A 141,943-nucleotide genomic window follows, 5' to 3' on the forward strand; every position below is an offset into this window, starting at 1 on the left:
TGGTCCTGCTTTGAGCAGGGGGTTGGACTAGATGACCTCCTGAGGTCCCTTCCAACCCTGAGATTCTATGATTCTATGAAGGTCCCCGGGATAAAGGCCCTCACCCTGCCTATGGCCCGGATCCCTGTGCAGACAGAGGAAGGATCGGGCTGGCTGGTAGTTGGGGCTCTCCAGGATATCAGCTGTGAGGTCCTGTTGAGGAGTGACTGTGTCTCTTTGGGACAGGATCTGGGCCCTGCTCCTGAAATGGCCGAGGATTTGAATTTGAATTCAGGGAACCAATTGGCTGGGATCGAAATGGTCAGTGAAAATGCAAATAACTTGGCTGGCAGGAGGGAGGGGCTGCTGGGCTCAGGATATCTGCCTACCTGTAACCAGACCCCTGGGGCTGAGTGGGAGGGAGAGATGCTCCCTGCCCCTCTGCACACCGGAGAGGGGGGTCACGCTGGCTCTGATGCTGTAAGGAGAGCAGAGAGCTCACTGCCTGTCCCCACTGGGACAGCAAGGGCAGCGGTGGAAGCTGAGACCCCAGCTGCGTGGGGGGACACCCAGGCAGGGCAGGTCAGCTGCCAACCATGTTTGCCTGGTCCAGACGTGCTGCTGGGAAGTGATTACACAGCCGGGAGGGAGCTACCAGGGACCGGACTCGGGGGCTGTGACTCCAGGCCCAGCCAGCGAGAGGGAGCAGGTCTCACTCCCTTCCCCAGCAGCTGAATTCCAGACCGAGCTGCGGAAGGATCCCTCCTTGGAGAAGCTGAGGGAACTTGCTGGCCACAGCGCTGCAAACCCCCTTGGGGAAGGCTGCAGGGACAGAGTCCTGCGGGAGAAGGGATTCCTGTACCGGGAATGGGCTTCCCAAGGGGAAGTAGAACTGTGGGGAATCGGGAGGCAGCTGGTGGTGCCCCAGGAATCCACAGGGTTCTTCGCTTTCGAGCTGCTGTATGGGAGGAGAGTGAGGGGACCCCTGGACCTGGAAGGGGAAGATTGGGAGGAGAAGGGGGAAGACTCCCTGGTGGATCTCTTCCATGAGGTGGGAGCCAATCTCCCCATCAGGTGTTCCCCATTCAGAGTCACTGGGAAAACAACCCAGCACCTGGAGAGAGAGGTCAAGGACATGCTGGCTTTAGATGTGATCCAGCCATTCAACAGCCCACGGGCCTTACCCGTGGGGCTGGTCCCCAAGGGAGACAGGATGATCTGGTTCTGGGGGGACTACTGGAAGCTTAAAGCCATCACCGTGTCTGATGCCTACCCTATGCCTAGGCCTGGGGAGATTCTAGACAAGCTGAGGGGGATGGAGAACTTGGCCCTGGTGTACGTCGATCACATGTGTGTCTTTAGCCAGACCTGGGAGGAACATACGTCCCAGGTGAAGTGGGTGCTGGCTTGCCACAAGGAGGCAGGACTGATGGTAAAAGCCGAAAAGTGCTAGGTGGAGATGATCAGAGATTGGCCCATTCCCCAGACCAAGAAACCAGTCCAGGCCTTTATCAGGATGGTGAGGTGCTACTGGAGGTTTGCACCCCACATTAGCCCCCTAGCTGCCCCCATCCTTGAGCTAGGTGAGAGGGGTAAACCAGACGAGGTGGTCTGGACCAAGCAGTGCCAAAGGGCTCTGGGCCTGGTCGTTCATAGCACCACCACCTCTGGGCTTGGCAGTTTATAGCCCCGGCACCTCTGGACTTGGCAGGTCAGAGCCCCAGCACCTCTGAGCCTGGCAGTTCAGAGCCCCGGCACCTCTTGGCTTGGCTGGGGGGGGGGAGAGGGGGGAGTGGGGATGGGGCATGCTTAGGGGACGGGGCGGAACTGGGTGGGAAGAGGTGAGGCAGCGGTGGGGGCTTGGGAAAAGGGATGAGGTGGGTGTGGGGCCTGGGGCAGAGCTGGGGTGGGAAGAGGCAGGGCAGGGCAGGGGCTTGGGGGAAGGGGGCGTGTGGGGGCAGAGCCTAGGGCAGGGCAGGGGATTGAGCACCCCGGGGCCCCGAGAAACCCAGTGCCTGTGGAGTAGTTAGTTAGGTTGAGTGTTATTATGGTTAGTTAATAGAGTAGGGAGAGGATAATTTTCTCTTCTCTTTCCCTCTCGGGGACTTGTTTTCTTCTGGCAGGGCATCCCTGGCTCTCCAGGCTTCAAACCTTGCCTCTCCTGCCAAAAGGCCATTCTGGTAAGCAATGGCCACTCTAAGTGCGTCTGTCGCTTGGGAGGGTCCTACATCCCCCAGAAGCGGACGTCTCAATTCAGGGCAAGGAAGAACAGCAAGATTAAGCTCAGACTGTTTATGATGGAGTGCTCCATTCAACCAGCATCTGAGCCAGGTCAGGAGAGACCCTGCCACGCAAACCACATTTGTCTCTGGATAGATCGAGCACCCCCTCTACTTCAGTGCAACCTTCCACTAAGAAAGGGGAGACTTTGGAAGCATCAAGGAAAGCTTCCAAAAAGAGGAGTGTGGATTCTCACCTTAAGGAGCCAGCTCTAAAAAAGACCAGGTCGCTGGTGAGATCTACAGTCTCCAAAGCTTTGACTTCTCAGCTGGGTACTGTTGAGTCGAAGGACTCCTCCTCTGTACTGGCAGGACCATGAAGTCCTGGGGTGCCAAGGGACAAGGACGCACCTCTGATAAGACCTTGGTACCATCTTTAAGCAAGGAGGGCAAGCATAGACACTCAGGATGGGCACTGTCAAGTCTGGCCCAGCCCTCGGTACCGTTGTGTTCTACCCAGCTATCAGTACCTATGCCTTGTGCCCAGTCATCAGTATCTAGGCATTTGGTACCTTCAGCATTGAGCAGGCAATGGCATCAGGCATCACTGATAATTATGTTATCATAAAAAAAAGTCCTTGTGGAACCTTAGAGACTAACAAATTTATTTGGGCATAAACTTTCATGGGCTAGAACCCACTTCATCAGATGTATGAAGTAAAAAATACAGGAGCAGGTATAAATACATGAAAGGATGGGGGTTGCTTTACCAAATGTTAGGTCAGTCTAATGAGAGAAATCAATTAACAGCAGGATACCAAGGGAGGAAAAATAACTTTTGAAGTGGTAAGAGAGTGGCCCGTTACAGACAGTTGACAAGAAGGTGTAAATAATAATTGGGAGAAATTAGTATTGGGGAAATTAAGTTTAGGTTTTGTAATGACCTAACCACTCCCAGTCTTTATTCAGGCCAAATCTGATGGTATCTAGTTTGCAAATTAATTCCAGTTCTGCAGCTTCAGGTTGGAATCTGTTTTTGAAGTTTTTTTGTTGAAGAATTGCCACTTTGAGGTCTGTTATTGAGAGACTGAAGTGTTCTCCTACTGTTTTTTTAATGTAATGATTCCTGATGTCAGATCTGTGTCCATTTATTCTTTTGCGTAGAGACTGTCCGGTTTGGCCAATGTACATAGAATCATAGAATATCAGGGTCGGAAGGGACCTCAGGAGGTCATCTAGTCTAACATGCTGCTCAAAGCAGGACCAAACCCCAACTAAATCATCCCAGCCAGGGCTTTGTCAAGCCTGACCTTAAAAATGTCTAAGGAAGGAGATTCCACCACCTCCCATTCCAGTCAGGGGTGGCTCTAGCCATTTCGCCGCCCCAAGCACGGCGGCACGCCGCGGGGGGCGCTGTGCCGGTCACCGATCCCGCGGCTCCAGTAGACTTCCCGCAGACGTGCCTGCGGAGGGTCCGTTGGTCCCGCGGCTCCGGTGGACCTTCCGCAGGCGTGCCTGTGGATGCTCCACCGAAGCCGTGGGACCAGCGGACCCTCCACAGGGACGCCTGCGGGAGGTCCGCCGGAGCCGCCTGCCGCCCTCCCGGCGACCGGCAGAGCGCCCCCCGCGGCGTGCCGCCCCAAGCACGTGCTTGGCGTGCTGGGGCCTGGAGCCGCCCCTGATTCCAGTGCTTCACCACCCTCCTAGTGAAATTTTTTTACCTAATATCCAACCTAAACCTCCGCCACTGCAACTTGAGACCATTACTCCTTGTTCTGTCATCTGCTACCACTGAGAACAGTCTAGGCCCATCCTCTTTGGAACCCCCTTTCAGGTAGTTTAAAGCAGCTATCAAATCACCCCTTCTTCTCTTCTGCAGACTAAACAATCCCAGTTCCCTCAGCCTTTCCTCATAAATCATGTGCTCCAGCTCCCTAATCATTTTTGTTGCCCTCCGGTGGACTCTTTCCAATTTTTCCACATCCTTCTTGTAGTGTGGGGCCCAAAACTGGACTCCAGATGATGCCTCACCAATGTCGAATAGAGGGGAATGATCACATCCCTAAATCTGCTGGCAATGCCCCTACTTATACAGCCCAAAATGCTGTTAGCCTTCTTGGCAAGAAGGGCACATTGTCGACTCATATCCAGCTTCTCGTCCCCTGTAACCCCTAGGTCCTTTTCTGCAGAACTGCTGCCTAGCCATTCAATCCCTAGTCTTTAGCAGTGCATGGGATTCTTCCGTCCTAAGTGCAGGACTCTGCACTTGTCCTTGCTGAACCTCATCAGATTTCTTTTGGACCAATCCTCTAACTTTTCTAGGTCCATCTGTATCCTATCACTACCCTCCAGCGTATCTACCACTCTTCCCAGTTTAGTGTCACATGGCAGAGGGGCATTGCTGGCACATGATGGCATATATCACCAGTAGTTACTGCAACGGCTGAGGAATCTCTTAGAAGGAAGGTAATATGGAAGGTGAGCGTTCAGCTGTTGTAACCTGCACAGGTTGTGCCATGTTTGTCTTTCTTCCACAGGACAGAAGCGACTTTGTCTGTACAAAGTGCAAGCTGGTCTCCATATCGGAAGAGAAGGTTCGAGGTCTGGAGCAACAAGTATCGACCCTGTGTTGCATAAGAGAAAATGAAGATTTCCTGGACAGACGTCAGGATATGCTTCTACGGGCACAACATTCTGAAGAATCAGAGCAGGCTGTGCAGTGGGGACAGAGGGATGGTGAAGAAATTTGGCAGCATGTGACCTCCAGAAGAAGAAAGAGGAGCGTCCATGTACCAGCAATGCAGATAGAGGTGAGCAACCATTTTCATGTTCTCTCCACAGGTACTAATGCGGAGAGTGGACTAGATGATACATCTGAGGGAAGGGAGCAGAAGGAGACTCCACTGATTGGAAGGCATGAGATGCACTGTCTAGGGATGGGGGTTCCACGGCCACCACTGCCAAGACAAGGAGGCGTGTGGTGGTGGTCAGTGATTCCCTCCTCAGGGGGACTGAGTCATCTATTTGCCACCCCAACTGGGAAAACTGAGAGGTCTGCTGCTTGCCAGGAGCTAGGATTTACGATGTGATGGAGAGACTGCCGAGACTTATCAAGCCCTCGGATCGCTACCCCTTCCTGCTTCTCCACATGGGCACACCAATGATACTGCCAAGAATGACCTCAAGATTGCTGCAGACTACGTGGCTCTGGGAAGAAAGATAAAGGAGTTTGAGGCGCAAGTGGTGTTCTCATCTATCCTCCCTGTGCAAGGAAAAGGCCCAGGCAGAGACCGTTGAATCGTGGAACGAATGGCTACACAGGTGGTGTTGGAGAGAAGGCTTTGGATTCTTTGACTATGGGAAGGTGTTCCAAGAAAGAGGAGAGATAGGCAGAGACGGGCTCCACCTAACAAAGACAGGGAAGAGCATCTTCGCAAGCAGGCTGGCTAACCTAGTGAGGAGGGTTTTAAACTACATTCACTGGGGGAAGGAGACCAAAGCCCAGGGGTAAGTGGAGAAGTGGGATGCCAGGAGAAAGCACGAGCAGGAGAGTGCAAGAGGGGAGACTCCTGTCTCATTCTGTGAAAGCGGGACGATCAGCGAGTTATCTTAAGTGCCTAAACAGAAATGCAAGAAGCCTGGGAAACAAGCAGAGAGAACTGGAAGTCCTGGCACAGACAAGGAACTATGATGTGATTGGAATAACAGAGACTTGGTGGGATAACTCACATGACTGGAGTACCGTCATGGATGGATATAAACTGTAAAGGAAGGACAGGCAGGGCAGAAAAGGTGGGGGAGTTGCATTGTATGTAAGAGAGCAGTATGACTGCTCAGAGCTCCGGTATGAAACTGCAGAAAAACCTGAGAGTTTCTGGATTAAGTTTAGAAGTGTGAGCAACAAGGGTGATGTCGTAGTGGGAGTCTGCTATAGACCACCAGACCAGGGGGATGAGGTGGATGAGGCTTTCTTCCGGCAACTAGCAGAAGTTACTAGATCGCAGGCCCTGGTTCTCATGGGAGACTTTAATCACCATGATATCTGCTGGGAGAGCAATTCAGCGGTGCACAGACAATCCAGGAAATTTTTGGAAAGTGTAGGGGACAATTTCCTGGTACAGGTGCTGGAGGAACCAACTAGGGGCAGAGCTCTTCTTGACCTGCTGCTCACAAACAGGGAAGAATTAGTAGGGGAAGCAAAAGTGGATGGGAACATGGGAGGCAGTGACCATGAGATGGTCGAGTTCAGGATCTTGACACAAGGAAGAAAGGAGAGCAGCAGAATACAGACCCTGGACTTCAGAAAAGCAGACTTTGACTCCCTCAGGGAACTGATGGGCAGGATCCCCTAGGAGAATAACATGAGGGGGAAAGGAGTCCAGGAGAGCTGGCTGTATTTTAAAGAATCCTTATTGAGGTTGCAGGAAAAAAACATCCCGATGTGTAGAAAGAATAGTAAATATGGCAGGCGACCAGCTTGGCTTAACAGTGAAATTCTTGCTGATCTTAAACGCAAAAAAGAAGCTTACAAGAAGTGGAAGATTGGACAAATGACCAGGGAGGAGTAAAAAAATATTGCTCAGGCATGCAGGAGTGAAATCAGGAAGGCCAAATCACACTTGGAGTTGCAGCTAGCAAGAGATGTTAAGAGTAACAAGAAGGGTTTCTTCAGGTATGTTAGCAACAAGAAGAAAGTCAAGGAAAGTGTGGGACCCTTACTGAATGAGGGAGGCAACCTAGTGACAGAGGATGTGGAAAAAGCTAATGTACTCAATGCTTTTTTTGCCTCTGTCTTCACGAACAAGGTCAGCTCCCAGACTGCTGCACTGGGCAGCACACAATGGGGAGGAGATGACCAGCCCTCTGTGGAGAAAGAAGTGGTTCAGGACTATTTAGAAAGGCTGGATGAGCACAAGTCCATGGAGCTGGATGCACTGCATCTGAGGTGCTAAAGGAGTTGGCAGATGTCATTGCAGAGCCATTGGCCATTATCTTTGAAAACTCATGGTGATCGGAGGAGGTCCCAGATGACTGGAAAAAGGCTAATGTAGTGCCCGTCTTTAAAAAAGGGAAGAAGGAGGAGCCGGGGAACTACAGGCCAATCAGCCTCACCTCAGTCCCTGGAAAAATCATGGAGCAGGTCCTCAAGGAATCCATTCTGATGCACTTATAGGAGAGGAAAGTGATCAGGAACCCAGCATGGATTCACCAAGGGCAAGTCATGCCTGACTAACCTAATTACCTTCTATGGGGAGATAACTGGGTCTGTGGATAAGGGGAAAGCAGTGGATGTGTTATTCTTTGACTTTAGCAAAGCTTTTGATACGGTCTCCCACAGTATCCTTGCCGACAAGTTAAAGAAGTATGGATTGGATGAATGGACTGGTGAGTATTTGCATCACCTACTACAAGACAGGCCCAACAAAGAAAGTAACAGAATGCCACTAGCTGTCACCTACAGCCCCCAACTAAAACCTCTCCAGCGCATCATCAAGGATCTACAACCTATCCTGAAGGATGATCCCTCACTCTCATAGACCTTGCGAGACAGGCCAGTCCTCGCTTACAGACAGCCCCTCAACCTAAAATAAATACTCACCAGCAACTACACACCACACAACAAAATCCCTAACCCAGGAACCAAACCTTGCTACAAATCCCGGTGCCAACTCTGTCCACATCTCTATTCAAGGGACACCATCATAGGACCTAACCACATCAGCCACACCGTCCAGGGCTTGTTCACCTGCATATCTACCAATGTGATATATGCCATCATGTGCCAGCAATGCCCCTCTGCCATGTACATTGGCCAAACCGGACAGTCTCTACGCAAAAGAATAAATGGACACAAATCTGACATCAGGAATCATTACATTCAAAAACCAGTAGGAGAACACTTCAGTCTCTCAATAACAGACCTCAAAGTGGCAATTCTTCAACAAAAAAAACTTCTAAAACAGATTCCAACCTGAAACTGCAGAACTGGAATTAATTTGCAAACTAGATACTATCAGAATAGGCCTGAATAAAGACTGGGAGTGGTTAGGTCATTACAAAACCTAAACTTAATTTCCTCAATACTAATTTCTCCATACTGTTACTCACAACTTCTTGTCATCTGTCTGTAATGGGCCACTCTCTTACCACTTCAAAAGTTATTTTTCCTCCCTTGGTATCTTGCTGTTAATTGAGTTCTCTCATTAGACTGACCTAACACTTGGTAAAGCAACCCCCATCCTTTCATGTATTTATACCTGCTCCTGTATTTTTTACTTCATATATCTGATGAAATGGGTTCTAGCCCATGAAAGCTTATGCCCAAACAAATTTGTTAGTCTCTAAGGTGCCACAAGGACCCCTTGTTTTGTTTTTTTGTGGTTTTTTTTTGCTGATACAGACTAACAGGGCTACCACTGAAATATGTTATCATAATAAGAATATGTTACTATTATATGTTATATTAATAATATGTTACTATTCCTGATAATTCCTGATATATTTCTGATATGATGTGATATATGCCATCATGTGCCAGCAATGCCCCTCTGCCATGTACATTGGCCAAACCGGACAGTCTCTACATAAAGAAAAATAAAGGTAAAACACTTTCTATTGCCTAGTGTAACAAACTATGTTAGATTTAAAGCAAAGTTTCTCGCCACATGCTTCCAACAGCATCACTGACCCAACTTTCAGGACAGGACCCCTTCCCCAGAGGCCAATGGCTGTTTCCTTTGTCTTTTCAGGTGCAGAGAATGAGATGAGCAGGTGGGAGGTCTCTTGGGGGTGTTTGCACCTCCTTTTTATAGTTTCAGTCTCCCTTTGAAAAGCATTTCCAGCTGAGAACCAAGAAATCGGGGTCTGGTGGAGGAAGGAGACCTCATGCTGTTTCTTTGCTAAGAGGTGCAGGTGTCTTTGTTCCTGACCTCATTTCTTGCCAAAGAATGGCCACTTGATAGGCAATGGCCCATCAGCTTTGTTGACACTGGGCTGAGGCATCATCTTGCCCTTTGTTTTTGAGAAACTGATTTATCCACTCCCCAGACTTATCTGGGGAACCCACTTCAGTCATGATTTCAGCTTACATTCATCATTTTACACATCATGTTGCAACATGCATTTTACCACGATATTACTGATCAGCAAGTTATGTTTTCAAGTGATACCTCACAAGGCATGCCTTGTACCAAGATTAGTACAGAACTGTATAGGGTGTGTGAAAACAGGGATGCGTTCCATCACACCAACCATCACTCAAGCTCCTCATCTCCTATCACAGGATGCAGGTCGTGTGCTTCATCCCAGTCTAGCAGCTCTCTGCCTCAGGGCGTGGCTCCCCAACGGTTCACAGGGTTAGAATCCTCCTGCTTTTTGGAAGTACAACAGATGTTACTGAATGGTAGAAAGAGATCAACCCACACTAGTTACCTGCAGAAATGGAAGAGGCTCTTCTATTGGTGTTGTCATCGCTACCTTTTGCCTGATTTCGTGCCACTTTCAGTCTTCCTGGATTATCTGATGGATCTAAAGCAGGGGGGTCTCAAACTTCATTGCACCATGACCCCCTTCTGACAACAAAAATTGCGACACAATCCCAGGACGGGGGCCCAAATTCTGAGCCTACCCAGGCCCTGTTGCCCTGGGCGGGGGGTGGGGTGGGTGGAGGGCAAAAGCCAAAGCCCCATTGCTCTTGGGAAGGGTTTCAGCCTGTAACCTGAGCCTGCCCCCCACACACACACGTAGGGCTGAAGCTCTTGGGCTTCGGCCCTGGGCAGTGGGGCTTGGCTTTGGCCCTGGGCCTCAGCAAGGCCAATGTCAGACCTTGGTGACCCCATTAAAACGGGGTCGCGACCCACTTTAGGGTCCTGACCCATAGTTTGAGAACTGCTGAGCTAAAGAAATCAGAGTTATCAATTAGTTCAGTTAAGGTCCATTTGGCCACAATATCAGCCTTTCATCTTCTGTTAGAAGGATTTTCTATATTTGCCCATCAGCTGTCATCTAGGTTTGTTTAGAGTTTGGGGAATCTCTATCCACAGATTAGGAACCCTACCCTGACCTGGGACCTCATCCTGGTACTCAGCTTATGAGACCTCCAGTCAAACCTATGGCAACCTATTCACTGTTGCATTTGTCTATAAAGACCGCCTTTTAGTAGCCATCACATTGGCCTTTAGGGTCGAGGAGATTGGAGCTTTGATGACAGACCTCCTGTTCACGGTGTTCTGTAAGGACAAGGTCTCTACACAACCACACCCTAAAATCTTACCTAAGGTTCTATTGGTGTTTCACCTCAGTCAATCCATTCATCTTTTTCCCAAAACCACATTGTTCCCTGCAGGAGTCCTGCTTACATACTCTGGCTATTAGAAGGGTATTGGCCAAACAATTTAGAAGTCACCAAGACTCTTCATTTCCTTTGAGGATAGATCCAAGGGATCCTTCATCTCTACTCAAAGACTATCAAAATGGATTTCTGGATGCATTATTGCTTGTTATAATGCTGCAGGCATTCATCCCCCTACACCCCCCCACCCCCCCCGAGTGATAGCACATTCAACCAGATCACAGGCAACCTCTATGGTAAACACATTCCTAAGAGATCGTACAAGAACACATTGAACCCCACATAAGATAAGGAGTGAATGACAGGCTAATGGATGACAATACTCTGTTCAAACTAGCAGGTACAAGGATAAGGATGGTAACTAACAACATCTGGAGTGTAATACATCAGTGTATAAAAGGAGAAGTCATAGGAGGGGTATCTTTATACATGCTGAGGGGACCGCATTCTGGTGTGTTGACTGAGTTGGTACCATTGTTGCGAGAATACATATGTTGTTCTATCTGTAACCATTGAACCAGTGGGCTAGTACTGTGCTTTGTTTACACTAAACCTGGCCAAGCATCTTTGTCACCAAACTTGAGGTCTGCTGAATTAACATGCTGCACTCTCTGCTAGTGCAGCTGACGTCGGAGTTCCAAGAACAGGAATACTAACAGCAGTATCAATGCTGCAGCATCAGCAACACTCCACATTACTAACAACAACCAGTGTCCATTCAGCCTGTGGATGCACCCTATGCCTCCTTGCGAGGACACCCAGGCTATACAGGAGTGTGTGATGAGCTGCCTTCAGTTCCTTCTCCACCCAAACATCCATTAAGGAGCAGTCTGAGGCAGAGGGGAAGGAGGGCAGGGAGTGGAGCACTCATAGGGACAAACATCTTGAAGAACTGCAGTTACTGCACAAGGTGAGTAACCGCTTTGAGTAGTGTCCCTGTGGTTACTTGAGAGATCTGTGTGTTTTTGTACTCTCGTCTCTGGTCAGGAATGTACTTACTTGGTTAGCTGAATCCTGGTGCATTGCTATTTTGCCAAAGCCAGGTCCAGTCTAGCTCACAGCCTACTGAAGAATGTATCAGTATCTGAAATACATAGGATTGCTGCATGTGTATGTTTTCGCAATATGTCCTGATAAAAGCCATCAGATATGATGCTGCCCTTGGTTCTGCAGTATTGACTTCAGTTCTGGACTTTATTCCGAAGCTTCCTCCTCCATCTGGGGATACTGCTTGGAAGTCACCTGAAGTGGAACTTATGCTTAAGGCTCCAGCAAGGCCTACACCACTAACTAAAAATCTCCTATGAAGGGCTTGAGAGGCGCATGCACAACTGAGTTACTGCACAAGGCGAATAACTTCTTCTTGTCCCCGTGGAACGTGAAGACAATCCTTGCGATAGAGGAGGCCATTCTGTACTTGCAACACGGAGGCGAGTTGAGTTCCTGCATCATTCAGGATTTGGTGGATCTGGGTTGCAAACAGGTCATTGGGGAGCAAGGAGCGGATGGAGGATGTCAGACTGCTGTTGATCATCCCCTTCACACCCTTGAGCATGGTGGCACAGGGCCTTTCACCAGGTTCAAGATATTTGTTTTTGTGGGAGAGGGCTTCCACCTTCCAGTTTCTTGTCCCTGAGTGATAGGTTATCAAAAATTCAAAGTGAGTGAAAAAGTGATACCAGTGGATCTGACATTAGTTAAGGCCTCTAGCAATCTGTAGGTATTCCAGGTTCTTATGGTCTATCCGAATTTGGACTGGGAATTGGGTTCCTTCTATGAGATGGCTTCATCCCTCATAGGCCACCTTGATAGCTGGTAGTTCCTTGTTCTAAATATTGTAATTTTTCTCTGCAGGGGTTAGTTTCTGAGAAGGAAAGCACAGGAAAGGGGTGGAGTTGGTTGTGGAGTCCCACATGTTGCCATACTGCACCAGTGGCAAAGTTCAAGGCATTGGCCTTGTTCCTAAATGGCTTAATGTGATCTGGGTGAATCAGGACAGGTGCCAAGGTGAATGCCCTCTACAGTCAATGAAATCCCAAATGAGCCTCCAAAGACTAGGTGAACCAAATTGGCAAACCCCAGCAATCGCTAGACCATGTATACGTCCTTGGGTGATGCCACATTGGATACTGCTGCCACCTTACATGGGTCCATGGTAACTCACTCAGGTGAGAAAATATATCCCAAGAATTCTACGATATCCTTATCAAACTTGCATTTCTTGAGCTTTGCATAAAGATAGTTTTGGCAGAATCTCTCCAAGACAGTGAGCATATAATTGTGGAGGGCCTCACTTTCAGGGAAAACGAGTATGTTTTCTAGATAAATAATGACAAATTGGTCCAGTGTGTCACTAAATATATCATTTATGAAATATTGGAAGGTCAGTGGGGCATTGCACAACCCAAACAGCATGACCAAATGCTCAAAATGACCATACCTGGCATGAAAATCTCTCTTCCATTCATCTCCTTCCTGGATCCTCACCAGGATATAAGTTCCTTGGAGGTCCAACTTTATGAAGACCTTGGCAGAGCAGAGCTTTTGAACAGCTCATTAATCACTGGTGAGGGGACCAGTTTTGGTTTGAAATGTTGTTCAGCACTTGATGGTCCATAAAAGGCCAGAGTCTTCATCTCAAAAAAAATTGTGGCCCCCTCCTGGGGATGTGGAGGGAAAATGAAGCCCTTCTGCAAGTTTTTCTCTAGATAGGTCCACAGTACTTATAATTTGGGTTCAGAGGGGGAGTAAATGCATCTGAAAGGAATTTCTGTTCCCAGATGGAGTTCAATGGGATGGGCATAGCTGTGATGAGATGGTAAGGTGTTGGCTTTTTTGTTGTTGAACATGTCAGCATAGAGTTGATATTTAACTGGACTATCTGGAGCCATTAGGGAGGTTGTGGGGGTTTACAAAGTTGCTTTTGGGTCCTCTCTTTGCATCTCTGAATTCTTTGAACGACCGAGTAAGCCAAAGAGTTGCTGGTCCAAGGTCAGCTCTGGGAAACAGGATTGTTGGCAAGATGGAGAGTCAAAGCGTATTGTGCCTGAACACCAGCAGATGTGTGGGTCATGCGCAATGAGCTACAGGATGCCAGTGACACCTGGTGAATGTGGCCCATACTGGAGGGTTTCTCAGTGGCCTCAAGGGGAATTGTCTCTAAGAAAGCTGTCTGGTGGGTGACCAATCCTGTAGAAAGGCATGACCCATCTATGGACTCCACTAACTTGGAGAGTCCTTGCACTGGGAGGAGATATTGTGTGCTCGGGCAAACTCCAGATCCATGAAATTGCCTGAGGCACCCAAGTCCATCAGAACCCTATAGGTTGGTGCTGGACATCACAGGGAGAAGGAGTCAGAGATGTGTTGGGTACTGACTGGCCATCACCAGAGCACTGGAGGATGAGTGTTTGTGTAGCCTGCTGGGGAGAAGAGATGGACACCAACCCAGCTCAGACCCTCCTATTATGGGCTGGGGCTTGGTGTTTCCTGACCTCGGTGCAGATTGGACCTTGGCAGGGCAGCTTGACCTGGTGGCCTGCAGTATAGGCCTGACGTTCTGTGTCATTTCTTCTCCATGCTGGAGAGGTGGGGCTGGACCTGATCAACTTGTATGTTTGGGAGATGGAGACAGGACTGGTGATGGGGGTGGGGCAGAGCCATGAGGGCTCGCAGGAGTCGGGAGGACCATCTTTTTCCATGGCAGGATTTGGTCAGGTGGTTGTCAATCTTCATGCAAAGATTGACTAAGGCATCCAGGCTGGATGGGGACTCCTCCTGTGCCAGGTGATCTTTAATACCACTGGTTAGGCCATGCCAGACATTATAATGCTGAGTGGCCTCATTCCACTTGATGTCTACTACCAAGTGTTGGCACTCCGGTGTCCCTGCCACAACACCTGAAGCATGGCTTCAGCCATGCACTCATGACAGGGGTCATCAAAGATCGCTGCCATAGCTCTGACAAAGTCCTCAAATTGTCCAAGACATGGGCTTGATTTTCCCAGGAGTGGAGATGCCCAAGCCAGGGCCTCCATGTGAAGCAGACTGATAATTAACCTGGGCTTGGTCAGTGGGGTATGACTTTGGGCATAGCAGATCCAGGAGCTGACACTGATTTAGGTCATAGGGTTGGCAACCCTCCCGGTTTTGCCAGGAGTCTCCTGGAATCAGGCTCTATCTCCCAGAGGCTACTGAAGCCAAATCAGGAGACTTTAGACCACTAAAAGTCCATTGGTGCAACAGGACTAAGGCAGGCTCCCTGCCTGCCCTGTCCTCACACTGCTCCCGGAAGCAGCTGGCATGTCCCTGAGGCCCCTAGGCGCAGGGGGGGCCAAGCGGTCTTTGTGTGATGCCCCCACCCCGAGCGCCGACTCCACAGCTCCCATTGGCCAGGAACTGCGGCCAATGGGAGCTGCGGGGGTGGTGCCTGGAGGCAGGGGCAGCACATGGAGCTCCCTGCCCCCGCAAGGGTCACAGGGATGTGCCGGCTGCTTCCAGGAGTGGCATGGGGCCAGGACAGGCAGGGAGCTTGCCTTAGGCCCGCTGTGCCGCCAACCGGGAGCTGCCTGAGGTAAGCACCACCTGGCTGAAGCCTGCACCCCTCACCCCCACCTGCACCCCAACTCCCTGCCCCAACCCTGAGCCCCCTTCCAGAGCCAGTACCCAAACCCCCCCTCCCCGGGTGCAGCGGGACATGCAGCACTGCCAGCCCCAAACTGTACAAAATCAGGAGTCCGGGCTCAAACAGCGTGAGTTTGTTTTAAAATCATGAGATTATTTTAAAAGTAGTAAATGTTGGGTTCTGTCTCTTTGCTCCCTGGTTTGGAGCTCAAGTGTCACACTCAGTCCATGTTTTTCTCTTCAGCCACAAGTGCTAGAAACCTATCTTTTTATTGAAAGAAAAGCCAAGGTCCTGCTGCAATATCACAATTCCAGGACCTGAGGCATGAAGAACCTTGTTAATCTCAGGATGAAATCACAAGAGCTGGCCACATTGGCCAGCGGCAGATTCTCAACTGGACGGAGCAGGTCAGAAAATTTCAAAAATAAGTTGGTGGAAAAAAAGAGACAAATTCTTCTGCTAATGTCCCTATTTTCTGACCTGCTGGAAAAGCCTGGGCCTTCACCAGCACTGGGGACCTCAGGCAGATTTAATGACATAACTCCTTCAAGTGGGGTGCTCAGATCCCTTTAGCGGGAGAGACCATCAGCCTGCACCCTTCTCCCCAGGAATCCATGCGCCTTCCTGTTCCTGATCCTCTCCCTCCCACACAGTGACACTTGAATTCCATTGAAAGTGCTCTGTGAAGGTTAGTTAATTACATGATAACAGCACACTGGGGAGATCCCCTCGGGCTGCTAGTATGCATATCTCCCTGGATTACCCCAGCTGGGTGGGTCAACTCCTGGCAGTGATTTTCAAGGAAAGGTAAGTGCAGGGAGTGAGGCAGGAGCACCACCCTCAGATTCAGGGCTGACCCCAGTGACCCTGTGCAGTGCTAGGGCGTGCTGTATTGCAGGAAGCAGGGCAGGGGCTTAGTAGGGGCCACACTCCTTTCCCAGTCAACACTGGCTCCAGTGCTCCAGTGCACCACCCTGTGCAGCAGGGAGCAGGGCAAGTGACTCCCTAGGGGTCGGTCCCCACTAGCAGTCAGTGCTGAATGGCGAGCCACACCCCAGCACATGTATATTGTCACCCCTCACATGCACGCTGTCCCTCTCACACCCGCACACAAACACTGTGGGTAAGAGACACCCTGAGACACGGTGCCCAGGCCCCTCGTGGGGGGACTCAGAGCACCTGGAGGAGCAACACGAGCATGGGAACATCTAGATTTGGGTTCATCCTGTCACACACTCAGTCACACATCCCATCACATGCTCACAGTCACACACACTGTCACACCCCATCTCACACACATTGTAACACACAGTCACACAAACCATCACACACACAGTCACACACGGGCACGCTCAGTCACACACACCGTCACATGCTCACAGTCATACACACTTGTCACATGCTCACAGTCACTCACACACTATCACACCCCATCTCCTACACATTGTAACACACAGTCACACAAACCATCACACACACAGTCACACACGGGCACGCTCAGTCACACACACCGTCACATGCTCACAGTCACACACACTTGTCACATGCTCACAGTCACACAGTGTCACACACCATCTCACACACACTGTAACACACAGTCACACAAACCAACACACATGCAGTCACACACACTGTCACAAGCTCACTGTCACACACTCACTTTCATGCACTCAGTCACACATATCACACCCCATCATATGCTCAGTCACAGACCCCATCACATGCTCAGAAGTCACATACACCGTCACACCCCATTTCACACACACTGACACACTCCCAGTTATACAAACCATCACACACAATCACATTCTCACAATCACATCCCTAGTCACATCCCATCTCTCACACACACTGTAACACACAGTCCCACAAACCATCACACACAGTCACATCCTCACAATCACATCCCCAGTCACACCCCATCTCTGACACACACTGTAACACACAGTCCCACAAACCATCACATGCTCACAATCACACATACCTGATCACACCCCTTTACACCCCATCACATGCTCACAGTCACACACACACCTTCACACCCCATCTCACACACACTAACACACTCCCAGTTATACAAACCATCACACACAGTCACATCCTCACAGTCACATCCCCAGTCACACCCCATAACACGCTCAGTCACACACCTCATCACACCCCATCTTTCACACACAGTCCCACACCCCATCACATGCTCACAGTCGCACCATCACACACTCAGTGTTACAGGCTCATTGTCACACACTGTTGCTCCCTATGTTGCACGCTCATCCCAAACTGGCTGCTCAGGTGGACTCATGTTAACCCTCCCTCCCTGGCTGTTTCTAATCCTCCTCTGGTTTTGCTCATTCTGCAGATGGTCCCTCTGTTCCTGGCACCAGAGGCAGACGTGTTGCCAGCACAGGCAGCCTGCCCTGCCCCCGCCCCTGCTGCCTGGCCAGACCTAGGATGTTCTCTCACTAGGGATGCCAATTTTGGTTGGATGTATTTCTGGAGGTTTCATCATATGACATAATCATTAATTAAAGATCAATCTTTAATTCCTGGGGACTCCAGGGCAATCCTGGAGGGTTGGCAACCCTACCTCTCACTTGAGACACCATGTGACAAATGGGCACTTGGTCTGTGCTTGTGGCTGGTGCAGAGGGAGGTGCTGGCAGCCTGGCAGCTGCACACACTACACAGGGCGAGTAGGCATTTCCCTGCTACCAGGTCACTGGTGCCCGCTGCTGCAGGTAGAAACTGTAGGTATAAGCTCAGCGGGCGGGTTGAGGCCCCATTAAAAGCTTTGAGGCCGGCTGTCACCAACCTCCCTCCCAAGCCCTGAGCCGAGAGAGCCACCCGTCAGGCCTCCCTGTGCGAGAGGGATGCAGGGCGACAGGCCCGGCTGGCAGGAAAGCTCACGCCAGCTGAGCCAGTGTTAATTACCAGGTAGGCACAGGAGGGAGCGGGCGGCAGCTCACACTCACGGCTTGGAGCCGCTCACTCACCTCCTCACTCACCCCAAAGGCATCCTCCTTGCAGGGAGGAACACCCAGCCCCAGCAGATAAAAGCAGCCCCAAGACGCTCTGCTTCCCTGTCTCCGAGCTCCCCACCCAGGATCGTCTCTCTTCTCTGCTGCTCTGGATACGCTGGGAGAGGCTGCAGGACCATGGTTGGGCGAGGGACTGTCCAGCTCCTCTTCTTGTGTCTAACGCCAGGTAGGCTCCTCCGAGGAACCCCTCAGGCCTTCCCCAGTCAGCGACAGGGAGCCCTGGCCCAGTGCAGATTGCAATGGGCAAACCAGCTGGGCTAAATAAGACCCTGGCCTGACCAGTAGCTTCACCCAGACCCACCCCAACTCAGCATCTGGGAGAGGGTGGGAATGCCAGTGATCTTGGCTCTAAACCCCCTTCCTTCCCCATGTCTCCCAGCCTAGCAATGTAGGGCTCATCTACATGGGGAAATTGCCCAGCATCGCTGTAGTGGAATAACTCCTGTGCTGTAGCCTGTGAGCTCCTTGGGGCAGGAACCATCTCTTGGTTTTGCATTTGCACAGCCCCGACCACGGTGGGGCCTGGTCCCTGGCTGGGGCTGTTAGGTGCTATGATAATACACCTAATAAATAATGTACAGCTCCTAGCACCATGGGGTCTGGTCCTTGGCTGGGGCTGTTAGGTGCTACAGTAATACACCTAATAAATAATAACAATAATAGCTGTGCTGGAATAACTTCCCTGTGGGGACACTTAATTCCAGAATAACAGGGAGTTCATTATGGAACAGGAGCGATTATACTGGAATACAATCATTCTTGTTCTGGAGCAGCGTTCACAGGCAGCTATTCCCCTATAGCCAGGTTACTGTGCTGATCACTTGACACCTGTGTACTCAAGCCCTTAGTGCATCACAAAAGTGAGCTGGATCAATAAATCTGGCACTTCCCATCTGGAGCAGCGCTGACAAAATGCAGCAAGACAGAAACCTCTTATGGTGCGTCTACACTGGAGCTGGAGGTGTAATTTCCAGCTCAGGTCGGTGTACACAGAATAGTTTTGATTGAGCTAGTGCACTAGAGCAGTGATTCTCAACCTTTCCAGGCTACTGTCCCCTTTTCAGGAGGCTGATTTGTCTTGTGTACCCCACGTTTCACCTGACTTAAAAACGATTTGCTTGCAAAATCAGACATAAAAATACAAAAGTGTCACAGCCACACTACTCCAGAACAATGGCTGACTTTCTCATTTTTACCATATCATTATAAAATAAATCAACTGAAATATAAATATTGTACTTACATTTCCTTCTATAGTACATAGAGCAGTATAAACAAATCATTGTATGACATTTTAGTTTGTACTGATTTTGCTACATGTAGCCTGTTGTAAAACTAGGCAAATATCCAGATGAGTTGATGTATCTCTGTGTACCCCCAGGGGTTCATGTACCCCTGGTTGGGAACCATTGAGCTACCCAGAGCAGTGAAGATGCCACGGCATGGGTGGTAGGACATTCGGGATAACTACCCCGAGTATGGTCCCGCCCAGGACTCCAGGTGCTTGCTCAGGTGGCTAGCCCATCCCGCCATCTGTGCTGCCAGAGCTACGCTGCTATTTTTAGTGCGCCAGCTGCTTGATCAAAGCTAGCATATGTGTATCTACCTGAGCTGGAATCCCCTCAGCTGCAGCAGGAGTGACCATCCGCCAACAGCACCCTTCTCCCATGCATGTTCCCTTCCTGCTGCATCCTCCCACATAGTGACACTGGCGAGAGCCCTTTGCACCTGGATTACACTGCACCTGGAAAGTGCTCTGGGAAGAGTCACTAATTAATTACACAACAATGAAACACTGGGGAGGTCCCCTCAGGCTGGTAGCAGGCAGCTCTCCCAGAGTACCAAGGCTGGGTGTGCTCTGCAGATCTAGCTCTGAGGACCTCCCCTGTGGACTAAACACTAAAGGTGGTAGGGGGCATGGCTGGGCTCCCCTGGGCCTGTGGATCCCTGGCTGCGGTTGGCAATCCATGCAAATTGAAGAAGCCTCTTAGTGAAGCAGCGCAATAAATAACTCCCCCGCCCCCTCATTCGCTGCAGGGCCTTCGCTCACTTTCCCCTGGCTGAGTCAGGACTCAGCGAGTTGCTGAACCTGGCAACTTTAAAAGTCAGTTGAGTGAAAATGTTCACTTCATCCGCTGGGGGCTTTGTGCAGGACGCTGCCCTCTGGTGGCTGGAATGTGTTGGACTGGCACACTCGTGTGCCCCCTGCTGCACGGAATTTCAGATCCAGCCCCAGGATCCCCAGTGTGGCTCCCCCTAGGGGCTGTCTGAGCTCACTGGCCTGCGGTAAGTATTAACCAGAGATCACCCCAAGGGCACTGGCCTCAGACACATGGCAAAACCCACCCTGCTTCGCTGTATTCTGATAGGGCCAAGCGGGATCCTTGCAGCAAGTTGTCCACAGCTTGGCAAATGCCGAGCAATAGAGCCCAGCTCCGGTGAAAGGAGCCCATCTCTGCCCAGGGCGGAGCCTGGTCCCTGCGTGGATAATGCCCCCCTATCTTCTAAAAGCGCATGGGACATGCTTCCCCCAGAGCCCCTTCTCTGACAATCCCCTCACTTGCTCCCACACTGGCAGGCCAATGGACTGGCTCCCTGCACAGCTGGCTCGGGGCACTGCGGGAAGGGCTCAGTCTCCGCAGCAGGTGCCCGGGGACTCTTCCCTCTCTTTGCAGATGCTCTGCCCAGCACTAGTCTGTCTGTCCTGATGGGCAGCTCTGTCTGTCTGTCCCTCAGCTCTGCTGGAGGCCGTGCGGATCAGTGCAAAGGGCCAGCAGGTGCTGTACCTGGCCCAGGGGGACTCTGTGAGGCTGGGCTGCCCCTATATCCTGGAGCCTGAGGACAATGGACCCACCAACCTGGACATCATATGGACCATGGTGAACCCTGACCAGAGGCTGCCGGTGAGTCTGAGCCCCGCCCCTAGTCCCACTTCCTTAGCAAGGCCCATCAAATGCCCGGTTGGGATCTGTGCTGGGAGCAGGACCCCTGGGGTCTGTTTCCAGCTTTGCCCCTGCCTTTGCCTCAGTTCCTCCCCCCCCCCCCCGTGGGGGTGGGGTCACATGGGCTGCTACCCCCTGCCCAGCGCTGGGTCCTTGCTCAGATTTCATCTCCCGCAGATCCAGTCCGATTGCAGAGACCCCTGGGCACTGCCCCCTCTGCCGACCTGGCTGACGGCACCCTGCCACCCTTCCTCACCCTTCCATGTGTGCATATTCTCAAGCCCTCTCGCTGTGCCAGTCCCTCCCCTGGGCGCAGTCTCCCCCAGGGTCCATTGAATTGTCCTGCCCCAGCTGCCCCCTGTGACTTGCCCCAGCAAGAGGCAAGATCCCTCGAGAGGGGCTGTCACTCTCTGCTCCTGGGGCCGTGACTCCTTCCCCCGGGCCCTGTGCTTCCGCCTTCCACAGAATCCCTTACATCCCCCCCTCCCCATGCCTGGACACTGAACTCACCTGGCTTGGGCTCCACCAGCCTCTCCGCTCCCAGTCGGCCCCAGTCCCTGGGGCAGGGCATTCCCCACCTCCCTGCACCCACCACCATCAGTGTAGACTGGGGGTTCTCAAACTTCATTGCACCACGACCCTCTTCTGACAACAAAAATTACTACACAACCGCCAGGAGTGGGGACTGAAGCCTGAGCCTGCCCGAGCCACGTCATCCTGGGTGGTGGTGGTGGGGGCGGGGGGGGGCGCAAAGCCGAAGCCCAAGGGTTTCAGCCCCAGCATGGGGGCCTGGAATCTGAGCCCCACCACCCAGGGCTGAAGCCCTCAGACTTTGGCCCTGGGCAGTGGAGCTCAGGCTTCAGCCCTCGGTGGTGGAGCTGGGGCTTGGGCTTGGGTCCAGGCCCCAACAACTCTAGTACCAGCACTGGTGACCCTGTTAAAATTGGGTTGCAACCACTCTGGGATCCCGACCCACAGTTTGAAAACCACTGGTATAGGACACGTATCTCTAGCAGCTCCCTGAACAGGATGGTCCCTAAGGACCTGCATTCTCAGCCCCCAGTGCTGCTCCTGCCCCTTGGCCGGTCTCCAGTCCCCCTTGCTCACCACCCACCATAGCTCACTGCTGCTCGGTTCCTCCCCATCAGTTCCTGACCTACCAGGACCAGAGGATCAGGTACGGCAGCGCCCCAGGCCTGCAGCAGAGGGTAACATTTGTGGCCCAGGACCCAAGCTTGTATGATGCCTCCATCCACCTGGCAAACCTGCAGGTGTCAGACTCGGCCACCTATGAGTGCAGGGTGAAGAAAGCCACTGTCGACACCCACTTGATCACCATTACTGTGCTCGGTGAGTCCCGCCCCCGCCTGCTGGCCCCTCACTCCCACCAGTGGCAGATTAGCCACTGGGCCAACAGGGCCTGTTCCCAGGGGCTCCAGCCAACTGGGGGCCCCCCAGAGAAATGGGTGCCTGCGCCCCGACCCACTTGCCTACCCAGCACTCCTGCCAGAGTGCGGGGGCTTGCTCGGCAGGCAGAAGGGGCCCCCACTTTCTCTGACCCAGACCCCCACAAACCTCTAATCCGCCTCTGACCCCAACCCATCCACTGCCCACGGACCCAAGCCCACTCACTGGCCCAACCCCTGCCAAGCCAACCCCATGCACTGACCTAACACGAATCCTTGCCAACACCCCCCAGGTCACCCACGTCATGCTAGGAGAGTCCCATCTCCCTGTTGATCCCCCCACCACCCACTGACCCACATTCTGCCCACTGACCCAATCCCACCCATTAACCCAACCCCACCCACTGACCCAAATTCCACCCCTGACCCAACACCAATCCCTGCCGACACCCACCAGGTCACCGTCACTGTGCTAGGTGAGTCCCACCAACCCTGCTGATCCCCCCCACTCAGTGACCCAACCCTCACTCATTAACCCACCCCCACACACTGCCGACACCCACCAGGTCACCGTCACTGTGCTAGATGAGTTCCAATCCCCACCCACTGACCCAACCCACTAACCCAAACTCCACCTACTGACCCAACCCCCACAACCTAACCCCGCCCCCAGATCTAAACTCCAACCACTGACCTAACCATCACTAACACCCCCACCCCCACCCCCTGAGCCTGCCTCTGCCAGCCGTCCTCGCCCGCCATTCCCTGTGGACAGACACTGCCTGCTGATCCGACCCTGCCTGCCAATCCCCATGTGCTGCTCCTGCCTGCCAATCCCCATACACTGACCCCAGGCCACCAACCCTGCTGATCAGTCCCCATGCGCTGACCCTAGGCCACTGACCCTGCCACCCAGTCACCATCCCATTAACCCTGCCTGCCAGTCCCCATATGCTGATCCCAACCCACCAACCCCTGCCCACCGATCCGTCTCTGCCTGCCCATCAGCAATCCCCATCCTCTGACTCCCCCTTTCAGGGGGCACTGCCACCGCATGCCTGCTGTACCCAGGCTCTGCCTGTCTATCTCTGAGCACGGCCGTGTCTGCCTGTCCATCCCTGCTGCTCCTTACTAGCTCCCATTAACTGACGCAATTTGTGTCTCTCTCCAGAGAAGCCGGACGCCCCTCGGTGCTGGATGGACGGGGAGCCGGTCAGGGGAGGCAACCTCATGCTTAGGTGCTGCTCTGATGGGGGCTCCCTTCCCCTCTCCTACCAGTGGTCCAAGATGGGAGGGGACTATGCCATGGGCTGGCTGCCCCCCAGAACAATACAGGGTAAGCAGTGGGCGAGGCGGGGGTCCCCGGGAGGTGGGCTGCTCACTATGCTGAGCTCATTGTGGGTTGTTTGCCCCAGGATGGTGCAAGGGAGAGGTGCAGGCCCCCGGAGGGTGGGATGCTCTTGTGCTGAGCTGGGAGCCTCCCCTTGGCGATGTCTATGACTTGAGTTTCCTCGAGTCTTGGCACCCGGGGGACTGTTTTCATGGGTGGAGCAGCCGGGTGATTTTGGGGGTGGGCCCAGGCATGGCCCTGATGTGTTGCCAGGCGGCTCTGTCTGCCCTGCGCTGTCCCAGGGCCCCCTAGGGGTGAAGGAGCTGGCACCGCCTGTCCGGGGGGGGGGGGGTACTTTGTGGGGCTCACTCAGGGCTGGGTCTCTCCTGTGCAGGGCAAGGCTCCGGGGATCTGATGATCCAGAGCCTGTCGCAGGAGCACTCCGGGACCTACTGCTGCCGCGTGACCAACAGGGTGGGTTACACCCAGTGCATGGTGCAAGTCTCCGTCCCTCGCGCCGGCTACACAGGTAGGATGGGGGGCACAAGGCCAGGACAGGGGGCACGCGCCAGAGCGCCCAGCGGGGCAGGACCCAAGTGTCTGGCAGTAGCTCCTTGAAGCAGAGCCCTGACCCCAGGCTGGGCTGGAAGTGGGACCAGCCTGGCGTTGTGAGCACCCCGAGGGAATGTCAGTGTGAGGGGCAGCCCGAGGGGCTGGAGCCTGAACAGAGCTGAGCTCCCAGCAGCCCCCAGGGAGCACTGGAGACCCCACTTCCCTGTAGGGAACAATGGAGCCCCCTCCTTCCTCATAGAGAACAATAGAGAACCCCCCTCCCCCCCGCAAGGGAACAATGGAGACTCGAGCCCTCCTGGGCTCTGTGGCTGGCGCCCCATAGCTAGGGCTCTGCTGGGCTGTAATCCCGGTTCTATGGGGGCGCTGTGGGGGGAGGGCCGGTGGGCTGTGATGTGCGGGAGGGCAGACTGGATGATCTGATGGGTCCTTCTGGCCTTAAACTCTATGACTCTAATCCCCCTTGCCCCCGGCACTGGGAACAATGGACACCCCCCCCCTTTTCCTATAGACAGGAATGGAGACTCCCCCATCCCCACCCCCATCGCCGGGGCTGAGCCCTTTGACCAGCTGCCAGGGAGGGTCAGGTTCTTGGGGCCGTGCTGCAGCACCAGGCTAATGACCCCGTGCAGCAGGTACCTTCTCACAGGAGCTATTGCCCATGCAGGGCCCCATGGATTACATAGGCCTGGCCAGGGCCTCCTGGGCAGCCCAGCAGGGGGCGCCCATGGGGCATGCAGAGCGAATATGGCCCAGTGCCCGGCAGGCAGGGGTGTCAATGGGGCTCAGCAGCCAGGAGTCCCTGCGGTGCTTTCTGGGCGTGGGTCCCAGCCCGGTGCGGGGAGGGGAGAAGGTGACAGGTTTGCTCCCCTTCCACAGGTTCAAGGAATGTGGGGCTCATTGTGGGCTCTGTCCTGGGGGCCATTTTCCTTCTGATCCTGCTGCTCTCGATCCTCTGGGCCCTGCTGTGCTACTGCAGACGGAGGCAATGCCAGCCCGTGGTGCCCATCGAGATCAGGTGACGCCTCTGGGCTGGGGGAAGAGGGCACCGCGGAAGGGAGGTGGGGAACAAGGGGGAGGGGCAGGGAAAGAAAGGGGGTTAAGGAAAAAAGAGGGGAAACGGGCAGAGCTTGGAAGAGGCTGGAATGATAGAGCGAGACCAGGGAGGAGGGGGCCCAAGGCTCAGGGTGACGCTGTGACCCGAAGCGGCTGTGTTGGCACCCAGAGCGCCCCTGCATGTGCCCCGAGGGCGAGCAGACTGGGGGCAGGCCGGGCAGGCCCGGCCCTGGCACAAAGCGAGGCGGTGGAGGGGGCCGGGTGCTAAAGGGGCAGGGAGGAGTGACCTCACGCTGCCTATCCCTGCCCACAGAGACAGTGCCTCTGCTGGCCCATGCAGAAGTGGCCACCTACACCCCTACCACGGCAGCGCGCAGCACGTCAGCTACACACCTTGCCAGAAGTAGTGCCCCCAGGGGCGGGGAGGAGAGCACCCCCTGCAAGCAGCGGGACTCCCTGCTACGCTCCAGCTCCAAGCAACCCAAGAAGCAAGAACCTCCCCACTGTGTGCCCAGCCCCACGGCTCCATCCACCCTCTGCGCAGATCCAGGGAGCTCCGACGCTGCTCCCCTTCCCCGTTCCGCCCGTGGGGAGTGGGAGAACCTCCCACCCGTGGCATAAACACCCCTACGGCTAGGGAGACTCCTTAATGCACACAGACAAGGCCTAGAGCTGGTAATACCCCCACCCGCCCACACACAGTGGGCTGAGCTGTATCATGACATGTCAGGACATGTGTCGTGACATGATGCACCTGGCACCAGCCGCACACAAGTATGGAATGTGGCAGGAGAAGGGCAGACAGCACCCAGCAGCCTGGGAACTGCCCCTCTACAGCTCAACTCCTTGTTTCTCTAGGAGGCCCTGGGGTTTGCACAGCCTGTCCCGGCTCCAGCTGGAATGAGGGACACACCTTACTCATGGGCTGGGGTGATGGGGGCAGATGGGGAAGGAGCTCTCTGGGCCAGGGATGACGGGGAGGGGGCTCCCTAGGGCTGGGGTCAGATGGGGAGTGGTCTCTCTGGGTCAGGGATGATGGGGTGAGATGGGGAGGGGGCTTTCTGGGGCCAGGGGTGATGGGTCAGATGGGGAGGGGGCTCTATGGGCCAGGGATGAATGGGGGGGACTCCTTGGAGCTGGGGGTGATGGGGTCAGGTGGGGAGGGAGCTCCCTGGAGCTGGGGTGACTGGGTCAGATGGGGAGGGGGCTCCCTGGGGCTGGGTGTGATGGGGTCAGATAGGGAGGGGGCTCTCTGGGCCAGGGATGTTGGGGTCAGATGGGGAGGGGGTTCTCTAGGCCAAGAGTGATAGGGTGAAATGGGTAGGGAGCTCCCTGGGACTGGGATGATGGGATCAGGTGGGGGAAGGGGCTCCTAGGGGTGATGGGGACAGATGTTGATGGGGCTCCTTGGGGCCAGGGGTGATGGGGTCAGGTGGGGAGGGGGGCTTGAGGGGAGGTGGGGTAGAAGCTTCTACACCAACTTTGGTTATTGCATAGTTCAGTCATCATGCTCTGGTATGGCAGGCAGGGAACCTGGACTCCTGGGTTCTATTTCCATCTCTGCTATTGATGTCTCCCTGTGTGACCCTGGACAACTCCCTTTCCCAAGCTGTGCCTCAGTTTCTGCCTTTGTAGACTGCGGTTGGTGATGCGCCCTTCATCTGTGGAGGGTGGTGTAAGAGCCGAGTGGCACTGTTCCCAGGGGAGAGGTATCAGTCTGTAGATCGTGGGTGTCGCACAGGGGGTACCGGGCTGGCCACAGTGAGTGGCATGTACAGAGCAGTTCCATTAAAGGAGTCAAACGGAGTGAATCATTTATGGGACGTGTCCTCTAACACCATCAGAAGGAGAGACACCCCCCACCCCTCCCAGTGAGCATCCCAAGGCAATGGATAGGGCTGAGACCTCCTCCCCTCCTGGCTACAGGCTGGGGAGGGTGTGAGGGCAGTACCCCATTAGAGCCATGCATGGGTGTGCACACACACGCAGCCCTCTCATTGCATGCTCGCACACACACACACACACACACACACATGCACACGCACACACCCCTTCTCCGTGCCAGGCTCTGGGCCTGCATGGGCACAAGGGCTCCTTTCAGACCCTGTCACCCCTTTGTCCCCATTCTCTTTCTCTTGGCCCCATCAGGACGATGCTGCCATGGCTCAGCCATGGCCCCACACAGCCCCCAGGAGAGGGGAGTTCCCAGTCCCAGCTCCTGCTCCAAACTACTCTCCCTACTGCCCGGGAGCCCTCACTGCCTGCCCAGCCTCCCCGTCCAGATTGACCCTTTGAATGGCTGTAATTAACCATTGGAACAATTCACCAGGGGTCGTGATGGAGTCTCCATCACGGACAGTTTTTAGACCAAGCTGAGATGTTTCTCTTAACAGCTCTGCTCTAGGAATCAGCTGGGGGCAGGTCTCGGCCTGGGTTACCCGGGAGGTCAGACTAGATGAGCACAGTGGTCCCGTCTCTGGCCTTGGAATCCCTTCTGGCCTTTTATAAACTCTTCTCCAGTTAATAAGGGCAACAGCCCCAGCCTTGTCCAATCAGGTGATGGAACAAGGAGGAAGGGGAGGTGAAGGCAGCTGAGTATTGGGAGGGTAACGGGAAGGGAGGATGAGGCACAGCAGCCCCTAATGCTGGCCCATCTCTCACCCCGCAAATGATCAGTGCCCCCCAGAACTGTCCCCCCACAGCTCCAGTCTGCTCAGCCCAGCTCCCATCACCTTTCCCTGCCCTTGGGCAAGTGGAGAGCGTTCTGAACTGGGGTGCAGGAGCCTGAGCTTCTCTTCCCAGCTCTGCCACTGGCTTTGTGTTATAACCTTGAGCCAATCCCCTAGCCCCTCCTGTGCCTCAGCTCTCATCTGTACAATGGGGGTGGCCCTTCCTTGCCCGCGGGGCCTGAGACTAAGGGTTTGTCTACACTTACAACACTGTAGCAGTGAAGAGAAGCAGAGAAGATGCTACCTACGCCGATGGGAGACGCTCCCCTGTTGGCATTGATACTCCACCTCCCCAAGAGGCGGTCGCTGTGTTGATGGGAGAAGCCCACCCGCCGACACAGCGCTGTCTACAGCAGGGGTTACACCAAGATAAGTTGGTAGCACAGACCAGGCCTAAAACCCATCGATGGCTGTGGCTCGGACGCCCTGCTGGTGAGGGGCAGAATTGTCTCCATTCAGCATGGAGCATGGGCAGCAGGAGCAGGGGAAGTGCCGTGAAAGTAGAGGGCACCACAGGTGCCCGAACCATGGCCCCGCCCCCCACTGCACCACGCAGCACCACCACCACCAAGACCCCACCCCCACATGGCCTCTTCTCCCCAAGGCCCTGATTCCCTCCGAGGCCCCACGCTCACACCGCCCCTTCTCCCCGATTCCTTCCGAGGCCCCACGCTCACACCGCCCCTTCTCCCCGATTCCCTCCGAGGCCCCACGCTCGCACCGCCCCTTCCCCCCGATTCCCTCCGAGGCCCCATGCTCTCACCGTCCTTTCTCCCCGATTCCCTCCGAGGACCCACGCTCACACCGCCCCTTCCCCCCGATTCCCTCCGAGGCCCCACGCTCCCACCGCCCCTTCCCCCCGATTCCCTCCGAGGCCCCACGCTCTCACCGTCCTTTCTCCCCGATTCCCTCCGAGGCCCCACGCTCGCACTGCCCCTTCCCCCTGATTCCCTCCGAGGCCCCACGCTCTCACCGCCCCTTCCCCCCGATTCCCTCCGAGGCCTCACGCTCGCACCGCCCCTTCTCCCCGATTCCCTCCGAGGCCCCACGCTCGCACCGCCCCTTCCCCCCGATTCCCTCCGAGGCCCCACGCTCGCACCGCCCCTTCCCCCCGATTCCCTCCGAGGCCCCACGCTCTCACCGCCCCTTCTCCCCGATTCCCTCCGAGGCCCCACGCTCGCACCGCCCCTTCCCCCCGATTCCCTCCGAGGCCCCACGCTCTCACCGCCCCTTCCCCCCGATTCCCTCCGAGGCCCCACGCTCGCACCGCCCCTTCCCCCCGATTCCCTCCGAGGCCTCACGCTCGCACCGCCCCTTCTCCCCGATTCCCTCCGAGGCCCCACGCTCTCACCGCCCCTTCCCCCCGATTCCCTCCGAAGCCCCACGCTCTCACCGCCCCTTCTCCCCGATTCCCTCCGAGGCCCCACTCTCGCTCCGCCCCTTCGCCCCGATTCCCTCCGAGGCCTCACGCTCTCACCGCCCCTTCTCCCCGATTCCCTCCGAGGCCCCACGCTCGCACCGCCCCTTCCGCCCGAGTCCCTCCGAGGCCTCACGCTCGCACTGCCCCTTCTCCCCGATTCCCTCCGAGGCCCCACGCTCGCACCGCCCCTTCACCCCGATTCCCTCCGAGGCCCCACGCTCTCACCGTCCCTTCTCCCCGATTCCCTCCGAGGACCCACGCTCACACCGCCCCTTCCCCCCGATTCCCTCCGAGGCCCCACGCTCGCACCGCCCCTTCCGCCCGATTCCCTCCGAGGCCTCACGCTCGCACCGCCCCTTCTCCCCGATTCCCTCCGAGGCCCCACGCTCGCACCGCCCCTTCCCCCCGATTCCCTCCGAGGCCCCACGCTCTCACCGTCCTTTCTCCCCGATTCCCTCCGAGGACCCACGCTCGCACCGCCCCTTCCCCCCGATTCCCTCCGAGGCCCCACGCTCGCACCGCCCCTTCCCCCCGATTCCCTCCGAGGCCCCACGCTCTCACCGTCCTTTCTCCCCGATTCCCTCCGAGGCCCCACGCTCTCACCGTCCCTTCTCCCCGATTCCCCCCGAGGCCACACGCTCGCACCGCCCCTTCTCCCCGATTCCCTCCGAGGCCCCACGCTCGCACCGCCCCTTCCCCCCGATTCCCTCCGAGGCCCCACGCTCTCACCGTCCTTTCTCCCCGACTCCCTCCTAGGCCCCACGCTCACACCGCCCCTTCCCCCCCATTCCCTCCGAGGCCCCACGCTCGCACCGCCCCTTCCCCCCGATTCCCTCCGAGGCCCCACGCTCTCACCGCCCCTTCTCCCCGATTCCCTCCGAGGCCCCAGGCTCGCACCGCCCCTTCCGCCCGATTCCCTCCGAGGCCTCACGCTCGCACCGCCCCTTCTCCCCGATTCCCTCCGAGGCCCCACGCTCGCACCGCCCCTTCCCCCCGATTCCCACCGAGGCCCCACGCTCTCACCGTCCATTATCCCCGATTCCCTCCGAGGACCCACGCTCACACCGCCCCTTCCCCCGATTCCCTCCGAGGCCCCACGCTCGCACCGCCCCTTCCCCCCGATTCCCTCCGAGGCCCCACGCTCTCACCGTCCTTTCTCCCCGATTCCCTCCTAGGCCCCACGCTCACACCGCCCCTTCCCCCCGATTCCCTCCGAGGCCCCACGCTCGCACCGCCCCTTCCCCCCGATTCCCTCCGAGGCCCTACGCTCTCACCGCCCCTTCCCCCCGATTCCCTCCGAGGCCCCACGCTCCGCCCGCCCCTTCCCCCGATTCCCTCCGAGGCCCCACGCTCTCACCGTCCTTTCTTCCCGATTCCCTCCGAGGCCCCACGCTCGCACCGCCCCTTCCCCCCGATTCCCTCCGAGGCCCCACGCTCGCACCGCCCCTTCCCCCCTAGTCCCTCCGAGGCCCCACGCTCGCACCGCCCCTTCTCCCCGATTCCCTCCGAGGCCCCACGCTCGCACCGCCCCTTCCCCCCGATTCCCTCCGAGGCCCCACGCTCGCACCGCCCCTTCCCCGCGATTCCCTCCGAGGCCCCACGCTCGCACCGCCCCTTCTCCCCGATTCCCTCCGAGGCCCCACGCTCGCACCGCCCCTTCCCCCCGATTCCCTCCGAGGCCCCACGCTCGCACCGCCCCTTCTCCCTGATTCCCTCCGAGGCCCCACGCTCGCACCGCCCCTTCCGCCCGATTCCCTCCGAGGCCTCACGCTCGCACCGCCCCTTCCGCCCGATTCCCTCCGAGGCCTCACGCTCGCACCGCCCCTTCCCCCCGATTCCCTCCGAGGCCCCACGCTCGCACCGCCCCTTCCCCCCGATTCCCTCCGAGGCCCCACGCTCGCACCGCCCCTTCCCCCCGATTCCCTCCGAGGCCCCACGCTCGCTCCGCCCCTTCCCCCCGATTCCCTCCGAGGCCTCACGCTCGCACCGCCCCTTCTCCCCCATTCCCTCCGAGGCCTCACGCTCGCACCGCCCCTTCCGCCCGATTCCCTCCGAGGCCCACGCTCGCACCGCCCCTTCTCCCCGATTCCCTCGGAGGCCCCACGCTCGCACCGCCCCTTCCCCCCGATTCCCTCCGAGGCCCCACGCTCGCACCGCCCCTTCTTCCCGATTCCCTCCGAGGCCCCACGCTCTCACCACCCCTTCCCCCCGATTCCCTCCGAGGCCCCACGCTCTCACCGCCCCTTCCCCCCGATTCCCTCCGAGGCCCCACGCTCGCATCGCCCCTTCCCCCCGATTCCCTCCGAGGCCCCACGCTCGCACCGCCCCTTCCCCCCGATTCCCTCCGAGGACCCACGCTCGCACCGCCCCTTCCCCCCGATTCCCTCCGAGGCCCCACGCTAGCACCGCCCCTTCCCCCCGATTCCCTCCGAGGCCCCACGCTCTCACCGTCCTTTCTCCCCGACTCCCTCCTAGGCCCCAAGCTCACACCGCCCCTGCCCCCGAATTCCCTCCGTGGCCCCACGCTCGCACCGCCCCTTCCCCCGATTCCCTCCGAGGCCCCACGCTCTCACCGCCCCTTCGCCCCGATTCCCTCCGAGGCCCAGGCTCGCACCGCCCCTTCCGCCCGATTCCCTCCGAGGCCTCACGCTCGCACCGCCCCTTCTCCCCGATTCCCTCCGAGGCCCCACGCTCTCACCGCCCCTTCCCCCGATTCCCACCGAGGCCCACGCTCTCACCGTCCTTTATCCCCGATTCCCTCCGAGGCCCCACGCTCGCCCCGCCCCTGCTCCCGCTTCCCCCCGGCGGCCCCACGCCCCAACCGCCCCTCGCCCCGATTCCCTCCGAGGCCCCACGCTCTCACCGTCCCTTCTCCCCGATTCCCTCCTAGGCCCCACGCTCCCACCGCCCCTTCCCCCCGATTCCCTCCGAGGCCCCACGCTCGCACCGCCCTTCCCCGCGATTCCCTCCGAGGCCCACGCTCGCACCGCCCCTTCTCCCCGATTCCCTCCGAGGCCCCACGCTCGCACCGCCCCTTCCCCCCGATTCCCTCCGAGGCCCCACGCTCGCACCGCCCCTTCGCCCTGATTCCCTCCGTGGCCGCACGCTCGCACCGCCCCTTCCGCCCGATTCCCTCCGAGGCCGCACGCTCGCACCGCCCCTTCCCCCGATTCCCTCCGAGGCCCCACGCTCGCACCGCCCCTTCCCCCCGATTCCCTCCGAGGCCCCACGCTCACACCGCCCCTTCCCCCGATTCCCTCCGAGGCCCCACGCTCGCACCGCCCCTTCCCCCCGATTCCCTCCGAGGCCCCACGCTCGCACCGCCCCTTCCCCCCGATTCCCTCCGAGGCCTCACGCTCGCACCGCCCCTTCCGCCCGATTCCCTCCGAGGCCCCACGCTCGCACCGCCCCTTCTCCCCGATTCCCTCGGAGGCCCCACGCTCGCACCGCCCCTTCCCCCCGATTCCCTCCGAGGCCCCACGCTCGCACCGCCCCTTCTTCCCGATTCCCTCCGAGGCCCCACGCTCTCACCACCCCTTCCCCCCGATTCCCTCCGAGGCCCCACGCTCACACCGCCCTTCCCCCCGATTCCCTCAGAGGCCCCACGCTCGCATCGCCCCTGCCCCCGATTCCCTCCGAGGCCCCACGCTCGCACCGCCCCTTCTCCCCGATTCCCTCCGAGGCCCCACGCTCGCACCGCCCCTTCCCCCCGATTCCCTCCGAGGCCCCACGCTCGCACCGCCCCTTCCCCCGATTCCCTCCGAGGCCCCACGCTCGCACCGCCCCTTCCCCCCGATTCCCTCCGAGGCCCCACGCTCGCACCGCCCCTTCCCCCCGATTCCCTCCGAGGCCCCACGCTCCCACCGCCCCTTCCCCCCGATTCCCTCCGAGGCCCCACGCTCGCACCGCCCCTTCCCCCCGATTCCCTCCGAGGCCCCACGCTCACACCGCCCCTTCCCCCCGATTCCCTCCGAGGCCCCACGCTCGCACCGCCCCTTCCCCCGATTCCCTCCGAGGCCACACGCTCGCACCTCCCCGTCCCCCCGATTCCCTCCGAGGCCCCACGCTCGCACCGCCCCTTCTCCCCGAGTCCCTCCGAGGCCCCACGCTCGCACCGCCCCTTCCCCCCGATTCCCTCCGAGGCCCCACGCTCGCACCGCCCCTTCTTCCCGATTCCCTCCGAGGCCCCACGCTCTCACCACCCCTTCCCCCCGATTCCCTCCGAGGCCCCACGCTCTCACCGCCCCTTCCCCCCGATTCCCTCAGAGGCCCCACGCTCGCATCGCCCCTTCCCCCCGATTCCCTCCGAGGCCCCACGCTCGCACCGCCCCTTCTCCCCGATTCCCTCCGAGGCCCCACGCTCGCACCGCCCCTTCCCCCCGATTCCCTCCGAGGCCCCACGCTCGCACCGCCCCTTCCCCCGATTCCCTCCGAGGCCCCACCCTCCCACCTCCCCTTCCCCCCGATTCCCTCCGAGGCCCCACGCTCGCACCGCCCCTTCCCCCCGATTCCCTCCGAGGCCCCACGCTCGCACCGCCCCTTCCCCCCGATTCCCTCCGAGGACCCACGCTCACACCGCCCCTTCCCCCCGATTCCCTCCGAGGCCCCACGCTAGCACCGCCCCTTCCCCCCGATTCCCTCCGAGGCCCCACGCTCTCACCGTCCTTTCTCCCCGACTCCCTCCTAGGCCCCACGCTCACACCGCCCCTTCCCCCCAATTCCCTCCGAGGCCCACGCACGCACCGCCCCTTCCCCCGATTCCCTCCGAGGCCCCACGCTCTCACCACCCCTTCTCCCCGATTCCCTCCGAGGCCCCAGGCTCGCACCGCCCCTTCCCCCCGATTCCCTCCGAGGCGACACGCTCGCACCGCCCCTTCTCCCCGATTCCCTCCGAGGCCCCATGCTCGCACCGCCCCTTCCCCCCGATTCCCTCCGAGGCCCCACGCTCTCACCGTCCTTTCTCCCCGATTCCCTCCGAGGACCCACGCTCACACCGCCCCTTCCCCCCGATTCCCTCCGAGGCCCCACGCTCGCACCGCCCCTTCCCCCCGATTACCTCCGAGGCCCCACGCTCTCACCGTCCTTTCTCCCCGACTCCCTCCTAGGCCCACGCTCACACCGCCCTTCCCCCCAATTCCCTCCGAGGCCCCACGCTCGCACCGCCCTTCCCCGCGATTCCCTCCGAGGCCCACGCTCGCACCGCCCCTTCTCCCCGATTCCCTCCGAGGCCCCACGCTCGCACCGCCCTTCCCCCCGATTCCCTCCGAGGCCCACGCTCACACCGCCCCTTCCCCCGATTCCCTCCGAGGCCCCACGCTCTCACCGTCCCTTCCCCCCGATTCCCTCCGAGGCCTCACGCTCGCACCGCCCCTTCCCCCGATTCCCTCCGAGGCCTCACGCTCGCACCGCCCCTTCCGCCCGATTCCCTCCGAGGCCCCACGCTCGCACCGCCCCTTCTCCCCGATTCCCTCGGAGGCCCCACGCTCGCACCGCCCCGTCCCCCCGATTCCCTCCGAGGCCCCACGCTCGCACCGCCCCTTCTTCCCGATTCCCTCCGAGGCCCCACGCTCTCACCACCCCTTCCCCCCGATTCCCTCCGAGGCCCCACGCTCACACCGCCCCTTCCCCCCGATTCCCTCAGAGGCCCCACGCTCGCAGAGCCCCTTCTCCCTGATTCCCTCCGAGGCCCCACGCTCGCACCGCCCCTTCTCCCCGATTCCCTCCGAGGCCCCACGCTCGCACCGCCCCTTCCCCCCGATTCCCTCCGAGGCCCCACGCTCGCACCGCCCCTTCCCCCCGATTCCCTCCGAGGCCCCACGCTCGCACCGCCCCTTCCCCCGATTCCCTCCGAGGCCCCACGCTCGCACCGCCCCTTCCCCCCGATTCCCTCCGAGGCCCCACGCTCCCACCGCCCCTTCCCCCGATTCCCTCCGAGGCCCCACGCTCGCACCGCCCCTTCCCCCGATTCCCTCCGAGGCCCCACGCTCACACCGCCCCTTCCCCCCGATTCCCTCCGAGGCCCCACCCTCGCACCCGCCCCTTCCCCCGATTCCCTCCGAGGCCTCACGCTCGCACCGATCCGTCCTCCCGATTCCCTCCGAGGCCTCACGCTCGCACCGCCCCTTCCGCCCGATTCCCTCCGAGGCCCCACGCTCGCACCGCCCCTTCTCCCCGATTCCCTCGGAGGCCCCACGCTCGCACCGCCCCTTCCCCCCGATTCCCTCCGAGGCCCCACGCTCGCACCGCCCCTTCTTCCCGATTCCCTCCGAGGCCCACGCTCTCACCACCCCTTCCCCCGATTCCCTCCGAGGCCCCACGCTCACACCGCCCCTTCCCCCCGATTCCCTCAGAGGCCCCACGCTCGTCTCGCCCCTTCCCCCCGATTCCCTCCGAGGCCCCACGCTCGCACCGCCCCTTCTCCCCGATTCCCTCCGAGGCCCCACGCTCGCACCGCCCCTTCCCCCCGATTCCCTCCGAGGCCCCACGCTCGCACCGCCCCTTCCCCCGATTCCCTCCGAGGCCCCACGCTCGCACCGCCCCTTCCCCCCGATTCCCTCCGAGGCCCCACGCTCGCACCGCCCCTTCCCCCCGATTCCCTCCGAGGCCCCACGCTCGCACCGCCCCTTCCCCCCGATTCCCTCCGAGGACCCACGCTCACACCGCCCCTGCCCCCGATTCCCTCCGAGGCCCCACGCTAGCACCGCCCCTTCCCCCCGATTCCCTCCGAGGCCCCACGCTCTCACCGTCCTTTCTCCCCGACTCCCTCCTAGGCCCCACGCTCACACCGCCCCTTCCCCCCTATTCCCTCCGAGGCCCCACGCTCGCACCGCCCCTTCCCCCCGATTCCCTCCGAGGCCCCACGCTCTCACCACCCCTTCTCCCCGATTCCCTCCGAGGCCCCAGGCTCGCACCGCCCCTTCCGCCCGATTCCCTCCGAGGCCTCACGCTCGCACCGCCCCTTCTCCCCGATTCCCTCCGAGGCCCCATGCTCGCACCGACCATTCACCCCGACTCCCTCCGAGGCCCCACGCTCTCACCGTCCTTTATCCCCGATTCCCTCCGAGGACCCACGCTCTCACCGCCCCTTCCCCCCGATTCCCTCCGAGGCCCCACGCTCGCACCGCCCCTTCCCCCCGATTACCTCCGAGGCCCCACGCTCTCACCGTCCTTTCTCCCCGATTCCCTCCTAGGCCCCACGCTCACACCGCCCCTTCCCCCCGATTCCCTCCGAGGCCCCACGCTCGCACCGCCCCTTCCCCCCGATTCCCTCCGAGGCCCTACGCTCTCACCGCCCCTTCCCCCCCATTCCCTCCGAGGCCCCACGCTCGCACCGCCCCTTCCCCCGATTCCCTCCGAGGCCCCACACTCTCACCGTCCTTTCTTCCCGATTCCCTCCGAGGCCCCACGCTCGCACCGCCCCTTCCCCCCGATTCCCTCCGAGGCCCCACGCTCGCACCGCCCCTTCCCCCCCGATTCCCTCCGAGGCCCCACGCTCGCACCGCCCCTTCCCCCCGATTCCCTCCGAGGCCCCACGCTCGCACCGCCCCGTCCCCCGATTCCCTCCGAGGCCCCCCGCTCCCACCGCCCCTTCTCCCGATTCCCTCCGAGGCCCCACTCTCTCACCGCCCCTTCTCCCCGAGTCCCTCCGAGGCCCCACGCTCGCACCGCCCCTTCCCCCCGATTCCCTCCGAGGCCCCACGCTCGCACCGCCCCTTCTCCCCGATTCCCTCCGAGGCCCCACGCTCTCACCGCCCCTTCCCCCGATTCCCTCCGAGGCCCCACGCTCTCACCGTCCCTTCTCCCCGATTCCCCCCGAGGCCTCACGCTCGCACCGCCCCTTCTCCCCGATTCCCTCCGAGGCCTCACGCTCGCACCGCCCCTTCCCCCCGATTCCCTCCGAGGCCCCACGCTCGCACCTCCCCTTAGACTCGATTCCCTCAGAGGCCCCACGCTCGCATCGCCCCTTCCCCCCGATTCCCTCCGAGGCCCCACGCTCGCACCGCCCCTTCTCCCCGATTCCCTCCGAGGCCCCACGCTCGCACCGCCCCTTCCCCCCGATTCCCTCCGAGGCCCCACGCTCGCACCGCCCCTTCCCCCCGATTCCCTCCGAGGCCCCACGCTCGCACCGCCCCTTCCCCCCGATTCCCTCCGAGGCCCCACGCTCTCACCGCCCCTTCCCCCGATTCCCTCCGAGGCCCCACGCTTTCACCGCCCCTTCTCCCCGATTCCCTCCGAGGCCCCACGCTCTCACCGCCCCTTCTCCCCGATTCCCTCCGAGGCCCCACGCTCGCACCGCCCCTTCCCCCCGAGTCCCTCCGATGCCCCACGCTCTCACCGCCCCTTCTCCCCGATTCCCTCCGAGGCCCCAGGCTCGCACCGCCCCTTCCGCCCGATTCCCTCCGAGGCCTCACGCTCTCACCGCCCCTTCTCCCCGATTCCCTCCGAGGCCCCACGCTCGCACCGCCCCTTCCCCCCGATTCCCTCCGAGGCCCCACGCTCGCACCGCCCCTTCCCCCCGATTCCCTCCGAGGCCCCACGCTCTCACCGTCCTTTCTCCCCGATTCCCTCCTAGGCCCCACGCTCCCACCGCCCCTTCCCCCCGATTCCCTCCGAGGCCCCACGCTCGCACCGCCCCTTCCGCCCGATTCCCTCCGAGGCCCCACGCTCGCACCGCCCCTTCCCCCCGATTCCCTCCGAGGCCCCACGCTCGCACCGCCCCTTCCCCCCGATTCCCTCCGAGGCCCCACGCTCGCACCACCCCTTCTCCCCGATTCCCTCCGAGGCCCCACGCTCGCACTGCCCCTTCCCCCCGATTCCCTCCGAGGCCCTACGCTCTCACTGCCCCTTCCCCCCCATTCCCTCCGAGGCCCCACGCTCGCACCGCCCCTTCCCCCGATTCCCTCCGAGGCCCCACGCTCTCACCGTCCTTTCTTCCCGATTCCCTCCGAGTCCCCACGCTCGCACCGCCCCTTCCCCCCGATGAGGCCCCACGCTCGCACCGCCCCTTCCCCCCGATTCCCTCCGAGGCCTCACGCTCGCACCGCCCCTTCTCCCCTATTCCCTCCGAGGCCTCACGCTCGCACCGCCCCTTCCGCCCGATTCCCTCCGAGGCCTCACGCTCGCACCGCCCCTTCCCCGCGATTCCCTCCGAGGCCCCACGCTCGCACCGCCCCTTCTCCCCGATTCCCTCCGAGGCCCCACGCTCGCACCGCCCCTTCCCCCCGATTCCCTCCGAGGCCCCACGCTCGCACCGCCCCTTCTCCCCGATTCCCTCCGAGGCCCCACGCTCGCACCGCCCCTTCCGCCCGATTCCCTCCGAGGCCTCACGCTCGCACCGCCCCTTCCCCCCGATTCCCTCCGAGGCCCCACGCTCGCACCGCCCCTTCCCCCCGATTCCCTCCGAGGCCCCACGCTCGCACCGCCCCTTCCCCCCGATTCCCTCCGAGGCCTCACGCTCGCACCGCCCCTTCCCCCGATTCCCTCCGAGGCCTCACGCTCGCACCCCCCTTCCGCCCGATTCCCTCCGAGGCCCCACGCTCGCACCGCCCCTTCACCCCTAGTCCCTCCGAGGCCCCACGCTCGCACCGCCCCTTCACCCCTATTCCCTCCGAGGCCCCACGCTCGCACCGCCCCTTCTCCCCGATTCCCTCCGAGGCCCCACGCTCTCACCGCCCCTTCCCCCGATTCCCTCCGAGGCCCCACGCTCTCACCGCCCCTTCCCCCGATTCCCTCAGAGGCCCCACGCTCGCATCGCCCCTTCCCCCCGATTCCCTCCGAGGCCTCACGCTCGCACCGCCCCTTCTCCCCCATTCCCTCCGAGGCCCCACGCTCTCACCGCCCCTTCCCCCGATTCCCTCCGAGGCCCCACGCTCGCACCGCCCCTTCCCCCCGATTCCCTCCGAGGCCCCACGCTCGCACCGCCCCTTCCCCCCGATTCCCTCCGAGGCCCCACGCTCTCACCGCCCCTTCCCCCCGATTCCCTCCGAGGCCCCACGCGTGCACCGCCCCGTCACCCCGATTCCCTCCGAGGCCCCACGCTCTCACCGCCCCTTCGCCCCGATTCCCTCCGAGGCCCCACGCTCGCACCGCCCCTTCCCCCCGATTCCCTCCGATGCCCCACGCTCTCACCGCCCCTTCTCCCCGATTCCCTCCGAGGCCCCAGGCTCGCACCGCCCCTTCCGCCCGATTCCCTCCGAGGCCCCACGCTCTCACCGTCCTTTCTTCCCGATTCCCTCCGAGGCCCCACGCTCGCACCGCCCCTTCCCCCCGATTCCCTCCGAGGCCCCACGCTCGCACCGCCCCTTCCCCCCGATTCCCTCCGAGGCCTCACGCTCGCACCGCCCCTTCTCCCCGATTCCCTCCGAGGCCTCACGCTCACACTGCCCCTTCTCCCCCATTCCCTCCGAGGCCCCACGCTCGCACCGCCCCTTCCGCCCGATTCCCTCCGAGGCCTCACGCTCGCACCGCCCCTTCCCCGCGATTCCCTCCGAGGCCCCACGCTCGCACCGCCCCTTCTCCCCGATTCCCTCCGAGGCCCCACGCTCGCACCGCCCCTTCCCCCCCGATTCCCTCCGAGGCCCCACGCTCGCACCGCCCCTTCTCCCCGATTCCCTCCGAGGCCCCACGCTCGCACCGCCCCTTCCGCCCGATTCCCTCCGAGGCCTCACGCTCGCACCGCCCCTTCTCCCCGATTCCCTCCGAGGCCCCACGCTCGCACCGCCCCTTCCCCCCGATTCCCTCCGAGGCCCCACGCTCGCACCGCCCCTTCCCCCCGATTCCCTCCGAGGCCTCACGCTCGCACCGCCCCTTCCCCCCGATTCCCTCCGAGGCCTCACGCTCGCACCGCCCCTTCCGCCCGATTCCCTCCGAGGCCCCACGCTCGCACCGCCCCTTCTCCCCGATTCCCTCCGAGGCCCCACGCTCGCACCGCCCCTTCCCCCCGATTCCCTCCGAGGCCCCACGCTCGCACCGCCCCTTCTCCCCGATTCCCTCCGAGGCCCCACGCTCTCACCGCCCCTTCCCCCCGATTCCCTCCGAGGCCCCACGCTCTCACCGCCCCTTCCCCCCGATTCCCTCAGAGGCCCCACGCGCGCACCGTCCCTTCCCCCCGATTCCCTCCGAGGCCCCACGCTCTCACCGCCCCTTCTCCCCGATTCCCTCCGAGGCCCCACGCTCGCACCGCCCCTTCTCCCCGATTCCCTCCGAGGCCCCACGCTCGCACCGCCCCTTCCCCCCGATTCCCTCCGAGGCCCCACGCTCGCACCGCCCCTTCTCCCCGATTCCCTCCGAGGCCCCACGCTCTCACCGCCCCTTCCCCCGATTCCCTCCGAGGCCCCACGCTCTCACCGCCCCTTCCCCCCGATTCCCTCCTAGGCCCCACGCTCGCAGCGCCCCTTCCCCCCGATTCCCTCCGAGGCCCCACGCTCGCACCGTCCCTTCTCCCCGATTCCCTCCGAGGCCCCACGCTCGCACCGCCCCTTCCCCCCGATTCCCTCCGAGGCCCCACGCTCGCACCGCCCCTTCCCCCCGATTCCCTCCGAGGCCCCACGCTCGCACCGCCCCTTCCCCCCGATTCCCTCCGAGGCCCCACGCTCTCACCGCCCCTTCCCCCCGATTCCCTCCGAGGCCCCACGCGTGCACCGCCCCTCCTCCCCGATTCCCTCCGAGGCCCCACGCTCTCACCGCCCCTTCTCCCCGATTCCCTCCGAGGCCCCACGCTCGCACCGCCCCTTCCCCCCGAGTCCCTCCGAGTCCCCACGCTCTCACCGCCCCTTCCCCCCGATTCCCTCCGAGGCCCCAGGCTCGCACCGCCCCTTCCGCCCGATTCCCTCCGAGGCCTCACGCTCGCACCGCCCCTTCTCCCCGATTCCCTCCGAGGCCCCACGCTCGCACCGCCCCTTCCCCCCGATTCCCTCCGAGGCCCCACGCTCGCACCGCCCCTTCCCCCCGATTCCCTCCGAGGCCCCACGCTCGCACCGCCCCTTCCCCCCATTCCCTCCGAGGCACACCGCTCGCACCGCCCGTTCCCCCGATTCCCTCCGAGGCCCCACGCTCTCACCATCCTTTCTTCCCGATTCCCTCCGAGGCCCCACGCTCGCACCGCCCCTTCCCCCGATTCCCTCCGAGGCCCCACGCTCGCACCGCCCCTTCCCCCCGATTCCCTCCGAGGCCTCACGCTCGCACCGCCCCTTCTCCCCGATTCCCTCCGAGGCCTCACGCTCGCACCGCCCCTTCCGCCCGATTCCCTCCGAGGCCTCACGCTCGCACCGCCCCTTCTCCCCGATTCCCTCCGAGGCCTCACGCTCGCACCGCCCCTTCCGCCCGATTCCCTCCGAGGCCCCACGCTCGCACCGCCCCTTCCCCCCGATTCCCTCCGAGGCCCCACGCTCGCACCGCCCCTTCTCCCCGATTCCCTCCGAGGCCCCACGCTCGCACCGCCCCTTCTCCCCGATTCCCTCCGAGGCCCCACGCTCGCACCGCCCCTTCCCCCCGATTCCCTCCGAGGCCCCACGCTCTCACCGCCCCTTCTCCCCGATTCCCTCCGAGGCCCCACGCTCTCACCGCCCCTTCTCCCCGATTCCCTCCGAGGCCTCACGCTCGCACCGCCCCTTCCCCCCGATTCCCTCCGAGGCCTCACGCTCGCACCGCCCCTTCCCCCCGATTCCCTCCGAGGACCCACGCTCGCGCCGCCCCTTCTCCCCGATTCCCTCCGAGGCCCCACGCTCGCGCCGCCCCTTCCCCCCGATTCCCTCCGAGGCCCCACTCTCGCGCCGCCCCTTCCGCCCGATTCCCTCCGAGGCCCCACGCTCTCGCCGCCCCTTCTCCCCGATTCCCTCCGAGGCCCCACGCTCGCACCGCCCCTTCCCCCCGATTCCCTCCGAGGCCCCACTCTCGCACCGCCCCTTCCGCCCGATTCCCTCCGAGGCCCCACGCTCGCGCCGCCCCTTCCCCCCGATTCCCTCCGAGGCCCCACGCTCGCTCCGCCCCTTCCCCCCGATTCCCTCCGAGGCCCCACGCTCGCACCGCCCCTTCTCCCCCATTCCCTCCGAGGCCCCACGCTCGCACCGCCCCTTCCCCCCCATTCCCTCCGAGGCCCCACGCTCTCCCCGCCCCTTCCCCCCGATTCCCTCGAGGCCCCATCCCCACACCACCCCTTCTCCCGAAGGCCCCGATTTCCCCCGAGGCCCCGCCCCTCGTTCACTCTTCTTCGGCCCCTCCCCCATTGGTCACCCTTTCAGCTGGTAAAAAGTGGGGGGAGACATGGCCCTCTGGCTCCCCTCCCCCCCATTCCAGTGCCCCTGATGGGCAGGGCAAGGGTGATCTTCAGGAGCCCAGAACACTTGGGGCCAGCTCAGAGACCTTAGAGATGCAGGCCGGGGGCCCAGGACTGGTGTCTGTGCTTCCACAGCGGGAGTTAGGAGGCGTGGAAAGAGCCTCAGGGGAGAAGGCCAGAGAAGCCCCCCCCAGCTGCAAATACAGCCAAAGAAACAGGAGTGTAACCTGCCCCTGACTCAGTGCCTCGGGGAAACAGGCACCATGGCTGAATGCTCCAGCCAGGGTGCCGGAATAGGAAGCCAGGGTCCATGGCCCCATCACTTTTCCCCACCCGTAAGGGTAAGCGACAGGAAGTGTGGGCAGAGAAGAGTGAGCGGGGGCGTGGCCTCAGGGGAAATGGGCGGTGTGAGGGCGGGGCCTCAGGGGGAATGGGCGGTGCGAGGGCGGGGCCTCAGGGGGAATGGGCGGTGCGAGGGCGGGGCCTCAGGGGGAATGGCAGGTGCAAGGGTGGGGCCTCAGGTGGAATGGGTGGGGTCTCAGGTAGGATGGGCAGTGCGAGGACAGGGCCTCAGGGGGAATGGGCGGTGCAAGGGCGGGGCCTCAGGGGGAATGGGCGGTGCGAGGGCAAGGCCTCATGGGGAATGGGCGGTGCGAGGGCAGGGCCTCAGGGGGAATGGGCAGTGCGAGGGCAAGGACTCAGGGGAATGGGTTGTGCGAGGACAGGGCCTCAGGGGGAATGGGCGGTGCGAGGGCGGGGCCTCAGGGGGAATGGGCAGTGCGAGGGAGGGGCCTCAGGGGAATGGGCGGTGCGAGGGCGGGGCCTCAGGGGGAATGGGCGGTGCGAGGGCAAGGACTCAGGGGGAATGGGCGGTGCGAGGGCGGGGCCTCAGGGGGAATGGGCGGTGCGAGGGAGGGGCCTCAGGGGAATGGGTGGTGCGAGGGCAGGGCCTCAGGGGGAATGGGCGGTGCAAGGACGGGGCCTCAGGGGGAATGGGCGGTGCGAGGGCAAGGACTCAGGGGGAATGGGCGGTGCAAGGGCGGGGCCTCAGGGGGAATGGGCGGTGCGAGGGCAAGGACTCAGGGGGAATGGGCGGTGCGAGGGCGAGGACTCAGGGGGAATGGGCGGTGCGAGGGCGAGGACTCAGGGGGAATGGGCGGTGCGAGGGCGAGGACTCAGGGGAATGGGCGGTGCGAGGGCAAGGACTCAGGGGGAATGGGCGGTGCGAGGGCGGGGCCTCAGGGGGAATGGGCAGTGCGAGGGCGGGACCTCAGGGGGAATGGGCGGTGCGAGGGTGGGGCCTCAGGGGGAATGGGCGGTGCGAGGGCGGGGCCTCAGGGGGAATGGGCGGTGCGAGGGCAAGGACTCAGGGGGAATGGGTGGTGCGAGGGCGGGGCCTCAGGGGGAATGGGCGGTGCGAGGGCGGGGCCTCAGGGGAATGGGCGGTGCGAGGGCAAGGCCATGGTTTGGGCACCAGTGGCCCCCCCATTTTTAGGGAGTTTCCACCAGTCCTGGATCCAGCCCATGTACCTCATGCCCCTTTTACCTCTCCTTAGTGGATCTTCTCCTTAGATCGCACCCCCGCACCCCCGTATGCTTGACTAACAGTCACCTCCAGAAGATCGCCATAAAGACAGGTGTGAGCCACAGGGAGAATGCAGCAGGGAGCCTGGGGCACCAGCCGTACTCCATTCACACCATCAGTCATGGCGCTGCTCAGGCACAGTCAGGGAATTGTCTGCCAGGCTTTGTAGCAACTCACTGTACTTGCTCGAAATTAAGTACCAAGCACATAAATGACAGAGCACTAAAGTCACAGCGTTGATGTGATTTACTTCCACTTCTGTAAGGCGTTGGACTTGGTCCTGCTCAACATTTTGATTAAAAAACTAGACCGATATAAAATTAACATGGCACATATTAGATGGATTAAAAACTGGCTAACTGACCGATTGCAAAATGTCATTGCAAATGGGGACTCACATCACGGAGTAAGTGTGTTTCAGATGGGGTCCCAGGTGGACGGGTTCTTGGCACTACACTATTTAACATTGTTATTATTGACCTGGGAGAAAACAGAATCCTCACTGATGAAGGGTGTAGATCAGGGGTTCTCAACCTTTTTCTTTCTGAGACCCCACCCCCCACCCCCACAACATGCTATAAAAACTCCATGGCCTACCTGTGCCACAATTGTTTTTCTGTATATAAAAGCCAGGACTTGCGTTAGGGGGTAGCAAGCAGGGGAATTGCCTGGGGCCTCATGCCACACAGGGCACCCGCAAAGCTAAGTTGCTCAGGTTTCAGCTTCAGCCCCAGGTGGTGGGGCTCAGAGCCCCAGGCTTCAACCCCACATGGTGGGGCTGAAGCTTTCAGCCCTGGGCCCCAGCAAGTCTAATGCTGGCCCTGAAACCTGCTTGTGGCCCCCCCAAGGGCCCTCAGACCCCTGGTTGAGAACCACTGTTGTAGATGACACAAAGATTGGCAGAGGGGTAAACCATGAAAGGGGCACATCACTGGTACAGAGCAATCTGGATCACTTGTTATTCTGGTTGCAAGCATACAATATTTGTTTTAATGTGTTCCACATCTGAGAACAAAAACTGCAGACTGTTCTTACAGGAGGGGGATTCTATCCTGAGAAGCAGTGACTCTGAAAAAGACTTAGGGGTCGTGGTGGATTATCAGCTGAACACAAGGTCCCAGTGCAATGCTGTGGCCAAAAGGGCTGATGCGGTCCTGGGATGTATGAACAAGGGGATCTCGAGTAGGTGCAGAGAGGTTATTTGACCTTTGTATTTGGCAGTGGTGTGGCTGCTGCTGGAATACAGTGGCCAGTTTTGGCGTCCATGATTCGAGAAGGACGTTGATAAGTTGGAGAGGGTTTCGAGAAGAGCCAGGAGAATGAATAAAGGATTAGTAAACATGTCGAATAGTGCTTTAGAGTCAAGAAGTTCAAGCTACTTAGTTTAACAAACAGAATGTTAATGGCTGACTTGATCACAGTCTGCAAGTGCCTATAAGGGGAACAGGGCTCTTAAATCTAGCAGACAAATGTATAATAAGATCCAATGGTTGGAATTTGAAGCTAGACATATTCAGTCTCAAAATAAGGTTCACATTTTTAACAGTGACGGCAAGTAAGCTTTGGAGCAATTTACCAAGGGTTGTGGATTCTCCATCACTGACAATTTTAAAACAAAGACTGGACATTTTTCTAAACCAGCAGTTCTCAACCCGCGGGTCGTATGTGGCCCAATTAACCCAGCTGCCGCCTGGCCCCATGCAGCAGTGTCCGGGGTCGGTGTACCAGCTCCTTTCCCCATGCCCAGCTCTCCACTCCTGGCTCCACACTCTGGGTGGGAGGCACTAAGCATAGGGGTTTGTGGAGGGGGGGCTAGCTGGGGGGCACTGTGGTTCTCAACCTGCAGCCCAGGTAACACTTTGTGGGCTGCATATGTGGCCCACAATGATAAATAGGTTGAGAACCACTGTTCTCAACCATACACTCTAGTTCAAACAGGACTTAGGCTGGTGTTATACAGGACTAGATGATCACAATTACCTATGAATCTATTGTGTAGTGATTGAATAACTATTATAGAAGTTACTTAGGAAATCAGTTAGGTAGGAAAGACTAGACAAACTACACAAGCATAGGCGCCAACTTTCCCTGGTGCCGGTGGGTGCTCGCGCGCCGCGCCCCCTCTCAGCCCCACCCTGATTCCACCCTTTCCCTGGCTCTGCCCCACCCCCATTCCAACCCCTTCCCCAAAGTCCCCACCCAAATTCCGCCCCCTCCCTGCCCCTATTGGACCCCGTCCCCAAATCCCTGCCCCGGCCCTGCCTCTTCCCCGAGCGTTCCCCGTCCTCCTCCCTCCCTCCCAGTGCTTGCCACACGAAACAGCTGTTTTGCAGCGCAATTGCTGGGAGCTAGCGGGGAAAAGAGGGTATGCGGCACGCTCAGGGGAGGAGGTGGAGGCGGAGGTGAGCTGGGGTGGGGCGGGGAGCTGCCGGTGGATGCAGAGCACCCACCAATTTTTCGCCGTGCGTGCTCCAGCCCCGGAGCACCCACGGATTGGCGCCTATGTACACAAGACAGACAAACCCCATAGATACCAGGGCACTAACAAAATGATAAATACACCAGATACGCAGCAACCCAGCCAGACCATGGCTTGTCCTGCCCCTTGGAATGCACTGCACAGAATATCCCTCAGCCTCTTCTGCATCAAGAGCAACAAAGCTGAGCAGAAGCAGCCTGCTGGGAGCTCATTTCCTCCTCCACCTCCTGTGGTCTCAGCAATTTTGTTTAAAGGCTGCAAAAATTGTTATATGAGTTGAGAAGAGGAACCAGAAGAAATATTTATATCTACCCTAGCTCTAGCTCCAAGAGAAGAAACCAGAGCCCCCACGGAGGAGATATCTGCCCCATCCATCCACTGTGACACTAGGGACATTAGCAGGCACACACATAACAGGAGCCAAGGGCAGGAAGGCGCTGTTAGAACAATTCAAAAAGGAAATATGATGCATTTTAATAGGGATGGGAGCTAGTCACTGGACCACGGTTCCCAGGGTGGTGGATCCTTCATCATCTGGAGTCTTTACATCAGAGCTGGATGTCTTTACAAGTCACCAGACCTCACAGTGTCACTTACATAATAGGGAAAAATGAGTTCCTAATGCTGCAGTCCATGGGTCAGGGTCTCTGGCCTGGGTTATGCAGGAGCTCAGACTGGAGGATTGAAATGGCCCCTTCTGGCCTCAACATCTGGGGGTGAGATTTTCATTATCCATTTGTGCCTTTGAAACCCCATCCTCACTTTGAATCTATAGCAGCAGTTCTCAAATTTTAGCAACCCAAGCTCCCCCATTATGATTTAAATTTTTTCATGGACCCCCCCAAGGCCCCTGCTCAGCTCCAGGCCCCACCCCCACCCCACCTCACCTCTTCCCACCCTTGATCCACCCCTGCCCCTCCTCTTCCCCGCCTCTTTCCGCCCCCTCCCCTGAGTGACTCGTCCCGCTCCTCCCCCTCCCTCCCAGTGCCTCTGAAGGCACTGGGAGGAAGGGGGAGAAGTTGAGGGAATGGGGGGAGGAGTTGATCAGCTGGACCCACGAACCCCCTGGAGTACCCTCATGGACTCCCAGGGGTCCGCAGATCCCAATTTGAGAAACGCTGAATTCTATAGGCTAGTTATAATTACTTAAACTTAGCCTAGAAAGAATTTATAGTAAGATGAAGTAAATCACAGTATGGTCTAATATTTAAACATTTAATAATTTCAGATATTATATTTCCTTAGTAATTGAATTATTTACTTTTAACAGAAATTACTAAAGAAATCAATGACTCAATATACAACACTTGACCACTGCTGCAAATGCCTTCCGAAATGGCCACCTTCTCCTATACCACCTCCCTAATGCAACTGGCAACGTTTAGGAGTTTACTCAAGGGCTGGAATGCAGCTGTTCTTTAAAAAATATAAAGTAAGGAGTCAAACAAACAAAAGTAGCGTTATCCCTCAGGAGCCCTCTCCCATCCCCTTAACATACAACTTCCTGTGCATGGAGACTGTTGAAATGTAGCCCTCAGTGCTCAGCTGTCTGTGATTGAAGAGACAGTAATAACCATTACTTGTTCCAGAACACTTCAGAAACTCACCTTTGTACCATCCCCATGTAACCCTTCTGCCAGGTGGAGCCGGCAGCAACAAGGGCCGGGTTCAATAGGTAGGGGTTCTTTTTCAACAATACAACACAGAACCAGCTCGAGCCCCCACCCAGTAACCTGGGACAATTACACACCACCCCTGGGTGCCTCTGCATCCCCTGTCTCAGGCAGAGAGTCCGAGTGTAGAAAAGAAACTTTTAATGAAAGGAGGGAAGTCACCTGGCATTAATTTGGGAAAACTCCACAAGCAGGATTCATAAACATAAAACCATGAGCAAAACATCCACCCCAGAGTACACTGGACAGTGCCCTTTCACCTCAGGTTCTTAAATCCAGCAACCAAAAGTTCCTTTAACATGACCTTCCTTTCTCCCTCCACTGCACCCTTCACAGTTGTTGTCCTTGGTCAGGGAAGACCCAGAGTTCAGAGGTGCATTGGTGTGCACTCACCTCCCACCCTGGGGGGGCGGGCGGTTAGGGAGGGCACCTTGCTCACTTCGCTGTCCAGGCACTTGCTTCACTCTGCCGGCTGCTCTCCGCTCCTCCCGCTGCTCGCCATTCCACCAGCCAGATGCTCACCGCTCTGCTCTGGGATGTCTTGAGGTCCCACTACTTAACACAGCTGTCAATGATTGCAGCTCACTGCTAGTTCAGACTGGGAAGTTCAGACTTGCCTCAGAGACACTGTCCCAAAGCAGGCCTAATGCTTAGGTCTAGTTATCAGTGATTTTAAATCTAGTGGTGTGTAACAAGACTCCCATTTGAGTCATAATCAGTTCTGTTATTACCCATTGAAGATAGAACAGGCAAAATGCCCTTAGACAGACAGCACAACCAAGCACACCCCAGGAACAAATGCCTACCCCTACCCCTACCCTCTCAATTCCACTGGCTTTTGGTACCCCATCCCCTGCCCAGCGAGTGCAGTTTAGTTGAGGGTGAACCCCTTCAATCAGCGCATGCCAAGCACAGTTCTGCTGCTCTTCATTCACACAGCAAGGATAACAACCCTTTAGTGCCCCTGCCCCCACTAACAACATGACTTCTGATCCAACACCAGCTAAAAGTGATCATTTGGACAAAGCAGTCCCCTCATGCTGAACACCTGGGCAGGGTGGGTGGCAACCTGGGCAGCAGTGACCATGAGATGGTATGGTTCAGGATCCTGACAAAAGGAAGAAAGGAAAGCAGCAGAATATGGACCCTGGATTTCAGAAAAGCAGACTTTGACTCCATCAGGGAACTGGTGGGCAGGATCCCCTAGGAGAATAACATGAGGGAGAAAGGAGTCCAGGAGTGCTGGCTGTATTTTAAAGAAGCCTTATTGAGGGTGCAGGAACAAACCATCCTGATGTGCAGAAAGAAAAGCAAATATGGTAGTCGACCAGCTTGGCTTTACAGACAAATCTGCAGTGAGCGTAATCAGTGATGAGCTGCCAAATTTTTAACAACCGGTTCCCTCCTCCCTCCAAAATTTTAACAACGGGTTCCCTCCTTCCCCCCCCTCCGGGGGGGGGGGGGTTGTGCCCCATCCAACCCCTCATGTTCCTTAACACACACACTCCGAGACCCCTGACCCATCCCCCCTTCCCTGTCCCCTGACTGCCCCTTGCCGCCCCACCCAACCCCTCCTCTCATTCTCAATGGCCCCCCAGAACCCCTACCCCATACAACTACCCCTTCTCTCTGTCCCTGAGTGCCCCCACCACCTCATCCAACCCTGCTCTTTCCTGACTGCTCCCTGGGACCCTTGCCCCCATTCAATCCCCCTGTTCCCTGCTCTCTGACTGCCCTGACCCCTATCCACCCCCCCACAACCCACCCCCTCCCTGCCCCCTTACCACACTGCCTGGGGACCGGGTCCACTCTGCCAGGCCCGACTCCCCGGGCCGGCAGCGGGGCCGGCGCCGCGCGGCCCGACTCCCCGGGCCGGCAGCGGGGCCGGAGCCGCGCGGCCCGACTCCCCGGGCTGGCACCGGGGCCGAGCCGCTCGGCGGCAGCCGCGGGGCCCGACTCCCTGGGCCGGCGCTGGGCTGGAGGGAGCCACGGTCTGGGACCAGGAGCTGCTGAGCCAGCCGCACCTCCCCTCCCCCTCCGCGCCCCAGCTTACCTGCTGGCTGCCTCCATGCTGCTTGTTCAGGCTTCCCGCGAACATCTGATTCGCGGGAAGCAGGGGAGGGGGAGGAGAAGGGGGCGGAGCAGGAGAGGAGTGGGCGGGAACTTTTGTTAAATTTAGCAGCCCTTAACAACCGGTTCTAAAATGGCTGCTAAATTTAACAACGGGTTCGCGCGAACCCGTGTGAACCGGCTGCAGCTCACCCCTGAGCGTAATCACAAAAAGGAAGCTTTCAAGATGTGGAAACTTGGACAGATGACTAGGGAGGAGTATAAAAATATTTCTTGAGCATGCAGGGGTGTAATCAGGAAGACCAAAGCACAACTGGAGTTGCAGCTAGCAAAGGATGTGAAGGGTAACAAGAAAGGTTTCTACAGGTATATTAGCAACAGGTATGTTAGTGGGACCCTTACTGAACGGGGGAGGTGACCTAGTGGCAGATGATGTGGAAAAGGCTGAAGTACTCAATGCTTTTTTTGCCTCGGTCTTCACAGACAAGGTCAGCTCCCACACTGCTGCCCTGGGCAACACAGTATGGGAAGGAGGTGAGAAGCTCTCAGTGGTGAAAGAACAGGTTAAGGACTATTTAGAAAAGCTGGACATATACAAGTCCATGGGCAGGAAACAATGCATCCAAGGGCGCTAAGGGAGCTGGCTGATGTGATTGCAGAGCCACTGGCCATTATCTTTGAAAACTCATGGCGATTGGGGGGGCGCTGTTCCCGGACGATAGGCAAAGGCAAATATAGTGCCCATCTTTAAAAAAGGAAGGAGAATCCGGGGAACTACAGACTGGTCAGCCTCACCTCAGTCCCTGGAAAAATCATGGAGCAGGTCCTCAAGGAATCCATTTTGAAGCACTTGGAGGAGAGGAAGGTGATCAGGAACAGTCAACATGGATTCATTAAGGGCAAGTCATGCCTGACCAACCTGATTGCCTTCTATGATGACATATTGGCTCTGTGGATATGGGGAAAGCCGTGGACGTGATATATCTTGACTTTAGCAAAGCTTTTGATACAGTCTCCCACAGTATTTTTGCCAGCAAGTTAAAGAAGTATGGATTGGATGAATGGACTATAAGGCGAATAGAAAGCTGGCTAGATCATCAGGCTCAACAGGCTCGATGTCTAGTTGGCAGCCGGTATCAAGCGGAGTGCCCCAGGGGTCGGTCCTGGGGCCAGTTTTATTCAACATCTTCATTAATGATCTGGATGTTGGGATGGATTGCACCCTCAGCAAGTTCACGGATGACACTAAGCTGGGGGAGAGGTAGATATGCTGGAGGGTAGGGATAGGGCCCAGAGTGACCTAGACAAATTGGAGGATTGGGCCAAAAAAAATCTGATGAGGTTTAACAAGGACAAGTGCAGAGTCCTGCATTTAGGACGGAAGAATTCCATGCACTGTTACACGCTGGGGACTGACTGGCTAAGCGGCAGTTCTGCAGAAAAGGACCTGGGGATTACAGTGGACGAGAAGATGGATATGAGTCAATAGTGTGCCCTTGTTGCCAAGAAGGCTAATGGCATATTGGGCTAGTAGGGGCATTGACAGCGGATCGACAGAAGTGATTATTTGGCACTGTTAAGGCCACATCTAGAGTATTCCCTCCAGTTTGGGGGCTCCCCACTACAGAAAGGATGTGGACAAATTGGAGAGAGTCCAGCGGAAGGCAACAAAAATGATTAGGGGTCTGGGGCACAAGACTTAGGAGAGGCTGAGGGAACTGGGGTTATTTAGTCTGCAGAAGAGAAGAGTGAGAGGGGATTTCATAGCAGCCTTCAACTACCTGAAGGGGGTTCCAAAGAGGATGGAGCTAGGCTGTTCTCAGTGATGGCAGATGACAGAGCAAGGAGCAATGGTCTCAAGTTGCAGTGGGGGAGGTCTAGATTGGATATTAGGAAACACTAGGAGGGTGGTGAAGCACTGGAATGGGTTACCTAGGGAGATAGTGGACTCTCCATCCTTAGAGGTTTTTAAGGCCCAGCTTAACAAAGCCCTGGCTAGGATGATTTAGTTGGTGTTGGTGCTGCTTTGAGCAGGGGGTTGGACTAGATGACCTCCTGAGGTCTCTTCCAATGCTAATATTCTATGATTCTATGATTCTAAGGTGAGCTCCTGAGGTCCTCTTCCCCAGCCCATCATTATATGTCAGGGGAGAGCTCATTCAGAGCCTGATTACACTCACATTACTCCAAAGCAATCTGGTATAAATCAGGAGGGGCTGTACTGGAATCAATAAGATTTGTGGAGTTAGTAAAGGCCAAGCAAGGGAAATACATGACATGATGCAACATCCATGAATAGTGCTTTCTCCCACCTCCAATTGGAAGCCCACTCCATGCCTTCCTGGCAGACAATCACCTGGCTTCAGTTATTCACACCTTCATCACCACCCATCTGGATGACAGCAGTGTGATAGACCTGGGCATGAAGCCTTCAGCCCTTAGAAAACTCCAACTAGTACAGAATGACACAGTGCATCTCCTCAAGAACACAGGCTACCAATGAGCCCATCAGACCCTACACAGACTCCCCTTAGAATCATAGAATCTCAGGGTTGGAAGGGACCTCAGGAGGTCATCTAGTCCAACCCCCTGCTCAAAGCAGGACCAAACCCAACTAAATCATCCCAGCCAGGGCTTTGTCAAGCCTGACCTTAAAAACCTCTAAGGAAGGAGATTCCACTACCTCCCTAGGTAACCCATTCCAGTTCTTCACCACCCTACTAGTGAAAAAGTTTTTCCTAATGTCCAACCCTTAGAAGTGTCACAGCTGGGGCTTGGGCAGTGGTCACAGTCAAGGGGCAGGAACAGGTCAGGAAGGCAGGATCTGGGTACAAGTCAGCAGAGCAGGGCTCAGGAGCCCATCAAAAAGGCAGAGTCCAACAAAGCAGCCAGCCAGGAACTAATCCATTTGCACAAACAACTTTCTGTGTCTCCTTCTGGCTTAAATAGTGCAGCTGGACCAATCGGCGTGGCCAGCTCCTCCTCCAATCAGGACTCATGTGGGTGGTGCCTCTAGTGGGCCAGGGTTCCATTAGCCTCTCAACCCGCTAGTTACTAACAAGCCACTGGGTGGCAGCCAGAGGGCAAAGGTTGCTTGGGGACCTCTGCACCCCTATTCAGGACTGTAGTGCCTCACCAGAACAGGTGCAAGGTCTCAGCCCTGTCTTTTGGGATGTTCAATAGCCTGGGCCCAGGCGCCTAAAAAAGCTTAAAGCTCCAGCTGGGGGCTGTGGTGGACAGCTCTGCTTCTCAGGTCCCATAGACCCATAGGGTTAGAAGGAACCACAAGGGTCATCTAGTCTAACCCCCTGCCAAGATGTAGGATTTGTTGTGTCTAAATAATCTCAGATAGATGGCTCCAGCCTCGTTTTGAAAACCTCCAGTGGAGGAGCTTCTGCAACCTCCCGAGGCAGTCTGCTCTGCTGTCCTACTGTTCTTACCGTCCAGTGGGATTCTCCAAAGGCCAGTCCCAGACTGTGGCGCAAACTCCCCCAGGAATTATGGACTCACCACTTCCTGCTCCCAGTGCCAGTGGTATGGCTCTGCGTGGCCTGCTCTGAAGAAACAGGACCTTTACAAACAGCCCCTCCCCCCAAATCTCTCCCAAAGCACCCCCTCCCTGGCACAAAGAGTTCTCCCTCTAGGAAGCCAGGATCATGTTACTTAATGCCCGGCTAGAAGGCACCCAGATATTTGGGTCATGGAAGAATCATTCAATAGGACAGAGTTCACCGAGGTCCTAGCTCTGCCATGGTGCTTTGGTCTTATCACTAGCCGTGTGAATTGTGCACCCATGGGCCACTGGCATCGTCTCTGGAAACATTTTGGGCTGTACTGTGCTCCTCCCCAGCCAATGCAGCCTCCATATGGCCTGGTACCTGCAAGGCATAGTCTGGCCCTATCCTGCCTCCCCTGAGGGGTCAGCCACTGCTCTGGTGTTGCGTGAGACCAGAGTCTCCAGCCTCTGTCTTGGGCCCATTAGCTGCTTCTGAGAACTACAGACCGAGCACAGCCTCTCACTTCTGCTTTGAGCTGCGGGTTTGAGTGATGACAGAGAAGAGGGGATTTCCTGTGGGAAAATCAGGCAATCCCATTGCAGACATCAACAAGAACTTTCATTTTCTCCAGAAAAAGCACCCTAGCAGGCTCTGGATTAGCAAGATGGTGGCATGGCTCGTGCTGGCTCTGCTCCTGCACAAAGGTAAGAGTTCTCCCCCCTCCTCACCCTGCTGTTACTTACTGCAGTCTCTGCAGACTGACCTTTAACCAGTGAGTGGATGGAGAGCTGGCTCTCAGCCAGTCCCTGATGCCAGCTCAGCCACAGGGCTCACCACAGAAGTGAGCATCACTGGAACACGTCAGACCTGTGTCTGTATCAGGGAGCGAGGGGAGCAGCTCCTTCCACCCATGGGAGCAGCCAGCAGTGTCGCAGGGCAGCTGGGTGAGCCATATGAACACGTATGTCAGTGCAGATTCATATGGCTCTCTGTGGATCACTGCAGATTCATGGCTAGTAGTAATAGTGCTTAGCAGCCCCCAGCCAGGGACCAGGACTGAGGTGCTAGGCACTGTACATAGAACAAAAGGACAGTCCCTGCCCCAAGAAGCTGACAAAATATATTAGAGAGACAAGGGGGTGAGGTAATCTCTTTTATGAAACCAACTTCTGTTGGTGAGAGAGAGACTTCTGAGCTCACACAGAGCTCTTCTTCAGGTCTAGGACGTACTCAAAATGTCACCGCTAAACACAACCTGGAACAGATTGTTTAGCACATTTCAAGAGACCATTCAAGGTGAACTGGCCCATTAACTCCTCTCCAGTCATGGGTGGAAGAAGCTGCAGAGGAGGCTAGTGAGTTACAGATTGTTGTAATAAGCCACAAGTCCAGTATCTCTGCTGAGTCCATGATTTTCTGTGTCTAGCGAAGTTATGAATTTAAGTTCCCAGGCTCGTGTTTTGAAGGTGTTGTGCAGGTTTCCTTTGAGGCTGAGGGCTGAGAGATCAGATATGCAGTGATCACTTTGTGAAGTATTTTTGCCTTCTATCATTTTTCTGTGTGAGTTCATTGGAGAGTGTAGTGATTGTTTGGTTTCACCCACATAGTGGTAACTGAGGCATTTAGTGCACTGGATGTGGTACACCATTTGTTTTAAGTATCAGAGGGATAGCCATGCTAGTCTGTATCCACAGAAACAATGAGGAGTCTGGCGGCCCCTTAAAGATTAACAGATTTATTTGGGCATAAGCTTTCATGGATAAAAACCCCATTTCTTCAGATGCATGGAGTGAAAATTACAGATACTGGCATAAATATATATTGGCATATGAGGAGAAGGGAGTTACCTTAGAAGTGGAGAACTAGTGTTGAAGGCCAATTCAGTCAGAGTGGATGTGGTCCACTCCCAATAAATAAATAATTAGAGATATACCAATTCCTAGAACTGGAAGGGACCTTGAAAGGTCATTGAGTCCAGCCCCCTTTCTTCTTTAGCAGGACCAAGTACTGATTTATGCCCAAGCTCCCTAAGTGGCCCCCCCCAAAGATTGAACTCATAATGCTGGGTTTAGCAGGCCAATGCTCAAACCACTGAGCTATCCCTCCCCCCAAGAAGGTGTCAATACCAAGAGAGGGAAAATTGCTTTTGTAGTGAGCCAGCCACTCCCAGTCCCTATTCAAGCCCAAGTTGATGGTATTAAGTTTGCAAATGAATTGTAGCTCAGCAGTTTTTCTTCAAAGTCTGTTTTTGAAGTTTTTTTGTTGAAGTATGGCTACTTTTAAATCTGGTATTGAGTGTCCATGGAGATTGAAGTGTTCTCCTACTATCATTTGTTTTGATAGTCACATGTAGGACCCATGGAAGGGGTCTTTAAAGGTATGTTTTGGGGGATGTTGATCAGTGGAGCTGTGTCTGCAGGTTTTGTATCTGTTGTTCTGGAAGGGTCTGGTGCTGCTTTGAGTTGGTGGGTCCTGGTCTGTGGGGAGCTTGCTTCTGATGATGAGCTTGGTAAGGTTCGGGGGAGAGGGGGGCATGCTTCAAGGCCCAAAGAGCGGGCTCAGGAAAAAAATATTTCAGGATGTGATACCCATTGAGTATGGATTGTAATTGTTTGATGATACCCCATATGGGTTCCAGTGTGGTGTGATAGGTGACAACTAGAGGTGTGTGGTTGGAGGGGATTTATTTCTGTATTGAAGTGGAGTGTCCTTGTTTGGTGGAGGAAGTTTTAAGCATGTTAAAGTGTGTATCCTGGACTTTCTCCTTGGAGCATATTCTGTGGTATCTGAGGGCTTGGCTGTAGAGAACAGATTTCTTGGTGTGTTTGGGGTGGTTACTAGATCTGTGAAGGTAGGTGCGGTGATCCGTGGGTGTCTTGTATACAGTTGTCCGTAGGTTTCCATTGTTGAAGCTGATTGTGGTGGCCAGGAAGCTGATGCTGGTGTGGGAGTGTTCTGGAGAGAGTTTGTCCTTGTGAAATGTCAAATTCTGTTTGTGTGGGGGCCTGGACTTTCTTTTTATTGGGAGTTTCAGTTTGCAGCATTTAACTTTAAAAGGATATGTCAGTTAAATATCTGACTTCAGCAAATTCCCTTGTTGCTACATCAGGCTGTATCTGGAGCAAGCTGGGGGCTGCTCTGTTGGTTCCTGTCTCACCATAGTAGCAGCTATCATAATAGTAACTGCTGGAACATTCACTCCTAATTGGCAACCTTCACAGAGTTTTTTAAATGGGGCTTGTGCTCTTTTTAGATTCTTTGTGATGGAGAAAGTGCAGAGAGGTGTGGGACGGGTGCGGTTTGGAGGCGGGGAACGGGGAGGGTGATTCAAAGTTTGTTGTTTGATGGTTCCTTTTTGCCTTAGGAAAGTCTGTGAGCTTCCCAGTGGGTGCCTGCTGGGGGAAAGGCCCTAGCACTCCTCTGACATGGATGCCTTTGGTCCTGGCAGCCTCACCTTCCCAGGGCACTGCAGATGGGCAGCCTGTAGGTAGGGGAAGAGGGAGTTTGGGAAGGTGACACCAGAGGCAGGGATGAGAGGGGCTGTGGGGACTCTGCACTGGCTACCACAGCCAAGCCAGGCTCACTCAGGGAGATGCCAAAGATGCCCAGGGGAGCAAGGAGAAGGCTGCTTTGGGTGTAGGGAGAGGAGAGCCATTGGGACCTCAGACATGCTGCTTCTATCCCAGCTTCTCCCACAACCCTAACATGAAGGCGTCTGCCTGTTGCCTCATTCCAGCCCCACAGGCCACAGCCCGTGCCACCGTGAAGGTGACAGGAGTGGTGGGGAAAGCCGTGTCTCTGGGAGTCAACGTCCCCCCAGGGTTCCAAGTCAGGGATGCCATCTGGAGGTACCTGGCGCCAACAGAAGAGCTAGTGGCCACCTACTTCAGGGGCTCAGCGGAAACCCTGTACCAATCCCGTTTCTATGGGCGGAGCCGGCTCCACGGTAACCTCACCCTGGAGATCAGTCCGGTGGAACTGGGAGATAGCGGCACCTTCTCAGCCCTGCTGGTGAACACACGAGGACAGACGGAGACACGCGTGCTGCACCTGGCAGTCTATGGTACGCTGGGTTGGGCTCCTGTTTCCTCACCACTTAAGGGCAGGAGGGTGATGTGCTTGGAGCAAGGCCAATTCTGCATGGACAAACACTCTGTGCAGTCTCACCCGAACCAGCAGGCAACAACCCGCTGCCCGGAACCACCCCTGTCCCCACAGGCTGCCAGGCCCAGCAGCTGACTCTGACAGAGGCCCCGTGAGGGAGCTGGGGCTGCTGAGCTGAGCCAGGGCTGCCCAGAGGAGGGGGGCAAGTGGGGCAATTTGCCCCAGGCCCTGGGCCCCGCTGGGGCCCCCACGAGAATATAATATTCTCTAGTATTGCAACTTTTTTTTATGGAAGGGGCCCCTGAAATTCCTTTGCCCCAGGCCCCCTGAATCCTCTGGGCAGCTCTGAGCTGAGCTCCCAGGCTGGCAGGGCCTGGGACAGGGCACCCACCCTACCCAGACTCCTTGGGTATTTTATGTTCTAATACAAAACTCTGGAGGCAAATGTCCTGCTGGCCTGGCAAAGGGGCATCATTAGCCTGCGGTGCAAGGCCTGGTCCAGCCTCTGCTGCAGAGCGTATAACTCGGAGATCCACAGGTTACAAGGCCAGAAGGGATCGTTTAGTCCGCTGTCCACTCCCTGCGTAGCTATGGAAGGCGAGAGCCATTGCCATCATGAGGCACACCAACTGGGGAGCCAGAGCCAGCCTGCCCCGGCAGGTGACTGTGTGTCCCATCACCCTCATTCTGGCACCCACTGGGCATGTCCCAGAGGGCAGAGACGGGGGAGCACTGCCCTTCTGCTAACCAGGAAATGCTGTCACAGTCACAAGGCAGCACGTAAGGAACTTGGGGTTGTGACTTCCGTCTTGCCTTTATTTCTGCTCTTACAAAGCACCTGCAGGCTGGCACCACAGCCCTTTGGCTCTGGATGATGAGGGACCCTGTGAGATGGGCAGTGGATGAAGCTGCCCCCACAGGCTGTCACAGCCTCATACCCCCATACCCCTCCCCACACATACACATGGGGCTATTAGGGCTGAAGTTTGAAAGCCCTGCCCAGTGGGAGAGCAGCACCAAACCCCCAGACAGAGCCTGGTATTTCTAGGGGTAGATCTGGTGAGTGAGTGCAAATGGGTGTATTCATGCACTAATACCGGGGGTGCTGGTGCAGCGGGTGGTCCCCCGGGGAGGTGGGGGTTGAGTATCCAGCCAAGGGGAGATTACTGGCTTTGACCCCTCTGCTGTCCTGTCTGCTCTGTGTCCAGAAGTGGTTTCCCGGCTGACACTGCAGGTGTTCACATCGGAGAGCAGCCGCAGCGGCTCTGCGAGGGTCTGCGAGGCATTCTTGACCTGTGTGGCGGCCGGTGGCACCAACGTATCCTACAGCTGGGGCAGGACGGATGGTGAGGTGCTGAGCATGGACAAGCACTCTCTCTTTGAGGCTGGCCTGGTCCTATGGGCTAAGCTGGACCCCTCGGATAGGCAGGTGTCCTACACCTGTACTGCAGCTAACGCTGTCAGTCAGGAATCAGCTACCATCGCACCCTGGGAACACTGCCAGAGGAAAGCAGGTATGTCTTGTTTCACCCATTTTCCATGCCCAGCCCAGGGCCCAGCCACTTGGCTTGAGCCAAAGGCCCAGCTGTCTGCAGCCAGAAGACAGTGCCCGGAAGATGGATTTTGTGGGCGGGCATTTACTTTTGATAGCAGATTTGCCACCATGTGAAGGTGGATGAGCGGGAGAGGGAGTCATGCTCCCTGGCTGGTGAATCTTCACTGAGGATTATCAACCAGAGAGTCTAAAACTCCAGGCATATCTAGGGTGTTCTGAGTGATCAAGCCCTGGTCAGCCCCCCATCAGCAGCGCCGGAAGAGGGCTCTTGTTTACCTGCTCAGTTTAAAGGTTGGGAGTTGGCAGCCCATGTCACTCAGTCCCTCGGTGCCACAGCTGATACTACAACCAAAGGGAGTGCACTAGTAAGGGCCACAGTCTGCTCTCGTTTACATGATTGTCAAGCCAGAGTCACTCCAATGCAGTCATTGGCCTCACTCTGCATTTTCACCAGTGTAGCTGAGAGTAGACTTTGGCCTGGACTGTTGCAAACACAGGACAAGATTATACAGGAAAAGTCCATGGAAGGGCCAGGAAATTCCACAAATCTTAAGTTGCAAGAAATCCTCCCCCGCTCTGGCTTGCAGAGGAACTTCAGCTTCCTCCGCGTTTCCTGCTGTCTCAGCTCACACTTGGCACCGTCAGGAGGGGGCGGGCGGAGTGTTTGGAGAATGCTTCTCCTCTGACTTTTCCTACTGCTGCTGCATTTGCTGGGTTCAGTGACTGTCCTGGCAGAGCAGCAGGAGGCTGCGGATCAGCACCAGGGATGGCCGGGAATGCAGGCTAAAGTGCAGACAGGCTGAAGTGCTGGGCAGTCTGAATTTCCCACTCGGTCATGCTCTGTTGGCTTATGGAGCGTGAGAGGTTTTTATGGTGCAGCAGGTGGCTGGGATTCCTGTTCCCAATGCCTGGCGCCAACACAGCTACAGATCCGGTGCGTACTTGGCCGGAGCTCCCTGCTCAGCAGAGCCCACGGCACTCATGACATCTTCCTCTTCCCTGCTCAGGTTCGGAAGATGCCGTGTACGACTATAGGAACATCCTGCTCATTGCTCTGCCCCTCTCTGTCCTGGTTCTGGCAGTGGCTGTCTTCGGGCTCCTTCTCTCTTGGAAGCGCTCAGGTAGGAGCCGTCTCTCATAAGAATCACTGTTCACTGACCTTGCTCTGCCAAGCATTGAAGAACCCCTGTGTGAGCTGAACACACCTGCAGGAGGGTGGGGGATACCACGGGCATGGGCAGTCTGATACCACGGGGATGGGCAGGGTGTAAATCCCCAGGCAGACGGATAGGAAGGGAGGGAGGTGCAGGGTGTCACAGAGCTGCTCTGTCTTTGTCTCCCACATAGAAACCAGCTGCTGCCAGTGGGGGCAGGTTTCCAGAGACAACACGAGAGCTCAGTCCGCATTAGCCTATGGTGCCTTTGGAAATCTCCCCCTTAGGAAATGAAAGTGGGAACTTCCCAGCCCCACCCCCACCCTCCAGCAGCTCAGGGGCTGTGACACAAACAGGGAATCTGATTTTCATAGCTCTGCGCCCAGGGCTCCCTTCCCCTCTTCGCTCAGGTGGAATCTGATGCCACAAGGCCAGGATGAGGGGCCTTCTACCACCAGGCTGGATTGCAGCCTCCACAGCCTTGCCAGCCTGGCTGGCCAGGTGACCAAGCCATATCCCCAAACCTCCTCCCCATAAGGTGCTGGCAATAGACTGCCAGGCCAGCCCCACCCAGTGGCTCCACTGGAAGACAGGGACTGGCTGCACCGTAGTCCCTGTGAGAGAGCTGCAGGGGGTGGCTTCCAGCTGCTTTCAGACAACAACCTGTAGTTGTCATGTAATGGCCCTTTGGAAACATTCCTGCTGGTTCCCCACAGGGCCACCCAGGGGGGGGCAAGAGGGGCAATTTGCCCCAGGCCCCGAGCCCCACAGGGCCCCCCACGAAAGTTTTTCGGGGCCCCTGGAGCGGGGTCCCTCACTCGCTCCAGGGGGCCCGGAAAACTCTTGCGGGGCCAGGAGCAGGAGCTTCTTCGCTCCCGGTCTTTGCCGGCGGGGGGGGGGGGGTTTCCTTCCGCCCGGAGCAGAAGGACCCCCCCGCCGGCGAATTACCGCCGAAGACGGAGCGGGACCCACCGCTGAAGTTCAGCTCGGTCTTCGGCGGTAATTCGGCGGCGGGGGGCCCTTCCGTTCCGGGACCCACCGCCGAAGTGCCCCGAAGACCCGCGGCGGGGCCCCCCTCCGCCGAATTACCGCCGAAGACTGGGCTGCGCTTCGGCGGTGGGTCCCGCTCTGGCGGTAATTCGGCGGCGGGGGGGCCCCCGCCGCAGGTCTTTGGGCACTTCGGCGGTGGGTCCCGGAACGGAAGGGCCCCCCGCCACTGAAGACCCCGGGCCCCCGGAATCCTCTGGGCGGCCCTGGTTCCCCACTCAACTCACATTTGGAATGAAGCTACAAGGGCTCTTTGTCTGCTGGGGCTGCTGGCTCCCTTGCTGAAGCTGACAGGGAGCAGAGAGAGAATGCCACTGCTGTCTGATTGAATCTCCATTAGGGAGACTCTGTAGGGGCAGTGTGAGCCCCGCAAGGGCAACTCAGCCAGTTGGGTAGACAAGCTGAGTCCCGTGGCGGTTGGGTCTTTTGGCTGAGACCTTAACACCTGTCCTACCTGCGTAGACATTGTGTGTCCCATGACTCTGTTAGTGTTGGCGTTTCCCCCGCGATCTTGGCCAAAATTCCCCTTGCCGCTCTGCTGTGCTGGGTGTCTGCTGTCTCCCCAGACATTGCCGCATTTCACCTGCAGTGCACGTCTTTAGCCTGTGAGGCCTGGCGAGGTGCTACAGAAATGCAAAGGTGTGCTCGCCCTCGGGTGTGTGTGAATGGTCACTGGGCAGAGAACAAATATATTTAACACACACCCCTCCCCGAAAGCTCTGCTACTTTTGGGAATGATATTTGTTTTCCCCTTCCTTAGGGAAGCAAAGAACGAAACCGCTGTTCGACGCCTCAGAGCCTGACGCAGCCTCTGTCTAGGAATTGACACTGTGTGCAGAGCAGAGGCGTGTCCTTCTGCGAGAGCAGCCCTCCTTTCTCTTTGTTGCTGGCGAGGCAGAAAGCTCACAGGGTTTGCTTGACCCACATTCTCTTTTCTTCTGGAGAACGTCTCAGGGGGCTGGCAGCTTCCATTGTCCTGGGGACAGCTGGGTGACTGAGAGTCACTGTGGGTCAGGATCCCAGCACAGACTTGCTTTCGGCCACAGAAGCATTAACCAGCCCTCAGAGCCCTCGCTCACCCTTTGAACTGTGTTTCTCTCCCAGACCCCCACCTTAAAAAACATGCAGACATTTTTACTGAATTTGCTTGTTTCTGTCTACAATTTTCATCAGCATTACTGAATAGATGTGAATAGTCCTCTGCTCAACAGCATCCTCCAGGGAACTCAGACCTCACCAGGAAACCCATTCGAAGGTCTTGTCTTCACTGCAAAAAAAAGAAAAAGGGATGTCCTTACCTGGAGTTTGCTGACTCGAGGTGTAACTGTAGAGAAGGTAAGGCAGTTTGTCATTTCACACGAGGTGGCCAGTTGAGCTAACCCTTGGCCCTCCCATAGTCTTTAACTAACCGGCTAACTCGGGTGAAGATGCCAAACTGCCGTGTCTTCATGAGGGTTTTACCTCTAGTTCCTACATTCATAGATTCTAAGGTCAGAAGGGACCACTGAGAACATGTCACCTGGCCTCCAGGATAACACAGGCCAAAGAACTGCCCCCAAAATGATTCCGGCTTGAACTAGAAAATACCTATCAAGTTAAGAGCACTTTTTTCCCAGTGAAAACAAGCTCAGCTGAGTGCATGTTGGGTGCTGAGCATTCTTGAGTATCTGGCCCTTATTTAGGTGTCTAACTGGGAATGGAGCTTTTATGAAAATGTGGGTCCAGCTGTAGCTGCAGAGTCCATGGCAATCTGGCCCTCACTCCACCTATACAGGTACCTGTTACCACTCTCAAGACTTTCAAAAGAGAGGTTTATCTGAGTATAAAGTACAAATTGTCTTCAGCATGTTCAGAAACTGCTTGGAAGTTCAGGGGCCTGGAATCCACTGTCAGAAGGTTTGTGGTAGACCTGGAAAAGGATTGCAACATTCCATGCATACATGCATATTCACACACACGAACATGCTTGCTCACACACTCACGCACACACGCACTCTTTCATAGCATTTGTTGAATATGAGTGTATCTTCAGTAACTGTAACTGAATGTGACCAGAAAGTATCTGTTTATTATGTACATTGCATGATTTTTTAAACTATATGAACACATGTAAGATTTATGGAAAAGAATTAGAACTACGTATAAAAGTCAAATGACAAAAATGTCTACCCAGATTTGTAGCTGCATGTTTGAAAGTGTGACCCAAGGTTTGCAATTCTCCCAGTAATGAGCTGACAGTAAAATATTGACGATAGTTCACTGTTACATGTATTGTAAAACAGTATATGATGTGTTTATTCTACATAGCTCAGTTAGTAGCGTATGAGATTCTTAATCTCAGGGTTGCAAGTTCAAGTCTCAAAGTGGACCCTTGAGTCTATTGCCTTAAGCATACTTTTGGGGGATTGGACTAGATGACCCCTTGAGGTCTCTTCCAACCCTAATATTCTATGATTCTATGATTTGGGCAGTTATATGTGGTATATTCAAAAACACTTGACAAAACACCTGGCTGAGGAACTTTCTAGACAGTTAATGCTGCTTTTTTGAAACACTAGGGACATTCCAGAGGACTGGAAGAAAGCAAATGTGCCAATATTTGAAAAGGCTATGCAGGACAACCTTTGTAATTATAGACCAATCAGCCTGACATCAGCTACAGGCAAAATAATGGAATGTCTGATATAGGACTTGATTGAGAAAGAATTAAAGGGTAATATAGTTAATGCCAATCAACATGGATTTGTGGGAAATAGATCCTGTCAAACTAACCTGATATCATTTTTGGATGAGATTACAAGCTGGTGGATAAAGGTAACAGTGTTGACATTAGATACTTAGAGTTCTGTAGGGCGTTTGGTACTGCATGACATTTTGATCAAAAAACTAGCCTGATATAAAATTACCATGGCACACATTAGATGGATTAAAAATTGTCTAAGAATGTGATTATAAACGGGGATCATCATGGAGCAGGTGTGTTTCTAGTGGGGTCTTGCAGGGATCAGTTCTTGGCCCTTTGCTATTTAACATTTTTATCAGTGACCCCACAGAAAACAGAAAATCATCACTGGTGAAGTTTGCAGATAACGCAAAGATTGGTGGCAGGGTAAATAATGAAGGGGACTGGTCATTGGAGGGTAATATCATAAGTGCCAGTCAACATGGTTTATGAAAAATAAATCCTGATAGCAAAAGGAAAGGCATTAAACCAATAGGGTTTTGATGTGCTGCCCCTAAATGATTGGCTAAGACAGTAGTGCATGACCAGGGTATGAGTGAGGATGCGCCATTTTAAAACGTTTGCTGAGTAAAGATGGAGCTGCTGAAAAGACCCTTCAATGTTTCCTTGCCACCACCTGTAATCAAGTGGCTCACAAAGAGATGTTATGTGGGCAAGGTTGTAAAAACACAATACACAACTTATATGGTTGGTGCAACCGATGTCTGAGACCCCAGAACCATGCAATGAGAGCCACACAACCATGGTAATGGCTGATGAATGCGATCATGAGGACAGCTCTTGGACTCAGCCATTGTTTGAGATGCCAAAACCTAATCAGAAGACCCTGAATAATTCCAATGGCAGGGTGCATAGGGCCAAATCATAGCTAAGTTGCAAGTAGAAATATTTAAGGGTAAACAAAAGGTGCCGATGATAGAAACTGGTCACAGTCACGCAAATGGCTACAGAAGTGGCACCCAGTCAAAACGTTGGTGGCTCAAGAGCATCAGCTAAGGAGACCTCTTGACACACAACACAAGGCAAAGGTTTTAAGCACATTATAAAAACAAAAATGGTGCCTTATCTGTGTTTCTTCATTAAATCTGTCAGCAGTTGAGCGATGACTTTTCAGAGGCCTTGGAGACTTTGCTTACCATCCCAATGAGTACGCCCCTTTAACGAGCACTGTGCATTTGCTTGTGTTTGTGTAAGGGGTGTGCTGATAGGGACCCACAATGCCCTCAGTGCTGTAGGTGTAGGACTGTGCCTTGATATGATTTGCAAGAGGTGGAGTCAAGTAGATCTGCGTTGGCCTGGTCATATGACACCATACAGCATAATGGGGCATTCCATAAAAACACACTTTCCACAATCATTTCCAATTGACATTTTATTTGCAGTCTCTCAGCTACTCAGAGATTTATAATAAGAAATACAGGTAAGTATAACATGCTTTAAACCTTTACTTTTTGTGCCAAAAGGCCACATTAGCTCATTTAGGCCCATTGAAATCAGTGGAAGTTAGGAGCCTAAATACCTTTCATAGGGTTGCCAACCCTCTCGGTTTCACCAGAAGTCTCCCAAAATTTTAGGCTGCTAGAAATCCGGCGGCATAGTAGGGCTAAGGCAGGCTCCCTACCTGCCCGGCCCCATGCTGGGGCGGTGGGGGGGGGCGCAGGGGTCTCCATGCACTGCCATGTCCCAAGCGCCACCTCTGCAACTCCCGTTGGCCGGGAACCTTAGGGGTCCACCAGTATAATCAAGAGAGTCCACGAACGTGCCTGCAACCAGAAGTAATGGGGGCAGGGGGAGGACATGGGATCACATGCCCTCCCCAGATTTCTGCCTTCCATTTAGCACTGGCCCCCCTAGTATCTAATAAGTACCCTAAAATAGTTGCAAACCGGACTTGATTGTCAAACTCAACAGCTGTAATGAAGAAAGAACACCTTGGAGCCAGTGATACATTGTAGACCTTCTTGAAACCCTGGAAATATATCCTCTCTATTGTACTTTGCATTCTTTCTGTATTTCTTCCTGTGTAGTTCTCTTCTTTTGCATATTAAAGGCATTCTGGATAGCTCAGTGGTTTGAGTGCTGGCCTACTAAATCCAGGGGTGTGCATTCAATCCTTGCAGGAGCCACTAAGGGGTCTGGGGATGGGTCCTGCTTCAAGCTGGTGGTTGAATTCATAGAATCATAGAACTTAAGATCGGAAGGGACCATTATGATCATCTAGACTGACCTCCCGCAAGATGCAGGCCACAAAAGCTGACCCACCCACTCCTGAAATAATTCTCTCTCTTGACTCAGCTGTTGAAGTCCCCAAATCCTGATTTAAAGACTTCAAGTAGCAGATAATCCTCCAGCAAGCGACCCCTGCCTCATGCTGCGGAGGAAGGTGAAAAACCTCCAGGGCCACTGCCAATTTACCCTGGAGGAAAATTCCTTCCCGACCCCAAATATGGCGATCAGCTGAACCCCGAGCATGTGGGCAAGACTCTCCAGCCAGACACTCAGGAAAAAGACTTTCAATATCCCAACATTGACCCTCGGTACTAATTCAATGACCTCCTGGGGTCCCTTCCAATCCTGATATGCTATATGGTTGATACACATACATATCAAACTGCATAGCTCATTCTATATGGCTAATAATACCAGGCACCTGCTTTTCCTTTTGCTCCATTTCTTATTTACAAACTGTTGTGCAGATTCTAAGAACTCCTTAGGCACCTAACTCCTATTGCAATCACTGTGAGTATGGCACCTCCAGCTATGTCTATGCTACAAAGCTACCCTGATTTAAGTTACATCAACGTACAGCCACCACTGTAATTATATCACTGTTGCATTTCCACACTCTGCTCCTTGTGTTGGCAGAGCACATCCACAGTAGCAGCTCTTGCATTGGCACAGAGAACAGCGCACAGTGGGTAGGTATCCCACTGTGCAACTGGCCGCAAGGTGTTTGGGGAAGGGTTTGCAATGCCTCATCAGGGCAGGTTCAGTGTCACTTGATGCAAGTTTCTCAATCCCATCATTCAATGGGCATCCTACTAGGTTTCCAGCTGCTTTTCAACTGCCCTGTGCAAAATGCTGCTGTTACTGTCAAGCTAAATCTTAATTCCAGCCTCGTTTCACTCCAAACATTTTCCACCTCCTCCAGTAACGTGGACCCTTCACCTGTTAAGCACACGTTTGCTGAATGTGCGGTGAAGGTTTCTCGTATGGCACACGTTATGATGAATTTTGCCAGTGCAGCGTCATAGCATACATGCAGGCAGCTGGAGCAGCCTCACCTGCCCCAGAGGTCTCAGCCAAAGTCACACACGCCTATTCCCACCACCAAGGTATTGGTGCAGCACACAGGGAAACTGAGGTGCACACAGCATTCATGCAAAACAGTAAAACTCACATAGGCTGAAGAGTAAGACTGACATACAACATAACAAGGAAAAATCCCCACTTCGTCACACCCTGTCACCCCAGGGCTGAAGCCCAACTGCGCTGCCCCTGGGAAGGTGGGGAACTTTCTGGCTCTCGAATTCTCCAGCGTTTGTGTCTCCAGAGGGGGCGGGACCCAACCCCTGATGTCAGCCCTGGGGGAGGGGTTACTGCTTCCCCCCCAATCAATGCCCAGGAGGCTGTGCCCAAAAGAAACACCTGTCCCCACCTGAGAAATGCTGAACTAAGGGATTACGAACTTCATTGTGTCTGTTGGCCAAGTTCATTGCCTGCACCAGGGGACCCTTGCATCCCTCCACCCCTTGTCAGGCTCTCTGGGGACTCCTCTGCCATCCGCTCTATTTCAGGGACCCCCTGCAACTCCCCCATCTCCCCCATACCAGGCCTCTGTGCCCCCATCCGTGCCATGGCTCCCCCATTGCCCTGTGGGTCTCCTTTTTCTCCTCCCTCCACAGTAGCTTTCTTACCCTGCCCCTGCTGGGAAGGGAAGGGCCTACAACTGGCACACCTCTATCTCTCCCTCTCCCACGGTGCAGGCTTTGCACACTCCATGCCCCGCTCTGCAGGTCTCTCATACTCCCCAGGGTATGTCCCATTTGTCTCAATCTCTCTAGAGCAGTGCTCTTCACTAAGTTTCAAGTGGGGGCCACTTTGGCAAAAAACCTTCAATGTGAGAGCCACATCAGCTACCAAATTAACACATTGCTGTCCTAGTCCTTAATGATGTAATGTTACAGAGCCACGCGTGTCACTAAAACTAAGTCTGCTTGTACAATAGAACAATGCTCCTTTCAGAAAATAATAACCAGGAAAATATATGCAATTAAAAAGGCACCTGTGCGAGTAAACCTTTTAAGAGAAGAATAATCCAAAATTAATTTTAAAAACCGGATGAGCGGAAGTGTGCCTGTTCCTCCTTGACTTTGTTCATGCAGTATTTGTAATCTGTCATCGTAACCCTAGTAAGGCAGTCCAAATGTTCATTGGTCAATTGTGCCTCTGTTTTCTTTTCACCCCTCTGGCTGGAGGTGATGGCTCTAGGGTGGAGCTGCGGATGCGGGGTTTGGGGTGTGGGAGGGGGCTCAGGGTTGGGGCAGAGGGTTGGGGTGAAGGGGTGATGGCTGCAGGGTGGGGCTTGGGATGAGGGGTTCAAAGTGCAGGAGGGGCTCAGGGCTGGGTCAGAGGGTTGGGATGCAGCGGGAGGTGAGGGCTCTGGCTGGGGTTACAGGCTCTTGGATAGGGATGAGGAGTTTGGGGTGCAGGCAGGCTGCCTGAGGGCTGGGACCAGAGGATTCCCCCCAGCCCTCTCCCTGCTGGCAGCAGCTAGCTTGGGGCAGGGGCCTCTCTTTCCTTGCCATGAGGCAGCACGGAGCTCCGGGGGAAGGGGTCCTGTCTCTCCCCCACCTGGCAGGCAGCACAGAGCTCTGGGGAAAGGGGCCCCTCTCTCCCCTCCGGCAGCAGGGAGCTCCGGGGCCGGGGGAGAGGCCCACAGCAGCCCTGCAAGCCCCAACTTGCTCCTCTCCCCAGTTCCTGCCCATCCCCTCCTCTCTCCTCTCCAGGTCCCTGCTGCATGGCTATTTATAGCCTGCTGCGTGGCCGCACTGCCGTGCAGCTTAGAGGCAAGTGAGTGTGCCGCACTTAGGGGCAATGGGAGCTGCCACTGGCTTGTGGGCCTCGCAATGAAGAACATTGCTCTAGAGCTATGGTGATGTCACTTTAGTGATGGTTTAATTTAGGACTGAATCTTGCACGTGACTCTGTGATTGTTGGCTACGTGTAGCAGGGTGGTCCCCTGCTTCTGCCCTTCAGGGCTTGGAACAGCCCTGGGAGAGGGCTGAGGCTGGTGCAAGAAGCCTGGACTGATTGGGGGAAGCAGGCTCAGCTATGGGCAAGCCCCAATCAGGCCAAGCTGGTCCCTATAACAGGCTGTGAGCCAGAGGCCCAGGGGAGTCTCCCTCTGCCTGTAGAGGGAGAAGGGCCTGGCTGCAGGGAGCTGGACACAGGGTACCTGAGTGGAGCAGGGCTGGGGAAAGGCAGAGGAGCTGGGGAGCTCCAGCCTGGAAAGCCCCAGGCTGCGGCCTAGCATAAGGCCAACAAGTACTGGGGGTTGCAGGGGGCAGCCCAAGGGGTAGGCAAAGGCAGCAGGTCCAAACCCCTTTGCCTATGATGAGTGGCTGATACTGCAGTCTGCCCCAGTGAAGGGGGGCCAGATGGAGACTGGGCAGTAGCCAAAACTGAGGCAAAGTGGGGATAGTGGGCTGGGGGTTCCCCAGGGAGGGGAGCCCCAGATCGGTGGGGTACTGTCAGAGGCAGCACCCCAGTTAAAGAGGCACTGGGGTCCATGGAGGGACACGGGGGCCAGAGGACAGGTGAATCACCGGCCTGCAGAGGGCGCTCCTGGCTGGAAAAAGAGCTAATTCCCGAGGACGACCAGCAGGAGATGCCGCAGGGGTGAGTCCGCATGTCTACACTATGTAAAGGGGTTTCTCCATTAAAATAGTAGTTGTTAAGTTGCAGGCACTAGTACATTCATTGTTTAAAAGTAAAGGCTGCTAGTTTCAGAGGTGCCTAGGTAATTAGGTGTTCAAATCCCATTGGTATCTTTGAAAAATCTCCGCTTTTAACTAAGGGGTGTTGGGAAGAAACTTCACATTTTTTTCCATAATAGGCTACTTTTGTGTTCTTCTTTATTCTGTGGCAGCTGGTAGTCAGCAAGATTTCAGGAAGAATAATCAATTAGAAGGCGCTCTGGTCTGATCTAGTAGGGTAATCTCTATGTTCCTATTTGCACTAGTAGCAATGTTAGATGCAGATCCATAGCTAGGGTAAATTAGCCTAGATCCTTGAACTCAACTGAACAGTGCCAATATCTACCTGCTCAGGATCTGGCTTTTAATATTTTGTTTTGACCAAAAAAAAAGTATTTTCCATTTGTGACGTTGCACTCCATATGTTTTATGGAAATATGTTTATGAGTATGATGTAACTGGAACATGCTTTAGGCAAAAGGTCTCTTGTTAGGTATCATTATAAAACTTATAATCTACTGAGTGTGTTACATGCATACAAATTGGATGATCAGTCTTGTATCTGAAGCTAGACATATGAAGTATTACTCTGAGGTCCTATTGTAATTATGCTGTCATAACTATAAAGGGAAGGGTAACAACCCTCCTGTGTACAATTCTATAAAATCCCTCCTGGCCAGAGGCACCAAAATCCTTTTACCTGTAAAGGGTTAAGAAGCTCAGGTAACCTGGCTGACACCTGACCGAAAGGACCAATAAGGGGACAAGATACTTTCAAATCTTGGGCAGGGCAGGCTTTTGTTTGTGCTCTTTGTTTTGGTGGTGTTCGCTCTTGGGACTAAGAGGGACCGGACATCAATCCATGTTCTCCAAATCTTTCTGCACAAGTCTCTCATATTTCAAACTTGTAAGTAACAGCCAGGCAAGGGGTATTAGTTTATCTTTGTTTTCTCAACTTGTGAATTTTACCCTTGCTAGAGGGAGGTTTATTCCTGTTTTGTAAAGTTATTTTCCATCCTGATTTTACAGAGATGATTTTTACATTTTTCTTTTAAATAAAATCCTTCTTTTAAGAACCTGACTGATTTTTTCCATTGTCCAAAGACCCAGGGGTTTGAGCCTTTGATCACTTTGTACCAATTGGTTAGGATATTATTCTCAAGCCTCCCCACGAAATGGGGTGTAAGGGCTTGGGGGGGATATTTTGGGGGAAGAGGAACTCCAGGTGGTCCTTTCCCTGTTTCTTGTAAATCACTTGGTGGTGGCAGTGTACCAGGTTCTACTAAGCTGGTAGAAATAAGCTTAGGGGGCTTTCATGCAGGTCCCCACATCTGTACCCTAGCGTTCAGAGTGGGGAAGGAACCCTGACAGCTGCACACCCCTTGGCAGCTTTTCTTAGAGCAACATTAACTCCCACAGGGATTTCTGCTCTAAATGCTCCAGGCCTGAGGGAAGGATTCTGTGGAAAACAGGCCTTTCCCTTGCTCCAATCCAGGCTCTGCTGTTCTGATGCTGCAGAGGCTTGAGTGTGAACTCAGGGGAATGCTGGGCTGCGGTGTATGTGCCCTGCAAGAGATCACTCGTGAAGAGAAGCAACACTGCTCTTGGCAGCGGAATCTGGGCAATAAGGAAGAGGAGTTGGAAATTCTCCATGGGGAGGGGAAATGGGGAAACCCGGTGGGACGATGCGTATGACTGGAATGTTAGTGTTGCTGGTTACAACCCACTGAGGTAGGGGAGAGAGGGTAAAAAAAGCAGTGGGCAGGGGGGCATTTCACACTAGACCAGCAGTTCTCTAACTGTGGGTGAGGACCCCAGAGTGGGTTGCAACTCCATTTTAATGGGGTCACCAGGGCTGGCTTAGACTTGCTGGGGCCTGGGGCCAAAGCTGAAGCCCGAGCCCCACTGCCTGAGGCCGAAGCCACACCCTGAGGGCCTCAGCCCTGGGCAGTCAGGCTCAGGTTGCAGGCCCCTTGTCTGGGGCTGAAGCCCTTGGGCTTTGATTTTGGCCTCCCCACACAGGGTGACTTGTGGGAAGAAATTAGGTTAGCACAGGGGACTTCCTATTGGGAGACAGACGGGGGAGGTCTCACATAGTCAGGAGTAAATCGTCCTTGGAGATTTTGAAAAATTCTAGATACTTTTCTAATACAAAGTTGTGTACCCAACTAGGAGTGACTCTATTGTGGGCCTTCTTGTGGTGGATAAAGATGAACTGATCACTGGACTGGATGTCCGTGGTTGCTCTGGGGCCAGTGATCATGACTTGACTATTCAGTAAGGACCAGTAAGGAGCTTTTGGAACAAATTGATAAATTAAACAGCAATAAGTCACCATAACCAGATGATATTAACCCAAGAGTTCTGAAGAAACTCAAATGTGAAATTGCAGGACTACTAACTAACTGTGGCATGTAACCTGTTCTTTAAATCAGCTTCCATACCAGATGCCTGGAGGAGAGCTAATATAACACCAATGGAAAAAAAAAGGCTTCAGAGACGCTCCCGGCAATTACAGGCCACTAAGGCTAACTTCAGTACCAGGCAAATTGGGTGAAATTATAGTAAAGAGCACAATTATTAGACACATAGATAAAGCACAATTTGTTGGGGAAGAGTGAAGATGGTTTTTGTAAAGGGAAATCATACCTCACGAATCTACTAGAATTCTTTGATGGAGTCAACAAGCATGTGGATAAAGGTGATTCCGTGGATATAGTGTACTTAGATTTTCAGAAAACCTTTCACAAGGTCCCTCCTCAAAGGCTCTGAAGCAAAATGGGATAAGATGGAAGGTCCTCTCTGGGATAGGTAACTGGTTCAAAGGCAAGAAAGAAAGGGTCTGACTAAGTGGTCAGTTTTCAGAATGGAGAGAGGTAAATAGTGGTGTCCCCCTGGGGTCAGTACTGGGACCAGCACTGTTCAACATACTCCTAAGTGATCTGGGAAAAGGGGTAAACAGTGAGATGGCAACATTTGCAGATGATACAAACCAACTCAAGTTAGTTAAGTCTAAAAGAGTGCAAAGTGTGACACAGGGATCTCACCAAACTGAGTGACTTGGCGACAAAAAGGCAGATGAAGTTCAATGTTGATAAATGCAAAGTAATGCACATTGAAAAACATGATCCCAACTCTACATCTAAAATGACGGGGTCCAAATTAGCTCTTACAACTTAAGAAAGATCTTGGAGTCATTGTGGATAGTTCTCTGAAAACGTCCAATGTGCATCAGCATCAAAAAAGCGAACAAAATGTTGAAGTCATTAGGAAAGGGATAGATAGCAAGACAGAAATGTAAAATTGCCTTTCTATAAACCCATGGTATGCCCACATCTTGAATACTGGAGCTGGTTACTCCCCACCTCCACCCCCACCAAATCAAAAAGATATATTGAAATTGGAAAAGATACAGAAAAGGGCAACCAAAATGATTAGGGGTATAGAACAGCTTCTGTATGAAGTGAGATTAATAAGACTGAGGGGAGTTTTCAGCTTGGAAAAGAGATGACCAAAGGGGGATAGGATAAAGGTCTATAAAATGATGACGGGTATGGAGAAAGTAAATAAGGAAGTGTTATTTACTCCTTCTCATAACACAAGAACGAGGGGTCACCAAATGAAATGAGTGGGCAGCAGTTTTAAAACAAACAAAAGGAAGTATTTCGTCACATAACACACAGTCAACCTGGGGAACTCTTTGCCACACGATGTTGTGAGGGCCAAGACTGTAACAGGGTCCAACAAATAACTAGATAAGTTCATGGAGGACAGGTCCATCATTGGCTATTAGCCAGGATGGGCAGGGATACAAAACCATGCTCTTGAAGTGTCCCCAGCCTCTGTTTGCCAGAAGCTGGGAATGGGCGACAGGGGATGGGTCACCTGATGATTCCCTGTTCTGTTCATTCCCTCTGGGACACCTGGCACTGGCCACTGTTGGGAGGATAGGATTCTGGGCTGGCTGGACCATTGGCTGTTCTTATGACCAGTAGAGGGCAGTCCCCACCAGCAATATTTATATCTGGTGCACTGAAAGGGCTAACTTTCCAGAGCTGACCAAAATGATTAGTGAAAGTGTTCTGGAGAAAAACACTAAACAGAACAACGTGAGTGAAAATTGGGAGCTATTGTTTAAGGAGCTTGCTAGATGGGGCATAAGCCACATTGCCATAATTAGCTGAGCTTGCAATAGCCTCCCACTCAACTCATTGACATTTCTCCATCTGCAAATGTGGTAACCATTTTAAAATCTAGATCCAATCGATTACAATATGTCAGGGAAGATTCTAGGCATCAATGATCTGATCATTTGGTTGATGGCGGTAAACAAGAGATTCCCATAAGGCTCCCTCGCTCTTCCCAAGAGCCACCCTCATCCTCTCTCCCCTTTCTGCTCCCACATCCTCTGCAAACTTTCAAAGATGGATGCCTCGTGATGGCCTTCGCTCATGGGGATGTTGCCTAGTGGTCAGGGTTTCAACCCTTTGTGGGGGGGAAGGGTGCAGCAGATGGTGGGAGAGCCCAGGGCCTCCCACTGGGCTCTGACCCAGGCCACTCTGAGGGCAACACAAGCGGTTGACACTTCCTACCACCCTGCTATTGTCCAAAGTTTGCAGTTTATCACAGGAAGCTCTGAATGGTGTCAACTCACTGCTTGGCCCCTCTTTGCAATCAGGCAGCTCTCTCCTTCTTGGGGTGGCAGCTGCCTCTGTAATGCGGACAGATCCCGGTTGTCAACTCGTCAGTGGGCGGGATCGAACTGGGGACCTCTGGAGCTTAGTGCGTGGGCCTCCACAGCATGAACTAAAAGCCACCTGGCTGTTAGCTAAAGCTGTAGAGAAGACTCATTTTATCTCTCCCTCTAAGTGGTCTTGGTGCCACTAGCTGGGACACACCACTACACTCAGAAGGTGTGTGGGTTACATACTTCCCCTAGCTGAGGAAGTGCATCCTAAGCTTCAGAGACTTCTAGTTGTAATCCCGGACGACCCCTGTAACAATGCAGCCTCTGGTGGGACACTACTGAGAGTATCAATTCAGGACCAATTGCTTGGAGCAGGGCAGTCACAGCCCAAGGCTGGGTGTCCTTTACTATTAAAGCACATCAAACCAGCCATACAGAGAGGACTTTGATTTTACCCCACTGGCTAATCGGAAGTCATACAAGCAATTCCCTCAGATGTTCCAGTTCCTTTGTATCACCACCAGCACCACTCCTTCTGGGAATGAATGGTTATGAAAACTAATACCCCAGTAAAAGAAAAAAGTTGTCTCAGAGGACCCCAAATGACCAAGCCCCAGATCCAGGTCAATAGACAAGTCAGATCTTACCCACAAATCATGCTGTTGCAAATCCTTTAGCATCTAAAGGTTTATTCATAAAAAGAAAGAAATACAGATGAGAGTTAAAATTGTTAAAGGAATCAATTACATACAGCAATGGCGAAGTTCTTGGTTCAGGCTTGTAGCAGTGGTGGAATAAACTGCAGGCACCAATCAAGTCTTTGGAGTACAACCACAGATTTGGATGGGTCATTCAGTCTGTTGTTCAGAGCTTCAGTTTGTAGCAAAGTTCCTCCAGAATGGAGGGGTAAGCTAATAATTGGAGATATACCAATCTCTTAGAACTGAAAGGGACCTTGAAAGGTCAATGAGTCTAGTCCCCTGCCTTCACCAGCAGGACCAATTTTTGCCCCAGATCCCTAAGTGGTCCCCTCAAGGATTGAATTCACAACCGTGGGTTTAGCAGGCCAATGCTCAAACCACTGAGCTATCCCTCCCCCCATAAGGGGTTTCCAGGGCCTTTTATATCCTCTGCCATGTGGAAAGATCCCTTTGTTCTTACTGTGGAAAAGCACAGCAGCAAGGTGGAATTTGGAGTCACATGGGCAAGGCACACGCCCATGCATGACTCAGTTCTTTACAGGCAGAGCAGCCATTGCTCACATGCTACCTTGAATGTTCCTAGAAAGGCTTCTCATACGTGAATTGGAGTCTCCCAAGGTCCATTGTGAGTTAAGTGATTCTTGATTGGGCACTTAATCTGAAAATTCCTTTCTCAAGAAACTGACCAAATGCTTCACTAATGCTACTTAGAATTAAACACATTGAGATACACATGCATAGCCAATACTCATAACTTCAAATACAAAAATGATACACACCTACAGGCAGCATAATCATAACCAGCAAATCACAACCTTTTCATAGACACCTCACATGACCTCCTTCGTACAAGATTTGGTGCAACTATAGGACCTTGGTTGCAGCAATGATCTGTACGGTCACAGTTCATGTGAATAATGTCACAACCCCCCACTTATAACACTGATAGACCCCAACCATCAGGATCAAACCTGGGAGTTTAGTGTATGAGCCTCTACAGAATGAACTCAAAGGCAACTGGATATTAGCTAAGGCTATAGAGCAGACTCATTTAATTCACTCTGTATGTGGTCTCAGCGCCACTAGATGGGACAGAACACCACATCCTGGTGCAACAGGAGCAGGTCCTCCCTTCCCTCGGGGAAAGGGACCTTCAGGTAGTTGCTGAGGGAGAGATCCTGCCTTCCTTCTGTGCTTCTATCCTATGTACCAGCAGGGCTGGATGGCCTTTTTCTCACTGTGCTGTGGGGAGCAGGTCCTGGGTACTAAGAGTCTGAAGAAGCTCTCAAGGACTAATTTTTTAAAATATTTTTTATCAGTGAATTGGGAGAAAACATATAATCACTGCTGATAAGATTGGTGGGTGACAAAATACTGGCGGAGTGGTAATTACTGATGAGGAGAGCAGGGGCGGCGAATTATAGTCTCCGGTGGTGCCCAGCCTCCAGCAATATTCAGAGCCCAGGGGCCCAGCTCCACCAATATTTGGGGGCCAGGTCTACCCCCATGATGCGCCCCTGTGCCTCCCCCGAGTGTCCCCCGGCCTCCCCTTGGTGCCCCCATGCACCTCCCCAGGCCCCAGAGCAGCTGCCTCCCTGCATCAACTGCTGCCGCAGGATCCTAGTACCCCCGTTTCTCTACTGCCAGGCAGACTGACCCTGAGCCTGCCCTTCCCCCTCAGACCCTTCCCCTTCCCTTTTTCGGCAGGACTCTCCACCAGCACAGCCCCCCCCCACACACACACCCCACCCCACCCACTGTCACTGCTCCTGCCCCATGCTAAAATCTAAAGGTTTATTCATAAGGGAAAAAGATATAGATGAGAGCTAGAATTGGTTATATGAAATCAATTACATACAGTAATGGCAACGTTCTTGGTTCAGGCTTGTAGCAGTGATAGAATAAACTGGCAGGTTCAAATCAAGTCCTTTGTATAGATCTTCAGTTTGTAGCAAAGTCCCTCCAGGGTATGAAGCAGGATTGAAGACAAGATGGAGGCAAGGCATCAGCCTTTTATAGTCTCTTGCCATGTGGTGTTTGATTTCTTTGTCCCAAAGAGACACTATCCAGCATGTGGCATAGAAAAACCTTAGAGTTCTGTCCATAGGCAGGTCCCTGCATAACTTGCTGAGTCACAAGGTGTATCTGCCTTCTCTCAATGGGTCGATTGTGTAGCTGATCATCCTTAATGGGCCATCAAGCAGGCTAGGCAGAGATGACACCATCTTGTCCGGGGTGCTCCCTGGAAGCATAGCACAAGTTTGAAATACAGACAGTATAGAGCCAATATTCATAACTTCAACTACAAAAATGATACACATATGCAGATAGCATAATTATAATCAGCCAATCAGAACCTCTCCATAGACTCCTTACATGACAACCTTTATACAATATTGGCTGCAAATATAGAACAGTGGTTGCAAAGGTGATCTGTACAGTTACAGATTATGTCAATAACATCACGGGAGGTGACACGGCATCAGTGAGACTGATACTGGAATACTGCCTCCAGTTTTGGTGTCCTCATTTGAAAAAGATGTTGTGAAATTGGAGCTGGGGCAGCAAAGAGCCACCACATGCTCTGAGGGCTGGAGAAAAATGCCTTCTAGTGAGCTATTGAAAGAGCTCAACCTGTTTAGCTTATCAAAAGAAGATTGAAAGGTGACTTCGTTGAAGTGGTGAAATGCCTTAATGGAGAGAAAATACTGGGGATTAAAGAGCTCTTTAATCTAGCAGAGAAAGGCACAACAAGACCCAATGGCTGGAAGGTGAAAAGAGACAAATTCATATTACAAATAAGGCACAAATATTCAACAGCGAGGATGATTCGCCACAGGAACAAGCTACCAAGGAAAGTGGTGGATTCTCCATCTCTTGATGTCATTTAATGAAGACTAGATGCCTTTCTGGAATGTGTTTTCCCCAAAAGAAGCTATTGTGTCATACAGGAGGCCTGTGATATGCAGGGAGTCAAATTAGCTCCTCTAATGGTCTTTTCTGGCCATAAAGTCTACTAATTCCTGAAAAACTGAGTGTAGCACTGGGAGCAGTGTCTGCTGTTATATTGTCTAGCCAGCTTGCTTACTAGAATGAACACTCACTGAGTGGGGTGATCCAGAGGGAGTAGCTCAAATCTCCAAAGTGCCTGGCCAGCGGCAGGACAGCAAGGGAGTGGTGTGGCAGTGACACCACAAAGGTCTTTTGCACAACCTCAGACTATTGGTCAAAGGTGGTGGGGAGGTGATGACCTCACAGAGAGATACTGACATCAGCCAGGCAGGACAGGGGCGAGGGGCCAGGGAAACCTCAGAGAACCCTGTGGCTTTGCTTCAGCAAGTCTCCTTCTCGAGGTCTCTCTTTGAGGACAGAGAGTATTAGGGTTCATGTACATGAGCGCGAGGAGGAACCTCTTCCGAGTTTTCTCCTTCCCTTTTAGTGATTTTACTAGAAAACAGACATCCCTGTTTAGAAGGTAAGAGCCTCCTCAAGGTTTGAAACCTGTTCAGTCTGATCCATCTGGTGACAGTTGAATTCTAGGCATGGAAAACATGAGCTTAAGGAGGCAGAATTTTATTCCGCACCTAGAATTTTGTCCCTTAGAATCACTGGGGACATTAGGGTTTCTCCTTTTTGTTTCACTTTTTCCTCCATCCATCCCTCCTTTCTCTTCTTCTCTTGCTTCTTTTGTCCTTTCTCCTGTTCCCCTCCCAACACCAGGAGAGAGGTGTGTGTGTGTGTGTGTCACGGGGGAGTGCTCTGCAGCTCCCACTGTGGGAGGTCCACCCAAAAATGTGGGGCTGAAATAGTGCTCGGGCAGTGATCCCCACCAGTGACCTGGGCCATCCTTTGGGCTCTCTGGTGAGAACCCTCAGCCTCCCGTCCTCAGTATCTACCCTGATTGGCTGAGCAGAGGGTTATTGACAAGGAGGAGACTCAGGTCCTTGTTGTTCTCCTTTAAGACCAAGTAAATAAGTCATAACCAGTCATGTTTGACAAATTTTGCTGCTTCTCTGCATTAATTGTCTCTGAGCAGTTCATGATTCTCTCTAATATGCCAGTTCTCCTAAAATACTTGCTGAATAATTACTGTGCACTGTTGTTGGTCTGGAGCTCATCTGAGAGCACTTTATTCAAGTCATTCAGTGTATGAAATTCAAGATCCGATGGTTAGTTTGAAAATCAGGGCTCTTGGGTCCTATTCCCAACTCTGCCACTGACTGGCTGTGTGACCTAAGACAAGTCAATTCTCCTTTCTCAACCTTAGCTTCTCCCTCTTTCAAGTAGGGATAATAATGATCCGCTCCTACCTACCTCACGGTGGGTGGAGGATGGGGATCCATTGGAGAGTGTCACTAGGAGTATTGCATAATATGAGGCATCCTATCACGTTTACTCAGATCAGATTATGACACAATAGAATAGCTGAAATATTCTATTTTATTTGTATTTTTTTTATTTTGAAATTGTTAAGAGCAGCAACTACTTAGCTCAGACTGAAGCATCTTATCAAAAAAATTTGGCCCTGACCATTTCTTGTTTCCTTGGTGCTAAACACTGTGAAACTCCCCTTTCTCCTTCACAGAGAGCTTTAATGCCCCTTATCTCACTCAGACTCATGACTGCCCAGAGTTCGAGAATTGTCCCTGTTCCCATTGGACAGATGGGGAAGAGCCTGAGGTACAGAGAAGGGAAGTGACCTACCCAAGGGCCTACACAGCAAGGTGGTGGCAGAGCCAGAAAGAGAAGCCACCGGTCCTGACTCCTGTTCTAACAAACAGCAAAACCCCCCAGAGACAGGGATAGAGCCCAGGAATCAAGATGGTGGGGAAATTTCATTGAAACCGTTTCTGTCAGAAAATCCCATTCAGACTAAACCAGTTTGTTTCTCAAAATCATAACAAGTGGGATGAAAGTTCTTTGCAAAAATATTTTGTTGCAAAACAAAAGCATCTCCTGTTTGTCAGTGTGTTAAATTGTCTCGTCACACACAGCAATGGAACTCAGGAGTCCTGACTCCCAATCCCCTGGTCCAGTCACTCCAGCGGAGCACACTCCCTCTCAAAGGCAGGGGGAGCAGCCATGAGGGCCTGGTTGTAACTGCTAGCTGTGGGAGGGAGTGTGCAGCAGTGGTTAGTGAAGGGGCCTGGAAATAAGGACTGCTGGGTCCCATCCATACTTCTGACCCTTGGTGTGACCCTGAGCCAGTAGCTTCCCCTCTCCAGGCCTGTTTCTCATCAGTAGGGTTGGGGTCACAGTCCCGACAGCCCAGGGGGGTTGGGAGGCTCCAGGAAGGTGTGTAAAGTGCTGGGACATCAGGATCCTGGAGGTGCTGTCACCCGCGCACTAGGGCAGTGTTCTGCATCCCCTGCTGCCGGCTGAGTTTCTTCATCCCTTAGCAATAAGACAGACTCTTGTTTTCACAGCCAGTTAATCGCTCAGTGTCATCACCCTGCCTGCTGGCTGGGCAGGGTAACCCCTCAGGTCACCACCACACTCTCCAGCCTGCCTTGGGCTTGGAGAGCGAGGAGAAGGGCGAGGGACAATACTGAACATCATCCATCCATTGCTCCATTACCAGAGCAAGTGTGTGGCACTAGGGTTCCTCTGTGGCAGTCCCTGTCTGTCTGGGGAGAGGCAGAAAGAGGGGGAGAGAATCTCTCCCAAAGGAGATTGGATTTGCAAATAGCCCTCAGGAGCCCCTCGCTCTCAGACCAGGGAGGGGCTTCTCCAGAGCCATCTCCAGTGTGTTTGGAAAGGTCCCAGCAATAGGGCGCCCAGCCCTTCCCTTATGGGAGACTGTTCCCCAGGCTGAGAGTTTCTGAGCTGGGCCAGACCCTGTGAGCTGCTGAGCATGGAAATCAATGGGAACCGAGGGGGCCCTGGCCTTGCTGTGCCTAGGGACTTTGAAGTGGAGAATGGTTTCTCAGGAGAAGTCCGGACTCCTGGGTTCTGTTCCTTCTCTAGCCTGGGCAGTGTGTGTGTGTGTGTGTGTGTGTGGCCTGGGGTGGCAGGAGGTGGCTTGTCCAAAGTGACCGATGGTTTTTGTGACTGACCCCAGTGCTCAAAAAGGATGAGACTCCCCGGTTATTGCAGCCCCGGAGATGACGAGGGGGAACGTTGAGGGGGAGCAGATCATACAATGAACTCCTGTCAGTGTGTGTAGCTTGCACTCCCTGCACTCCTCTGGCTGGGGCAGGGATGGGGAGGGACCAAACAGGCTGGTTAGTGAGAGGCTGCCTTGACCCCAGACTCATGCCTGCTCCCCGCTTGGTTCCAGGATGGCCAGGCTCCTGAGGATGTTCAGGAAGAAGGCTCTGCAGGTGGCCCCAGAGCCTGAGGGAAGCAGCTGCCATCTTCCCCAGGAGCGGAGCGGCCCCTCTGTCCCCGCTGGTGGGGAAGGAGCTCCCAGCCGGGCCAGGAGGTGGAGGTGCCCAGCCTTCTGGCAGAGGAAACCCGCTCCAAGATGGCACCTCGGTGGGAGAGGCAGTGGCCAGGCCAAAATGGAGCTGGGCCAGGATGTGGCTGGGCAGGCAGGACCCAGCCCAGGAGCAGAACCGGGCATGGTGGCTCTGGGGCTTGTTGTGTGGGCAGCAACGGCCCCAGGAGCCCTGACCTGATTTCCACCAGGAGGCATCGCCCTGCCCGGTCATTGAGGACCTTCCAGCCTTCCCAGGGCAGGAGGTGGAGGATCCCTGTCCCAGCAGCAGCAGCTTGGCCCGCACCCCATGGGACAGCAGCAGTGCCTGGGACTCGGACAGCAGTGAGTCCGATGGACACTTCTGGTTTGTTCCAGGTGAGGAGCCAGGCTGGGCTCAGGGAGGGGTGAGGAGGAGGCTGTGAACACTCTGGGCCCAGTGCTATGGGGGCGGGTCCACAGCCCAGGGGTCTGGCCTGAGCCATGTGACCCCCACTGACACTAGATGCTGCCACTTTGGTCCTTGGTGCTCCATTGGGTGGGGGGTGGGGGGAGAGGCACCTCCCAGGGCATCCAGGACAATGTGGGGAGGTCTTTTTGCTATGGGCTCCTGAAGGAGTTGGGGGCTGAAGGCATCACTGAGATAGGGGAGTGTGGAGCCCGATCTGCCCTGGGTCCCGGAGGTGGGAAGGGGGCACATTGCCCCACCATGCTCCTGTCCTTCCCCCAAGTGGCAGCAGGAGTCACCCTGTCCCCTTCTCTCCCTGGTGCAGGGACCACCAGGGACTCGGAGGAGGAGGAGGAATGGGTGGATGTTGTCACAGTCCTCAAAAACATCCGAGAGCAGCTCCAGGGCCGAGAAAAGGTACAAACATTCCCCAGCTGTGCCGGAACTGAGATTGTCCTGCCCCTTCCCAGCACCCTGACCCCTGGCAGAGGGTCTTGGCCCTCATGAGCTACCACCCCTAATGGGGACCTTTCTCCTCCATGATCTGGGACCCCCAAGATGGGGGTGTTTGTCACACACCAGGTGTTTGTCTTCTCCCCCCACAGGCACTGTCCCAGTTCCTGACCCTGCTTGTGTAGAAGACGTGGGTTTTTGGACAATGGGTGGGTCCCCACTCTCCCCCATTCAGGCCTAAGTCTGGCTAACTGGCTCTCTCTCCCCTAACCCCACTCCTGGGGGGCGCAGGATGAGGCCCAGCAGCTCATGTTCCTGCACGGCATGCACCCCGCGTGTCTCGCTACACAGCAGAGAGGGCAGGACACACTGGAGCCGCAAGGCAGCTGTGGTGGAGAGGACTGTGGTGAGCGAGACACAGCGCCTGGCAGCTGGAGGGTGGACAGAGACGTGGGAGGGGCAGGGGTCTCCCCGGGCCGATGGTTGGGGGACGGCTGGTGCTGGAGAGGCAGCTGAGGGCAGGGATTGCTGGGGCTGAAGATTGGGGAGAAGAGATGGGAGAACTAGTGGGCAAATCGGAGGAGCAGGAGGCAGGTGGGGGGATCCTGCTGGCTGTGTGGGGCCCTGGCTGTGTAATCTCCTCCTTGGGAGGTGTCAGTGAGGCCCAAATCTCACATGCTCCTTTGTCTCCTTTGGGTCTCACAGGAGCTCATTGAGGAGCTTCCTGATGACTCTCCACCCGGCACCGTCCTGGCCAACTCCCTGATTGTTGCAACCTCAGCTACCAAAACCCTCTTGCCCAGTTCCCTAACCCCAGGGCTGCTCAGGCCCATGGCTGGGAGTCACTGCCCCTCCCACTCCCAGGTCACCTCCCAAGGGTGGCTCCTCTGACAGAGGTGGCAGGAAGGTTCACTCCCTCTCCTGGCTATTCTGTTCTTTTCACTCCAGTAACATTGCAATGGCTTTGGGGAGAGGCTCACACCCAGGATCAGATACAGAAGAGGCAGCGGGGTCCAGGGAACAGGTGCCATTCCTGCCCTGCCACTGTCTGGGAAACCTTGGCCTTATCATTCCCTGGCTCAGTGCCTCAGTTTCCATTCTCGCCAGCCTCTGCCTATTTCCCTGCAGTTTCATGTCCATGTTGGTGCCAGTCCCACCCCTGCACTGCACAGTCTAATACCGGCTCCTCTCTCTTGCCAGCACCATGACACCTGCCCTGGAGCCAGAGCTGAGCCTCACCTCCTTCGAGCTGCCCTGCATGCAGTCTTCACCCTGGGCACGGAGAAGGACACCACCCAAGTCCAGGTAGATCGTGCTAAATCATGGATTGAAGAGCCAGCTGTCATCCTGCCACGAATCCTTGCTAATTGCCTGCAGTGGGATGTGAATGAGAGAGGCCAGGATATGTGTTTGGGGGTCTCACCAGTGCTTCCCAGAGACCCCTCTTCCCATCCTGTGGCAGGTGTAGCCCCAGTTTCCCTAAGTCTGACCCATGGCTCTCCCTTGCTTTGCAGGATCTGCATAGGGTCTTGCCAGACCTCCTGGACGCCATGCTGGGGAACCTGCTGGCAGACTCCCCAGACACCAACAGGCTCCACTACATCTTGGACATGAGCCTGATGAGAGGGGTCGGGGCAATTTTACCTTAACTCTTAGATCTATTTTCCAGTCTGTCCTCCTAGCTGCACCCCCAGTGGGCTGTCCTTGGTCAGGGCAGTCAGTGCAGTGCACTGTCAGGCCCTTCCTCCTTGAAGGACAGAGGAAGGAGCTGGGACTTCAAGCCAGAGCTCTGCCTGGTTCTGTTGAGCACTAGCCATGGGGCCCCTGGCTGGCTTGGGGAGTGAGAGTCTGAACCCCTCCTGGGAGATCCAGAAGATGGTCCTCAGAGAGGAGGGGGGAGGGATAGCTCAGTGGTTTGAGCATTGGCCTGCTAAACCAATTGGCCTGCTAAAGGGTTGTGAGTTCAATCCTTGAGGGGGCCATTTAGGGATCTGGGGCAAAAATCTGTCTGGGGACTGGTCCTGCTTTGAGCAGGGGGATGGACTAGATGACCTCCTGAGTCCCTTCCAACCCTGATATTCTAAGGGCTAGTCTACACTTACCAGTCTAATCTGGACGCGATAGTTCGAACTCCAGAAGCGCCGCGGTCGACTCCGGTACTCCACCACTGCAAACGGCGGTGGCGGAGTCGACCTTGGAGCCACGGACTTCGATTCCGTGGCGTCTGGACGGGTGAGTAGTTCGAACTAGGGTACTTCGAATTCAGCTACGCTATTCACGTAGCTGAATTTGCGTACCCTAGTTCGACCCCGCTTCTTAGTGTGGACCAGCCCTAAGAGTCACAGGCTCGTTCCTAGAGAAACAGGAGGACCCCAGAGAATCAGCCCTTGTCTCTGACAGACCCTGAGATTCCTGGGGGGGAGTGTGCTCACACTCAGTCCCTTCACCCAACCAAGGACTTGAGAGCCAGGGAAGGGTGAGGGGTCTGTCTCCTTCCTAGTGAGCTGTTCAGAAATCAGGAGTTCAGGGAGGGTGGGACCAGTCCCGACACCAAGCATTGTCCCAATCTAGAGACAATGTCAAGTTGTGACCTGCAGGATACAAGCATCATCCTGGGGGCAACAATCCCCTACTAAAGCTCTGCGATCAATGAATCAGATATTCCACCCCGCATACAATGTCTCAGCCCCCTGGGGATGGGGAAGGGCTCATAAACACAATACATGCACCATTGATCCTGAGCTGCCTCCTTTCCCCACAGCACATTAACTACTGCATCGTGTCCAGGGTGTCACGAGAGAGAGCCAGGAGCAGCACGGCCCTCCTCAGATCCATCATCACCCTCCCTGAGTTTGACATAAGTGGCCCTGGACCCCAGCTTCCTGGCTCCAGGCGGGGGTGGGCTGGCTCCAATGGGCTGTATGATCTGCTGCTGCAGGGGCTGTGGGTTAGGAGTGTTCCTCCTGGGGAGGCAGAGTCAGAGCAGAGAATGAGCCTGGCTTGAGTCAAGTTCTTCTTGTCCTGGTTAAGTGGCGACTCTGGCTTTTAAGGGGACCGTGCTCCAGATTCATGCCTTCCTGTCATCCTGGAGCAGCTGGGGAAGCAAATCCTCATGGAGGGCCCTGTCCGCATCCCTGTGCTCCAGGCTCCCTCATCATGGACTTACGTTCTTGAGAAGGGCAGCAGAGTCCTCTAAGTGCCCTCTGCAAGCCTCTCCTGTCACCCAAGCAACCACCCAGAGCTGCTCCCATCACTGGCAGCCTGGGAGGCCAAGGACTGCGACTGACCAGGCAGTTCTGAGGCACATGGGCGGGGGAAGCTTGTCCTGCTGCTGGCAGGGCTGGACCCACTCTAGAGAGAACGGGAGGATTCAGTCAGCAGGAGCTGCTGATCTGCCCCATTCACCAGGGCTGCCATCCTGCGGCTTCAGCATTAGTGGCTGGGATGACTTGGGGAAAAGTCTCAACCTCCCCACATCCCACTTCACTGCTGCCAGAATCCTTCTTCTCCCCCCCCCCCAACTAGAGCCCCCGCCCTGCCCACCTGGGTGGGGGTGGAGGAGCAGGGTCTGAGAACTTGAGCTGTGGATTGGAGGTGGAACAGCTGTCAGGGGCACTGAGGGGGAGGTGGCAGGAGCTCACCCTATAAGGACGGAGGTTGGCATGGGAGGTCACTAGAAAGGACAAGACGACTCCATTCTGGGGGCCATGAGGGGGAATTCATCCCTCAGAGGTGGGCAGGTGCTGGCTGGAAATGCTGCTAGTCCCAGGTGCCTTTAATCCCCCCTGATTCTGCGGGGGCATGAGTCTCTGACAGGTCCTCGTTCCCTTGCAGCAGGAGGACGTCACGGCCAATGTGATGCACCAGCTCCGCATAATCTGGCACTTGCGCCAGGTGCCTGAAGCACTTTAGGGGCTCTGCCTCTGAGGCCACCAGCAACTCCCGCTCCCTGCTGCAGGTACTGCTCTGGCTCCCTGTAAATGGGGAGCTAGGGGACGGGGAAATGGAGCCCCCTGACACTCACAGAAACTTTCTCCCCTCTCTGTGGAGCAGGGTCCTTCCCTCTGCCCTCCAAATTCCTTCATCTGGGGCAGTAGCTCTTTCCCTCACACCCATTCCCCTCCCTCCTTTCTTTGTTCTAGCCCCATCCCATTCCCCCTGCGCCCAGGCAGAGCTCTCCCTGCCCCATATGGTGCAGAAAGGCCGTTATGTCAGGGCCACAGCCCTAGCTCCACTGAAACTCAGAAGCTCCACTTTTGAGGAGGTGGGGATGGGACAGAGGCTCAGGGCTAGCTTCACCTCTTGCCCTTTATTCTCCCCTTGGCTCTTCTAGGGGGTCTCTGGGTGTGAAAGGAATAGGAGCCTCCTTCCCAGCTGTCTTCCAGGCCCTGGGATCTGGCACAGCCTCCTGGATGGGCGCATCCTGCAGCTGAGCCATGTCAGGGAGCAGTGGGGCCAGGTCACCTCATCCCATCCAAGCAAGCAACACTTGCTCTCAAAGAGGCTTAGATGGAAGACCTCACTCCCTCATGGAGGTAAGAGCCATTTACTCCTTAGGGTGAGTGGCTCTCTTGGAGGAGAAATGGCATCCCCGATGCATAGCCTGGCTGGGAGCTTTCCCCATCCCTGGCTCCCAGCTCTGGGACAGAGACATCTCCATCATCGTACCACCCTGGTTTTGTTCCTAAGAAGGGGCTCCCCAGAGACGTCCTTGAACCTGGACTCCTGAGAGCGTTTCTGGCAGGAGGCTCCAGCCCCTCAGGCATGAAGAGAGCATCAGGTAGTCTCGATCACATGGCATCTCCAGTCTCCAGCTCCACTTCCTGCAGCAGGGCAAATGAACCCATCAGCTCCCAGAATCCCAACTCTTTGACTTCCTTCCACTCAGCAGTGAGGTTTCTCCAGCCCCCTCACCACACCTGTCAGCCTCTGAATGATGAAGGGCCTGAATGTCAGAGTCACCAGAACAAGCAAACTCCAGTTCCGGGCCGTGGGGCCTGTGTATACTCTGGAAACCAGGTCTGAAATGGGGAGCAAGGACCCCAGGCCAATAACAGTAGGAGTGGGCAAAGCAGGCCTGTAACAGGGTGCTTTCCCCTGGGCTGCACAGCCTTGGGGGGGGGGTATCAACAGGAATGAGAACGAGGTAGTTCAGAGCAGCAAGGAAACTTGAGAAGAGAGGTAGGAAGTGCCCAGGGAAACCTGCAGCAAAGTGAAAGGAGCAGACCTAGCTGTTGGGTACAGGGCCCTGGGCTGTCAGGGTGGGACTGGGTTCCCCTACTGGCCCCAAAGAAGCGGGTTACCAAGCCCAGCAAGGGGGCTGCAGGCTAAGCAAGAGCCTCAGCAATGGCAGAAGGACTTCTTTCTGTGGAAAGACCTCTTTGGACTTCTAGTGTGAGACAAGCTGGGCCCCAGAAGGGTGGACTAAAGGTGGAGACCTGGCCATAGGGCTGAGTTACCAGTGACCATGGATGGGGGACGCTAGCCCAGCGAGAGGGCTGTGATGCCATGCCTGGCCACCAGGGCGGGTGTAACGATGAGTAGATTCATTTATGATTGGCATAGTCCGGAGGATTGAATTCTGCCTGTGATCCATGAGGACTGATGGAAGCCTTGGTTGCTGACAGAAGGTCTGTCCTCCCAAGTGGGGGTATCGAGGGACAGAGCTGGTCACTGGATTTCCCATTTCAGTTCCAGGGACCAGTTAAGCAGCCAAAGCAGGTCTAGGGGTTTCTCCAGCAGCTCCCAGAAAACCAACAGAAGCAGAAGGAAGTGCAGGCGGAGCTACAGACACAGCAGCAGCAATACCCATGAGAGATCTTGCAAAGGGAATGCCCATGGACAAAAAGAGCAGACACAGAGAGCATGCCTCGGCTGTGCTGAGAAGGTTAGCCCAGGAGAGCAGGGCACAAGAAAGTGTACAGGCGTAGCCAAATGCAAAGATGGGAACAAGAGTTCTTTGTTTTGGGTGCAGAGAAGCAGGCCGTATCAAAAGACACAGCCTGCTTAGGAAATTGCTGAGTGGCAAAAGGAGAGGCCAGCAGGGCCGGTGCAAGGATATTTTGCACCCTAGGCAAAACTTCCACCTTGCGCCCACCTCTCCCCTTCCCTCCCCCCAGAGGATCACTTATTATAAACTTTCAAAAATGAATACAGTGGAGTCACATCTTATGCAGGGGTTAGGTTCTAAGGTCAGCGTGTAAGAAGAAAATTGCATATAGTGAAAATTACCATAAAGTACAGTACACACAGTATACACTAGAACAGGGGTCCTCAACCTACGGCACACGTGCCAAAGGTAGCATGCAAGAAATTTTTTTTTTTTTTTAAATGGCAGGCTGCAGGTCCCAGTTACACCGGCCCTGTTTCTACCACTCCTCCCAGTTTAGTGTCATCTGTAAACTTGCTGAGGGTGCAGTCCACGCCACTCTCCATTTTTCTGTGTCAGTTAATTGGATTGATGATACGTTATGAGAATTTATAGTCCAATAAAAGGTATTTCCACACCCAAGTTGTCTGACTAAGTAGAGAGTAATTCACAGGGAGACTCAGTCATGATTATTTTCTTGTGTTTTGTTGGGTGAGCATCTGGAGGAATCATCTTCCAACTTAAGCAGACCGATAGGATTCTGTTTTGATCCAATTTGCCTTCTTCATACATGAAGATAAAGAGAGTAACACACACACTGACCTGGCAAAATTCATCATAAATAACCCATGCCATGCAAGACACCTTAACTGCACACCTAGTAAATGTATATGGAACTGGTGAAGGGTCCACGTGGCTGGAGGAGGTGGAAAAATGTTTGGAGGAAAATGAGACTGGAATTAAGATTTTACTTGACAGTAACAGAAGGATTTTTGCACACGAATAAACACAAGTGTCTTATTACTTAATGTTTAATATTAGAATTATAAATTGAAGTTTATGATCCTAAACCACCAATTAACAGCTATGTAATTTGCATACTGATTATTCCTTTGGAAAATTTGTATCTGCATGTATAAAGAAGGCAAAGTTAAAGTGGATCAACACTGTTAGTTACTTGGTCCTTTTTTATGCTTAGATCAGAAGAGAATTCATCAGGGAGCTCACCAAACAAAACAAGATGAATGAGTATGCTTAAGCATTACAGTCATGTAAACAGTGCTTAATTGTGCCTGGACTTGCCAGGGCTTCTCCCCAGCACCTCTAGGCCTGGCTGTTCCTAGTCCTGGCACCTCTGGGCTTGCAGCGTCAGGTTTGAAAGCAGCAAAATTGCTTAAGCCCTGGCTCTTATTTCATTACAAATTAAACACTGCATGTAAGTTGCACATAGGGAAGCTAAAAACACTAAATGTTTTTAACAAAACACTTGACTAATGTTGTCTTTTAATGCAATCTAATAACGTTCAACCCAGTAAGTAACATGTGGCGTGATAAATCTGATAACGTGGTTTTATTTCTGTCTCTGCAACTGACTCCTCATGTGACCTTCTGCACAATGGGCCTCTCTTTATTTGCATAGAAAATAAGGATACAAACACTCTTGTCGGATGTTAAGTGGTGTTCCTAGAACTCAGGATACCAAAGAACTTCACAAACAGTCATTAAAGTTCTATAAATGCAAATGGACTTCACCCAGAGCAGATGGGCAGTGTAGAAGCCCGTGTCCACTTAAGTCTCTGTGAAGAGCAATTTTTTAATTCTTAGGTGGGTCTTAAGAGGTTTCTATACCTTGTATTGCTCTCTGCCAAGACTGAATGCCAAATCCTAGGGCCTCATGAACAACTCACTGAAGTCAATGGAGAAACTCCCCTTCATTTCAGTGTGCATTATACTGGATGTGCAGAACATGCAGAATACAGGCTCCCTGAAATTGCAGTGATTAATGCAAGAATGTCCCAAACAAAATATGCCATGGATTTGAAAGACCAGACTGGATTTTTGTACGTGCTACTGATGCTCAGATCCTGCTCTGAATTTCTGTCATATTAATTCCTTTGTAACTCCAATGAAGCCAGTATAGTAGAGAGCGAACCTAAAATATAAGTCCTTGTATTAGAGGCCTGGTATGAGGCCTGAACTAAAGTAGTGGGTAAGCTTTGCTGATCTAAATCAAAGTTAGCAAACGTCAGGCTCTGCCTGCTTGCAAGTTCACTGAATCTGCCAGGAACAGGGCCGATACTGCAGAAACACACATTCCTAAGAAGTGCTAGTCACTGAGTACTCACGCAAACACATCCTGATATCAAGTACTACCAGAACATCCTGATGTCAAGGATAGTACAAAAACATTCCCCATGGTTAACATGAACACACTGACCCCTCCTAAAAGATAACGTCAGGATCACAGTATGTAATAGAGATGTTTAAATCAAACCAACATGTACAAGGTAATGGGTAATAACTAGCTACGTCAGTGGGCAGTAACTATGTCAGAGGGGCAGTACTAACTTGTTTGTATTAGGGTATAAAGATGTATCTCAGAGGAAGTATCTTTGTCTGGCCAAGGGAGGAATGGAAAGTCCTGCTGTTCACTGAGCTGGTCCATTGTTACAGGCATATGTGTATTAATGTATAGAGTCTGTGGGATACTAGTACCATGCTTTGTCAACAATAAACCTGGCTGGATGTCTTCGTCCCTTAACTAATCTTGTGGTCATTCAGCGGTTTGCTTGAGGTCTGCCGAGCCAGCTGTCTGTGCAGGGCTGGGGTGGTACAAATAGGGAACACACACATGCAGCCAAACATCTATCAACATCTTAGCACAGCCAAGAGAAAGATTCCAGGAATGTAGTGTGCCCATGAAAATTTTCATATGAAAGAAACCTGGAGAGGGTAGTTTGTATGTGATGATGAGATTAGACTAATGAATATAAACACTGAGGAAACAATTACATCAACTGAAAGCATCACAACAAAGAGTCCAAGAAAATGTGTTTTGTAATTAATAAAGACTGCACGCACAAACGGTGTCTCCGATCCTCCAGGCAGTTTGAGAAACTGTATAAAAGTTCCTGCCACTCAGGGATCTTCTAAACACTTCTCTTCACGTACTGTCCTCGGTGACCTGGGTAAGTCTGATTTCAATCAATCTCTCGATAACTACTGAGGTGTCACATTAGTAATATTTTCAATTCAGGCCTGAATCTTGTATGTTGACTCTGTGATTCTCAGCAATTGTGAGACATTTTTCCATAACTTTGTGCAGTTGTTAAGTTGCAGGCATTAGCTGCTTCAAGCTTTATAAGTTAAGGGTGGGATTTACAGAGCCACACATGTGTTTCTGACACCGAGATCCGATGATTCCTAACCGGAGATAGGAAATGTAAACCTTTGGAGATGTGAATAATCTCATAGCACAGCTTTCATTGGGGCATTTTGGGAAGAAACTCCTCCACTTTCTTCTGTAAAGGGCCATTTCAGTGCTCTACTTCATTCGGAAGTGGCTGGTGCTTGTTACTGTGTAAGACACGATAATGGATTCTATGGATCACCAGTCTCATCTAGTCTGACAGTTCCTATGTTCCCCATTGTGGAAGTAGCAATTTTAGATGCAGATCTTAGATTGGGGTAAATTAACATAGCTCCACTGAAGTCAGTGTAACTCAGCCAATTTAACCCAGCTCACAATCTGGTCCTTAGTATTTTGTACAGAAAAAAGAATATTTATCATTCATTCATTCGCAAGTGTTGCTGTCTCACAAGTTTGACAAACAGAAAACACCAAAATCTGCTTGTGATGGTGTTGTAACTCACCACCTCAGCACCTCTCGCTGGCACGTCTGGGAATTAGCTCTGTCTTCTGCAGGGTGCCCTCTGCTGGTGGTGTCCCGTCCATCGTCTGCTCCAATGCTGGTATCCGGACCCGCGTTGCTCCTGCTCAGTGGTGTCCTCTTCAGGACTCTGCTCTCCGGCAGTGTCCACTGCTCTGGTCGCACCCCCTTCTGGGGGTCTGGTGTTATAGAATCATAGAATATCAGGGCTGGAAGGGACCTCAGGAGGTCATCTAGTCCAACCCCCTGCTCAAAGCAGGACCAATCCCCAACTAAATCATCCCAGCCAGGGCTTTGTCAAGCCTGACCTTAAAAACCTCTAAGGAAGGAGATTCCACCACCTCTCTAGGGAACCCATTCCAGTGCTTCACCACTCTGAGTGAAAAAGTTTTTCCTAATATCCAACCTAAACCTCCCCCACTGCAACTTGAGACCATTACTCTTTGTTCTGTCATCTGCTACCACTGAGAACAGTCTAGCTCCATCCTCTTTGGAACCCCCTTTCAGGTAGTTGAAAGCAGCTATCAAATCCCCCCTCATTCTTCTCTTCTGCAGACTAAACAATCCCAGTTCCCTCAGCCTCTCCTCATAAGTCATGTGCTCCAGCCCCCTAATCATTTTTGTTGCCCTTCGCTGGACTATCTCCAGTTTTTCCACATCCTTCTTGTAGTGTGGGGCCCAAAACTGGACACAGTACTCCAGATGAGGCCTCACCAATGTCGAATAGAGGGGAATGATCATGTCCCTCGATCTGCTGCCAATGCCCCTACTTATACTGCTCAAAATGCCGTTAGCTTTCTTGGCAACAAGGGCACACTGTTGACTCATATCCAGCTTCTCATCCACTGTAACCCCTAGGTCCTTTTCTGCAGAACTGCTGCCCAGCCATTCGATCCCTAGTCTGTAACAGTGAATGGGATTCTTCCGTCCTAAGTGCAGGACTCTGCACTTGTCCTTGTTGAACCTCATCAGGTTTCTTTTGGCCCAGTCCTCTAATTTGTCTAGGTCCCTCTGTATCCTAGCCCTACCCTCCAGCATATCTACCACTCCTCCCAGTTTAGTGTCATCTGCAAACTTGCTGAGATTGCAGTCCACGCCATCCTCCTATCAGCAGTCCTCCATCTGCACCGGTTCTAGGGGCTGGCTGCAGCCTCAAAGTCTAGTCCCTTTGTCATAGGGGCCAGCCACAGACTGTATCAGGTCACACTCCTCCTCAGACTGGTGTAGTACAAGGGGAAAGGAGGGGGACCCAGGCCCACCCACTACTCTGGGTCCTAACCCAGGGACCCTCTAGCTGCAGCCTCCCTGCCATGCTTCTCTCCCCTTGTCAGACTTTTGTCCCTGGGCCACTTCCCCTTCGGCCCTGTGAACCCGCTCAGCCCTTTGTAGCAAGGCCTGTAGCCTACAGTTTTCCTTGGCTGGAGCTCCCCAGCTCCTTCTGCCCTTCCCCAGCACTGCTCTGTCCAAGGTGCTACCTTTCAGCCCAGGAGCCAGTCCTCCTCCCTTAGCAGTCAGGGAGAGACTGCCTCTCAGCCTGTTAGGCAGCCTTTATATAGGGCCTAACCTTGCCCTGATTGGCTGCCTCTGCCCTGCCCTGATTGGCTCCTAACAGGCCTCTGTTGATTGGCTGCCGGTCTGCGCAGCCTCAAAGGCCTGTTCCAGCCTTTTTCTGAGGGAGTGCAGCACCGCCCCACCACACTGTTTAAGGAGAGACATGGTCAGACTGCTGAGGCAAAATCCGCACAAGGAAACTAACATTATGAACTTTATCTCTGATATACTTTGTATAAACATTTTGTAAAAGGGAATAAACATCTCATTCATGGAAGGTAGAGATGGTCTGTACCATATGTTTAATCGACGGACAGTATTTTTCAGAGAAAGAGATTGAGACGGAATCAAAGGGGTTGATTGAGAGGGAGGTTAAGAAGAAGTGGAAGAAGAGGACTAGGAGGAGGAAATGGGAGGCAACACATAGCCAGGAACTGAGGATCTACATCATCATTTCCCTGCTCCCCCTCCTCCCCCGCCCAGGGCCTCCAATACCATAGTATCTGAGCTTTCACCCATTTGTTCCACCGATCACCACGCATTATGTTGACTCTATTCGCTGCTGAGTGTTTCAGGTTTACCTCCAACACAGAAAGATGACTTTCGATGAAAACTTTAGTGATGAATTGTATTATAAGCCCTACTATTATGGGGGCTGGGGTGGTTCCAGAGATTACAGCTGCTGTAGGCCATGGATATTACCGAAGGCCGTACAAGTTTTGGTGGGGTTATCCAAAATGTTGTTGGTACCCTTATCCTTGCCATTGGGGCTGGGGGTACGGCTATGGAAAGGGTTGGCCATGTTTCGCCCAGGAAGAATAGACTCAGAACATGGAAAGACCAGGAAATGGAAAACAAGATACAGATTCACGGTTGATCTTATGGGCAATGGCTTTCAGAAATGCAGAGCACCCTTGACTCCCATGGGAGCAGTGAGTGCTCAGCACCTCAGTAAATCTGCCCCATATCTCTATTTCCCAGGTTACACCTGATGACTGTTTCCTCTACTGCCTTCCATACTCTCTGCTTCTTCTAGAATAATCTGTTCAGGCGTGACTCTCAATTCCATGAAGTCCCCCTTAGGCCATGCTGACACAGTAAATAAAGCAGGGGCCTTACGGTTGGGCCAAAAAACATTTACACTCACTTGAAGGCTCCTTAAAGAGCCATGTAAAGCGGTCTTTGTGTCAATGAGAATGAAGCCCTCAAGGTGGAACCGTTTCATGAATATGTACTATTTATTTCTGGTTTCAACAGTGCTATAAAAGTTGTACACTATATAAGCAGATTACGTCTTTGCTTAAGTTGTGCTTTGTCTTGTTTGATTCTCTCTGGGATGAAACAAGTACCTTAAAATAGTTGCAAACAGGGCTTCATTGTCAAACTCTAAAGCTATAATGAAAAATGGGGAACTTCTCCTGTGAAATGCATCACGTTGGAGCCAATGATTCCTTGTAGACCTTCTTGAAACCCTTGAAATATATCCTCTCTAGATATATAGAGTATCCTCTCATGCTGTGTACTCCTCTTCTAACTCACATTAACATCATTCTGCTTCATAATACCAGCCTCCTGCTTTTCCTTTCTGCTCCATTCCTTATTTACCAACCAGAGCTCCTTAGGTGCTTAACTCCTACTGAAATCACTGAGAGCGTGGCACGTAAAGCCTTGTCTGTACTACAAAGTTAAGTCGACTTAAGTTACGTTGACACGCTACCCAGTGATGAGCTGCCAAAATCTCAAGAACTGGTTCCCTATAAAAAGTTCTGATTTAAGGGGGGGGGGGAACGGGGGAGGGGCCGGGGGAGAGATCGTCGTGGGGCCGGGGGCCCCTGCAGGGCCTGGGCCAATTGCCCCACTTGCCCCCTCCCCTCTGGCCAGCCCTGGAGCTTGCAGCAGCCCCCACACACACACACACTTTGCTGGGCCATTCAAAAAGTGGCAGCAGGACGTCTCCAGAGCTCAGCTGAGCTGCCCAGCTGGTGCCGGCAGCTGGCCACACTGCAGCTGGGAGGAAGCGGGGGAAGGGCCGGGGGACCCTCAGCCTCCCCAGCTGGGAATCCTGGGAGCAACAGGATGGTCCGGCCTGCGGACCAGAGTTCTTTGCCCATTCCCTGGACCTTTAACAACCAGTTCTCCACAGAGGTCTAATTTTAGCAACCGGTTCTTGAGAACCTGTGGGAACCTGCTCCAGCTCACCACTGACACTACCACCACTTTAAATATACTGCTGTTGCATTTCCACACTCTGCTTCTTGTGTCGGCAGAGCACATCCACAGAAGCAGCTCTTGCATCGGCACAGAGAACAGCGTGCACTGGGTGGCTATCCTGCTGTGCAACCGGCCAAAGGGTGTTTTGGGAAGGGTTTGCAATGCCTCAGCTGGGTTGGTTCAGTGACACATGCTGAAGGTTTTTCAATCACATCATTCCATGGGCTTTCTATTAGGTATCCAGTCACTTTTCAACCGCCCTGGTAACCTATGAGCCATGCATCTGTGTCAGAAAGCTTGGGGCCTGCACTGCTCTGCAGTATTGTGCTGTGCATACAATGGTATAAAAGGAGTTCAACAAGGGGCTATGCACCACCATCCTGACCTCACCCCTCACTTTGTGGCAGCGGCATGTCTGAGGAGCTGCATCAGAAATGACTATTGGCCTCCTGTGCCTTCTGCTGTGCCTGCTACAGCTGTTCTATTTTTACCCTGCACTGCTGCGTTTCACTGTCACAGCCCTTCTCCTCCATGCCCTGAGTAACTTTCTGCAGCTGGAGCGGAGCTGTGCCTGCACAGCATCCTCTCCCCACAGACACCACCTCTCGTGTACTCCACAAGGGAACCTGTTTTCTGCATGGAGCCAGCAGGCTCAGCTGCACAGTAGCTATGTGAGCTCTGCACACCAGGCAAATGGGAAGAGCAAATTCAAAACTTCCTGGAGTTTTAACATGGGAGGGGCACATGCCTGTGTACCTGGCTGCAGGACAACAGAGTTCAAAACAATGACCCTGTAGTGAGAAGAGAATAAGACCTGGAAAAATTCAGAAAATCGTAAGAGAGGCATTACCCCAGTGGTTCCCATATTTGTATGGTCTAAATCAAATAGGATGTCGGCTATTCTTCATCAGTCCCCATTCAGTGCCTACCAACCGGCGCTTGGTTTGTTCCTCATGGGCAAGGCCACTACTTCAACTGGTCCTCTTTTTCCTCCCATACTCCTGAGGTTAGAGAGCTGTCTGGTGTTTCCACACAAGTTATTACTGACTCCAAAAGTTGTTTAATTCATAGTGTTTTGGATTTAAGTATCAGGCATTTCAAGTATGGACTGTGGCCCTGTGCAAAGTGGTGGGTCACCCTAAACACCCCCTTGTGGCCAGACGTACCGCTGTGGGGAAGCCCCTCCCTTATCTTCCCCTTGTTGGGTGTCAGCCAGCACAGTGCAGGGCAATGCAAATACTAAACAAATTATTCCAAAGAAGTGTCTCTCCCTTAATGACCCCCCAGGGAAGGAGAGGATGTACTAATGTCTGGGGGCTGTTGGCCTCTTACTGACATCTGGGGGGATGGCCGGATTTACACCTTAGACGTCCCTAGGCACAGCATCTTCAGCAACCGTCCCACCCCCCCGCACAGCCTCCCTGGGGCCTTCCGCCACGCACGATGCTCCCAGCCTGAGCCAGGACACAGCCCATCCGCCGCAGGTGAGGCGCAGTGAGTGGTGTCTTCCGTCCGTCCAGCAGCCACGTTCCAGCTCTGCCCATGCAAGTGAATGGGGCGGGGGCAGCGGGGTGGCTGGGCTGGGACGCTGCGGCTCACAGCACCCCCAGTCAGGCTGACTCAGATGCTCCTGCTGCTCCTGCCCCCCCCCCCCCCGCACTGGGCAGCCATCAACTCGCGCCAGGAGTCCGGCCACCCACAGGGGGGCTGTATTAACTTTTTAACTTTTAAGCCATTTTTAACGTTGCGGTGCCCCTAGAACACCAGCGCCCATAGGCACATGCCTCCTGTTTCTAATTAGAAATCTGGCTGTGGGGCAGGGGAAGGACCGAAGAGGAGTCGGGATCCTGAGATCCTGAAACTGACAGGTGGCACCCCAGTGGCACTCCAAGTCTACCTTATTCACATGCAGGCATAGGTGACTGTTAACTGCAGATAGCGGGGGGGGGGGGGGGGGGGGGAGGCGCAGGCACCCTCCAGCATCACCTTCTTGACCATAGCGCCCCCCTGACTACGGCGCCTTGGGCGGTCACCCACCTTAGGGAAAATGGCACTCTGGGCAAACTTGTAATTTTGCGCCTGGCCCCTGCTGCCACCTCTGGCCCCTGGTTCCTCCTCTGGCCCCCTCATCACTCCCGGTCTCTGCTCCACCCCCAACCCACTTCTCCACCCGCCTCCCATCGCTCCTGGTCCCCACTGCCTCCCCCAGACCCCAACCCCAGCAACCCAGGGCTCCGCTGCCTCCTCCCCCATTGCCCCAACTCCCTGAGCTCCCTTCTGCCCACCCCTGGCAGGCTAGTCCAGACACGTACTCGAGCAGATAAATAACTTTCCGTTCTGGTTTAATACTCATATCACTGTACCTGGGTGTGCAGTGAAGAGGAGTTATTCTCACTGGGGCCATGTGGCTGCTGGCGAAGAGGGACAGACTCAGCCGGCTTCCCCGCGTCCTCTCTGGCAGAGACTGTGCTGCCAGCCCGGTATCACTTCCCTGCTCTGGGCGCCACCTCGTGGGGTACAGCAGGAGTGCGTCCAGCTGGTGCCTTTCCCAGGCAAGTCCCTTCAGCCGCGCTCAGCACAACTCCCACCCTGGTAGAAATCTGGAGGCGGGTGGGGGGGACTGACCTCACTGCCCCACCCCACACACATCGCCTATGCAGGCAGGTCAATAAGGGGGTCGAGAGCCCATCCTCCATGTGACCTGGGGCTGCCAGGGCAGTATAATCAGGGAGAGAGCAGCAGCCCAGAGCTGAGCAGAAGGGCCAGAGTAGCAGCCCAGAGCCACAGCCCAAGAACCAAAACACAGGTATGCTCTTTCCTGGGTCTAGCAGCATATTACAGATGGGTTGTGCCAGATTTCCCCTCACTGGTGACAGCGAATCATAGAATCTCAGGGTTGGAAGGGACCTCAGGAGGTATCTAGTCCAATCCCCTGCTCAAAGCAGGACCAACCCCAACTAAATCATCCCAGCCAGGGCTTTGTCAAGCCTGACCTTAAAAACCTCTAAGGATGGAGATTCTACCACCTCCCTAAGTAACCCATTCCAGTGCTTCACCACCCTCCTAGGGAAATAGTGTTTCCTAATATAAAACCTAAGCCTCCCCCACTGCAATCACTGAGAACAGACTAGACAGGGTCAGCTTTAGGAAGTGCTGGGCCCAATTCAAACAGTTTAGACGGGGCCCTGGCAGGGATGACAAAAAAAAAAACCCACACATGTAAAAAAACATGGTGCTCCGAGTATTCGGCGGCACTTCGGCGGCGGGTCCTTCACTCGCTCCAGGTCTTCGGCGGCACTGAAGGACCCGCCGCCGAAGTGCCACCGAAGACTTAGAGCAAGCGAAGGACCCACCTCCGAAGTGCTGCTGAAGACCCGGAGAGCCGCCCGGAGCGCCTCTAGCCAGGGAAGAGATTCGGGGGAATTGGCCTAAAGCCGGCCCTGAGACTAGATCCATCCTCTTTGGAACCCCCTTTCAGGTAGTTGAAAGCAGCTATCAAATCCCCCCTCATTCTTCTCTTCTGCAGACTAAATAATCCCAGTTCCCTCAGCCTCTCCTCATAAGTCATGTGCTCCAGCCCCCTAATCATTTGTGTTGCCCTCTGCTGGACACTTTCCAATTTTTCCACATCCTTCTTGTAGTGTGGGGCCCAAAACTGGACACAGTACTCCAGTGTGACCTGGCTTTCCTGATTTCACTCCTGCATGCCTGAGCAATATTTTTATACTCCTCCCTGGTCATTTGTCCAATCTTCCACTTCTTGTAAGCTTTTTTTTTGTGTTTAAGATCAGCAAGGATTTCACTGTTAAGCCAAGCTGGTCGCCTGCCATATTTACTATTCTTTCTACACATTGGGATGGTTTGTTCCTGCAACCTCAATAAGGATTCTTTAAAATACAGCCAGCTCTCCTGGACTCCTTTCCCCTTCATGTTATTCTCCCAGGGGATCCTGCCCATCAGTTCCCTGCATATGCTATGCTAATTGTTGTATTGTCAGTGAACACGGCGTATTGTGCTTCTTATTAGCATAACATTTTTGGTGAAGAATTGTGAAAGGGGGAAAACATGCACTATGATGGTTAAAAACACTGCTCAATAGTACACCATATGTATCAAGTAATCGATCATTCAGGTGTGCACCCCGCCAGCCGTAAAGGTGAAGAGCAATAGGGGGAGAATTAGAGTCCTGGCTCCAACCTGTCTGTCGAAAAAAATTATACAAAAATATAGTCCCGGCTGCAGCTCTGGTGGTTAGGCTGGGGCCAGGATTTAACGGGCTCAGAGCTCCCGACAGCTGCAGGCAGCCCAAAGCCCTTTGAATCTCGGCAGCGGCTCCGGCGGCCAGGTAGGGGCCAGGATTTAAAGGGCTCTGGGTTCCCCTCAGCAGCAGGAGCTCTGGGCCCTTTAAATCCCTGCCCCAGCCCCGCAAAGCTCAGGGTTCCCCCCAGCAGCCGGAGCCCTGAGCCCCAGGGGGCTCCCAGCCACCTCTTCAGCTGGGAGCCCCTGGTTGATTTAAAGGCCCTGTGTCTCCCAGCCACAGCTGGTGCCCCAGGGCCTTTAAATCTCGAGAGGCCACGCCTCTTCTGGATGAGGCCACGCCCCCCTCAGGACTCCAGCAGTACTGGTAAGTCCTGTAAGTTACTTTCAAACCTGCTGACATCAGAATCCAAACATCCTCCGGTCAGTGCAAGTAGAAGCATTTCTCTAATGATTTGGACTTCATGTGATGCAGTATGAATGTCATGGATAATTCAGACCAATGGCGAGAAACAAAATCAAACACACTGTTTAAACACCTCCCCCCACCCCCACCCCCAGGACTCCTGACCGATTTAACAGCACCAATACATATGCTAACAAATTTAAACAAAGTTTTTGTTTAAGTTTGTTAGCATATGCATTGTGCTGTTAAAGCCATATAAAGAATGAATGCCCTCCCTAGCTGTGTTCTGCTCTTTTAAGGAGCAGAGTGCAGCATACACACACCACAGAGGGTGGGGCTAGCCCCAAGTCTTTCTGGTACACCATACCCTCTAAAAATCTCTTGCCGGTACTGCATACTGGAGAGTACCACCCTACTTGCACTATTGCCTCTGTGTACAACCGAATCCAAATAGGGTGTTGGTTCTTCTTCTTCTTTGGAACATTTAGACCTTTTCAGTCACCGTTCAGTGCCTACCAACAGACACTTGGTTTGTTCCATGTGGGCAAGGCCAGTACTTCAACTGATACTCTTATTCGCTCCTGTACTCCTGAAGTTAGAGAGCAGTCTGGTGTCTCCACACGAGTTATTCCCAACTCCCAAAATGGTTTAATTCATAATGTTTCAGATGTAAGTATCAGACATTTCAAGTAGGATTGGGCTGTGGCCCTGTGTAAAGTGGTGGGCCACCCTAAAGATCCCCTTGTGCCCAGATTTACCACTGCGGGGAATTCCCTCCCTCATCGTCCCCCAGTTGGGTGTCAGCCAATCCACTTGCACAGAGCAGGGCAATTCAAAGACAAAACAAACTAGTCCAAAGAAGTGTCTCTCCCTTACTGAAGCCCCAGGGAAGGAGAGGATGTAATAATGTCCAGGGGCTGTTGGCCCTCCATTGACACTTAGTGGGGGGTTGGTTGATGCTCTCTGAACACCAGGTGGAAGGGGAAGGGCCGAAGAGGAGCCAAGTTGGGATTCTGAGACTGGCAGGTCCACGGGGTCAATATTCACACGCAGGCCCCTGGAGGCAACTGGTAACTGCAGATAGTGGGGGTGGGGGGTGTCATGGAGTGTGTGGGGAGACTAGATCCGGCACCCCCGGATTCCTGCAATTCACCGTGACTCTCAGCCAGCCAGTAACACAGAAGGTTTATTTAGACGACAGGAACACAGTCCAAAACAGGTCTTGCTGGTACAGACAACAGGACCCCTTTTAGTTAGGTTCATCTGGGGGCCCCAGGGAGGCCACAGCCCCGTTGGGAAGCCCAAGCCCCCTCGGGGCACCCCTCTCCATTTTCCAGCCAGCGCCCAACTGAAACTCCCTACAGACTCTCACTTAGCCTCCCCCCGGCTCCTCCCCCAGCCTTTGTGTCCTTCGTCCAGTTTCCCAGGCAGAGGTGTTACCTGGGCTCCAACCCCCCTCCTGGGTTCTCAGGTTACATGCCCAGGTACGTTCCCTTCCCCAATGCAGGGCGTCCCAAACTCCCCTGCAACCTTCCCAGGTTAATACTCCCCACCCAGCATTCACATAACACATCAAGAACATTCCCACTTCGTCACAGGGAGCAGCTTCCCAGTTACCGCCAAGGCACCGTCCAGCATCACCCTCTTGAGCACGGCTCCCCCCAACCACATTGCCCATGCTTAAGTCCGGCCCTCCCAGAGACACCTTGGATTAACTTCTATTTTGGCGCTCTGGCTCCTGCGCCTTTCCCAATCCCCCCCCCCACATTGTCTCTGGCCCCTGCTGCTTCCCCCAACCCCCCACTCATCACTCCTGGCTCCCGCTGTCTCCCCCAGCCCCCCACATTACCCCTGGCCCCCATTGCCTCCTTTGGCCCCACACCCATCACCCAAGGCCCCTGCTGCCTCCCCCAGAACACCACCCATCACCTCTGGTCCCTGCTGCCTCCCCCAGTCCCCCATCATTCCTGGCCCCTGCTGCTACCCCCAGCAACCCAACCCCCACATCGCCTCTGGATCCCGCTGCCTCCCCCAGCACCCATCCATCATCCCTGGCCCCCGCTGCCTCCCCCGGCTCCCCCATCACTCCCAGATCCCACTGCTTCCCCCAGCCTACCGCCCCCTTCATCATGCCTGGCTCCCACTGCCTTCCCCACACCCTCCCCTACACCCTAGCACCACCAGGCCTTAATACCTCCCCCCCATTGTTGCCCCATCTCCCTGAGCTCCCTTCTGCACACCCCTGGCAGGCTAGTCCAGACACGTAACTTTCCTTTCTGGTTTAATCCTCATATCACCATACCTGTGTGTGCAGTGAAGAGGAGTTAGTCTCACTGGGGCCATGTGGCTGCTGGCCACTGCTCAAGTCTTGCCTCTTCTCTCTCCTTGTGCCCTCCCTACCCTGGCGTGCTCCAAGCAGAGCTCTCAGGATGGCTGGGTTGTTTGGGCTGCTGCACATGCCATATGATGGGGGCTGCCTGTCCTGCTGTGCCACACTGGAGCTGGGGGCTCCCCGCCCAATATCCTGGAGCCTGCGGGAAGGGGCACTGGGCTGGGACCCGGGAGCCCCTGTGTGGCTGCTGTCCATGTTTCTGTGCAGTGCCTTGCACTGAGTGAGGCCTCAGACCCTGCGCAAGGGCAGTTGCGGCTCAGCCCATCTTACTGATGAGGCACCGAGAGGCTGCACAGCGGCACTTCTCGTGGAGCTGGAGCCAGGGGGCAGCTCTCAGCTGCTTGGCCACACTGCTTGGCCGCTGCTGCTCTAACCACAGGGCAGTGCTACCCTCCCTGAGCCTGGATTAGAACTCGGAAGTCCTGCTCTCTAACAGAGGTGTGAGACTGACTGGCAAAGTGTGTCATGTCCCCCTCTGTGGTTGCTCCCCTAGGGATCAATAGTTATAATGGGATAGCCTAATTTGGGCAATTAATTGATCTTTGACTACTAGTGGTAAATATGCCCAATGGCTTGTGATGGGACATTAGCTGGGTTGGGATCTGAGTTACTACAGAGAATTCTTTCCTGGGTGCTGGCTGGTGAGTCTTGCCCACATGCTCAGGGTTTAACTGATCGCCATATTTGGGGTCGGGAAGGAATTTTCCTCCAGGGCAGATTGGCAGAAGCCCTGGGGTTTTTTGCCTTCCTCTGCAGCAAGGGGCACAGGTCACTTGCTGGAGGATTCTCTGCACCTTGAAGTCTTTAAACCATGATTTGAGGACTTCAGTGGCTCAGACACAGGTTTGATACAGGAGTGGGTGGGTGAGATTCTGTGGCCTGCGTCGTGCAGGAGGTCAGACTAGATGATCGTAATGGTCCCTTCTGACCTTAAAGTCTATGAGTCTATGCTGGCGAAGAGGGACAGACTCAGCCGGCTTCCCCACTCCCCGTCTGGCAGAGACAGTGCTGCCAGCCCGGTCTCACATCCCTGCTCTGGTGCCACCTCGTGGGGTACAGCAGGAGTGCTTCTGGCTGGTGCCTTTCTCTGGCCTGGTCTACACTACGCGTTTAAACCGATTTTAGCAGCATTAAACCGACTTAACGCCGCACCTGTCCACACTACGAGGCCTGTTATATCGATATAAAGGGCTCTTTAAACCGGTTTCTGTACTCCTCCCCGACGAGAGGAGTAGCGCTAATATCGGGATTACCATATTGGAATAGGGTTAGTGTGGCTGCAAATCGACGGTATTGGCCTCCAGGCGGTATCCCACAGTGCACCACTGTGACCGCTCTGGACAGCATTCTGAACTCAGATGCACTGGCCAGGTACACAGGAAAAGCCCTGCGAACTTTTGAAATTCATTTCCTGCTTCCCCAGCGTGGAGCGCTCATCAGCACAGGTGACCACGCACAGCTCATCTGTACAGGTAACAATGCAGTCTCCTGAGAATCGTAAAAGAGCCCCAGCGTGGACTACTCAGGAGGTACTGGATCTGATCGCTATCTGGGGAGAGGATTCAGTGCTAACAGAACTCCGTTCCAAAAGACTAAATGAAAAAGTATTTGAAAGAATTTCCAAGGCTATGATGGATAAAGGCCATAGCAGGGACTCAGTGCAGTGCAGAGTGAAAGTTAAGGAGCTCAGACAAGCCTACCAGAAAACCAAAGAAGCAAACGGAAGGTCCGGTGCAGGGCCAAAAACATGCCGCTTCTACACTGAGCTGCATGCAATTTTAGGGGGCTGCACCACAACTACCCCACCCCTGTCCGTGGATTCCAAGGTGGGGGTTGTAATCTCAGCCATGGCTGAGGATTATGCGGACGGGGAAGAATACGATGAGGAAGCTGACGAAGATGACATTGCAGAGAGCACACAGCACTCCGTTAGCCCCAGGAGCTTTTTCTGACCCAGACGGAATTAGCCTCCCAGCCCTCCCAAGCAACTATCGCAGACAATGAAGCCATGGAAGGGACCTCTGGTGAGTGTACCTTTGTAAATATCAAACATTGTTTTTTAAGCGTTTGGTCAGCAGGGATCTTCCCAGATAACAGCCACGCGGTGGGGGGGGGGGGGTGAAGGGGGGTGATTAGCAGTGAGCTTTCATGGTACCAGCCATGCGGTAAAGCACTGCAGAAGCCGAAAGACAGTGGCTTACCATGGCCGCATGCAAGCTGAATTCTGATGCCCGGACCTGTGTCTGTGAGATCTGTAACCCCAGAGCTGCAGGCACTCAGTATTAAGATGAAAAATGCGACCTTGTAGTGAAATCACATGTGCTATGTAAGGTGAATAGTGCTGTTCACTGTGAAAGAGTATAACCATTGTTCTGTAAAATGTATCTTTTTAAATACTTCTCTCCCTTTTTTCCCTCCCTTATGCAGCTGCAAATTTTTCAAACCTCCCTACTCCATCCCAAAGGCTAGCTCAGATAAGGCGGAGGAAAAAGAAGACGCGAGATGAGATGTTCTCGGATATAATGGAAGTAACCCGCAAGGAAAGAGCTCATCTGAATGAGTGGAAGGAGGTGGTATCAAATTACAGGAAAGATGCCAGTGAACGTGAGGACAGGAGGGACACCCGAGATGAGAGGTGGCGTCAGGAAGATCGGCAGGAAGATCAGAGGTGGCAGCAGGAAGATCAGCGGTGGCGGGATGCAACTCTGGGGCTGCTGCATGATCAAACTGACATGCTCCGGTGTCTGGTGGAGGTTCAGGAACGGCAGCAGGATCACAGAGTGCCGCTGCAGCCCCTGTATAACCACCCTCACCCCTCACCATGTTCCACATCCTCTTCACCCAGACGTGTAAGAATGCGTGGGGGGAGGCTCCGTGCACCCTCCCACTCCACCCCTGTGGACAGCCCAACCAGAAGGCTGTCATTACTGTGAAATTTTTTTAGTGGGCTTTTCCATCCCTCCTATCCTCCTCCCAAACCACACCCGGGCTACCTTCTCAGTTCTCTCCCTCTTTTTATAATGAATTAATAAAGAATACATGATTTTTAAACTATAGTGAGTTTATTTCCATAAGCAAGCTGTAATCGAAGGGGGAGGGTGGGTTGCTTACAGGGAATGACTCAATCAAGGGGGGTGGGTGTTCATCAACAAACACAGCAGTCACACCCTACCCTGGCCAGTGATGAAGCTCGTTTTCAAAGCTTCTCTGATGCGCACCGCTTCCTGGTGTGTCTTCTAATCTCCCTGGTGTCTGGCTGCGCGTAATCAGTGGCCAGGTGATTTGCCTCAGCCTCCCACCCCGCCATAAAGGTCTCCCCCTTATTCTCACAGAGATTGTGGAGAACACAGCAATCAGCAATAACATAGGGGACATTGGTTTGGCTGAGGTCTGAGCGAGTCAGTAATGTGCGCCAGCGCGCCTTTAAACGGCCAAATGCACATTCTACCACCATTCTGCACTTGCTCAGCCTGTAGTTGAACAGCTCCTGACCACTGTCCAGGCTGCCTGTGTATGGCTTCATGAGCCATGGCATCAAGGGGTAGGCTGGGTCCCCCAGGATAACTACAGGCATTTCAACATCCCCAACTGTTATTTTCTGGTCTGGGAAGTAATTCCCTTGCTGCAGCCATTTAAACAGAGTAGTGCTTCTGAGCGTCATGAACCCTCCCTGGCCATCCCACGTGGATGTTGGTGAAACGTCCCTTGTGATCCACCAGTGCTTGCAGCACCATGGAAAAGTACCCCTTGCGGTTTACGTATTGGGTGCCCTGGTGCTCCGGTGCCAATATAGGGATATGGGTTCCATCTACCGCCCCTCCACAGTTAGGGAATCCCATTGCAGCAAAGCCATCCACTATGGCCTGCACGTTTCCCAGAGTCACAACCTTTCGTAGCAGCAGCTTAATGATTGCTTTGGCTACTTGCATCACAGCAGCCCCCACAGTAGATTTTCCAACTCCAAATTGATTCCCGACTGACCGGTAGCTGTCTGGCGTTGCAAGCTTCCAGAGGGCTATTGCCACTCGCTTCTCCACTGTGAGGGCTGCTCTCATCTTGGTATTCTGGCGGTTCAGGGCAGGGGAAAGCAAGTCACAAAGTTCCATGAAAGTGCCCTTATGCTTGCGAAAGTTTCGCAGCCACTGCGAATCGTCCCACACCTGCAAAACTATGCGGTCCCACCAGTCTGTGCTTGTTTCCCAGGCCCAAAATCAGCGTTCAATGGCTAGAACCTGCCCCATTACCATCAGGATCTCCAAAGCGCAGGGGCCCGCGGTTTGAGAGAATTCTGTGTCCATGTCCTCATCACTCTCATCGCCACGCTGCCATAGCCGCCTCCTCCTCGCCTGGCTTTGCAGGTCCTGGTTCACCATAGACTGCACGAGAATGCGCGAGGTGTTTAAAATGTCCACGATTGCGGTATTGAGCTGAGCAGGGTCCATGCTTGCTGTGCTATGGCGTCTGCACAGTTCACCCAGGAAAAAAGGCGCAAAACAGTTGTCTGCTGCTTTCACGGAGGGAGGGGTGAGGCTGTACCCAGAACCACCCGTGACATTGATTTTTGCCCCATCAGGCACTGGGATCTCAACCCAGAATTCCAAGGGGCGGTGGAGACTGCAGGAACTATGGGATAGCTTCGGGATACCTACCCACAGTGCAACGCTCCAGAAATTAACGCTCGCCTCGGACCATGGACGCACACCGCCGAATTACTGTGCGTTGTGTGGCCGCGTGCAATCGACTTTATACAATCTGTTTTACAAAACCGGTTTATGTAAATTCGGAATAATCCCGTAGTGTAGACATACCCTCAGGCACGTCCCTTTGCCCTTCCCTTCAGCCCAACTCCCACCCTGTCCCTGGCAGAAATCTGCAGGGGCATGTGACCCCCACGTGCCCAGGACAAGGCTCGTAAGGGGGGCAGGGGGGAGGTGGCCAGGGCTGGGTGATGGCAGGGAGCGAGTTTGCTCACGCAGCCCTGCTGGAGCGCTCCTGCCTGGGCCACCCAGAGGATTCAGGGGGCCTGGGGCAATGCAATTTCGGGGGCCCCTTCCATAAAAAAAAGTTGCAATACTATATTTTTTACATTTCCAAATACTAACCAGTGAAATACATTCAAAAATTAATTTTTAATAATTTGAAAATACACAAAATACATATTTAAAAACATTAAATGCTTTAATGGTATGTATTCATTTGCAATTACATAATGGGCTGTCGCTGGGTGATGATGATGGTGATGGTTGATGCCAATGGGCTGTCGCTGCCTGGGGGTGGCACTGCTGTTGCCCAGGGCTGGATGGGAAGCTGGGCTTTGGGTTGGGGGGTGGCCGATTCACAGGGGCTGGGCTCAGAGCTGGGGGTCAGGGCTGTGGGGGGGGGGGGGGGTGAGGTCAGGAGGGTGCCCGGCTCAGAGGAACTATAATTTTCCCACTACTACTTCCTCTATTTCAGTGGATTTTACATCTCAGTGGTTTTCTTTTACATAAAAAATACTCTGAAACCTATAATAAAAACTGGCTGCCTCCCAGAGCGCAGTCAGAGTGAGACAGGGTGTGTGGTGTAGAGGCCACAGCTTGAGGGAAACACCATCAGGGCTTGGCCTTGCACTGTGCCAGGGGAGAGCTGAGGGTAGGAGCACAAGGCTGAAAGAGGTGAGCAGGCTGGGGATGTTGCAGTGTTCGTCCTCAGACAGAGGAGCACTGCGCTACCTAGAGGAAGGAGGCCTAAGAGAAGGACAGCTTAGCATCCCTCTGCTACCTCTCACTCAGAAGCAACTGTTTGAAGAATTGAGTGTTGTGAGAGTAGATTAAACTTTTTAACTTTACATAAATAGATAAGATGTAAATATGTACGTAGAGAAATGTTTGATGACTCCATAATTTTTTTTGCAATATGTAATTCAGTCTTAGGCCCTTCCACCCCATGTGTTGCAGTAAAGACGACTGGTGCCTCCCCATACTGGGCGAGGACAATCTAAAGGGGAGGATATGTCACCACACCACGTGTTTCCCCTGCCCAGAGCCCCTCCCCCCACCCGCACCCAGCCCAGGGCCATTGCGCTCTCCCTGCCCCACATTATCTGCAGGGAGGAGGGTTCTGTCCTTCTCTTCCTCAGTTGCTGGGAGGGGTGGGGGCTTTGGCTCACTCAGCAGCGCCCAGGCAGTGGGAGGACCGCTACCGTCCCAGCTGCTGGAGACAGGAGCTGAACGAGTAGACACCTCCACTGCCCCCCAGCATGTTTCTGGCTCACTCGTCCCCTATGCCCCACAGCTGAGGGGCAGCAGGAAGCCCCTGCCCAGGCCCTGCTGCAGGGTCAGGAGCCAAGTGATCTGGAGCCTCCCCTCCCCATCCCCTGATAGCCGAGCCCAGGGAGCCACCACGGCCTCCCAGCCAGATTCTCACAGACAGAAGCGGTTCCGTCGCCCTTCCCGCCGGGCTGCCAGGGAGAGCAGCTGAATGTGTCAAGCGGGGGGAGAAACAGGGAGAGGAGGACTGAGCCCCTCTCCCTCCCTGCCCCTGCCAGGACAACCGTGGGGGGGCATTTGACCCCTCCCAGCCACTTCCCCCACACATACATTGCCTCTGGTAGTTCTGACCCACCATTTCCATCTTGTCTACGAATAAACAGTTCCTGAAGAAGCCAGGATAGATCAGTGGTTTGAGCATTGGCCTGCTAAACCTAGGCTAGAGTTGTGCGTTCAGTCCTTGAGGGGGCTATCAAGAGATCTGGGGCAAATTCAGTACTTGCTCCTGTTAGTGAAGGCAGGGGGCTAGACTCGATGACCTTTCGGGATCCCTTCCAGTTCTATGAGATAGGTATATCTCCATATATTATATAAGCTGACATTGCCCATGGCCATCAAAAAAATTGTTTGCCCAGACACTGGGCTGTGATGTACTCCCTGTTTGGGACACCATTTGTCCTGCCCACCAATAATGCAGCTCTGAGCTGGCTCCAGACAATGCAGGATTGAAATGCCTGCCTCACCCACTGGTACTTATCATTACAGCCAGACCAGTTCCTAGTAGAACAGAAGAAGACATGTGAACATTCAATGAGTGCAACGATGGGTCCACTCAAAGGGGGAGGTGTTACAAGGAGTGTATTACCCCTCTATGGGGTCAGCCTGGAGATCCCAAATAGAACAGCCTGGGTGCAATGAAGACGACTCCCTGCACCACCATAGGGACTATTCAAACAGCAAGAGGAAACTGAGCAGGGGAGAGGAGATTAGGAGCGGAACAGCCTGTAGAAGGGAGTGATCTCCCTCCAGCTCTGGATGGTTAGCCTGAGCACGCACAGGAACTTTCTGTCCACTTTATTTTGCAGGACCCAGGATGATATGATTTCAGAATCATTTTAATGTGAATAGGAAGAGAAGTACACAGAAGGCGACAGAAAGAAATCAGAATTAAAATAATATCTCCAAGGTATCAAGAAGCTCTACAATGAATCACTGGCTCCAAGGTGATGTATTTCACACCAGATGTTCTTGGTTCTTCATCACAGCTGTAGAGTCTGACAATCAAGTCCTGTTTCCAACCATTTTAACGTACTAGTTTCATCACAGTCAGAATGAAATGAGACAAAGCACAACTAAAGCCAAGGATGAAACTACTTCTCCAGTAAACAACATATAAAGCAAAGCTGAAAGCAGAAACAAATGGCACATATGCATGAAAGGACTAGAACACGTAGGGTTTCATTCTCATTGACACAAAGACCTCTTTACATGGCTTTTTAAGTGAGTGTAAATGTTTTTTCACCCAAACATAAAGCCTCTGCTTCATTTACTGTCAGAGTGGCCTAAAGGGGCCTTTGTGGAATTGAGATTTATGCATAAACAGATTATTCTAGAAGAAACAGAGTGTATGGAAGGCAGTAGAGGAAACACTCATCGAATGTAACCAAGGCAATATAGATTTGGGGCAGATTGACTGAGATGCTGAGCACTCACAGTTCCCATGGGAGTTGAGGGCACTCTGCATTTCTCAGACCTATTGCCCATAAACTCATCTGTGAATCTTGCTTAAGGTTTCCTGGCATTTCCACGTTCCGGGTCTATTCCTCCTCGGCGAAACATGGCCAACCCCTTGCCATTGGGGCTGGGGGTACGGCTATGGAAAGGGTTGTCCGTGTTTCGCCCAGGAGGAATAGACCCCAAAAGTGGAAAGACCAGGAAACGTTAAGCAAGATTCACAGATGAGTTTATGGGCAATGTGTTTGAGAAATGCAGAGTGACCTCAACTCCCGTGGGAGCTGTGAGTGCTCAGCATCTCAGTAAATCTGCCCCATATCTATATTGCCTACGTTACACCTGATGACTGTTTCCTCTACTGCCTTCCATACACTCTGCTTCTTCTAGAATAATATTTTTAGGCATGAATCTCAATTCCATGAAGGCACCTTTAGGTCACACTGACACAGTAAATGAAGCAGGCTCCTTACAAAGCGGTGCAAAGGGGTCTTAGTTTCAATGAGAATCAAGCCCTACATTTTCTAGTCCTTTCATGGATATGTGCCATTTGTTTCTGCTTTCAACTTTGCTTTATATGTTGTTTACTGGAGAAGTAGTTTCATCCTTGGCTTTAGTTGTGTTGTGTCTCATTTGGTTCTGACTGTAATGAAAGTAATACCTTAAAATGGTTGCAGAGAGAACTTGATTGTCAATATCTACAGCTGTGATAAAGAACGAAGAACATCTGGTGTGAAATGCATCACCTTGGAATTACTGATTCAGTACAGACCTTCTTGATACCTTCGAGATATTATTTTAATTCTGAATTCTTTCTCTCGCTTTCTGTGTACTTGTCTTCCAATTCACATTAAAATGCTTCTGAATCATAATATCATCCTTCTGGGTTTCTTTTCTGCTCCATTCCTTATTGACCAGCCACTCTGTCCCAGATTCACACAGCTAATTTGGTGCCTAATGTTACTCTGGAATTGAGTGGTGTGTTACCCCAGAATTTCATCAAGCTAATTGCAGTCATATTGCACGCACTCAGCCACCATGAATTACTCAAAAAGAACATCATGTAGTTAGGGGTTAGTTTGGAGAAGGGCTTTTGGAGTTGAGGTTGAACACTGGCTGCACATTTGCAGTTTCTGCTAACCAGAATGGGAGGAGGGGTGAAAAGTGTCAAGAAATTGAGACTGAAAGAAAATAAGTGGATGGAGACCTTGAGTTTGGGTGACTGAGAGAGAAGCTTAAAGACTAACAGATTTATCTGGGCAGAGAGAATTTGAGGTCGAGAATCTTGTGAGGTACTCCCTTCTCTTCATGTGTTGTATATAATGCCTGCACCTGTAACTTTCAGTACATGCATCTGAAGAAGTGAGGTGTTTTACCCACAAAAGCTTATGCCCAAATAAATCTGTTAGTGTTTAAGGTGCCACTGGAATCCTTGTTGTTTTAGTCTAAAGAAGTGTGTTTTCCTGAATGAAGTCCCAGGACAGGAGCACATGTAAGAACACAAAGGCCATTACCTCCAGGTCTGGATCCTGCAAAGTAAAGGGGACACAAAGTTCCTGTGCGTGCTCAGGCAAACCATCCAGAGCTGGAGGGAGATCACTCCCTTCTACAGGCTGTTCCACTCCTAATCTCCTCTCCCCTGCTCAGTTTCCTCTTCAGGGGCGGCTCTAGGATTTGTGCTGCCCCAAGCAGGGCGGCACACCGCGGGGGGCGCTCTGGTGGTCGCCGGTGCCGTGGCTCTGGTGGACCTCCCGCAGATGTGCCTGCGGAGGGTCCGCTGGTCCCACGGCTCTGGTGGACCTCCCGCAGGCATGCCTGCGGATGCTCCACCGAAGCCGCAGGACCAGCAGACCCTCCGCAGGCATGCCTGCGGGAGGTCCACCGGAGCCGCCTGCCACCCTCCCGCGGGACGCTGCCCCAAGCACGCGCTTGGCGCGCTGTGGTCTGGAGCCGGCCCTGTTCCTCTTGCTGTTTGACTAGTCCTTACCGCGGAGCAGGGAGTCTTCTTCATTGCACCCAGGCTGTTCTATTTGGGATCTCCAGGCTGACCCCATAGAGGGGTAGAACACTTGTCATACCTCCCACCCTTGAGTGGACCTATCATTGCACTCATTGAATATTCATATCTTCATTTGTTCTACCCAGAACCGGACTGGCTGTAATGCCAAGTACCAGTGGGTGAGGCAGGCATTTCAGTCCTGCATTGTGTGGAGCCAGCTCAAAGCTGCATTATTGGTGAGCAGGACAAATGGTGTCCCAAACAGGGAGTACATCACAGCCCAGTGTCTGGGCAAACATTCTTTTTTGAGGGCCATGGACAATGTCTCCTTCTCCAGGAACTGTTTCTTGGTAGACAAGATGGAATCAGTGTGGCAGAAGTATGACCAGAGACAATGTGTGGAGGGAGGATGAGAGGGTCAAATGCCCCCCCTCGGTTGTCCTGGCAGGGGGAGGGAGGGAGAGGGGCTCTGTCCTTCTCTCCCAGTTCCTCCCCCCCTCGGCAAGATCAGCCACTCTCCCTGGCAGCCAGGTGGGAAGGGCGACGGAGCTGCTTTGGCCCATGAGAATCTGGCTGTGAGGCCGTGGTGGCTCCCTGGGCTCGGCTGTTGGGGGATGGGGAGGGGAGGCTCCGGATCACTTGGCTCCTGACCCCGCAGCAGGGCTTGGGCAGTTGTCTAAGAGGTGGCACGTCGGTCACATGCCCCCCAGATTTCTACCAGGGTGGGAGTTGTGCTGAGTGCGGCTGAAGGGACGGGCCTGGGAAAGGCACCAGCCGGAAGCACTCCTGCTGTACCCCACGAGGTGGCGCCCAGAGCAGGGAAACGATACCGGGCTGGCAGCACAGTCTCTGCCAGAGCGGGCGCGGGAAAGCCAGCTGAGTCTGTCCCTCTTCGCCAGCAGTCACATGGCCCCAGTGAGAATAACTCCTCTTCACTGCACACACTGCTATGGTGATATGAGGATTAAACCAGAAAGGAAAGTTATTTCCCTGCTTGAGTACGTGTCTGCACTAGCCTGCCAGGGGTGGGCAGAAGGGAGGTCAGGGAGATGGGGCAATGGTGGGGGGAGGCATTGGGGCCTGGAGGAGGTGGGGTGTGGGGGAGGAAGTGGGGGTTGGGAGTGATGGGTGGGACAGGGCAGGCAGCTGAAGTCAGGTATGATGTGGGGGATGGGGGACTGGGGGTGGCAGCAGGGGGCGGGAATGATGTGTGGGGTGATGGGGGAGGAAGCTGGGGCCAAGGATGATCGGTGGAGGTCCAGGGGAGGCAGCAGGAGCCAGAGACAATGTGCGGTGTGGGAAGCTGACACCCAACTGGGGGAAGATGAGGAGGGGCTTCCCCACAGTGGTAAATCTGGACTCAAGGGGGTTTAGGGTGGACCACCACTTTAGACAAGCCACAGCCCAATCATGCTTGAAATGTCTGATACTTACATCTGTGAGTAAGGGACACTATGAATTCAACACTATGGATTAAACCACGTTGGGAGTTAGGAATAACTCGTGTGGAGACACCAGACAGCTCTCTAAGCTCAGGAGTATGGGAGGGAATAACAGTATTAGTTGAAGTAGTGGCCTTGCCCATGAGGAATAAACCAATCGCCTCTTGGTAGGCACTGAACAGTGACTGAAAAGATCAATATGTTATGAAGAAGAAGAGCCAACACCCTATTTGGTTTAGTTCGTACAAAGAGGGGAAGCACCGGGGAAATGTCTGTCTTATGATTTAGAGAATTTTACCAGACCTGACTCTCTTCTTACTACAGGGATCAAGTGGGACTTAACTAGTGCACAGACCCTGGCGCTCCGGAGCGAATGTTTACACACAGGCCCAGAGTCACAAAGATATTTAGGCCATGTCTACGCTACGTCGACCTAAGAATAGAGGTGTACACACTGCAATGCTCCTCTCGCCACTTTAGCTTGCCTGCTACACTGACATAATAAAACCACCTCAATGAGAGGAGTAAATCTAAGGATGATGTTAGATCGACGTAGTGGCAGTGTAGACACTGTGTTGCTTACATCACCCAAGTGGCCTCCAGGAGGTATCCCACAATGCCCACCATGACCACTCTGGTCACCATTTTGAACTCTGCTGTCCTGCAGCCAGGTACACAGGTTTGTGCCCCTCCCCTGTTAAAGTCCCGGGAACTTTTGAAGTTACTCTTCCTGTTTGCTTGGTGTGGACAGCTCACACAGCTACTGCCCAGCTGAGCATGCTGGCTCCATGTAGCAAACACATTCCTGCCTGGAGTACACAGGAGGTGGTGGATCTCCTGGGTCTGCAGGTAGAGGAGGCTGTGCAGGCACAGCTCCACTCCAGCCGCAGAAAGTTACTCAGGGGATGGAGGAGAAGGGCTATGACAATGAAACGCAACAGTGCAGAGTAAAAATAAAATGGTTGCGACGGGCACAGCAGGAATAGGAGACCAATGACCAATTATTGATTCTGGTGCAGCTTCAAAGAAATGCCGCTTCTATAAGATGGGGGATGAGGTCATGGAAGTGGTGAATAGCCACCCCGTTGAGATCCTCTTATACCATTGTATAAGAAAGAAAAAGCAGGAGGCTGGTATCATGATGAAGAATGGCTTTAATGTGAGTAAGAAGAGGAGTACGCTGCAAGAGACTGAAAGAGCACAAAGGAGAAATAATATATTTCAAGGGTTTCAAGAAGGTCTACAGTGAATAACTGGCTCCAAGGTGATGCATTTCACACAGTGCTATTTATGGAAGGGCTGCTCACTGTCTGTGGTTAGGGTCGGTGGCACAGTGTTTTATAAAGCCTTGGAGTTACAACCTTGAACCTATATTGCCTCAGCAACCACATCTCCATCCATGAGCAGCTAAGAGAAGTGAGCACTTATGGGCAGTGTGGCTAAGAGAGCCCAAGTCAAGCACAGGAGAGATGTAGAAAAGGCATCATTGACCAAACACGAGACATCTGTGGAGTGAGTTCAGGTTAAGGCAGAATCTCACCAGCTGGTGGTCATGTTTCCTGATCCTTCTCTTGCAGAAAGTGTTCCAGCATCAGTACTTACAGTGTTACATCCACTCCAAACAGAGCTTCCTCTTATCATGGAAAGGGAAGGGCATTTCTTTGATTTTCACATGTCCTGGTAGTCAACAGAGCAGTAACTATTTACAGCAGCTCAGGATCCGGCCCATTATCTATAAAATGGAATTTTATACAAAAGCGAACCACATAGCTGTTATTTAATAAAAAATCAAAAAGCAATAAATTCTGAGGCTAGATATGACCTGATTGTGGCCTAGATATGGGATAAATTGAAATACATATTTTAAATGACACTATTACTCAAAAAATGGGCCTCGTCTATGAATAAGCTGTTATTATTATAATCATCCAACATTTGCATATATAGAACTTTAATGGCTGTTTGTGAAATGCTTTGGTATCCTGAGTTCTAAGGACACCACTTAACATTCAACAAGAGTGTTATTATCCTTATTTTCTATGCAAATAAACAGAGGTCTGTTGTGCTGAAGGTCACACTGGGAGTCAATTGCAGAGATAGAACTAAAACCACGTAATCTGATTTTTCACGCCACATGCTACTCTCTGGCTTGAACATTCTTAGACTGTATTACTAGACAACATTAGTCAAGAGTTCTGTTATTATCATGTAGTGTCTTTGGCTTCCTAATATACAACTTACATGAAATGCTTATATTGTAATGAAAGAGGGTGCTGGGGCTCAAGTATTAGATGCCAAGTCTCAAGCAAATGTTTACTTTTGCGCCTGATGCAGTAAGCCTGGAGGTGCTGGGCTATGACCTGCCCAGCCCAGAGGTGCCAAGGCTCAGCCCTGCCACAAGTTAAGTGTAATCATTACTGCTTACACAAGTAATGATTACAGAGACTCAGTCTTCTTGTTTTGTTTGACGAGCTTCCTGATGAATTCTCTTCTGATCTAAGCATAAACAAATAACAACTGAATTGGAGGCTTAGGATCATGAATTTCAATTTATAATTCAAATAATAAATACGGAGTGTAAGAAACTTATATTTATTCCTGTGCAAAATCCTGCTGTTACTGTCAATCAAAATCTTATCTCCAGCCTCGTTTTCCTCCAAACATTTCTCCACCTCCTACAGCATTGTGGACCCTTCACCTGTTCTACAGACATTTCCTAAATATGGGCTTAAGGTTTCTTGTATGACAGGCATTATGATGAATATCACCAGTGCAGTGTGTTACTCTCTACTTCTATAGTGTAGCCGAGGGGTCGGCAGCCTTTCAGAAGTGGTGTGTCGAGTCTTCATTTATTCACTCTAACTTAAAGTTTTATGTGCCAGTAATACATTTAAACATTTTTAGAAGGTGTCGTTCTATAAGTCTATAATATATAACTAACTATTGTTGTTGTAAAGTAAATAAGGTTTTTTAAAGGTTTAAGAAGCTTCATTTACAATTAAATTAAAATGCTGAGCCCCTAGGAATGATGGCCAGGACATGGGCAGTTTGAGTGCCACTGAAAATCAGCTTGCATGCCACCTTTGGCACACGTGCCATAGGTTCCCTACCCTTGGTGTAGCCAATGATTTTAGTTTATGATCCATTTATTGTGTGATGTTTTGATTAATCAATATAGTACATATATTCATTGTATGTTATTTAGAGTTAATCTGTAGGATTATAAAAGTATAAGGTTGTTCAGTATTTAGAGGAACCAAGTATTAGACATGAGTAAGAGAAGCTGAAATGCAGGAACCCGTAGGCTGAGGCCTGTAAGACTTTAGCTTAGTTATTTTAGCCATTGGAGACAAGAAATGATGACATAAGACAATGCCCGAAAAATAACCCAATGCCCTAAGATTATGGGGAAAGGGGAACCAAGTGGTAATATTGTGAAAAATTACCCAGACGTTAATCTTAAATCCTAAAAATACTGTAAAGGCCCATCTGTCTCAGACATGTGTCTTATACCACGCGATACAGGTTGTTCATCAATGCTAATGAGCATAAAGGTAATTTACACAGCCTATAGAAAAGTGGGGTCCCTTAGGTTTCCAGGGGACATAGACCAATAAGAGAAAGGAGGGTTGACACTTTTATGGTCACGCAGAATGTAGGTATAGACAGAATCACATTATAAAAGGGGATGCCCAGAACAGGAAAATTGAGCTCTCTATGGGAGACTCCAGCAGGAACCATCCCTTTACTGATGATCAAGCCATGAAAGACCCATCAGACCCTAACACTATTGTTAAGGATGTGAGTATAACTATATTTGTAATGTGTGCATAGGTCTGTACAGAATTTCTATATACTTGGGTAATCATCACTTTAACTGTATCTTTAATAAACCTTATAAAATAGACTAGTCGTTGCACTGGTAAACGTCTGTGTGGTCACTACTCTTGGTCTTTGTGTTTTCCTAGAGACTCTAACTGTGAAGCAAGTAGCAGAGGTGACTGTCACTCTGTGAAGCTTGAAACTGTAGCCACCAGAACCGAACCCACGGTGATGTAATAGCACATTACAAAATTAACTTTAAATAAAATAAAAGGCTACAATAGAAACACTTTCTTATGGTGGTTCTCAGTCGACCACTGATTATGACTAATATCAGGGGAGCATTACAAGCTATGGTTTGGTCTTTCTCCTTCTCTCTGAATTTCCTCTCTTTTTTTGATGTTGGGTCAGTAGTGGGGAGAGAATTGCAATTGTACACTACCCACGGAGAAGCTTAAAAATTTCACACTAGCTGTTCTCTCGGACAATTATTATCTTACGAACATAACATAAGAACATAAGAATGGCCGTACCGGGTCAGACCAAAGGTCCATCCAGCCCAGTATCTGTCTACCGACAGTGGCCAATGCCAGGTGCCCCAGAGGGAGTGAACCTAACAGACAATGATCAAGTGATCTCTGTCCTGCCATGCATCTCCATCCTCTGATGAACAAAGGCTAGGGACATCATTCTTACCCATCCTGGCTAATAGCCATTTATGGACTTAACCACCATGAATTTATCCAGTTCTCTTTTAAACACTATTATAGTCCTAGCCTTCACAACCTTCTCAGGTAAGGAGTTCCACAAGTTGACTGTGCGCTGCGTGAAGAAGAACTTCCTTTTATTTGTTTTAAACCTGCTGCCTATTAATTTCATTTGGTGACCCCTAGTTCTTGTATTATGGGAATAAGTAAATAGCTTTTCCTTATCCACTTTCTCAACATCACTCATGATTTTATATACCTCTATCATATCCCCCCTTAGTCTCCTCTTTTCCAAGCTGAAGAGTCCTAGCCTCTTTAATCTTTTCTTCTATGGGACCCTCTCTAAACCCCTAATCATTGTAGTTGCCCTTTTCTGAACCTTTTCTAGTGCTAGAATATCTTTTTTGAGGTGAGGACACCATATCTGTACACAGTATTCGAGATGTGGGTATACCATGGATTTATATAAGGGCAATAATATATTCTCAGTCTTATTCTCTATCCCCTTTTTAATGATTCCTAACATCCTGTTTGCTTTTTTGACCGCCTCTGCACACTGCATGGACATCTTCAGAGAACTATCCACGATGACTCCAAGATCTTTTTCCTGACTCGTTGTAGCTAAATTAGCCCCCATCATATTGGGGTTCTTTTTTCCAATATGCATTACTTTACATTTATCCACATTAAATTTCATTTGCCATTTTGTTGCCCAATCACTTAGTTTTGTGAGATCTTTTTGAAGTTCTTCACAATCTGCTTTGGTCTTAACTATCTTGAGTAGTTTAGTATCATCTGCAAACTTTGCCACCTCACTGTTTACCCCTTTCTCCAGATCATTTATGAATAAATTGAATAGGATTGGTCCTAGGACTGACCCTTGGGGAACACCACTAGTTACCCCTCTCCATTCTGAGAATTTACCATTAATTCCTACCCTTTGTTCCCTATCTTTTAACCAGTTCTCAATCCATGAAAGGACCTTTCCTTGATCCCATGGCAGCTTAATTTATGTAAGAGCCTTTGGTGAGGGACCTTGTCAAAGGCTTTCTGGAAATCTAAGTACACTATGTCCACCGGACCCCCCTTGTCCACATGTTTGTTGACCCCTTCAAAGAACTCTAATAGATTAGTAAGACACGATTTCCCTTTACAGAAACCATGTTGACTATTGCTCAACAGTTTATGTTTTTCTATGTGTCTGACAATTTTATTCTTAACTATTGTTTCGACTAATTTGCCTGGTACCGACGTTAGACTTACCAGCCTGTAATTGCCGGGATCACCTCTAGAGCCCTTTTTAAATATTGGCGTTACATAAGCTAACTTCCAGTCATTGGGTACTGAAGCCAATTTAAAGGACAGGTTACAAACCTTAGTTAATAGTTCCACAACTTCACTTTTGAGTTCTTTCAGAACTCTTGGGTGAATGCCATCGGGTCCCGGTGACTTGTTAATGTTGAGTTTATTAATTAATTCCAAAACCTCCTCTAGTGACACTTCAATCTGTGACAGTTCCTCAGATTTGTCACCTACAAAAGCCAGCTCAGATTTGGGAATCTCTCTAACATCCTCAGCCGTGAAGACTGAAGCAAAGAATCCATTTAGTTTCTCCGCAATTACTTTATCGTCTTTAAGCGCTCCTTTTGTATTTTGATCATCAAGGGGCCCCACTGGTTGTTTAGCAGGCTTCCTGCTTCTGATGTACTTAAAAAAACATTTTGTTATTACCTTTGGAGTTTTTGGCTAGCCGTTCTTCAAACTCCTCTTTGGCTTTTCTTATTACACTCTTGCACTTAAGTTGGCAGTGTTTATGCTCCTCTCTATTTGCCTCACTAGGATTTGACTTCCACTTTTTAAAGGAAGTCTTTTTATCTCTCACTGCTTCTTTTACATGTTTGTTAAGCCACGGTGGCTCTTTTATAGTTCTTTTATTGTGTTTTTTAATTTGGGGTATGCATTGAAGTTGGGCCTTTATTATGGTGTCTTTAAAAAGCGCCCATGAAGCTTGCAGGGATTTCATTTTAGTCACTGTACCTTTTAACTTTTGTTTAACTAACCCCCTCATTTTTGTATAGTTCCCCCATTTGAAATTAAATGACACATGTATGAAGAAGGCAAAGTGGATCACAACGTTACCTAATTGGTCATTGTTTCTGCTTAAGTGGAAAGATGCGACCTTCTTCAAAGGAAATCTACACAACACCTTGAAAAGATGAGTCTCTGAGCCTAAAGTGATAACCGTACTGGACACTCAAAATCATGGCCTGAATACAGACACTGGATTTATGACTTATTACAACAATATATAACCCAGGAATGGCACTCCCTCCCAGCTTTTTCCCCCTCTGCTCTCCTCCCTATGACTGGAGCACTGTTATCTGGACAGTTCACTTTCAAAGGTTTCTTGAAATAGATGTTAATTATTTATTCTAAACAATCCATTCCACCTTCCATTTAGCTGTGACACTCTGAGGACATTTCCCAGATTTGAAGAAGACCTCTGGGTAAGCTCGAAAGCTTGTCTCTCTCCCCAGCAGAAGCTGGTCCCATAAACGATATATTGCCTCACCCACCTTGTCTCTCTCATATGCTGGGACCAACACGGCTACAATAACATCTCTTCTTAGTGACCTGTTTGGAAGAATGCTCTACTTCCTCAGGGCTCCAGATATCAAAGCGCATCACAAACACTCATTAAGGCTTTTTCATATCCAAAGCAGTGGATTGTTATGGTATTATGGTTTGATACTGGAAGACGCCCTTCTATTGAGTAATAGACTCACTTGAAAAAAAAAGGATGTCAGGCTGACCATGTAATTCCCTTAATGAGATCACAATTTGTAGCTCAGAATTTGGGACTATTTGATTTCCATTAAAAAGAAGCTTTGCGTTTTTTTCTATTATACAAATTCCTTTTTCAAATTTAAGGGCAGGAGATCAAGCACCATAAGTCAGCACAGCTCTATAGAATTCAAAGATGTTCAGTGCTTCTCAATCAACATCAGGTTCTTCCCCCTTGCCTGGTGAGGGAAAACATTCCATGGAGTGATCTTAAACTTTCAACATCTTTCTCAACATGGTAGAAAAGATGCCTGCAAGCTAATGGTCTTCCAGCATGCCCTAAATCTGGTTGGATTATCAATTTTTCTGAATTTATCTCATAGCTTTGTCCAAGAAAGCCAGATCTCTCTATTTCCTGTATTTCATCTGGGGTGTCATCAGTTCTATTTTCTTGTAAAACCCCAATAGTCTTGTCTGTTGTTGGACAGAGACACATTAGCAATGCTGCAAGTGTTCCACAGTTTATCTCAAGCCTTTGTGTAAAGCCTGCTTGTTTTCACCAACCACCACCCCTCACCTCAACCAAAGAGAAACCCCGTCAGAGGCAGCACAGTGAACTTCTGCCACGATGGTCACCCCGATCTCACAACACTGGTGACACAAAAAGGTGGATTAGGAACTGAATTTCTAAGTACCATAGGGGGAAATTCACCTCTGAGCAGAGCGCCGGCACAAAGGCCTAGTCATTTCTTAGGTCTCTGTTAACACCTCTTTTAAAAGCTGAAGTGGGACTTAAATGTTTCAGAGGCCTTATACGTCCTTCTTCCAGGGCCAAATTTCAAGTCATAGGGCCTGAGAAAAAACCTACTCAGAGTAATGACTCTCATTAACTTCAATGAGCATTAGATCAAAAAACGTAGGTTTCAGCCTCTGCAAAATGCTCTCTCTCTCCTACAAATTGCAGGAAGAATTGTGCAATGCCACCTATACCTGCCAACATGCCTTACCACAGCCAAAGTGGAGTCCTCTATCTAATGGCAGATTTTGCAACAGTTACAGCTCTGAAAAACTTTTCTGACAATCTGAGTCACTGGAATTATGCCAGGAATGAATGTGTCCCATAAAGCTTTTCAGATGAAGGAAACGTATAGGTTGTCTTGTGCATGTCAGACCATGTGAGGTTGAAAACACATGATAATAATCCTGAAAACAAATTATATCAACTGAAGGAGTGACTTGCACAGCATAATATGTTTTGTAAATAATTTGGACCTTAAGCAAAGGGTGTCTCGTTTGCCCCAGGCAGGCTAAGAAACTGTATAAAAGCACTCGCAACTCCGAGTTCCTTAACAACTTCTCTTCACTTATCCTCTTCAGCTACCGGGGTAAGTCCCATTTCTCTCATTCTCTCTAGAGCTATTGCGATGTCATGTTAGTGATGGTTTCATTTAGGACTGCATCTTGCACATGACTTTGTGATTATTGGCACGGGAAAGGGGTTTCACTGATGCATTCATGGTTTAGAAGTAAATGCTTCAATTTTCAGAGGTGCCTAGGCATTAGAGACAGGAATTCATGTTTACTTTCATTAGGAATTAGGTGTTCAAATCCCATCAGTAGCTTTCAATAATTTCATATTCCGTTTTTAAGTTAGGGGAGTTAGGATGAAACTTCATAATAGGTCACTGAGTTCTTCTTTATTCTGAGGCAAGATTTCAGAAAGAACAATCACTGAGAAGGAGCTCTGGTCTGATCCAGTATGGAAATTGTTATTTTCCTACGTGCTCTAGTAGCAATGTTAGATTCAGATCCAAAGCTAGGTAAGTTAGCCTAGACTCTTGAACTCTGTTGAACAGTGTCCTTATCTACCCACTCAGGATCTGGCTCTTAATGTTTTGGTTTCAAAAAGGATTTTAGGACAGCCATACTGAGTCAGCTCAATGGTCCACCTAGCCCAGTGTCTTGTTTTCCAACAGTATCCAATGCCAGGTGCTTAAGAGGGAATGAACAGAACATGTAATCATGAAGTGACCCATCCCATCACCCATTTCCAGCATGTGGCAAACAGAGGCTAGGGACATTTAAGAGCACGGTTTTCCATTCATTTATTAGCAAGTATTGCTGGCTCAGTAGCTTTAGAAACCAAACTGCCAGTCTGTTATTCAGAAGAAAAGGGGTTTTCATGCTGAGGTTAAATCCTCTCAAGGAAATTAACATTAGTAAACTGCTCCCTGCCATCCTTTGTACAAACCATTTGTAAAAGGGAGTAAAAATCCCATGGGTCCATGATAGAAATAGTCTATAGCAAATATTTATTTTGCTGTCAGTATTTTTCAGAGGGAGGATTGAGAGGGAATCAAAGGGGCTGGTTAAGAGGGAGGTTAAGAGTGAGCAGAAGAAGGAAGCTAGGAGGAGGAAATAAGAGGCAACATGTATCCAGGAACAGAGGGTCTGGGTCATCATTTCCCTGAGCACTGGACATTTTACTCTACTACCCTAGTGCATTATGTTGACTCTTTCCCTTCTGTGTGTTTCAGGTTTACCGCCGACACAGAAAGATGAGTTTCGACGAAAGCTTTAGTGATGAATTGTATTATAGGCCCTACCATTACAAGGGCTGGTGGGGTAGAGGTTACGGCTACTGTAGGCCATGGCACCACCAAAGGCCATACTGGGGTTGTTGGGGCTATCCCAGACATTCTTGGTACCCTTATCCTTGCCACTGGGGTGGGGGGTACGGCTACGGAAAGGGTTGGCCATGTTTCGCTGAGGAGGAATAGACCCAGAACGTGGAAAGGCCAGGAAACATTAAGCAAGATTCACAGATGAGTTTATGGGCAATAGGTCTGAGAAATGCAGAGTGCCCTCAACTCCCATGGGAGCTGTGAGTGCTCAGCATCTCAGTCAATCTGCCCCATATCTATATTGCCTAGGTTACATTCGATGACTGTTTCCTCTACTGCCTTTCATACACTCTGCTTCTTCTAGAATAATCTGTTTGGGAGTGAATCTCAATTCCATGAAGGCCCCTTTAGATTATGCTGACACATTAAATGAAGCAGGCTCCTTACAAAGCGGTGCAAAGGGATCTTAGTGTCAATGAGAATCAAGCCCTACGTGTTCTAGTCCTTTCATGCATATGTGCCATTTGTTTCTGCTTTCAACTTTGCTTTATATGTTGTTTACTGGAGAAGTAGTTTCATTCTTGGTTTTAGTTGTGTTGTTTCTCATTTGATTCTGACTGTAATGAAAGTAACCCCTTAAGATGGTTGCAAAGAGAACTTGATTGCGAAAATCTACAGCTGTGATGAAGAACGAAGAACATCTGGTGTGAAATGCATCACCTTGGAACTACTGATTCAGTATAGACCTTCTTTATACCTTGGAGATATTATTTTAATTCTGAATTCTTTCTGTCACTTTCTGTGTACTTGTCTTCCAATTCACATTAAAATGCTTCTGAATCATAGTATCATCCTTCTGGGTTTCCTTGCTGCTCCATTCCTCATTGACCAGCCCCTGTGGCCCAGATTCACACAGCTAATTTGGTGCCTAATGTTACTCCAGAACTGAGTGGTGCGTTACCTCAGAATTTTATCAAGCTAATTACAGTCATACTGTATGCATTCAGCCACCATGAATTACTCACATCATGTAGTTAAAGGTTAGTTTGGAGAAGGGCTTTTGGAGGCGAGGTCGAACACTGGCTGCATGTTTGTAGTGTCTGCTAACCAGAATGGGAGGAGGGGTGAAAGAATCAACAAATTGAGACTGAAAGAAAATAAGTGGATGGAAACCTTGAGTTTGGGGGACTGAGAGAGAAGCTTATTATGGCTAAGATTGTTAGGAAAGCTTTGTTGATAGGCAACTGGTTGAAGTTAGGAGAAATGAGGACCCAGTAGGGGTCACTATGAACTATAGGTTTTGTAAAAATTAGTTATAAAAAGACTAGATAACTGAGTGTGCTTTGGAGCAGTTCTCTGAAGAGACTTAATCCTGACACCACACTGCCCAGTGGGGAAGTGTCCAGCCATTGCTGACCTGCTGCTTATTTCTAGATACCATCTCAGATTTTAGATAATTATTTGGGATATTCTAAAGCTATTGCTCTGTGTGTGTTTGTGTGCGTGTGCGCTTAAATCTAATCATGTTAGCTTTCGATACAAGCACACTTGCAGTATCATCTGGAAACTAATTAGTCTAAAGAAGTGTGTTTCCCTGAATGAAGCCCCAGGGCACAAGCACATGGAACAAACCTAAGGCCATTACCTGCAGATCCAGGTTTGTATCCTGCAAAACAAACTTCCTGTTCCTGCTTAGGCAAACCTTCGAGAGCTGGAGGGAGCTCATCACCTCATGCAGGCTGTTCTGCTTCTAGTCTTCACATCCTTGCTCAGTTTCCTTTTGCTGTTTGTCTAGTCCCTACCGTGGAGCAGGGAGTCGTCTTCATTGAACTCAGGCTGCTCTATTTGGGATCTCCAGGCTGACCCCATAGAGGGGTAGTACACTCCTTGCTACACCTCCCACTTTGAGTGCACCTATTGTTGTACTCACGTCTTCATCTGTTCTACCCAGAACCGGACTGGCGGCAATACCAAGTACCAGTGGGTGAGGAGGCTTTTCAGTCCTGCATTGTCTGGAGCCAGCTCAGAGATGCATTATCGGTGAGCAAGACAAATGGTGTCCCCACAGGAAGTATGTCACAGCCCAGAGTCTGGGCAAACATTCTTTTTCGAGGCCCGTGGACAATGTCTCCTTCTCCAGGAACTGTTTCTTGGTAGAGAAGATGGAATCAGTGCGGCAGAAGTATGACCAGAGACGACGTGTGGGGAGAGGATGAGGGGGGTCTAGTGCAGGGCCACCCGGGGGTGGGCAAGTGGGGCAATTTGCCCCAGGCCCCACAGGGACCCCCACAGGAATACAGTATTCTATAGTATTGCAACTTTTTTTTGGACAGGGCCCCCGAAATTGCTTTGCCCCAAGCCCCCTGAATCCTCTGGGTAGTCCTGGTCAAGTGCCCCTCCCAGATTGGCTTGGTGGGGGCAGAGAGGGAGAGGGGCTCTGTCCTTCTCTCCCTGTGCCTTCCCCCCTCTCGGCACATTCAGCCGCTCTCCCTGGCGGACAGGCGGAAGGGCGACGGAGCCGCTTCGGCCTGTGAGAATCTGGCTGTGAGGCCGTGGTGGCTCCCTGGGCTCGGCTCTTGGGGGATGGGGAGGGGAGGTTCCAGATCACTTGGCTCCTGACCCCGCAGCAGGGCTTGGGCAGGGGCTTCCCGCTGCCACCCCAGCTGCCGGACACCGGGGACGAGTGAGCCAGAAATATGCTGGGGGGCAGTGAGAACACCCTGCTTGTTCAGCCCCAGACTCCAGCTGCTGGGGCGGCAGCCGTCCTCCCTCTGTCTGGGGCCTGCTATGGGGACAGGGGCCAAGGGAGCGGGAGCTCTCTCAGGCATGAGCAGCTCAGTCCCTCTCCCCGCATGGTTGCCAGATGCCAATGGGAAGAGGCACAGGGAGAGAAGGACAGAACCTCCCTCCTGTACATAATCTGGGGCAATGGACCTAGGCTGGGTATGGGGTGGGCGTGGGGGAGGAGGGGAGTTGGGAAGGGGAGACTTGTGGTGTGGTCATGTGTCCTCCACTTTAGATTGGGCCCCCATCGTTTAGGGAGGCACCAGTCGTCTAAGAGGAGGCACATGCACCCCCAGATTTCTGCCAGGGACAGGGTGGGAGTTGTGCTGAACGCGGCTGAAGGGACGGGCATGGGAAAGGCACCAGCCGGAAGCACTCCTGCTGTACCCCACGAGGTGGCGCCCAGAGCAGGGAAGCGATACCGGGCTGGCAGCACAGTCTCTGCCAGAGTGGGCACGGGGAAGCCGGCTGAGTCTGTCCCTCTTCGCCAGCAGCTCCAGTGCCCCAGTGAGAATAACTGCTCTTCACTGCACACACTGCTACGGTGATATGAGGATTAAACCAGAAAGGAAAATTATTTCCCTGCTCGAGTACGTGTCTGGACTAGCCTGCCAAGGGTGGACAGAAGGGAGCTCAGGGAGACGGGTAATGGTCGGGGGAGGTATTGGGGCCTGGTGGTGTTGGGTTGTGGGGGAGGAAGTGGAGGCTGGGGGTAATGGGAGGGACAGGGGAGGCAGCAGGAGCCAGAGATGATGTGGGAGATGGAGACTGTGGGTGGCAGTGGGGGCCAGGAATGATGAGTTGGGTGATGGGAGAGGCAGTGGGGGCCAGGGGTGATCGGTGGGAGGCCAGGGGGAACAGCGGGAGCCAGGAGCGATGTCAGAGGTGTGGGTCTGGGGGAGCCGCAGAAGTAAGGACACCAAAATACAAGTTCACCAGGATACCATATTCCCTAAGGATGACGCTGGGAGGGCCGGCCTTAAACGTGGGCAACAGGGCTGGGGGGAACCTTGCTCAACAGGCTGATGCTGGAGGTTTCCTTGGCAGTACTTGGGAAGCTGCCCCAGCCACTATCTGCTGTTACCAGTCCCTCATAGTCCTGCCTGTGAATAGGGCAGAGTTGGAGTGCCAACCGCTCCCCACTGAGCCTGGGGACCGGTCATTCTCAGCATCCCGACTCGGCTCCTCTTCAGCCCTTCTGCGTCCACCTGGTCTTCAGAGAGCACCAACCAACCCCCCATTAAGTGTCAGTACGTGGCCAACAACCCCTGGACATTAGTACATCCTCTCCTTCCCTGGGGCTTCAGTAAAGGAGAGACACTTCTTTGGAATAGTTTGTTTAGTCTTTGCATTGCCCTGCACTGTGCAGGTGGATTGGCTGACACCTCACTGGGGGAAGATGAAGGAGGGGCTTCCCCAGAGGGTACGTCTGGCCACAAGCGGGGGGTTAGGGTGGCCCACCACTCAGTGGCGTAGCCAAGTTCTAAGTGCAGGAGGAGCAAACATAAAAGCCCCTTGGCTCCTCCTCTGGCCACGACCCCCTTGGATCCTCCAGGGGGGTCCCGAGCCGTGCACCACTCCCCTGGTGCCCCCCAGTATCAGCAGCGGTCCTGGACTAGCTCTCCACAGCACCTGTGGTGCTCCCGGACCACCCACCCAAAGCACCGGTGTCCCCCCGGCCCAAGTTTTAGTTAGGGGTATATTGTATAAGTCATAGACAGGTCACGGCCCGTGACTTTTCGCTAATGGCCCATGACCTGTCCATGACTTTTACTGAAAATACCTGTGACTAAAACGTAGCCTCATTCATGAGGCCCTATGATTTGGCATTCACTCCTGCCAAAGGCAAGACAAGGCCTAAAAACCACTTCAGACTAACTTCAGCATTCAAAAATAGCTCTTACCAGAGACTTAAGTTGACATAGGCTTTTGCATTGGCCTTATGCACTGGGGTGAAGTTCGCTGTACAGGATTAGAGATACAGCTCTAGTTATGGGTTTCAGAGTAGCAGCCGTGTTAGTCTGTATCCGCAAAAAGAACAGGAGTACTTGTGGCACCTTAAAGACTAATAAATTTATTTTAGCATGAGCTTTCATGAGCTCACGAAAGCTCATGCTAAAATAAATTTGTTAGTCTTTAAGGTGCCACAAGTACTCCAGCTCTAGTTATGTCCCTCATGATGTAAGATTAAGGTGATCATCATGGCAGAGGCACACAGTGCTATTTATGGAAGGGCTGCTCACTGTTTGTGGTTAGGGTCAGTGGCACATTGTTTTATAAAGTCTTGGAGTTACAACCTCGAACCCCTATTGCCTCAACAACCACATCTCCGTCCATGAGCAGCTAAGAGAAGTGAGCACTTACGGACAGTGCAGCTAAGAGAGCCCAAGTCGAGAACAGGAGATGAAGAAAAGGCATCACTGACCAAACACGAGACATCTGTGGAATGAGTTTAGGTTAAGGCAGAATCTCACCAGCTGGTGGTAAAGTTTCCTCATCCTTCTCTTGCAGAAAGTGTTCCAGCATCAATACTTACAGTGTTACACCCACTCCAAACAGAGCTTCCTCCAACCATGGAAATCGAAGAGCTTTTCGTTGATTTTCACATGTCCTTGCAGTCAACGGAGCCGGAACAATTCACAGCAGCTTATGATCTGGCCCATAGTCTCCACATTGGATTTTTACGTGACAGCGAACCTCGTAGCTGCTATTGAATAAAAATCAAAAAGCGACTGGAAATCATTACTTCATTAAGCCCTAGAAATGAGAGAAATCGGAATATATATTTTAAATTACCCTATTACTCAAAACATGGGCATCGTCTGTGAATAAGCTTTTATTATTATAATCATCCAACATTTGCATATATAGAACTTTAATGGCTGTTTGTGAAGTGCTTTGGTATCCTGAGTTCTAAGGACACCACTTAACATCCAACAAGAGTGTTGTTATCCTTATTTTCTACGCAAATAAACAGAGGTCTGTTGTGCTGAAGGTCACACAGGGAGTCAATTGCAGAGATAGAACTAAAACCACGTACTCCCATTTCTCACGCCACATGCTACTCTCTGGCTTCAACGTTCTTAGATTATATTACCAGACAACATTAGTCAAGTGTTTTGTTATTATCATGTAGTGTCTTTGGCTTCCTAATAAACAACATACATGAAGTGCTTATATTGTAATGAAAGAGGGTGCTGGGGCTCAAGCAATTAGATGCCAAGTCTCAAGCAAAAGTTTACTTTCACGCCTGACTCAGTAATCCTGGAGCCCAGCCCAAAGGTGCCAAGGCTCAGCCCTGGCAAGCCCTGGCACAAGCTAAGCATTGTTTACATGCAGTGTGTTACTCTCTATTTCAATAGTATAGCCCAGGGGACGGCAGCCTTTCAGAAGTGGTGTGCCAGGTCTTCATTTATTCACTCTAAGGGTACGTCCATACTACCCGCCCGGGTCGGCGGGTAGCGATCGACTTCTCGGAGTTCGATATATTGTGTCTCATCTAGACGCGATATATCGAACTCCGAACGCGCTCCCGTCGACTCCGGAACTCCACCACGGCGAACGGCGGTGGCGGAGTTGATGGGGGAGCCGCGGACTTTGATCCCGCGCTGTGAGGATGGGTAAGTACTTCGAACTAAGGTACTTCGAGTTCAGCTACGCTATTCGCGTAGCTCAACTTGTGTACCTTAGTTCGAACCGCCCCCCCCCTTGTGTAGACCAGGCCTAACTTACAGTTTCATGTGTCAGAAATACATTTAAACATTTTTAGAAGGTCTCATTCTATAAGTCTATAATAGATAAGTAAACTATTGTTGTATGTAAAGTAAATAAGGTTTCTTAAATATTTAAGAAGATTCATTTAAAATTAAATTAAAATGCAGAGCCCCCAGGAACGGTGGCCAGGACCCGGGGAGTTTGAAAGCCACTGAAATCAGCTCGCGTGCCGCCTTCGGCACACGTGCCATAGGTTCCCTACCCTTGGTGTAGCCCAGTGGCGTAGCCAGGTTCTAAGTGCAGAAGGAGCAAACATAAAAAAGGCGCTCCCCCTTGGCTCTTCCTCTGGCCACGACCCCTTTGGCTCTTCCTCCAGCCACTCCACACACACACACACACACACACACACACACACACACACACACACACACACACACACACACACACACCTTGGCTCCTGCAGCCGCACCGCATCCCTCCCCACCTTGGCTCCTCCGGCCACGCTGCAGCCATGCTGCACCTCACCTCCCAGACACCCCGCTCATTGGGTCCGAGCTTACATGGCTGCCCAGGTGCCTCTGATGAGCTACCTCCTCACCCCAAACAGCGCCAGGGCACTCGGGCTCCTGCTAGTTCCCGCTGAGTCCGGTGCGACCTAGAAGCCAGCTCCCCACAGGGAATGGAGACCAAGCCCCGCCCGCTTGCCAGGGGCAGAATGCAGCGCCCCACATGCCGGCCATTTACAAGGGCGGCAAACAACACCGAAGCGCATTACCTTGAGGTGTCCGCGCTCCAGCCGTTCAGTGCTGGTGGGAGAGTGGGAACGGGGAGGAGAGGGAATCCCCTGTTTGTGGCCCTGTTTGTGGCCAGGCTTCCTGCAGCAGCCATATGGGGCATGTTTGCCCCACGTGGCAGCGCACAGCTCTCCTGGCCAGGCACGAGCAGCTGCAATAGAGTCCTGCAATGCGCGGCTCTGGCTGCGCCCCTGGAGAGGAGCTGGGAGGGAGACTCGCCACTCGCACATCCCCACCTGTGTGCGCACATTAGTGATGCTGGGGAGAGCAGGAGGAGGCTGGAGCCCGGCGCGCTGTCGCCCACCCACCACAGTGGTCACTGGAGCCCTCGCTGCTGCTGGCCCCTGCACCCGCGAAGCAGCCGGTACATTCCCCCTGTGGGTGATGCTGCTCAGGGGGCACTTTGCACCCCACCACCCAGGGAGCTGCAGCAGCAGCAGCACCTGTGCCCAGGCAGTGGCAGCACCTCCTCCTGTCCCTCACTTTCTTCTCCCGCGCTCCAAGCCGGGTGCCCCGCTGTAGCCCCTCCACACCGTGAAGGCGCTGGCACTCTGCCTGGTGCCGGAAGGACTTGATCTGCCTCCACAGCAGCTTCCCCCCTCCCGCCGCCCAGCCGAGCCGCGCTGCACAGGGACCCAGAGCTCTGGCAGCTCCCAGACACCTATTTGCGACCTATTTGGAAGCCAAAAATGTGAAGGGTCCAGGAAGGTTCAGGATCAATGGTAAATATGGAGCACGTGTTGTTTTATTTGGGACTCTGCAATTTTCCCTCTGTCTGACCTTCACGTTAATGTGCCCCCTGGTTCACTGCATAAAAAACAGGGATCATAACACATGGAGAATGCTCTGCTTCCTCAGGGCTCCAGGTATCAAACATGTCACAAACATTCATTAAGGCTTTTCATATCCAAAGCAGTGGATTGTTATGGTGTTGTGGTTTGCCACTGAAAGACGTCCTTCTATTGAGTAATAGACTCACTTCAAAAAAAAAAAGGATGTCAAGCCGACCATATAATTCCCTTAATCAGATCATGATTTGTAACTCTTTGATTTCCATTAAAAAGAAGCTTTGCATTTCTTTATATTATACAAATTCCTTTTTCAAATTTAAGGGCAGGAGATCAAGCACCATAAGTCAGCACAGCTCTATAGAATTCAAAGATGTTCAGTGCTTCTCAATCAACATCAGGTTCTTCCCCCTTGCCTGGTGAAAGGAAACATTCAATGGAGTGATGTTAAACTTTCAACATCTTTCTCATCATGCTAATGGTCTTGCAGCATGCCCTAAATCTGGTCAGATTATCAATTTATCTGAATTTATCCCATAGCCTTGGCCAAGAAAGCCAGATCTCTCTATTTCCTGTATTTCATCTGGGGCTATTCTTCTACTTTCTATTTTCTTCTAAATCTACAATACTCTTGGCTGTTTTTGGATGGAGACACACTGGCGATGCCGTAAAGGGTTTATCTCAAAACCTTTGTATATGTCGGTCCATCTTGTTTTCACCCACCACCATCCCTCACCTCAACCAAAGAGAAACCCCACTGGAGGCAACACTGTGAATTGCTGCCACAATGGTCACTCTGATCTCACAATACTGGTGACATAAATGAGGTGGATTAGAAACTGAATTTCTAAGTACCATAGGGGGAAATTCACCTCTGAGCAGAGCGCCGGCACAAAGGCCTAGTCATTTCTTAGGTCTCTGTTAACACCTCTTTTAAAAGCTGAACTGGGACTTAAATGTTTCAGAGGCCTTAAATGTCCTTCTTCCAGGGCCAAATTTCAAGTCATAGGGTCCAGACCCCTGACTTCACTAGTAGGACCAATTTTTGCCCCAGAACCCTAAGTGGCCTTCTCAAGGATTGAATTCACAACCTAGGGGTTAGCAGACCAATGCTCAAGCCATTGAGCTATCCATCCCCCCAATGAATGTGTCCCATAAAGCTTTTCAGATGAAGGAAACCTGTAGGTTGTCTTGTTCATGTCAGACCATGTGAGGTTGAAAACACATGATAATAATCCTGAAAACAAATTATATCAACTGAAGGAGTGACTTGCACAGCATAATATGTTTTGTAAATAATTTGGACCTTAAGCAAAGGGGTGTCTCGTTTGCCCCAGGCAGGCTAAGAAACTGTATAAAAGCACTCGCAACTCCGGGTTCCTTAACAACTTCTCTTCACTTATCGTCTTCAGCGACCGGGGTAAGTCCCATTTGTCTCATTCTCTCTAGAGCTATTGCGATGTCATGTTAGTGATGGTTTCATTTAGGACTGCATCTTGAACATGACTTTGTGTTTATTGGCACAGGGAAAGGGGTTTCACTGATGCATTCATGGTTTAGAAGTAAATGCTTCAATTTTCAGAGGTGCCTAGGCATTTGAGACAGGAATTCATGTTTACTTTCATTAGGAATTAGGTGTTTGAATCCCATCAGTAACTTTCAATAATTTCATATTCAGCTTTAAAGTTAGAGGAGTTAGGATGGGTACTTGGCATGATTTCAGACACAACAATCAATGAGAAAGAGCTCTGATCTGATCCAGTATGCCAATTGCTATTTTCCTACCTGCTCTAGTACCAATGTTAGATTCAGATCCAAAGCTAGGTAAGTTAGCCTAGACCCTTGAACCCAGTTGAACAGTGCCCATATCTACCCGCTCAGGATCTGGATCTTAATGTTTTGGTTTGAAAAAAGTATTTTAGGACATGAGAACGACCATACGGGGTCAGCTGAATGGTCCACCTAGCCCAGTGTCCTGTCTTCCAACAGTATCCAATGCCAGGTGCTTAATAGGGAATGAACAGAACATGTAATCATGAAGTGATCCATCCCTTCACCCATTTCCAGCATGCGGCAAACAGAGACTAGGGATATTTAAGAGCACAATTTTCCATTCATTTATTAGCAAGTATTGCTTGCTCAGAAGCTTTAGAAGCCAAACTGCCAGTCTGTAATTCAGAAGAAAAGGGGTTTTCATGCTGAGGTTAAATCCTGTCACGGAAATTAACATTGGCAAACTGGTCCCTGCCATCCATTGTACAAACCATTTGTAAAAGGGAGTAAAAATCCCATGGGTCCATGATAGAAATAGTCTGTAGCAGATATTTATTTTGCTGTCAGTATTTGTTAAAGGATGGATTGAGAAGGAATCAAAGGGGCTGGTTAAGAGGGAGGTTAAGAGTGAGTGAAAGAAGGACGCTAGGAGGAGGAAATAAGAGGCAACATGTATCCAGGAACAGAGGGTCTGGGTCATCATTTCCCTGAGCACTGAACCTTTTACTCTACTACCCTAGTGCATTATGTTGACTCTTCCCTTCTGTGTGTTTCAGGTTTACCGCCGACACAGAAAGATGAGTTTCGACGAAAGCTTTAGTGATGAATTGTATTATAGGCCCTACCATTACAAGGGCTGGTGGGGTAGAGGTTACAGCTACTGTAGGCCATGGCACCACCAAAGGCCATACTGGGGTTGTTGGGGCTATCCCAGACATTCTTGGTACCCTTATCCTTGCCATTGGGGCTGGGGGTACGGCTATGGAAGGGGTTGGCCATGTTTCGCCAAGGAGGAATAGACCCGGAACGTGGAAAGGCCAGGAAACATTAAGCAAGATTCACAGATGAGTTTATGGGCAATAGGTCTGAGAAATGCAGAGTGCCCTCAACTCCCATGGGAGCTGTGAGTGCTCAGCATCTCAGTCAATCTGCCCCATATCTATATTGCCTAGGTTACATTCGATGACTGTTTCCTCTACTGCCTTCCATACACTCTGCTTCTTCTAGAATAATCTGTTTGGGAGTGAATCTCAAATTCCATGAAGGCCCCTTTAGGTCACGCTGACACAGTAAATGAAGCAGGCTCCTTACAATGCTGTGCAAAGGGATCTTAGTGTCAATGAGAATCAAGCCCTACGTGTTCTAGTCCTTTCATGCATATGTGCCATTTGTTTCTGCTTTCAACTTTGCTTTATATGTTGTTTACTGGAGAAGTAGTTTCATTCTTGGCTTTAGTTGTGCTTTGTCTCTTTTCATTCTGACTGTAATGAAAGTAACCCCTTAAGATGGTTGCAAAGAGAACTTGATTGCGAAAATCTACAGCTGTGATGAAGAACGAAGAACATCTGGTGTGAAATGCATCACCTTGGAACTACTGATTCAGTATAGACCTTCTTTATACCTTGGAAATACTATTTTAATTCTGAATACTTTCTGTCGCTTTCTGTGTACTTGTCTTCCAATTCACATTAAAATGCTTCTGAATCATAATATCATCCTTCTGGGTTTCCTTTCTGCTCATTGACCGGCCCCTGTGGCCCAGATTCACACAGCTAATTTGGTGCCTAATGTTACTCCGGAATTGAGTGGTGCGTTACCCCAGAATTTCATCAAGCTAATTACAGTCATACTGTATGCATTCAGCCACCATGAATTACTCAAATCATGTAGTTAAAGTTTAATTTGTAGAAGGGCTTTTGGAGGCGAGGTCGAACACTGGCTGCATGTTTGTAGTGTCTGCTAACCAGAATGGGAGGGGGGGTGAAAAGTATCAAGAAATTTGCGTGACTGAGAGAGAAGCTTATTATGGCTAAGATTGTTAGGAAAGTTTTGTTGATAGGCAACTGGTGGAAGATAGGAGAAGTGATGACCCAGTAGGGGTTACTATGAACTATAGGTTTTGTAAAAATTAGTTATAAAAAGACTAGATAACAGAGTGTGCTTTGGAGCAGTTCTCTGAAGAGACTTAATCCTGACACCACACTGCCCAGTGGGGAAGTGTCCAGCCATTGCTGACCTGCTGCTTATTACTAGATACCATCTCAGATTTTAGATAATTATTTGGGATGTTCTAAAGCTATTGCTTGTGTGTGTGTGTGTGTGTGCGCGCGCGCTTAAATCTAATCATGTTAGTTTTCGATACAAGCACACATGCTGTATCATCTGGAAACTAATTAGTCTAAAGAAGTGTGTTTCCCTGAATGAAACCCCAGGGCACAAGCACATGGAACAAACCTAAGGCCATTACCTGCAGATCCAGGTTTGGATCCTGCAAAATAAACTGGACACAAACTTCCTGTGCCTGCTTAGGCAAACCTTTGAGAGCTGGAGGGAGTTCATCACCTCATACAGGCTGTTCAAGTGCCCCTCCCAGACTGGCTTGGTGGGGGCAGGGAGGGAGAGGGGCTCTGTCCTTCTCTCCCTGTGCCTTCCCCCCTCTCGGCACATTCAGCCGCTCTCCCTGGCGGCCAGGCGAGAAGGGCGACGGAGCCGCGTCGGCCTGTGGGAATCTGACTGTGAGGCCGTGGTGGCTCCCTGGGCTCGGCTGTTGGGGGATGGGGAGGGGAGGCTCCGGATCACTTGGCTCCTGACCCCGCAGCAGGGCTTGGGCAGGGGCTTCCCACTGCCACGCCAGCTGCCGGGCACAGGGGACAAGTGAGCCAGAAACATGCTGGGGGGCAGTGGGGAGACCTGCTTGTTCAGCCCCAGACTCCAGCTGCTGGGACGGCAGCCGTCCTCCCACTGTCTGGGACCTGCTATGGGGACAGGAGCCAAGGGAGCGGGAGCTCTCTCAGGCATGAGCAGCTCAGTCCCTCTCCCCGCGTGGTTGACAGATGCCAATGGGGGGAGGCACCGGGAGGGAAGGACGGAACCCCCCTCCTGTACATAACCAGGTCATGTGTCCTCCACTTTAGATTGGGCCCCCATCATTTAGGGAGGCACCAGTCGTCTAAGAGGTGGCACATGCACCCCCAGATTTCTGCCAGGAAAAGGGTGGAAGTTGTGCTGAGCACAGCTCAAGGGACATACCTGGGAAAGGCACCAGCCGGAAGCACTCCTGCTGTACCCTACGAAGTGGTGCCCAGAGCAGGGATGCAAGACCAGGCTGGCAGCACAGTCTCTGCCAGAGCGGGCATGGGGAAGCCGGCTGAGTCTGTCCTTTGCCAGCATCTCCAGTGCCCCAGTGAGAATAACTGCTCTTCACTGCACACACTGCTATGGTGATATGAGAATTAAAGCAGAAAGGAAAATTATTTCCCTGCTCGAGTACGTGTCTGGACTAGCCTGCCATGGGTGGACAGAAGGGAGCTCAGGGAGACGGGTAATGGTCGGGGGAGGTATTGGGGCCTGGTGGTGTTGGGTTGTGGGGGAGGAAGTGGAGGCTGGGGGTAATGGGAGGGACAGGGGCGGCAGCAGGAGCCAGAGCTGATGTGGGGGATGGAGACTGTGGGTGGCAGTGGGGGCCAGGAATGATGAGTTGGGTGATGGGAGAGGCAGTGGGGGCCAGGGGTGATCAGTGGGAGGCCGCGGGGAGCAGCGGGAGCCAGGGGCGATGTCAGGGGTGAGGGTCTGGGGGAGTCGCAGGAGTAAGGACACCAAAATACAAGTTCACCCAGGGTGCCATATTCCCTAAGGATGACGCTGGGAGGGCCGGTCTTAAAAGTGGGCAACAGGATTGGGGGGAATCGTGCTCAAGAGGCTGATGTTGGAGGTTGCCTTGGCAGTTTACTCGGGAAGCTGCCCCAGCCACTATCTGCTGTTACCACTCCCCCATGGTCCTGCCTGTGAATAGGGCAGACTTGGAGTGCCAACTTCTCCCCATTGAGACTGGGGACCGGTCAGTCCCAGGATCCCGACTCGACACCTCTTCAGCCCTTCTGCGTCCACCTGGTGTTCGGAGAGCACCAACCAACCCCCCATTAAGTATCAGTACGTGGCCAACAGCTCCTGGACATTAGTACATCCTCTCCTTCCCTGGGGCTTCATAAAGGAGAGACACTTCTTTGGAATAGTTTGTTTAGTCTTTGCATTGCCCTGAGTTGTGCAAGTCGATTGGCTGACACCCAACTGGGGGAAGATGTGGGAGGGGCTTCCCCAGAGGGTACGTCTGGCCACAAGGTTGGGTTTAGGGTGGCCCACCGCTTTACACAGGCCACAACTCAGGCCTGCTTGAAATGGCTGATACTTAAATCTGAAACATTATGAATTAAACCACTTTTGGAGTTAGGAATAACTCCTGTGAAGACACCAGACAGCTCTCTAACCTCAGGAGTATGGGAGCGAGTAAGAGTATCAGTAGAACAGTGGCCTTGCCCATGAGGAACAAACCAATCACATGTTGGTAGGCACTGAATGGTTACTGAAAAGATCTAGAAGAAGAAAAGCCAACACCCTATTTGGTTTTGGTCATACAAACAGGGGAAACACCAGGGTAATGCCTGTGTTACGATTTTCTGAATTTTGTGAGGCCTCATTCTCTTCTCACTACAGGACTCAAGTGGGACTTAAGAAGTGCACAGGCCCTGTCGCTCGGGACCGAATGTTTACACACAGGCCCAGAGTTACAAAGATATTTAGGCCATGTCTACACTACTTCGACCTAAGGATAGAGCTGTACACATTGCAAGGCTTCTCCTGCTGCTTCAGCTTGCCTGCTACGCCAGCATAATAAAACCACTTTGACAAGAGGTGTAGATTTAAGGATGATGTCGCTAGATCAAAGTCGTGTCAGTGTAGAAACTGTGTTGCTTACATCACCCAAGTGGCCTCCAGGAGGTATTCCACAATGCCCACCATGACCACACTGGTCACCATTTTGAATTCTGCTGTCCTGCAGCCAGGTCCACAGGTGTGTGCCCCTCCCCTCTTAAAGTCGTGGGAAGTTTTGAACTTGTTCTTCTTGTTTGCTTGGTGTGGAGAGCTCACATAGCTACTGCCCAGCTGGACTACAGGGGAGGTGGTGGATCTCCTGGGTCTGTAGGGAGAGGAGGCTGTGCAGGCAAAGCTCCGCTCCAGCTGCAGAAAGTTACTCGGGGGATGGAAGAGAAGGCCTATGACAGTGAAACGCAGCAGATTAAAAATAAAACAGCTGCGGCAGGCACAGCAGGCATAGCAGACGACACGGGAGACAAATAGTTGGTTTTGGTGCAGCTTCAGAGACATGCTGCTTCTATAAAGTGAGGGATGAGGTCATGGAAGTGGTGAATACCCCCCACGTTGAGCTCCTCTTATACCCCTCTGATACTTATACCATCGTGTTCATTATGCACAGGACAATACTGCAGAGCAGTGCAGGACCCATGCTTTCTGACACAGATGGCTGCCTCGTAGGTTACCAGGGCAGTTGAAAAATGGCTGAAAACCTAGTAGGATGCCCATGGAATGACATGATTGAGAAACCTGCATCATGTGACACCGAGCCTAGCTTGATGAGGCATTGCAAACCCCTCCCAAAACACCCTGTGGTGGGTTGAACAGTGGGATAGCCACCCACTGTGCACTCTTCTCTGTGTCGATGCAAGAGCTGCAACTGTGAATGTGCTCTGCCGACACATGGAGCCAATTGTGGAAATGCAGCAGCAGTATATTTACAGCAGTGGCAGTATGTGAATGTAACTTAAATCAACTTAACTTTGTAGTGCAGACCTGGCCTTAGGTGCCAAGCTCACAGTGATATCAGTAAGAATTAGATGCTTAAGAAGCTCTGTGAACTTGGGCCACAGAGGTTGGTAAATAAGAGATGGAGCAGAAAGGAAAAGCAGGAGGCTGCTATTATGATGCAGAATGACTTTAATGGGAGTAAGAAGAGGAGTACACAGGAAGAATGCAAAGCAGAAAGGATATATTTCAAGAGTTTCAAGAAGGTCTGCAATGAATCATTGGCTCCAAGTTGATGCATTTCACAGGAGAAGTTCCTCCTTTTCCATTACAGCTGTACAATTTGACAATCAAGTCCTGTCTGCAACTTTTTTAAGGTACTTGTTTCATCCCAGACAGAATGAAATAAGCCAAGAAGTAATGTGCTTATCCAGTATACAACTTTTATAACACTGTTGAAACCAGAAACAAATGGCATATATACATGAAAGGACTAGAACACGTATGGCTTTTGCTCTGCTTTCTAAGAAGCCTTCAAGTGAGTATGGAAGGCAGTAGAGGAAACAGTCAGTTAATGTAATCTGGGAAATAGAGATATGGGGCAGATTTGCTGAGATGCTGAGCACTCCCAGCTCCCATGGGAGTCAATGGTGCTCTGCATTTCTGAAAGCCAGTGCCCATAAACTGAGCCGTGACTCTGTATCTTGTTCTCCGTTTCCTGGTCTTTCCATGTTCCGGGTCTATTCTTCCTGGACGAAACATGGCCAACCCATTCCATAGCCATAACTCTAACCCCAATGGCAAGGATAAGG

General features: G+C 53.1%; 3 protein-coding genes and 1 long non-coding RNA gene across 5 annotated transcripts; 3 read left to right on the forward strand and 1 right to left on the reverse strand.

Annotated features, from left to right (window-relative positions):
- The first annotated feature begins 18,271 nt into the window (after positions 1–18,271).
- VSIG8 (V-set and immunoglobulin domain containing 8) lies at positions 18,272–26,387 on the forward strand. Its single transcript, XM_044992018.1, has 7 exons — positions 18,272–18,376; positions 20,947–21,113; positions 22,301–22,502; positions 23,730–23,894; positions 24,283–24,417; positions 25,338–25,476; positions 25,828–26,387. The coding sequence occupies exons 1-7, from the start codon at positions 18,328–18,330 to the stop codon at positions 25,919–25,921; spliced, it is 951 nt and encodes a 316-aa protein (XP_044847953.1). The 5' UTR covers positions 18,272–18,327; the 3' UTR covers positions 25,922–26,387.
- A 28,491-nt stretch (positions 26,388–54,878) lies between these two features.
- Positions 54,879–66,915, forward strand: SLAMF8 (SLAM family member 8). Its single transcript, XM_044992090.1, has 5 exons — positions 54,879–54,944; positions 57,977–58,303; positions 59,553–59,858; positions 60,907–61,020; positions 62,861–66,915. Exons 1-5 carry the CDS (start codon positions 54,905–54,907, stop codon positions 62,917–62,919), a joined length of 846 nt encoding a protein of 281 aa, XP_044848025.1. The 5' UTR covers positions 54,879–54,904; the 3' UTR covers positions 62,920–66,915.
- Positions 66,916–78,362: 11,447 nt separating this feature from the next.
- On the reverse strand, positions 78,363–99,502 carry LOC123351419. Its single transcript, XR_006574022.1, has 3 exons — positions 99,413–99,502; positions 93,271–93,466; positions 78,363–78,451 (listed from the first exon to the last, which is right to left on the reverse strand). It is a non-coding gene; the product is annotated as an uncharacterized LOC123351419 (long non-coding RNA).
- LOC123351418 lies at positions 82,520–85,501 on the forward strand. Of its 2 annotated transcripts, XM_044990749.1 has the most exons (5): positions 82,520–83,005; positions 83,401–83,492; positions 83,820–83,934; positions 84,729–84,833; positions 85,043–85,501. In XM_044990749.1, exons 1-5 carry the CDS (start codon positions 82,676–82,678, stop codon positions 85,175–85,177), a joined length of 777 nt encoding a protein of 258 aa, XP_044846684.1. In that variant the 5' UTR covers positions 82,520–82,675; the 3' UTR covers positions 85,178–85,501. The 2 variants fall into 2 exon arrangements, with proteins under 2 accessions (XP_044846684.1, XP_044846683.1); XM_044990748.1 differs by having other exon boundaries at positions 84,729–85,501.
- Positions 99,503–141,943: the final 42,441 nt, after the last annotated feature.

This window comes from Mauremys mutica, chromosome 17, assembly GCF_020497125.1.
Source record: "Mauremys mutica isolate MM-2020 ecotype Southern chromosome 17, ASM2049712v1, whole genome shotgun sequence".
NCBI lineage: Eukaryota > Metazoa > Chordata > Testudines > Geoemydidae > Mauremys > Mauremys mutica.

What these genes read in the sequence shown, in the direction of transcription:
- LOC123351418 (XM_044990748.1), top strand. Translation starts at nt 82,676, where the DNA reads ATGGCACCTCGGTGGGAGAGGCAGTGGCCAGGCCAAAATGGAGCTGGG. An exon ending in ACACTTCTGGTTTGTTCCAG is followed by an intron (nt 83,006 to 83,400) that starts GTGAGGAGCCAG and finishes TCCCTGGTGCAG; the next exon opens with GGACCACCAGGGACTCGGAG. An exon ending in AGCTCCAGGGCCGAGAAAAG is followed by an intron (nt 83,493 to 83,819) that starts GTACAAACATTC and finishes TGGGGGGCGCAG; the next exon opens with GATGAGGCCCAGCAGCTCAT.
- VSIG8 (XM_044992018.1), top strand. Translation starts at nt 18,328, where the DNA reads ATGGTTGGGCGAGGGACTGTCCAGCTCCTCTTCTTGTGTCTAACGCCA. An exon ending in ACCCTGACCAGAGGCTGCCG is followed by an intron (nt 21,114 to 22,300) that starts GTGAGTCTGAGC and finishes CCTCCCCATCAG; the next exon opens with TTCCTGACCTACCAGGACCA. An exon ending in GTGGTGCCCATCGAGATCAG is followed by an intron (nt 25,477 to 25,827) that starts GTGACGCCTCTG and finishes CCCTGCCCACAG; the next exon opens with AGACAGTGCCTCTGCTGGCC.
- SLAMF8 (XM_044992090.1), top strand. Translation starts at nt 54,905, where the DNA reads ATGGTGGCATGGCTCGTGCTGGCTCTGCTCCTGCACAAAG. An exon ending in ACACTGCCAGAGGAAAGCAG is followed by an intron (nt 59,859 to 60,906) that starts GTATGTCTTGTT and finishes TTCCCTGCTCAG; the next exon opens with GTTCGGAAGATGCCGTGTAC. An exon ending in TCTCTCTTGGAAGCGCTCAG is followed by an intron (nt 61,021 to 62,860) that starts GTAGGAGCCGTC and finishes CCCCTTCCTTAG; the next exon opens with GGAAGCAAAGAACGAAACCG.